This window comes from Drepanopeziza brunnea (assembly GCF_022702325.1).
Source record: "Drepanopeziza brunnea f. sp. 'multigermtubi' strain 214-2 chromosome Unknown ctg11, whole genome shotgun sequence".
NCBI classification, from domain to species: domain Eukaryota; kingdom Fungi; phylum Ascomycota; class Leotiomycetes; order Helotiales; family Drepanopezizaceae; genus Drepanopeziza; species Drepanopeziza brunnea.
Genome location: NW_027094074.1, coordinates 1,896,761 through 2,019,326, shown reverse-complemented (window position 1 = coordinate 2,019,326; position 122,566 = coordinate 1,896,761). Strand labels below are relative to the sequence as shown.

The following is a 122,566-nucleotide window of genomic DNA, read 5'->3' as shown; positions in this document are numbered from 1 at the left end:
GGATATATTTTCAAAGGACTTTTTTTGATTATTATTATTTTAAGTTAGTATGATATGATAGAGGAATAACCGGTTGTGATTGAGGTTCGATTCACTGGTTGCTGGTAAACTTCGTGCGGAGTTTTTTTTATATGGAGATGATTAGGTAGGATGTAGGTAATGGTTAGTTGGTTTTTTATTCTATCTATTAACGAAGGAGCAAGTTTTACGGTCGCGCTTTGCGGGGGTGTCCCGCTCTACCTAGGGGTGCCGACGTGCTAAGGTAGGTAGGTAGGTACGTGCAGCAAGTCGGGCAATTCCTTTCGGATGAAAACGTGAGGCAACCGACGACGAGGTAGGTATCGCTGCTCCAGCCTAGAGACCAACGCGTTACATTTTTGATATATATATATATATATATATATATTCGGAATCGATCGATCGAGCACGAGTTTTCCGCGCGCCGATGCAGACGTGGAGTCGAGTCTTCTGTGTCAAAAGGGGACGAGAGGAACAGGTGGTGTGAGGCAGCCGAGGATCGATGAGCAAGCACGGAAGTCATAGAACGGCAGATCTGCGTCTTCATTCGTGGGTGGTCCTCGAGACCGGTTTTCAGCTCGAGGACGGCGATCGAACGGTCGTACAAGGCCCGCCAACGGTCCCCAGACGGGCTTTTAGACGAAGAGACGAGGATTTCTAAGAAAAAAAACACGGTTTCGTTTGGTAACATCGTGTTATTCTATCTAGCGACGATTTTGAATAGTTTTAAATCGTCCGTGTTCATGTTTTATGGAATTTGAAAGGATCGGCCGGGGGTGATCCCACCAGCCATGCCATGCCCACCTGTTAAAATCGTCTCGACAAGAGATGGGTGTGAGACGGTCAGCTGACCCGTCTCACAGCCCCATGCAATTCGAAAGCTGAAAGATATTCCTGTGCAACTTACGCCGCGGCAGCAACGCATTCCCCTTGAAGGTCCTTGCCCGGATTAGTGCAGTGGTTTTTGTGATCTGGATTCTGGATGACCTTGTAGGATAATTTACCTCCCTCGCCGCAAGTCTTATCCATTTGTAATACCGGTACGACGTCCTCGGCGCAAGTATTACCCTTCGAGGGTAGGGTAGGGTAGGGTAGGGTTGGGGAACCAGGGGGGGGGGGGGGGGGGGGGGGGGGGGTTATACAGTACGGTAGTGGAAATTGAACTTTTGAGGCACCCTCGAGGGGGGGTACCGGTAATACTACTACTACTTGGGCCTGGGCCGTAGTGATTTACTCGTCCGGATTGTAGAAGTAGAACCCAGTTACGTAGTAAATTACTTACTACTACTTATCCGGATTGTAAAAGTAGTTTTTATTCTCTGGACGACCTTGTTGGATCCTTTCCCTATCCGCAAGTCGCAAGTCTTATCCATTTGGACCGGTGATACTACCGGTACTTGCGCCTGGGAGGTAGTATACCGGTAATATAGTAGTAGTAGTACGTAGTAGTAGGGAGGGGATAATACTACGTAGCGTACTTTTTAGGTTCAGATCAAACGCTGATCATATTCGACGGAAGAATATACGGTACTACGTCCGGTACTAGTACGTCCCAGGCGTCCGAATTACCCCTCGAGGATAGGGTAACCAGGGGGATTGAAATGAAAACTCAACTTTTGAGGCCACCCTCGAGGGGTAAGGTACCGGTCATACTCTAGGCCTGTACCGCGGTATATCTATCTATCCGTAGGCTTATAGAAAGAAAAAAAAGTATTTATATCTCTTCCGAGTCCCCTCCCAAGAATAGCTCCTCCCACCACCCCTTTCATTCACTCTTTCTTTCAAACCAAACAGTCTTTACAAACATCACTATCAACTTTCATCAACTGCTATTAATCTTTGTTGAACAAACTCTTCTTCGATCAATCGATCAATATGCTATTCACAAACGCCATCGTCGCCGCCGCTGTCCTCGCAGCTTCTGTAGTAACAGCAGCACCTGCTGAAGTTGCTACTAGAAATGAGAGGACAATCAAGCTGTGCCGCAACAAGAACTGGGATTCGTGCACCGAAGCTCCTGCCCCCCCTGGAAAGTGCCGTAAGATTCATCTCTCCATTCTAACCCCTCACCTTTCTCAAATATATATATATATATTTTTTTTCAAAAAGAAAATCAGAGCTGATCAAATTCGCAGAAAACACTGCAGATACGGGGAGCATGAACGACCAGATCAGCTCTCTCGATACCTACGGTTACACCTGCTTCTTGTTCCAGTAAGCCATATTGTTTTGCCATTCTCTTTTGAGAACATCCCCCCCCCCAAAAAAATTGTAGGCAGACAAGCGGCTGACCCAAGATCCCTCAGCGATGTCAATTGCGTGAATAGCAGCGGGTATTTCAGTTCGCCTGGGACGGTGAAAAACCTCAAGACGGATAAGACTTATTCCGACTTTCAAGATTCGATCAGCTCTTATTATTGCAATTAGAGAGAGAGGGGGGTTTCTTTCAATGGCGGGGGCTAAGGATATCTGGAAGGGCTGGGCCACTAGGTATACCTAGATACTAGAAACAAAAGAATGGAGCAGAAGTTTCTCAAAACTCACGCAATGTTTTTTTTTTCTGATTCGCTATTCGATCAGATTCGATTAGCTAAAGTATGTATCACCAATGTTTCGTCTAGTCTAGTACGGATAGGTCAGAGATGTACCACGGTACAGGCCTAAGTACTACTACGTGTTTGCTCGGTTTTTCGAAGTAGATTACGGCGCTTGGACAGGAGTTGCTCGGATGTCCGAGCCAAGGACAACGTAGCGAGCGAACTCGAGTCTACTCGAGCTCCCGGGATGACACCTTGGCTAGAGCCTTCTCGTCCCCCTTACCATCGACGTCCTGTAACTCTACCGATTCCACCGCACCACTACTGGGCTGGCGGCCTACTCGACGCCGCCAAGGCTTATACAGCAGAACGGAGGCCGCACCAAAGACTGCAAAGGCGCCGCATATGGCACCGCCAATGATGTCGTAGTAGTCTCCTACCGCTTCAACACCGTCCCAGAACGATCCGCTCGAGAAGTTCGCAATCAGGGACAGGAGCTGGATCGTGCCAATGGTAATGGCCACCAGGACGGTGATGGCCGAGAGAACGATGGAGTAGTAGAGGATGGCAACCGTGTCCCGGGCGAGAGAAGTAGAGGTGTAGAGCGTCATCATGAGAGCTCCATCGGTCGTGTCCACGAGACACATACCGGCTGTATCATTTCAGTCTGGACCCCACCGACGAGAGAGGGATGAGAGAAGGCATACCCGTGAACAGGACGGGAAAGATCAGAATCAGCCAGATGCTGGTCCCTTGCGCCCCGTGCAGACTCGCAATGCCCAGGACCGCAATCTCGGAACTCGTGTCAAAGCCCAAGCCGAACAGGACCCCCAGCGGATACATCTTCCACGGCCGATCCACGAACCTCAAGACCCTCTTGAACAGCCTGATCAGCACACCCCCTCCGTCCAGATCCGGTCCACCCACCGCCGCCGCCGCAGCAGCAGCGCCCTCCTCCTCCGCAGCCGCCGCCCGATCGCCATCCACCTCCTCCTTCAACACCGCCCGCAAGCGCTGTACCAGCCTCACCAAGATCCACCCGTTGCCCACCCCCAGCAAGATCAGCACCGCAGCACTGACCCCCGTCCCAATCACGCCACCCACGCTGCGGAAGCGCTCGAAGCGCCCCTCCAGCGCGCCGCTGGTCGCCGCAACCGCCACGCACGTGCCGACCACGACGGTCGCGTGCCCCAGGCTGAACCACGTCCCGACCGTCACGGGCCGCGCCCCGGCCGCCACCAGCCGGCGCGTCATCAGGTCGATGGCCGCGATGTGGTCGGCGTCCAGCGCGTGCCGCAGCCCCAGGGTGTAGGAGAGCAGCGCTGGGGAGATGAGCCCGGCGCGGGACCGGCGCGGCGGCAGCAGCCGCACGAGGGCGAGGACGGCGGCCCAGATCACGAGGTTGGCGAGGCCGAGGAGGCTGATGAGCAGGACGGCCGGGAGCGGGAGGATGCGGAGTCGAGGGGGGACGCGGCCGATGAGCTTGTCGAGCCATGGCGGTCGGTGGAGGAGGAGGGGGGGGGCGTGGCAGCGGCGCCGGCGCATCGTGTTGGTGAGTCTCGGGTTTGTCCTGTTCTTCTTGTTCTTCTTCTTCTTTTATATATATATATATATTGTCCTTCTTCTTCTTGGCCCAGCTGTCTGTCTTATTGTCCTTATCACCGTCGTACGTGGGTGAGGGGGAAGACGAAGACGAAGACGAAGACGAAGACGAAGAAAGATGAGTAATGAAAAAAACTTTTTCTCTTGGTATACATATATATATATGCATATGTATATGTACGCCCTCTTTCCATCCATCCACCTATTTAAACCCCTCGTTTTGTTTGCGCCTAGCGCCGCTTCTAAGTATCAAGGGATCTACTGCTGCTAGGTACTGTCCTCATCCCACTCTTGCTCCACATTTCTCTTCTCATCCCACTCTCCCCTCTCCTTCCCTCTTTCTCTTTTTATTTTTCTTTCTTCTTTCTGAAAAAAAAAAAAAAAAAAAAAAAAAAAAAAGAGCGGTCTAGAGATGCGTAGATACCGTAGGTAGATATGTGGGTTTGACGAACGGAACGGATTCTGGGAGATTGCATACCTTTGTTGTCTGCTTGGGGATGGGGTGTGGTATGTGGAATAGATGAATTATATATACTTTTTGTATATGTAAGTATGCGGACTGGGGATCGGATATCGGATCGGATCGGATTGGGAGAGCTGGGTTGGGGAAAAGCTGGGTTGTAGTGTATGTATGTATGTGTATGTGATCTGGTCTATAGGGCGGAGACGGGACGGAAAGGGGCGGCTTGTGGCGTGGCCTAAGTAGCTGAGGGTTTGAGGGGAGGGTTTTTTTTTTTTTTTTTTTTTTTTTTTTTTTTTTTTTTTTTTTTGTTTTTTGATCTTGGCGGGGTGTAAGAGAGTTGGGTATGTAGGTAGGTAGGTATGGATAGATGTATGTATGTATACCTACGGTAGAGTGGGATGGAATGGAATAGTTGTTACCTTTGTTCGCTCTGCTTTGCAAGTGGGTGATTAAGGGTGTTTGCTTTTTTTTTTTTTTGCTCTTTTTCTCTAGCGGATCGTAAAGAATCAGCTGATTACAAGGAGAGAGGCTGCCGGAGACGGTATGGGGAGCAAGACTTTGTCTCACCGTTTCGAGAATTTTCTTTTTGCTTAGATGTTTTAAGGATAGGAATGTCACGGAGCGCAAGATGGGGCTACCGCTACCTATTTGTTGCACGTATCCTCGCTTGGGAGGCAACTCGGGGTGTGATTGATTAGTCATGTGACCTGGGCCTCGCTAATCCCGAGGCTGAAGCAAGCAAGTACATCCATCCATCCACCCACCACCAGCAAGCACGTCCGCTCATCTCAAATTGCAGCAAACAAACCTCGTTCTAAACCTCCACCTTTTATCAACTGCAAATCCCTACTCCGAATTGTACCGGAACCTCCGCACGATATCCCTCCCCACGGCGCTGCAGTTCAACTACTCAACGACGAAGATGCCTCTCCAAGTCACCTCAGAAACACCTTCAGAGGTCGAAGCGTTCCTCACATCCAGCGCGACCCCCTCCAAACCCTCCTTCCTCGTCGTCTACGCCTCGCTTGACCCGAGCGGCAAGAGCTGGTGCGGCGATTGTCGGGTTGCAGAGTCGTTCGTCAACAGGAAGTTTGCGGACCGCGAGCTAGACGTGGTGCGGGTAGTCTATGCCGGACAGCGCGACGAGTGAGTTGTTGCACTATCCTCAGAGACACGAAAAGAAAAGAGAAGAGAAGAGAAGAGAAGAGAAGCAGCCCAGTGTGGGGTGTGAAATCTGTCGCTAAGTCGGACCCGAAAGGTGGAGAGATCAGAACAACCCGTGGCGCAGAGCTCCGTTCTCCATCACGAACCTGCCGACGCTGGTGAAGGTCACCGACGGCGTCAGTTCCCCTGTCGGTGGGCATCAGGGCCGCGAGTGCTGACGGAATGCAGAAGTGGGAGAAACTGGTGGAGGCTGATGTTTACGATCAGAAGAAGCTGGATGCTTTCGTTGGCGACTTGTGAGAGGATGGGTGATGGTCACGTGGAACGCCTCATTCGCATAGTTGCTGCTGCTTGGTGATAGGCAAAATCTCATCAGGAGAGCCTGCAGTTTGCTCATGCGTGGGACTCGTTGGTCTGAAGTGTGCGGCTGGGAATTCTCCTCGCGCTGCGTTTACGGTTAAGGAACCTCGAGAATCCATCGGTTCCGCTGCAGAGTTATCAAGTTACCCAGTCTTCTTCTTCTTCTTCTTCTTCTTTCTCTACTACTACTACCTACCGATCATGCTCTAAACTATCCGCGCTTAGCCTTACCCTACTCATCCATCCAGACCCATCTACATTCTCACACTGCCACGACTACTACTGAGGCAACCCCCCCCCCCCCCAATCCCTTCAACGTACACTTTTCTTTCTTTTCCCCGCCAACCACAATCTTCCTAACCACCCAGCGCAGCAGCTCCCGTGATTTCCACAGCTGCAAGACCTCCGCAAGCTCTCGTCCGAGCCCCTCACGGCGAGGGTCTCGCTGTCTCTCGGACTTTTTCTTGAAAGCGATTGTCGCTATCACGCGGACTACTACTACGCAGACACCTTCCCGAAGGCGTACGCTCGAGCGAGACACGCCCCCGGTCTCGCTCTGTGCCTCTACGCGTCTCCGCGATCCGCGATCCGCGAACGATAGCTCGAGGTGGGAGATGATGGGTGTTGTGAGCTACGAGGCAATCAGGGCAGCTGTAGGAATGAGGAAGGTGCTTTTGAGGGGTTGGAGCAGCTTGTGCAGGACTGGATGGAGTTTGCTTTGAGAGTCCGCGTTGGAGTGGGTGGATGTGGAGAGTGTGGGAGGTGGGCTTGATTGTGTGTGTGAGTATGAGTATGTGTGTGTATGTGTATGAGTGTGTCGGATAAGATAAATGAACTAGCTCGCTTAAGGGGGGGCTCGAGCATTGCTCAAGAGAAAAAGTCGATCGAATCCGAGTTCGCAAGACAGTTTCACGGTTGTGTAAATCCGACCTGTCTGCTTTCGAAAGCGAGCAACTGCTGCAGACATGGAGCTCTTAGCTTCTGGGTTTTTTTTTTTAAAGAACTAGCATATTAAGTATTACTGTCCGTGCGCTTTCGAAAAATCAACTTCAAAATTGAGAAGAATAAAAGGAGTCTAAGGAATTTTTTTTTTTTTTTTTTTTTTTTTTTTTATATAGATTTGTAATTGTTGAGTAATTAAGAAGTAATGGGTGAATGTCTAATGTTGATTTTGATGTTCTCGCTTAAGTGGCCAACACAGAGGAATCCACGTTCAGAACGCAGATTCATAGCTTGAGGATAAAATTCGACTGATGGTGGCATTTTCCCCAACACAGAGCTCGTTCGCCACTAGACTCTCTAAACAACCGAACTGGATTCTCTCAATCTCTAAGCTGCGCATCGCCGACGAAGTGGCTGCCCCCGCCACAGCGATACCCCCCTGAGCTTTTATACCATCGATATCCAGCTGGACATATGCCCATCTGGTTCAACTTGGCCTGCGCCCGCTGCTCCGTCTGCTTCCTTGTCTGCTCCATTCTCCGTCTACCCTCCTGCTCCTTTTCAATCCTCTCCCTTCTCGCCATCGCCTCTGCCTGACGAGTCCTGGCTTCTTCCCGCTTTCTCAACGCCTCGTCTACCCGAGCCTGTGCGGCTTCGATCTCAGCCTGAGCGGCCTCAGCCTTGGCCTCAACCCCATTAATTCTTGCCTCCTCCCTCCTTCTCATTAACTCGTCGACCTCGCTTTTGTGCCTCGCTTGCACTTCGTCAAAGAGAACTACGTCTTCGCCAGCCCGATTCTCGGCTTCTGCTGCAAGGCGAATTGCTTCTTCTTGACTGCGAGCTATCCTCTCGCAGTTTTGCGCAGTGAGTATGCTGATTTGCTTGTCAATCTCGAGTTGGGCCCACGTAGCATCAGAAACTCCTGGATCTCGGTGATCAGCACCTGCTGCTACTTGATCGTGGCTAGTATGCTGTTCCGTTGGCTGTGCATCTTCCTTGGCCGCCGTCTTATTCGCGGTACCGTACTGAGGCGGATGAGCCCGCGGGTCGTTGTCGAGCTGCTGAACCAGAATTTGAGAAGAAGGCTGAGCAACAATCGTGTTCTTATCCCTGGCGCGGCGATCCGACAACATGGTGCTTAGACAATGCATAGCTACTTCATGTGGCAATATCAACTGATCACCAAATTTAGCAGGATCTTTCAGGAGGAATGCAGCTCTGACAATGCTCTTCGCCAAGGTCTGTACGTCTCGTGCATTACCCCAAGCTGGGAGCTGGGAGAGTTCCGCCATAGGACCTAGAAGCTCTTTATAGGCAGCAGGCTCTTGAAAAGATAGAAGCTGAATTTTGCTTTGCTGAAGCTGGGCTTCGAGGATGTGCAATGAATTCTCTGCATTCAGGGGTCGGAAGATTATTTCGTCGGCAAAGCGTGACGAGAGTCCCTCGTTGACTCGCAGCAGCTTGTCCATGTCATCATTGTAACCAGCGAGGATGATGACCAGTTTGCCCTTGAACTTTGGCTTCGTCATGTTATCAACCAGCTCGTTCACTGCTTCCTGAGCGAACAAGCCTTCGCCGAGACGATACGCCTCGTCGACGAAAAGAACCTTTCCAAGCCCGCGTTCCATTTGGGCAATAACTTTAGGTCCAGTCTGGCCTACGTACTGCCCAATGAGGTTGCTCGCGGAGCATTCGACAACCTCGACTTGGGTGAGGAATCCCAGATCGTAATAGACTTGCCCAATCTTCCTCGCAGTTGTCGTTTTGCCGGTGCCTATAATGGCGGTTAGACAGTACCCACAAACTTTCGTGCACGATGTCAGATCTTACCCGGTGGTCCCTTAAACAAAAAATTCATGGGAATCTGACCTCGAGGGTCGAGATTTTGAGCTCGCATCCCTTTGGCCACCTGTAGAAAGCCATCGAGTTTCGCGATGATCTCGTCACAACCAATGACATCCTTGAATAATTCCTGCAGGTTATTCTCTGCTCCGGCAGCTCGATTGTAATCCGGGTCAAAATCTTGAGGTTCGAAGTGGAATCTGGTAGACCTGTCGGCGGAAGGCAGTTTTGATTGTCGTGCTTGGTAATTGCTTTTGGCCTTCGAAATGAGATTTTCAACATCACCACCGTTACCGAAGTGAAGCCCGTTTCTAGCTCTGGCAAGAACGCCGACCGCAACGGAAACAGCCTCTTCGGTTGCCCCGAGATCTCGATCTTTCAACTTGAAACGGAGGATTTCCTCCAGCTCCGTATCAGTGAAGTCTTCAAAGCGGAAGGAGTCTGCGATTGGAAATCTCCGAGTAAGGCCCGGATTAACGTTCTGAAACATTTCGACCATCTGAGGCTCGTATCCCAGGAGTAATACACATCGATCCTCTCCTGGCACGCTCTGACATTCTGCAACTATGGTGTCGATGACCTAGACCAGGTTAGAATCACATCAAGAAACATTCAGAAGGAGCTGCGAGGAAATCTGCAGGGGAGTGCTTACAGCGGTTCTGTATATATCGGCGGCTCCAGCGCCGCCACCGCCGGCCCCAGAGCTTGTGTAAAGCATGTATGCCTCGTCGATGATCAAGACCTTCCCAACCGTACTTGCAAGTATCGCCTACGCAACAAGTTAATGCTTTATCTTACATAATAGGACTGAAGAAATACTTTTGTATTCTTTTCGCTTTCACCTATGGCACTACCGATAAAGTCGGATGGGTTTTTAGTGACGACTGTACATCAAGTTAGAGAATTATGGATTAGGATACGTGCAGTCGGTATTTACCTTCTCCGTTACTCAGGAGCCCAATGTCAGCGAGGATGCGGCCATACAGCTTTGCAACAGTCGTTTTTCCCGTACCTGGTGAGCCGAGGAAGCAACGATTGAGAGCGGCATCGACCAGTTTGACCTCCTCGATTTCTCTTTGGTAATTTGTCTTGATAAGATCAATCAAATAGTCGACAGAGTCCTTGACTGACTTCAATCCCGTAAGTTGCCGAAGCCGGACCAAGGCATCGCATGTGAGAATAGCTTTGGATGGATCGGGCCCGATGAGGTCTTCCTTGGTGATGAAATTGTCGTCCGGGGCAAGACCTTCTTTGCGTTCCTTCGATAGTCGGTCCGATTGGCGTTCCCGAATTCGAGCAAATAAATTCTCCAATGCTCTGGCATTTCCAAATCCATCTCTGCCCCGGCCTCTCCCGAGTCGGCGAGTCGCAATGCGCATATAGAGCCCATCAGGCCCGTCCTCGACAACCATTGAGCCATGATAGAACTTATTCATTTGGAATTGCAGCATCTGCAGAAGCTCTGTATCCGTATAGTCCTCGAACTGGAGCGTATAAGGAATTCTTGAAGACAGTCCGGGGTTGTGCTCAAAGAACTTCTCCATCTCCTTTCGGTACCCAGCAAACACAAAGACGACTTTCCCTACAAAATTTTCAATCTCGGCCAGCAAGAAGTCGAGCACAGTTTTTCCGCCAAAGTTGTGGCCTTCAGCTAGTTGATAAGCCTCGTCGATGAAATAGACGCCGCCTTCAGCCTTTTCGAGTTGGGCGAGGTGGTTTTTGACTTCAGTGATACCACCGTGTGCGAGACGAGACCCAGTCGTTTCGACAAATTCATCCCCACCTAGAACTTGAAGGGATGTGAGAACTTTCGCATAATGTCTTGCGACTGTGGTTTTGCCTGTGGAAGATTAGTGAAAGATAGATAACGGGACAATCGTTGTTTACCTGTACCGGGGTTTCCTAGGAGAACAAGCCCGAGGCGTTCCTTTTTCAAGTCGGTGTTTTGCCGAATTGATGTTTCGACTTTTGACTTGATCCTCAAGACTTGTGATTTGACCTCTTCAAGCCCAATCATTTCCATGATATCGTCGATTGCTGGATTGACTGTATTCTCTTGATCCTTCTGTCGTTGCCACTCAGTTTTGGACGGGGACTTGTTGTGATCAATAGCAGCCTCAATATAATTTCGAAGTTGGTTTCGAGAAGACTGGAAAGCGGATTGTGAGGCTACAGCAGGCTGACCAGAAGCCTTTGTGTTTGTGGGTGGTGTAGATCGGGGGCCGCAAGATGTTGTCTTCGGTCGACGATATACGGGCATTTCTGCGTCTAACTCACTCGGTCGACGATCTTCGGGCATTGCTGCAGAAGTTTTTGCTCGCTGTTTGGCAGCTTCAAGATCCTTTCGTTTCTGAGCGAGGAGCTTCGCCTGCTCAGATTCGATACGCATATCCTTCATGCTCTGGACAACCTTTTCAATTTCCTCGTCCAGCTTTTCGATTTCCTTTTGATGCCTTTGCATCTTTTCGTCTCGGCTCAATTTATCATCGAGGGCTTTCTTTGCCTTCTTTTCGGCCAATTTTCTCTCGCGCTCACAGATTGAACATGCCGTTATAGGACCTTGAAAACATCTCCAGGATTGAGGATGACCATTAGCACATTTCTTGTTCATGACGGCTTCACATTTCATTTTGGAGTGATCGAATATTTGGTGGCAGCTGCTGGGACACTTGTGGAGGCCACATTTGAGGGAGGCACCGCTGGTAAGCACATGTCAGTGGTTATCGGGGTACTTGTGAACGCACAACGTACCAGGGTTCTTTACAGCCTCCATCTGGACATTCAGTATCGAACGAGCTCGGGGAACACAGAAGTGCAGCCCGATCTGGATGTTTCTCGCATTTTACCGGAAACCCCTCGTAAACATGCCCATTTTCTTTCAGATGGTCAAGTAGCTTCCGCCATATCTCTCTGCCCTTTCGAGCGTTGATGAAAGTATCAGAATTGCCGATCATGATGAGAGCATCCCGAGCACGCGATAACAAAACGTTCAATCGTTCCGGAGCTGCCATGAAGCCAATATCGTGTGATTTGTTGCTCCGTGTCATAGAAACCAAGACTATGTCGCTTTCTTCGCCCTGGTAGTTATCTGATAGTGCAAAGTCAGCAAAAGAACCGTTCTAGTTCTAAGTTCGCAAGATGAAATGAATAAGAAAGAATTCTACAATATAATATTTGGGACAATGCTCACCGATAGTTGAGATTCGAAGTGCAGGTTTCGTACTCTTCGAACCGAGATCTGAAAGCAGCCCGGCACGTATCAAGTCGAATTTGTCGAGGTCGTTAAGAATCGGATCGTTGTATTTGGCCAGAAGATCACGGAGATGTTTCAGCTGTCCCAAGTATGGTGTAATCACGACCATTTTGTCAGTCCCGTATCCTTGCTGTGCCAGGTAGCGAACACATTTCAAGATCATCTGAGCTTCAAAATCATTTTGTTTAGAAGATGTTTTGCCGTCTTTTAACTCTTTGGCGTTAATCAGCTCTATCTCTGGCTCATTGTGATCGATGAATATGATGTTATCTCTGAATCCACGAAGGTCGGGTCGTTGAAGTGTTGTGTCCGCATCGGTTAGATCAGGGTAGGTTAGAAGACGAACCATCGACGATATTTCCGGCCTCATTCGATGCTGTTTTGTCAGTGTCACATGTGGGAAACCCTTCAAGATTAATCTTTCAAACAGAGATCGGTTAAGGTCGAATCCCTCGTTCTTTTCGACACTGAGTTCGTACGAACATTTGGGGCGAAGTTGCTGGTGGTCTCCTATGAGAATGAGCTGCTGTGTATTCGCACCCAAAGACGTCAGGATGTGAGCCTCTAGAATCTCTCCGGCTTCCTCAACGAGGACTATGAGACGATCAGAAAATATATGTGTTAGAATACAAGGCAAGACGTACCGATTCCTGGCGAGGCTGACTGGATAGCAGATGTGAATTTGGCTGCACCGTTGGTCGTACAGGCGATGATGCGCTTGCTCTTGATAATAGTGGTATCTCGCTCCCCAAATACACGGTCTAATTCGGTCCGGTCTGCATTGAATGCCCTTCCTGCATCTCTCACTTCTGCGACGAGATCGCTCAATATTGCATTTTTCCAGCGATTCATGCATTCATTCCGCGCATCAACTGGCATTTCCCATACAGCAGTAGCACCCTTAGGCTGTGCATGCCGAAAAGACCCCGAGTCTGGCTGCCCTCTTATCCATCGATCGAGCAAGTAGTAGGGGTCCACTGCTTTGTTGTTCCTCCCGACCCGCGTCATTCCATCATTTTCAGCCGGTACTGTGAATGTTTCGAAATAAGGCATGTCTTCTTCAAGGAACTCGAGATATTCCATTAAATGGCGCTTCTGAACGTTCGTCGACTGGTATCGGCCGAAAGCATCCTGGAGTCTATTCTCGTGCGCGCGGAGACTCTGCTTCAATTTGTCTATTTCGGTCCAGTGAGAGGCATTCAGCTTCACGGAATTTTGCTCCCGCAGCATGAGAGGCTTCGTCGCATTTGTAGACTTGCCTCCTAGGCGAATCATGTTGGCAGACGGTATACCGATCTTCATTAAATCCTCGAGAAACTGATCAAGAGCGTGATTGGTAAAGCACACGACGAGAATAACTTCACTAGTCGAGTCGTGCAGTACCTTCGCAACCAATGCTCCCAGAAAGGATTTTCCAGTGCCCCTTCATGATAATTAGCACTGTAATTACGAATCTATCAGAGGGCGAGTACAGGTTGAGAACGACTGAGGAAATAAGGCGGGTACATATACATACGGTGGGCCCTGAACTAGGCTGACGGATTGCGAGAAACATGCACAGAGAGATCGCATCTGTGAATCGTCAAGTATGATGCTAGTTGTTGTCCCCAACACATTTTTAAGGTCCTGTCCTGCCATACTCTGTAGCCGCCGCAAAACACCGGTGGGAATAAACTTTGGGTTGGCTACTGACTTGCCGTCCTCCCAGTGAAGTAGCTCCTCGGCTAATGGCAGATCGGTAATGCTTTGGAGGCGTCGTAGAAATGGCTCATACGCAAAGATAGCCGTGTCCAATTGAGCTAATCTGATGCTTGCTGCGGACTTCATCTTCAATAGCGCATATGTGAGAGTATCGTCATCTTGAAACTGAACGGTTACTACCGCAGATTCGCTGGCAAGCTCATCCTCGATGCGGAGAATTGATGGGAAAGCCGCAGGTTCATTGTCAATGAAAATGCAGGCCATTGTTCCCTGGCGAAGTATGTCGCGATTGTCTCTTAGGTACGCCTTTCGCTTGTCGTGATGGATTTTCTTGAGATGAGGCAGAGGCTCCCGACACTGAAGCTTTACGCCCCAGGCTTGGCGCCTCTTCTCGGTACCCATTTCAATCGAATATAGCCGGAGCTTTTCAACCACTGAGCCCTTATGCCGTCCGGATTTCATACCCATGAGAACTTGTATCTCTTCCCTGATGTCTCCGAGCATATCTTCTCGGAGCAATCGGAATTGATTGTCCACATGCAAAGCACGGCGGGATGATAGCCGGTTGGGATCGTCAATGAAATTGGCTGGCCGATAGAAAGGCAGGTCCTTGGATAAGAGCTCATCTGCTGTAGGCATTATCGACACACGTCGATAGTCAGCATGATCGTTGTCATGCCGTCCTCCAGGCTTCACCTCAGCATCAATGTGTAAATCATCGTCAGACAAGGGCAATGAGTGCCTAATCTTTTGCCCTAGATTTCTGGTCTCTCCGTTTTGCGACTTCAAGATAAGGTCCAAGACATGAGAGCTTGCAAGCTGAACGTACGGGGTTGAGACGTTTCCAGGGATGCGAACTAGATGCAGAAGTAGCCATGCATAGGAAGTTATTGCTGCTGGGACGAGAAGACAGCCTATGAACGCTTTGGTGTATGCATCCCAGAAGAATGGCGGTTCGACGATACTGAGAAGGAGCTTTGATAGAACAGATCCTGAGTCGATGGCTTTCAAAGATGGGTCCTGTAGATAGAGAAGCAGAGGAAGAGCGTGGTCGTTTAGAAACGCGGGCGATGTGTCGAATCTCATCGACGCCTGGAGAGACTTGACACCTGAAGGGCTTGACAAGAGTTTGTGAGCGCATACTGCCGGATCTGCTTGCACACATAAAGCTTCTAGGAACAACTTCCCGTCCCGAGAGGAATTGAGGGCTCTTCGGCCATACAGCACATCGTTAAAGAATTTGGAGAGCCTGATGATACGCGGGTCGCTCTGATCGCTCTGATCGAGACTTGACATTGTTGGATGGGTGTTGCCACTTCGGCAACTGGCCAAAACATCCGTTTTCGATACTGTGGCAGCTTCAAATTTGTGTTGATGGGTAAGAGAGGAAGATGATGGCGAGTCTTAATTACCTATATATATGTATTGGGCAGGCTCTTTGCAGCGGCCTGGTCATTTCTCTGCTTTTCGGGTGATTTCCAAACGGTGAAAGGGCAGAAAGTCGGTGAGACCAAACAGATTCACATTATGATAGAAAGGCCAACAAACAGAGGTCTCGCCGTGATGAAAGCGCCTTGCAGGTCTCGATGGGCTCATTCATATGCAGGAGCCTCATTTTGTCTGTCTGCCTTTTGAAGCCGGATTTCAGATTTCTGTGCAGGCACCTCAATGAATAAAGCCTCAGCTTTCACCATCTTCCTGCCTTGCTGCAGCTTTTGAAGCGGTCAATTCGTTGACAACCAGGGCGCCTTGCAGCTGCTGTTGGTTGACTGAGACGATACGACAGGTAATAATAAATACATGATCAAAGAAGGCGGTTACTATAAAGTGTCAGGATCTGCCCTCCTACAACAGAAAGACTTACGCAAGAGAGGTTATTACGTGATGTCTACACAGGATGATGATCGTGGGAGTTGGGGAGATGGCCGAGGACGAGGACGAGGACGAGGATGGGGATGGGGACGGGGACGGGGACGGGGACGGGGACGGGGATTCGCATCACGGAATTCAACCTTCAATCAGCCTCACCCTCACCCTCCAACACAACAAACACAGCATGAACCACCCCCACAGCCATTGGGCCAAGCGATCGATACAATCAATGCACAAACAATTCTTGTAGAGCTCAACAATCCAACCATCCAGGATGTCAGCTACGTTGCTTCCTACAACTGGCTGAACACCGAGTCTCCGAGCATTCTAGTTCCAGGTCAGTTATTTCAGCCTTTCATCCTGTAGCGCCAATCTTCCGCCTCTCCCACCTCTTCAATAGAGGGAAAGGCTACCTCACGTACATCAACCAATTTACTAACATACACGATCGCCAGGCTCTCCTCCAGTGTGGTCACCACCTGTAGAAGACGTGAAACTGGAGCGCGATAGCCAGGATGTATTTCGAGATGTCAACGCCGCCCGGTACCCCTCGTACCCGATGGAGCCTGCTGCAAGGGCATTGCTTGCCATGAAGCCCGAATTCAAGTTGCACTCTTTGGACGTGGTTGGGTGCGGCAGCACACTAGGAAATCTCTTGCGGTGTGCCATGGCCGAAGACAAGCCTTTTCGCTTCGATGCGATGCTGGTGGGAGAAACAGCTTTCTTCGTCCGGCGAGAGAGCTCTCCGACGCTGCTCATACCAGACCTCAACGGGTTTGGACAAACATTTCCGGAGATATACACAGCCTGGGATTCTGACGTTCGCAACTCCTGCTCTCACCAGCGAATCATCCAGTATGACTTGGGTGGCTTGCAAATCTTGATTCGCACTGAAACCGATGCATACGTCAAAAAATCTACCAAGAAAGCAGTATCCAGTCCCGCACATCCTGTTAGAAGTCCTTCTCTTGATTCCACTCTCGCTGGCATAGCTGTTGATAGACCAGACCCATCTCCCACCCAGGAATTGGAAATCAAGATGCAGGGAACGGTGGTGCCACAGGAGCAGATCTTCGACATCAAGACCCGAAATAAAAGGAGAGAATACAACATGGATGAAATACTTCCTCGTCTGTGGATGAACCAGACTTCAAAGTTTCTCATTGCATACCACGAGTTTGGACTCTTCGATAAGCCAGAGGTTGTCTCAGTCAAGGAAGACGTCCTGAAGTGGGAGAAAGCCAATTCATCTCTCTTGGCTCGCTTCCACGCGCTGGTCAAGCGTATAATTGATGCTGTCAGAGATTCTGATCACCGCCACTTCGAAGTCAGCTGGGATGGCAAGGGTCCGCTGCTTGTCACGAAGCAGATTGGCGAAGAGAGAGATGCTCTTCCTCCCGATCTAGTGAGTCTTTGGGAGAACTTAAATTAATTGCAGCACTCCCACTGGAAGTTCAGTAGACATACCCATACAGTATCTGAGGAATTGTTGCTCTACAGCTCTGTGCCAATTGTGACTTAATCGATCGACTGCTTGACAGTACCTCGCACCGGGTCTTCGTTGTATCCTGTCTCCTTCTTCTAATCCGATAGTCTTTCAACTCTGAAATTCCATTAGTACTGTTCCCCCGGTTTCAGTTCGGGTTTTGTTTCACTTCTCCCATGCTAAATGGTGCTTCTTGGCCTTTCCACTTATTGCAGATGTTTTCAATATTATAAACAGGATAACATTGATGATTCTCTTTCTGCCATTGCCGATTAGTAAATAGTACCTGTGAATAATCATTGATTTGTTCTGCGGAAGCCTTGGCAATTTAGAATCCATGCATACCCATTTTGGTGCCCGCTTCAACTGGCCTATATTAATGATAACCTGTATTTTCTCGAAGCGATGATATCGTGGATATCTGAAGTTGTGGTTCAGCAACAGCTTAGCTTAAGCGAGGAAGAAAAGAGTTGACACTATCAGTTTTTACGATTCAAGAAAGAGCAAGCCGATAATCAGGAAAAATCTTTCCGCCACAGTGAACAGACCTCGACGGGCGACTCACTCTATGCATTACACTGGTCGCCTTTCATACGAGAAAGAGGCTCAGTCTCGAGGAAACGGCCCGGATAAGTAGGGCATGGTAAAGATGAAGATGAAGATTGATGAATGATATAAGGTAACTTGAATAGAGGGTTAATAAGAGACAGCCTTGGCGTCAGAACAATTACCAGTCCAAGAATAGCCATAATACAGGGTAAACCATATCGATTTTCAGAGAAGGAACTGCAAAAGAAACAAGCAGCAAAGTATCACGACAACTCAAAGCAATGAACTAAACCATACTTGATAGGAATTCCCCACGGTCGAAAAGACTGTATTGAATTTTCAGCGGTCCTTAGTCCTTCAAGAAAATCCAAGTGTCGTAAGGCGAAGGCGTAACAGCTGAAAAGAGTAGGCGCGTCGTATCTGCAGCTTTCAACTAAGATACTAAATACCTTATAATAATGACGACGAGCCTCTGAACAGGTCCGGTCAGGCTCCAGTCACCCGGCCACGGATAAAACTCATCAGAATCTTGATGCCCGGTGTTTTCTTTGATGGAATCGATCCAGTTCCATCTCTCTCTCTAGGCGGTCAAGGCGAGGTTGATGGACGAGAAGCCTGAGAACAGAGGCGATACACTCACTGGCTTGCAACCCTGCAGCCACTAACTTGCGAAAGATGCATGCATGCATCGGTTATTCCTGTGCAACTAGGGGGGTGATCGTGAGATGGAGAGGTTGGGTATGCATACAGCTACTGGAAATGAACTTGCTCTTCCAAATCGGTACGCAAAAACTTGCATAAAAACCAGCGGGTTGCAGATGAAGCAAATGAACCACGGTAGCTTGTATTTCTAAACATTAAAGCATGTTGAAAGTAAATGGTGGCTTGATTGACCGATTCTCAAGTGACAATGACAGCCCACAGACTTCTACCCGAAATCTATTCATTAATCGTAGCCTCTATTCCCGACATCTATGAGGTATAAATGCTTGATATAAAGCCTTCCCATACTCCGGCCATGCAGTAATGTGGTGTTTTTTTCACTGTGCTAGCGCCGAGCACCGATGAAGACTTGGCGCACTGGTCTACAAGCTCTTCTTCCCAAAATACAGGGTAAAGACCGATTGGTATGCCTAGGATATGGTTGCCTCTACTCCACTTGCTTTTATAACCCCGTCTCCAGAGTTTCGCGAAGGCATCGCAATCGGGCGGCCTTGCGCTTTTGATGTCAGTGCAACGATTTCTCGAAGCATCATCTCCCGGGTGTCCCGAGTCAAGTCCTCGACATCTCCAGGCTGTAGCCCTCTTGTTTCGATTGGTTTCAAGACTGCCGTTATTAGCAGAGTGCCAGCTACCAGTATTTCAACTCCTACCTTTGATCGCAATGTTCCCCGCCTTGAATTTCCACCCGGGCACGTATAGCACATCTGAATAATTCGCAACCACCACCGGCACAATTGGAACGCCTGCCTGGACGGCCAAGTGGAATGCTCCCTTCTTAAACGGTAGTAGCGTAGGGTCCTTTGCATAACTTCTTGTACCCTCTGGGAACATAAACACGCTCTGCTTCTGCTTCGTCATTTCCTCCGAAGCGCTTGCCATCGCATGCCGCGCATTCGTCGAGTTCGCCCTGTCGATGAAAACTGTGTTGGATAAAGCCATGAACCACCCCAGGAACGGCACGTTCTTCAGTGACTTCTTCGCAGTGACCGAGCATCTTTTGGGGAAAATGCATCCCAGCATCAACACATCCAACTCCGACTGGTGAGGGCCAATAAAGACCGCGGGTCGGGTCTTATTCAGGTAGTCGTTCGGATCATCGATGGAGAAAGTTATGCCTGTCGTGAACCGCATCACATACTTGAAGAATCGTGCAGTCGCCCATTGTGAACTCCGACCCCGGCCTACCAGCCGCAGCAATATCGACACGATCACGCCGTACGACGCAGATAGTATGACAGACGGGTAGGATGCGAGGAGGAGGCCGAAGAAGCCCAGCACGGGGAACCTGGAGGACATCATGAAGAGGAAAATGGTGAGGGCGAGATACCCAATGCCGATGGCACCGAGGTAGAGCAGGAAGCTGGACATTTTGTTGTCGCAGAAGCTCTGGAGACTTTTTTGTGTGTTTGACGGTGATTATGCCCTCTCGCGGAGGGATGAGAGATCACATAGACGGGGCCGACACCAGCGAATTTGTGTTGAGGAATGAGTGGGTTCCAAATTCTGGACCGGTGGTGAGACCTGCCCAGGCGCTAATTGATTTAGAGCTCGTACTAGCGAGTAAGTCGATCATCACCAGGCAAAAAAAATCGATATCTCGATCAATATAAGGACATGTGCCATCACCATCACCATCACCATCACCAAAATCAGGTCTTTTTACGATACACAATGGTCACGATGGGCTCTACTGATCATGAAATGAGCATCACCGTCGGTGTGTTGGCCCTCCAAGGCGCCTTCAACGAACACGTGCAGCTATTGAGACAGGCAGCTCAGATATTGGCCACCAAAGACAAAGATATTGTCCAAAGAAACTGGACTTTCAAGGAGGTCCGCACCGAGGAGGAATTGAGTTCATGTGATGCCCTGATCCTCCCTGGAGGGGAAAGTACAGCAATATCGTTGGTTGCACAGAGATCAAATATGCTGGAACCTCTTCGAGACTTTGTCAAGTGAGTCACTCTTACTGTTTTGAGCATATTATACTCACATCCACACAGGGTCAAAAGAAAGCCAGCATGGGGGACATGTGCAGGTCTCATACTGCTTGCCGAGTCTGCAAACAGGACAAAGAAAGGAGGCCAAGAGCTCATTGGTGGTCTTGACGTCCGAGTCAACCGCAACCATTTCGGACGTCAGATCGAGAGCTTTGAAGCCAACCTAGATCTGCCATTCCTCAAGCAGGCCGATGGGGAGAGTCTGGATGCAAATCAGACACCTTTCAGAGCTATCTTCATCCGAGCCCCAATAGTGGAGAGGTTATTACCAACAGTAACTGGCATCCAGGAGGGAGAAGCGAAGATTGATGACACGGTCGTTGCACCGTCAAGGGAAATCAACCAGGAGGCAGCCAGGAGTATTAATATTGGAAATGTTGAGGTTATGGGCACGTTACCAGGTCGCACTACCGTGATCAAAGATGATGCAACGAAAGAGAAGTTGGATGCCGAGGCTGGAGATATCATCGCTGTCCGCCAAGCGAATGTGTTTGGGACGAGCTTCCATCCCGAGTTGACAGGAGATCCCCGGATACATGTCTGGTGGTTGAAGCAAGTTATAGAGGCAGTACACAGGAGGAGGATTTCTTGATTTGTTCTCCATTTTTTCTTCTGCTGATTGAATGCCAAGCGTAGAACAGCCGACCTGATACTCAAACTATTTCAGTCAGTAAAATGATACCCATTAGAAACAAAACATCTAGCCGCGTCTTGGGCATAAGTCGTCTATCCAAGTTTGCAAGTACGCATTCGTCGAGTATGTGAACCGAAAAATCTTTCAAGAATTCTTCGTCAAGTTCTGCTTCTAGCTGACCGTGGTCTGAATTCTCTAAAACCCCCGCCGCCGCCCCCCTCCCCCCCAAAAAACCCCTACGGTCCTAATTTTCTCCTCAAAGGCATCAGTCAAACTGTGCATTGAGTCCAGCAAATGCTTTGGCAGCCCGCTAGGTGTGTGCTCCTTTAATTTAGAGGCCTTTTTGGACGATGCACTTCTGCATTGTCTAAGCCCTGACTTCCTTAACGAGGGGGTGGCTCGTCAATCGTACACTGGAGCTCATCTATTGCCCGCTATAGCCTTCGATAATATACACACTTGCACACTTCAATTCACAATTACTCAATCATACATATAGCTTGCGCTGTAAGAATTCCAGCTAGTCAAGCGGTCAAGTTTTGTGCGTGGCCTCTAGGGCAAGGTACTCGAATCGTTTGAGGTTCCCGCCCCTTACTTAGCTGCAGAGGGGCAACGACTTCTGGTTTCGTGTGCAATGCTTTTCAGATTGGGCATTTTTGATATAGCCCGGCATCTATGGAACCCGAGCTTATCCCCGATGGCGCTCACTTCATTCGCATCACTTGTATGAGCTTAATAAAACTGATATCTGATTGAGAATACTCGATTAAATAGCATGGTTCCGAGCATCGAAAACGATAAAGAGGCATTGGCCGCACCCATGGATACGGACCAAGAGCTCCTCAGTGGTCTGCGACGAGTCTGCTGAACAGGTTAGATTCGAATACCTCCATGTACTTCAAGAACAGCTTCGTCGTGCGATCGTAAAGATAATTGAAGTGCTGGGCGGCAATATGTAGCAACATGTAGCAACGTGTCCTTAACAGAAGAGAGATCCGGCCGGAAATCCAGTAGAAGCTATTGCAGAAAATTATTGAGGGATTCCCATCCGTTACCCGCTCCGAGAAAGCTGTAGCTGAAAGCAGTGGACCACCTACTCCTTGAAAGTTTGCGTTTGTTTTCTTTCGCTTACTACCTTACGTAGCAAGTGAAAATGAACGTCGTGTAATGTTCTGAACCTGAAATACCACTTGCAAATGTATTTTTACGAAGACTGAGCACCTGGTAACGAACATAGCTCTTTAAAAAGCAAAAAAGATAAGAAGGGCGTTACACAACATGGGATAAATCACGTGTTGGAGGTTATGCTAAAACGCTACCTCGCTTATATACCCACATGCTCTGTTTCGTCGTGACGACCGCCTATTTTCAAACCTCAATTCTTCACACCTCTACAAAGATGGCCGCAGCTACAGCAACCCCGGCGAATGACCTAAAATCTGCGCTTGCTTACAAACCGCAGCCTCTTAAGTTCGGTACTAGCGGTCGTCGCGGGGAAGTCATTCACCTGACCCAGGTTTGTGTTTCCATTATGGATTCTTGTCTGAGATGAATATACCAAAACTCCTGAAATTTCAAAAACGTGTACTAAAGATCCAAATAGCTCGAGGTATACACAAATGTTGTCGCCGAGATCCGATATCTGAAATCACTTCCTCTGGCTGAAGGTGGCATTGAAACTGGTGATGAATTCTTCTACGCCTACGACCGTCGTCCAAGTTCTATCCAGCTCGACGAAAATGGCCGAGGTGGCCTCAGTCAAGCGGTAGAACAGGCCCTGAGAGACACAGGCATGGTTCCTGTCAGTCTAGGGCCGATCCCTACTCCTGCTCTCACGTGCTGGGCTCTGCACAAGGGTAAGGGCAGCATCATGGTGACTGGAAGCCACATCCCGTTCGATCGCAACGGATATAAACTCAACACCTCCAAAGGCGAGCTCATGAAGAAGGATGAGCAACCCATCAATGACCAGGTCGCACGGTTCCGTGAAGAGATCCTGTCAAAGCCTTTCGCTGAAAGTATCTTTGATGAACAGGGAGTTCTTCGCAAGAAGGAACCACTTTTATCAATCATAGGGGATGGGAGAGGAGCGTACATCCAGCGATATCTAGATTTCTTCAAGGGCGAGACTCTTGAGGGAATGAATCTGCTCGCATATCAACACTCAGCTGTCGGACGGGTTCTTTTGGTCGAGATCTTTGAAGCACTGGGCGCCAAAGTCACTCCTGTTGGCCGAAGTGACACTTTCGTCCCAATAGATACCGAAGCCATAGACCAAGCCCAGCTTGACACACTTCAAGATCTTTGGAGCAAATCTGGTCAACAGAAGATAGATGCTATCATCTCTACCGATGGCGACAGCGATCGTCCACTTATTCTTGCTCCAGAGGGTGATAAGCTTCGATTTTTTGGTGGTGATATTTTGGGCATGATCGTTGCAGAGTTTCTCAACATCGACTCGGCTGTCGTCCCGATCAGCAGCAACGATGCGATAGATCGCGGACCATTAGCTGCTGTCACCGAGCCGAAGACCAAGATCGGAAGTCCCTACGTGATTTCTGGCATGCAACGCGCCATCTCCAAGGGTCGCAGCCGTGTCTGTGGATGGGAAGCCAACGGTGGCTTCCTGACAGGTTGCGACCTCGAACGCAATGGAAACGTGCTGACCGCCCTCCCAACCCGCGATGCTTTTCTACCTCTCCTGTGCGCCCTGTTCGCAGCGAAGAATCGCAAGATAACACTACCAGAGCTTTTCGATACGCTCCCTCGTCGGTTCAGCCGGGCCTCCCTCCTACGAAAATTCCCTCGAGCCACAGCGTTGAAGATCATCCAGAAGTTCTCACCGTCCGATCCCAACATCCAGGACATTACCTACGCGTCAGACGGCGTTTCGGCTCGAGACTTTGAGCAAGCAACGCTTGAGGTCAAAGATCCCGAGAAGTTTCAACAGATTCGCAGTGGGCTACAGACCGTCCTCTCCACAGAGTTTGGATTCACCGAGATCACTCGGATTATCTACACCGACGGGGTGCGCATCCTTTTCAGCAATGGCGATGTTGCCCACGTCCGTCCATCTGGGAACGCGGATGAGCTGCGTATCTACTCCGTTGCTGATACGCAGGAGCGTGCCGATTTCATTGCCAGCCAGGGAGTTGCTGAGCCAGATGGTTTTCTCAGACGCCTAGAGCGCATGGTGTGATGCAATGGAATCTCTTTGACTTGGACCTCTCTACATTATCATGTAGATTCGCTCCTCTCCATAGGCAGGCCTATATGAGAGCAGGTCGTACAGTTAGTTCACAGCTGCATTCGTAGGCTTAGCGGAGAGCAACCTTCGAGCTTGTCTTCCCGATAATGCAGAACAAACCCAAGCTCCCCAAATATAAATTAAACTCCCAATGTATGTTGCTTCTGCATACCTCGCAGGTTCTCAAGTGCGACGATCCGGTAGGTAGTAGCAGACCGTCTTTTCCATTTCCCGACACTCAAGTCCCACCAGCAAGCCCGCCTCTTCCCCAACACCAAACCCAGCACCCTTCCCTTATTTAGCGTTCCGAAATTTCCGAAAATCCATCCCGAATATCCTCTCCCCCTCACCCAGCCGCACCGACTTTCCCAACTTCAGCAAGCTAGACTTCGCCATCAGTCTCATCATCTCTCTCCCATACCTCCCGGTGCGATCTCGCAAGTCCCGCATCACCTACTGGATACAGAATTTAGAAGCGGGGAAGGCAGAAACATGGGAAGTGGAAGTTGACGAAGGATCTATTGTTGGTCTATGTAATTTTTTTCCCCCCTCAAAACGATAACAATCCGGTGGTGTGCTGGGGAGATTTACGAGTTATGTGAGAGGGATAGTCTGGTCAGAGGAGGGGGGGGGAGGTGGGGGGGCTGGGTGCAAGTGTACCCGACTAGACGGATTTGGGAGTATATGGAGAGGGAGGGGGGGATGTCTTCGATGTGATTCGGGTGGGGGGTCACGATGCGGAAAGGTGGCTGGGGAGTTGATGGGAGATTGGTTCTGCGCAGTCAGCTGTTGAACACTGCTTGCGGATATCTGGATGAGGTCCGTAGCGTATGGGGAGTATCAACGAGGCCAGCCTGCTTGAAGCGGCTGATGAGAATTTTTTTGAGAAGCTCGCTATTGTTGAAGCCCAGTAAATTTTGTTCGCCTGCCGCGTCGAACCAGGATTTGTACAACAGTGGCTTTTTAGAGCCACTTCACATCAGGTATCGCCTAACGAGCTGCCATCTTTCTTCTCCTTAGTTTTCGCGTCGCCCTCCTCTATCCACGTCTCGACTCGACCCTGTTTTGGGTCTTCGTCAGGGTACCCCAAGCTCCTTCTGACCTTTAAGACCTCCATACGTACTTTCATGGTAACTTCTTTCCGCAGCGCAACAGCCTCGGTCCCATACTTCAGCCATTCAGTCAGCTCTCCCATCTCCCAATTGGTCTCGAGGCCTTTCTGAGCCAAGGCCTCTTTCTGCATTGCGACCAGCTTCTTCCAACGCTCCCTCAATTCCCCAAATACTTTCTCGCCATCTATGCTTTCCCCAAATGCAATTCTAATGTTTTTTCCAGCTCTTGGAATGAATTCAGGGAATCCTCGAGATTCGTGCATGACTTCCTGGTTTCCGTCGATGAAGATAGGAACGATCTCAGGCAGTGGTTCAGACTCGAGTATAAGGCGTGATATACCCCATTTGAAATATCGCATGGATTTTTTAGGGTGCTGATGTACCCGTCCTTCGGGAAAGATGTGGATCCAGGAGTGCTTGCGCGATAGGTATACGGAGGGAGCTGTAAACGAGTCCTCCCCATTCGTGGTATATGTGAGTGACCCTGTTGTGAAGGGGTCAGGCATACCCGGGTTCGAAGTATGGGATAACGGAGGCTTTGCGAATGGTTGGGAGGAGAGTAGTCGTATTGCCTGTGTCATGACAGGTTGGAAGAGACCACCGTGGGGGGAGTGCGCTCCTCGATGAGTTGGTAGAACTTGACCAAAGTTGAAGAAGCCAGTAAGTAACCTGTATATACTGATCAACGCCTAGGCTAGACAGATATCACTGAAAGAATGTCCTTACCTTCCCTGAAAACAAATATCGTAGCTTCCCAAACTCCAGCGGTGGTTCGAGGGATTGAAGCCGTAGCGAAAGGGCAGCACACCCCATATCAATGGATCGTCCATTCTACAGGTAACCCATAAGTATAAATCCAAAATATATACATATATAGATTCGGGTCTCAATCGAATCGACGTACACGCTGACATGATTTGAGACTAATAGCAGGTTTTTGTCAGCACTTCTTCAGCTAATGGCCCCGAGAGATGCTAACCAGTTATCAATCCTCTATCCCTTCCCTGCACATCCCTCCTCCGATCCAGTGTCTCTAAGAACCTATCCAATCCAGTGACTTCCATGTAATTCAGCCCATAGTAGAAACCGCGCGACAGGGAAGCTGTCAGGCCCATGATGAGGGAGCTATTCAAGCGCCATGGCAGGCTGGGGCTCGAGGGCGACAAGGGATTGGGACTCGACATGTCGCCGGCGCGCGGTTGTCAATTGGCAATCATAGAATCCGGAATGTACGTACGGTCGGCCTTGAAATTAAGGAGAGTGCGGGCAACGTAAACATAGGTCCAAGCTGTTGTTACGAGGCCTCAGAGTGACGACGTACTGGAAATGAAAATTTGTCGGAAATAGGTCCCTCCGGAGCCCGACTTGGCGAATGCTAGCCTTCGACTTTTTTTAACGACATCCCGTACTGGAATCTTGACTAGAATTACTCCCTCGTTCACCAAAAACACATGTTCAATCGTTTCGTTCACGTAGAATCGCTCTGAATAAGATGCGGTGGTAAATTTGCAGTTAGATTAAAGTTGCAAACTGAACAGGACTACCAAATCGCCCCAAGACTGACTTCCAGAGCAGTATCACTGGCTCTGCTTTCGAAAGACCAGCAAACTAAACAACATCCTCGAAAAACGAATTTCATCAAGGTGATTGTGCTTGACGAGAAGGGAAACGAGCAACCAGCAAACCATTCACCCATCTAGTGACTGTCGTCAATCAATCTGCATCTCGTCAAGCCAAATTCTGCCCTTAAAAGGAACCATCTCTGCTCTCAGCAATATTTTCCTCCGCATAAAAAACTCTTCTCCCAACAGACTTGTAGTCTTTGGACCTCCTGCCTTCGAGGTTAGTGCTCGTCATCCCTCTCGATACTAGCTGCAAAGCCTTCTACCTCTTCTTACCACGGAGTATATACATACTCTCAGAGCTTCGCTTTGCTTGGAACTTTGTCTTATATCCCGCTATGCCTTGCCTTCTTTTGCTGGGAAACATTCTCTGCAATATCCCATCCAGACTATACTGACTCTCCTCAGAAGCCCAGTGCTACTTTACACTCTCAAGTCAGGAGGACGCGATACATTGTCGGCTCCAGACTTCATCATGGCTCACAGTGAGAAATTATCCTACCTGTTTCTCAGAACTGGATCATTCTGACTTAATATAGGCAAGCGCAACACATCCAGGGCGGTGTTCACTTCTCATGAACGTGAGATGGCCAAGAGTGCCTGGAACTCAACCTCCGCACGCCTGTCAAGAGACTCGTTCCTGCCATTTGCTTCATGCAAGTTGTGTCTTCAGCCAGCCGTATCTCCAGTATCTTGCCTCCATGGAGACATGTTCTGCAGAGAATGTGCCTTGAACAACATTCTGTCCCAGAAGAAAGAGATCAAGCGCCTTGAAAAAGCAAAAGGCAGGCAAGAAGAGGATGCAGAGGGAGACAGGGAAAGAGAGGATGCCGAGGCAAAGGCCAGAGCCGTGCAAGACTTTGAGAGAATCCAGATGGGACTGGAAGCCAAAACGAGAAGCAACATCTCCGATCAGAAGATTACTGGCAGAGAAATTAGCAAGATCTTTGTGGATGAGGACGTTGTAGGTGGAAAGAAAGGCGGGAAGCGGAAGTTTGAGTTGGATGAGGATGAGCTCCTCCGAATTGCTAGGGAAGAGAGATCAAAGGCAAGAAAGGCCATCGATGATGAGAAGGTATGTTGTGATCCCATAGTGACCTCTACCTGCTGACAAGGAGACGAAAGGCTTCAAAGACAACTCTGCCCTCCTTCTGGGTCCCTTCCATCACCCCTTCGTCCAATACCGGCACGACCTTGCACGCTGTTGTGAAGAAGGCCAAATTATCTCCTGTGTGTCCGGCTTCCCCAGCTGATAAGCCGCATAACTACTCACTGCACACTCTTGTGGAAGTTAATTTCACTGAGGAGAAAGAAGCCGCTACGAAAACGAGTCGGCCGATTTGCCCATCATGCAAGAAGGCTTTGAGTAATACTTCCAAGGCAATGCTAGCCAAGCCCTGTGGACATGTCTTGTGCAAGAACTGCGTGTCTAAGTTCATGACACCAGCCGGCGTCCATGATCCTCATGCGCCAGGCGTTGACCAGAACGCAGTAGCTTGCTATGTCTGCGAGGCTGACCTGACGGAGAAGAAGTGCAAGGCTGAAAAGGGGGCTCTCGAGCCTAAGCTCAAAGCAGAGAAGGAGAAGATCAGGCCGGGACTTGTAGAGATCAAGTGCGAAGGCACAGGGTTTGCTGGAGGAGGAAAGGCCATCGTCCAATCAGAAGGCGTCTCCTTCCAGTGCTAGCCCAATCAGTCGGAGTGATCCCGTTTTGGACGCACGGCCGGGAAAGTACAAATGAAGGACCTCGATATTGAAAACGCGTCCTTCCTAAACACCATCCTTTCATCTCAATTCACATTCAAAGCATCGAAATTGCAGCCATGTATCCAGATCCAGATCGAGATCCATGGTCTGCCGAATTGTGGTCTGTTGATGGCAGAGACACTACTCTCGATGGTACGCACCCTAGTTTTTCTTCCGAGGTTGAGGTCATGCTAAAAATTCCAGATCAAACTCCCAGCTTCGGATTACTCCATAAGCTTAAGCCCAATTGCATACTCAAGATCTTTGAATACGTCTACGAGAAGGTCAATGACCTTGATCTGGAAAAGGTCATCAAGAAAGCCGGTATCACCAGTCCGGTCACGGCAATTGTTGACATCGGATGCAACGATTCACCTTTGTTTGTTTCCAAGCAGTTCCATTGCGCGTCGCTCCGGGTAAGATAGTTCACTTCCTTCTTCTTGGCCTAGGAACTCAACCTCCTCACAGGCTATGAAGACCATGACAGCTCCTATCCGTGGTACTATAGATGACAATATTTTCCACCTGATGTTGAAGGCCGAGGGTGCTTCTTACCCGTTCTTCACTATCCACATCAGTGGTACCTGGTATGTTTTGATCCGACGCGCTCCCTACGCGTTTTGGTGACTCTTGCTAACAAAATCCAGTCTCAACCGCATCAGCTGGGATGCCGCCGCTCATGTCCATCTTCTCTACAACAGAGGGTGCACAATCAGCTTTGCCGCAATCTCCGAAACCTCCGTGAAGCATACCCCGAAAGCCCGTCGCCCCATGGAGATAACCGGATACCATAAGGCTCTTCTTGTTCTGCCCTCCTACCGCCTATTCAACGCCTATTATGTCATCAACCACGGCCACACGATTTCCATCGGCGTCTGGGATGATGCTCCAGCCTTCTGTCACTTGCTCGACGCCGCTAACAGGGAGCCAAAACCTCAGGGCTGCCTCTGTCCTGACCATTGCGACTGCCACTACGGTGTACTTTCAACCCAGAAGATTGTCCTGCGAGCTGACTGGAAGACTTCTCCTTATCTGTGGACCCCTGATGTTGACGAAATGGTACATAAGCCGGTATGGCACGATAATGGTTTCTGCTCCGAAAGTTGGTTGTTTGGGAGTCTATGACGGATCTGGGTTCTCAGCATTGGAGTTTATCTCGGTTTGGTGTTAGAATAGGGAGAATAGGAATGATACCCAATGAAATTCACGTCTTCCGCGCTCTGCCTTTAAATTCTTAATCCGTCCCCTCAACCTTCTTGTAAATTTACATTCTGCAAGTCCGCACAAGGGTCCTGGCCGTGTTTGTTTCTCTCTTGCGGGCTCATCAGCATGATCGATTCACATTACCCAAATCTTATTCACCACCTCAACGAGCTCTTATCGTGATATTGACTGTATCCTTGATCAAGATCAAGGTCGACGACTACTACTCCATCGCCAAGTAGTTCCTCGAGCTATTTTCTATAGGTTTATGCCAAGCAACAGGAAAGTTTCTTTCCGAGATGGTTGGCGGTTGTAATGCTAGCTGGGAGCGAAGCTGCGAGTTGGATTTTTGGAGAGAGCGGGGATGGTTGGATGGGTTGGATGGATGGATGGACAGGCCAGTCCAGTCAAAACGGTTATATCTGGACGATCGGGTATTTGGTCAATGATATTGCTGTTTACAAACAATCGATGGGAGGCCGGTGGGAAGCAGACTCGCAGCTCAAATACCATAGAGAACTCACGTTCCTCAATTATGGTGTTGAGGCGTCAGGACAAAATGGCAATCGCGCTTTCTTCTGTGTAGTATATACCATTCGTGTAGGCAGTCTATCTAAAGCTTTTTAATATAGTATTCTAGATCTAAGAATGTTCGAAATTCTGATATGGGATGATGCAGGCAAGCACTCACACGGTAGCAATGCTACCTTCCAACCAGCGGGTTCAGGACCTTCGCCACCGCTTCTGCAGTCGTAAACAAAATGCCTACACATAACGTCAGCTTTCAAATTGCTGTTTTCTTCAAGCGCCACGATACCGGTGACGGGCCTCCCGTTAGAAGTCTCAAGCTGAATTCGAGAGCAATAAGAAAAGTTAAAGCAATGGAAATCGGACTCACCACCACTAAGTACAGTCCGACTCAGCCTCATCACCGTCCCTTTCCAGAAGCCCCTCACTCCCGCCTCCTTCCACACGCCCGTGATAGCCTGCACCGTCGTCGTGACTTTCGCACTCTGACTCCTATCCACCCAACCATCAGCACCTGTTCCCTTACCCTCCCTCCTCTCCCGTCCCAAACACCCTCGCTAAGCACAGAGACAACATCTCAAGACTCACCTCGTCTTGATCGTATCAAACGGCTGACTCAGGAGCGTCGTGACCACACCCGCCACGGCACCATTCGCGAAATTCACCGCCGTGTTCTGCGCCACACCCCTCCTGACCTCGAGATCCTTGATGATGTTGTAGCTCCCCATCCGGAGACTCGTCGCGCTCGCCTGCTTCATCGTCGTGCCGGCGAAGCCCCGATACAGGCCCATGAGCCCGTCCTCGCGCAGGATAGTCCGCACGGCGTGGCCCGTGGACGCGTACCTCCTCGCCGCCCGCGCGTCGTCGATCAGCGCCGTCTTGACGCGCTCCGTCGGCGTGACCGCGAAGATGCTCGCCAGCACGCCGGCCGACATGCCCGCCAGCATGGTCCGCAGCGGCGTCAGGGTCCCGTCCTCCTGCTTGAACGCGTTCTTCACCGTGTCGAAGCTCAGGAACCGGACCGCGTCCTTGCCGACGCTGCCGAGCACCAGGATCCCGCACCCCTTGTACAGCGCACGCAGGCCCTCGGCCTTGTAGATCTGGCTGATGAGCAGGTACGGGTTCCGGGACGGCTTCTTGGTGATGGGCGAGATTGGGAGCTGCTGCGAGAGCTGGGAGCGGGTCTTGGCGAACTCGAATCTGCGGATAGTGGTTAATGATAATAATACAAAAGTTGGAAATTCCTGTCTTCGGGGATCTTCATGAGTATCTAGTAGGACATTGCACAACTGACGGGTAAGTGAGGAAACCTTCCACGCCGCCGGCCACGCCACCCGAGACGATGGACACAATCGGCGGTATGTCTTTCGCGACCATACCCAAGAACTGAATTTACGAAAAGAATTATATATCACGTCTCGAATTGGTCGTGGGATAGTGAGGCTCTTCTCTGGGCTAAGGTAAACAGGTGTGGATGACGTAAGGTTTTTCGGCTACGTTCAGGTACTAATCAATTAACTTTCATTTGTATTTCTTGAGGACCATATTAATCTTTTTAGAACTCGAGATTGACGAAAAGGCATTACTGATTAACAATGTTTGTTCCTATTCATAACGGTGCTTATCGTGAACGCCAGTTAAAATGATATTCTCCAAATTTCTCCAAACCCAGATCAAGGCCCCCCAAAAAAACCTGGCCTTAGCTTCACAGCCGTTCCTCATAAGCCTCATAAGCAGCCTCAATTCCAAATCCATGGCTCCCATAAAAACAGTTACAACGAAGTCAGCCAGTCAGCCAAATCTCATGTACTTTTGGTATCCCCAAGCCAGCTAATAGTCCAAAGGAACCGTCATCCCGAATTTCAACTTCTGCATTATCACAAACCAGCCCGTTATTTCTGTTATCAGCTCCCTTGCTCAGTTCAACACCATCACTCCTCATGCTTGATCTTCTTCACCTCCGCCGGCTTCAAGGTATGCCCTACCTCTTCGATCTTCCCACCTAGCATCTCCTGCGCATTACCCAGTAGGTTCCCAGCCTCTTTACTCATGAAATCATTCGCTGTCTTCGCCGCCTCTGTAGCATTATTCCCTGCAACTGCAGCTCGCTCGTTCGCGAAACCTACCGTCTGAGAAACATTCTCGTACCCCTGCTTCAGCATGGCACTCCCCTTCTCCTGAACACCAGTAGCATACTGACCAGCCTTCTCTCCCGCATCCTGGACAGCATCTCCGGCTTGATGCACCAAGTTCGAAGGGCTTGGGAATCTATTCAGCGACTTGAGAATCAGGAAGTAGGTTTGGATGATTAGCTTGTGAATCGCTTCCTTGATCGTCATCGTAATCCCGTTGCTCAAGAATCCCTTGAAGATCTCGCCCCATACACCTTCGTACAGAGCAGCCGCTCCTTCGTTGCGGTAGATGTTGAGCACGATGTGGAAAATCGTGCTGTTTTTAGCCAGGTTCTTGGCGTTCTTGCCAGCTTTTTCGGCATCAGTTCTGCTACGCGACTTCTTGACTTCCTCCATGACAATTTCGGCGTTTTCCTTGTCGACAGGTGGTTTTGAGGAGGCTTGAGCGCGGGATTTAGCGAGGGCGAAGGGGTAGGTTATTCCTGAAGCAATGGCTTTGCTAAATGCTGCCATGAGGAAGGTAATTGTCGTTCCGGGGTCATCGCGCTTGGAGCGTGGGAGGAGAGTGCGCTTGAAGGTTTCGTAGAGGAAGAATGTAATACTTGGGTTGAGCGTCAGAACGAGTTGGGCGGAGTAGCCGGACCAGAAGCCTTGCAGTCCTTTCTCAGAGCGAATTTTGGAGACGATTTCGGCAACGCTAGGTGCAGGGCTGGTTGAGGATGACCGAGCTGCTAACATGGAAGCGGTTTGCTTTCGTGTCACTATGTTTGACATTGGGGCGGTGAAGAGCTTAGAGAGTGCACCTGCAAGAACGCCGACTCCCAGCTCATCGAGAGCTGGCAGGGTGGTATGGTGTCCTGTACTTTGAAGTCGATTCGTGCGGAGATAGTTGTAGAAGAGGAAGAAGAGGAATGAATCGGCAATTGATTTCCCCGTGTCTTGCAGCACCCCGGAATAGAATGCAGTCAAGCCACCCTCCTTATTGTAGATCTGCTCAAAGGCGTCGAAGACTCCCTTATATTCTCCTTCATGGGCAATAGTTGAAGATTCCCGGAGAGAACGCTGGACCTGTAGACGAGTTATGATGAGGTCCAAAGGGTAGAGTGCGAGATTGGAGATCGCAGTGCCGGTTGAACCAGCCAGGGCATGGCCCAGGGCTGGAAGAGCTGGGCCATCCAGCGGAGAAGAAGAGGGTTCGTGGACTTTGTGGTAGAGGGAGAAGGCGTCCTACCGAGGTCAGTATCTACGAAAAGTAACACGGGTTGCTTCTCATCTCCAAAACAGAGTATTGAGTCTTGGAGAGCTGAGGAGAGCAAAGCTCGGAGGGAGAGACGGTTACAAGTTGATTGTTGTAGTTGAAGTTTGACATCCTGTCGTATCTGGGGATTTGTAAGATCGAGCGGAGAATGAGGTCTGTGGAGGAGGGGGAGGAGGAGGAGGAGAGCGGACCTCAATGAGGTGGTAGGTAGATAGATAGGTCCCTTGGTTGATGATAGTTAATAGAAAATAGACAACAGACACGAGGTGAGAGGGGCGGGCAGTTCAATGCTTCTTCTACCCAGCTTGATGCATGTACGTCATTGCAAATCCGGAGTAAGTACGCCCCGCATCAATACAGTCAGCCAATAAACGTCGGCCGAGCATCTGAAAATACCGGCTCACCTCGGCAGCCGAGGACAACGTAAACATCCACGTTGGAGGCGGATGTCAATTGCTCGAGTCAACTCTCCCGAGCAGGAGTATTCCAAGGAAAAGCTCATTTCGAAAGTGGTATCTATCTCGTCTGCGCTGGCAGATACTGGTGATTACACCAACCATTCGTAAACTCCTGTCGCGCTCAGCAACACAACCCGAATCACTATTACCACCCTACCAACTCCACTCACTCATGAGAATTTACCCATGATCGTCCCATGTTGGAATCCTCAGCTCTCATCTATCTTGTTGATCTCTGCCTTAGCTTCTTCCCATGTCTCCTTGTTCTTCTTCGCCCACTCGATCTGACTATTGGCGTACGCAAGCTGCAAATATTAGCTTGGCATAGAACAGATACTGACAAGTCTTACCATGTACCGCCTCAAGTCATCCTCCTTCTCCGCCTGGAATCGCTTCAGGTCTTTCAAGATACCCGCACTGGCATTACGGACATCCTGCTCCGAAGCTTTCTGTGCTTGTATCAAATGCTCAATCGACTCCCTCGTCTTCCCAATCTGATCTCTTCTCGTGCGTTCGGGATCGACATCGACGACTCCATGCACGGCATGGCTGATGCGGCCAAATATCTTGTTGGTGATAAAATTGCCACTGGAGCTCTTTCGATGTGTAGGAGCAGTGTGCTCTTCGGGCGCGCCTTGGGTTGCTGACGGCGGACTGTGGCCATCACCATGGGTGGGAGGAAAGTCGGAATCTATAGATGCGGTATCTTCTTGATTGTTTTCTCGCCTTGTACTTAGCGGATCCCTGTTTCTCGCAGACGAATTCGACCTACGTGGTATATTTGCCGTACCGCTGCTGCTCAAATACTGCTCGATTCTCTTGGCTTCCGTCTCACTTCGCTCCAATGATTCCAGTAGTGCTCTCTTCTTCGCCAGTTCATCGTTCGTCATTTCTTGCTGCACACGTTTCAGTACCCGGTAGCGCAGAACTGTCCGAACAACACCGGCGAACTGTGCACTTTCCCTCATCGGCTCGGCAAAGCTAGCCCCCAAAGAACCGGAAAGCTCCTCTGTTGCCAAATAAGATGAATCAACTGCCTGGCCCACTCTTTCAATAGCGGCTGCCAGAGACGGCGATGATTCTGAGAGCGAGAATCCATTAAATCTGGCACCAAGCTCTGCCAAGTCTGAGGCCAGGGATGAGAGATGTTGTAGAGTTCGTCTGTTCACTCGCTCGATGGGCCCTGTAAGAATTGTTTCGAGCTCCTTTATAGAAGCCTCAAAATGAATAAAGTATGGGTCGAGTTGTTGCTCGCTGAGGTGTTGGCAGTCGGGCGGGAAACGGGAGAATATTTGGGTGCCAGGGACAGTATGGGCCGCAGCTGACGGGCTCGCAGCGTACTCTGTCGGCTGGTTCAGCATACCTTGGGCATTGGTCGAAGAAGAAGAGGCTGCTCTCAGTTTTGCAGACGCTGCTGGGATGGGAAGGAATTGATGAGCGGGGGAGGGGTTGGCGGGGTCGAGTGGTGGAGCTTTCATGTTGGACTTGGGGATGGATGCAATGGGATGGGAATGTAGCACCTCGTTCTGATAGCAGTCAGTAGACAACCTGGAGCGGAGCGTCAATACCAAGTGTCCGTACCCAGCTTGAATTTGGATCCAGGAACCTCCACCAAACCCCGTCGTTCCGGACCTCATCCATGCACCTACATCTGTTCAAGAACACCGCCAGCATACGCTTCCGTAAGTCAATTATTTGCTGATCTTGCTTCGCCTTGGTCGGGTTTGCGGCGTAGTCTGCCATAGTATGCTTCTCGGGAATCGGAGGCATGATCAGGGTAGGGTGTAGTCGGGTGAGGGCGTCTCGGAGGGATGCAAACTCGGAATATCTTCTTCTCACTTCGAGGTCCTGCCCAACATTAGCAAAAGCTTCCGGCTCTATATTTTCAACATACCCCGGTCCGGATAGTGTACACAATGTACTTCCCACCGCTTTCCGCACTCTTGCCAGCATCCACAATGAGAATTGGAAGGTCGGGATTCTCGTAGAGGATCTGCTCTATCCGGCTGTCATAACCACCCTTTTTGCGCTTTGGAGCTTCATGCGCAGACCCTCCATAGTCATCATCACTTCCGGCATCGCTGGTATCGTACTGATGTCTGCGAGGTACATCTGAATCGTGGATGGGGCTGTTGCTATCAGGAGTGCGCGGCCCACCGAAGCCATGTTCTGTATAGTCCCAGCCCCCGTCAGCTTGAAGTTCGCCGTCAATGAAAATGGATTCCATCATATTTGCAAACTGGTGAGATCAGACGGGAAGAAGTACTCACGGGAGCCTGGAGAGCTGGGGTTGGCCGCAGAGGAGCTTGAATCGCGGCGCTCGAAACTCGTGCCGTACGGGTTATTGTCCTCGTCATTCCACATCCTGCTCGATGCTGCTTCAGCTGCAGCTCACCGAAGCAATCAGACGGTTCGCTGAGTGTTATCTGTTGATGGTGCAGCGAGTGAAAAATTCATGGGTACCGATCGTCTTTTAGGGTAGAAGTGAGGGCATTCCCAGCCGCCTGATCGATGCACACCTGATGACGATGTCGGTGCCAAGACATGGTCCGGGTGGTGACTTCCTCAGCTCACTTCGTCTGACTATCATTATTGTTTTTCTGTATATCTTTTCAAAGGTTCAATGATAATACAAACACCTCTTTTCAATAATCCAGAAAATTAAAATCGGCTTGTCTATCGTCCAAACTGTTTTGTTCCTTTTATCCATATCTATGATCTTGTTCAGTCTAGCTACTAATAAAAGGTGGAATGATCTACCGGTAGCTCTATATGTATGCTTGTCCAGCCTCACCTCGTCCAACCTCATCCTCGCAGATAACACTGCCAACGCTTAGCTGTGATGCTCATCTCTAATCAGGACCCAAGGCTGGCTACCCTAACACCTTGGTCGTCTTTATTGATATTTCCTATGATTTCTCATTTATTACAAGGAGATTCGGAGAGCATGATTGGAATTTTGACTTGGGGCTTTTATTCATCGAGAAAGGCGGAAACTCACACCCACTTGTTCCTGACTATAATTATCTTTGATTCTTTGTGGAATTTTTGTTCTGATTTTGTTCTGACTGTGTTTGAGAGCAAGCACCTTTCTCCCTGCCCTAGCATCTCTACCTAGAATCATAGAAGCAAAGCAGCATCTAATACAAGGTGCTCCTATAAAAGAGCGGAGACTGTCTTATCGAGAATGTCTATTCTTTATAGTCCAGCTCAGAAACGGATGCTTGCGCAGTAGAGAAGTAGATAGGGTATGAGTAGCTTAAAGCGCATTTAGTGCCAGTGACCGACAACGATGTCTTTTTATACTGCTGTCTAACTGTTAGCTTGTCTTTAATACATGCCCTCGGAGAACTTGCTTAGATGCCCTCTATTTTTCAAAATACCACCAGAACTTGAAGACGGGAATTTTGCTTGATGGGCATTCTATTCCGTGCTTCTTGTCGATATCCTCCCAGAACCCCCGCGTACTGCTTCCACAATATCAATGCATCTTCGTGGGCCTGGCGAATAGCAGTTTTGGCAACAGATAGTCTTGCGTTGGAGGAAAGCCCTCCACCGAGCGTCGTCCTTGTGTTCACCGTTATGGTCTCAAGCTTGCGGAATCGAGCAAGCATTTTAATATCCGTTGGCCTCAAGGTATTACAAAGGAACAAGTGGCGCAAGTTATTCTCAATATCGCTCCTCTCCAAGGGGTAGTAGTCGCCCTTCACGGGCATGCCATTCCCCGTGTTCGTGCGTCTTGGCCACAGCGGCTGAACAGTGACCAGTAGCATAAGAGTAGCTGTGTTTTTAAAGTGGACTGTGTCCCGATTAAGATTGACGTACACTGGCTTGTCGGCGAGCTGAAAGCCAAGGTTGAGGGTTAAATGCTTCAAGGCAACTCTCCGAGCTTCGTGGCTGGTCAGTAACAGTGCTGGTATGTTCTTCGAAGTCTCAGGGTGCTTGACAGACTCGCCAGTCTCATCTCTATCCAAAGAACCAGCATCGGAGACGTGGCTATCGGGATTTGGAGCAACAACCTCAGACTTTTCAATAGGCTTGTACTTCTTATCGGAAAGATAGATGGGGCGTTCCTCGGGCAGTGCGAAGCCCCATATCATATATCTCAGCTCGATGGGAAGTCTTGGGAAGGGATCGAACTGGCTGAGATACGTGGGCTCGAGGCTGGCAAACGTTGGGAAATCTTTGGAATAGCTGAGGTAGTGGAGCTCGGGGCTGATAGAAGTAGAAGTGACCAAGTTGTCGTTCCTATACACCATAATGGCCTTGGCGTAGTCCAAAGTATCTCTTGGTATGAGATGCGGATATTCAGCGATCTCAAATATCCTTGAACACCATTATCCATAATCACCCGGCCATCCCGATCTGAGATGTAGATACGCTGCGAAACTGTTAGCAAACAAAATTCCTTGTTATCGGTCTCAGCTCACGGATCTCCGTGCTACATACCAAAGCCATATCGGCGACGTAACAGTAGTAATAGTAAAGATTACTACAATCTGAGGCTTGTTGACCTTCAAAGATAGGGTTTATCGAGGTTTCTTTAAAGTTGATCGCGGTCGGGGCGAGGAATATTCACATTAAATGATTTGGGTGCTTCGACTAGCGCGTAAATTCAACGTCCACGTGATGCATCTGCGCTGAATCACTACGATTGCTTCATTGAATATGTTATTCTAACACTGTTCAGACCGCTGTAAGTAGTAAGCAGCACTTTCTTCTGTCCCCAGAGCAAGGCATAGACATTAATCTTAGTTTAAAGTACCAAATCATCTTAGAGCCAGCCCACAATCGTGACATCTATCTGCACAGAGAGAAGATCAGAAACAGAAAGAAGGAACAATCTAGGTGAAACTGAACTGTTCAATTTTTGAAAGAGGAGCAGATATACTTAACCATGCCGCCGTCACTGAATTAGCGAGAGGATGTAGCTACAATTTCTTTCGGGTGTTCCCAGAGCGGAGCACCCAAATATGAGATCAATAATCTATTGCAATGCAGTAAAGAAGTAGTGGAAGACTTAGATCGCTGACTTATTTTGATCAGAAAACCTCAAGCCGCAACAAGGCTTAAGACAAGACATCAATCCGAATACTTTTGAAACTTCGCCTCACTCCCCCCAAATGACTCATATTTACGCGGGCTACGACTGATCACAGCGCTCTTGGAACAAGAATGTTGATACCAGCGGCTTTGTTTCGTATACGTTGCAGCCCGATTAACCCGCATTCCATGAAAACATAATTAAGTATACATCTCGCGCCAGCTTTCATATATTCTACTTACTGGCCGGCGCTGCTTGCATACTCGCTCCAAGTCTCTTCAGAGTGCCGAAACTCAAGGATACTAACTTAACTGGACCATAAGGAACACCACGCCTCTGATCGATCCCGGTCCACAGTCTCTTCATGCTACTCAAAAGGCTCTGGATCTTGATATTCCTGAAGAGCTTAGACACAGTACCGCCCAATTCAGATTTTCTTCTTTTCAGAGGTAATCTCTCGAAAGCTTACGCCATAATCTTGCGCTCTCGCTTGCTCCAGCCAATGCTTGGATTGGGTAGATGAAGAATAGTTAACTGAAGGAGGAGTTATAGAGGTGGCGACCGGAAGGATTCCGAATATATTCTTACAACGAGAGCGTTCTGGCATCTGGGAAGCATCTCGTGTGGTGGGAGATCCGAGACCAATTGAAAAGCAAAGAAATCATCCTACGGGAGGACCCGCGGCAGTCGAGCTCTTGTAACAAACACACATTGAAAGAGGATAGTTCAAGCAGATTACATCTCAGATTTGCTGGCCATCTTGTGCGTTTTGATACTCAAATATATAAATATATATTACGACAGCTCCATCGCTCAGAAGATCGGCAGCAACGAACTCCAACAATTGAAGGTTTTGATCGGTAGAGCGCTGGGTAGTCCGTGAGACTGCAGCTGCAGAAAACAGATGCAGATCTGAAAAACAATAGAGAGTTTTAATCTCGAAAGTCTCTATACGTGGTACAGGATTAAAGTGATTGCAGTATGTCGAAAATGATCGGCCTTGGCGACGCGACTTGGCGCACCTTCCGAAAAACGATACTTCATATGCCACAAAGCCAAGCGCGGACATCTCGCAGTAGTTTATCTCGCATATATCAAGTGGGACGCGAGAGAGGTTTGTACGCTCGGAATGTTGTAATTCCAGATGTGGTAGCCACCTCATCAAATGCACCCTTCCGCAGGCAGGTCAGTACCTAATAATCACGAGGAGAAGAATTCGTGTACGCATTGAAAGTTTATGACATAGGTATTCGAAAGCCAAGCATTAAATTCGCACGTTTTCTAGCTACAAAACACTCTCTCTACTTTGCTATTGACGGATCTCCATGCTCTCTCGTGACGCCCGGTGACCCCAGCCTAGCCATACCTATGCATTCATCTCGAATTCACAGGATGCTGATGGCGTGGTCCGAATCCGGGGGGGTAGGAGGCTTCAAGAGCGTAGGAATGTGTCTCAGCTTATGCTCTAGGCCCGGCCCCAATGGACTAGGCGTCTTCACCGGCTGGTGATGATGGAAGGCCATATTCTTCGGCACTGGCTCCTTATACCCAACGGACACCCGAGACCCCCTCGACAACGATGACGTGTCTCCATCACGCGCATAATCGACATATCCATCATCATCAGCGCCATCGAATCCATGCCTCCCGCTTCTTCGTCTCTCGTGATCTCTGGTCGACTGTCTGCGTCTTGGCGGTGGAGAGGGCGATGGCGATAGGGTGCTTCCGGGCTCGGGAGCTGTGCTACTGAATGGTTCTCGGGCTGGGCTGTATGTTGGTGGACGGATGGACCGGGTTCGTTTCCCATCCCTCTCTTCGCGGTTAGAGTCTCGTCTGCGTGTCGAGTCGTATGCTCGGTCGGAGGATTTGGAGCGCGTAGCGTTGTCGTGTCTGCGGAAGCTCATGGGGATTTTCTTATGATGCTTGTCGAACTGCTCTTCGGCCAGCCTATCCCAGAGTCATCAATATACATACATCTCTTGTCATGCATGGGAGGCACGGAAATCAACCTACTGCTTCAATTTCCCTTTCCCTTTGCGCTTCTCCTCTGGAATAAACTGCTCCCACCCTCCATCGGGCTCGGCGTACGTGTGAACAAGGCCAAACACCAAGGGAAGCAGAGGGAGGTATTTGTGCCAGCCTCCACTTTCTGACTTTCGCGGCTCCTTCTTCTTGTCCTTCGAGCGTTCTTGGGGTCGTGGTGAGACGCTTCTTGGACGACGCCGTTCGCGGTCTCGACGTGAGGACTCTATTTCTAGGCTTCCATCTCTGCTAAGACTTCGCACTCGTCGCGGGCTGTGATCTCTTCTGACTTCGAATTCGTCCTCATCTCGAGCGTCATAGCTGCGCCGCCTTCTTCTATCCTCAATATCATCTTCATCTTCCCGTCCTCTTCTGACTCTGACGCCCCCTCTTCCCATTCCTCGATCCTCTCTATCTCTGCGACTCTGACTTCTTCGTTGGCCCTCGATATCATCCTCGTCTTTGACTCGTCTACTTTGTTTCCTCCTCGGCCTACGGATCTCTTTGCTGGAATCCTCTTCATTCTCTGGTCCCCGACCACTTCTCATAGCAGCCGGTCTGGAAGTTTTCGCTTCTTGACTCCCTCTAGTAGCTCTAACACTGTCTCGCCTACTCCACGCAGCAGCAGCTCCCACCCGTCCAATCCCAGCAGCAGCTACCCCAGCGCCAGAATAGCGCCCCGAAGTACGCGGTAGATCCGTGTCTGGCGGCCGAACGATGTCCGGAAGTGTGCTCATATCACTACTACAGATCGACTCGTAGCTATCCGGAAGAACAGCGGCCGATGGCAGCCCAGAAGTCGCTCCACTCCGCGGCATTTCACTTTGGGGCCTCTCGCTCTGCGGCCTCACAACCCTGTAAGAAGCCACGTTCGGAATCTGTACTGCTGGATTTGAAGCCACGACTCGAACCCCCTCCGACCTTCCCCCGGAAGCAAGCGGCGGGCCCGCACTCACGCTTCGCGATCTTCGCCGCTTAGGCGTTCTAATCCTGGAGTGAATTTTGATATTTGTCTGCCGACGTCCAGATTCGAGATCAGGTGGCGGTGGTCTGCCGACTGTGATGCGGATTTTCTTGATGCGCGGACGCCAGAAAAAGAACCACCAAAGAAGAATAGCAACCAAGAGAGCGCCAACGCCGATGGCAGTTCCGACGAGTGCTTTTTTGCTGATGCTCCAGCAGCTCCAGCCCGGACAGCCAGCTGCTGCTGCTGTTGTGGCACTTGTGTTTGTAGCTTGAGGCGGGGGTGTTTGCGAAAGTGTTCGGGTAGCTATAGGTACGCTGTTGGGACCAACCGCTATGCCTACAACGTCTGTAAGGACGAGGACGGGCAAAACAGTAGGCTTGTGTGTTGCGACCAAGTTTGGCTGCGAAGAAACCGTTGTAAATTGCAACGGCAGAGTATTCGGCGGCGGGTAGAGGATTGTGAAAGACGCTTGACCGTAAGATAGTGAGATTGTGGTACTCGTAAAGGTTGTAGTCGTTGCTCCGTAAGTGGGCAGCGCCACCTTCATATTTGTAGCCATTCCATAGACAAGATGCAACTGACACTGGCAATGTCATGCACGGAGTTATGCGTCTCTCAACGCATGTTGTGCTGCAGGATGCCGCGATCGAATGTGAGAGCTCGAATCTAGTGGTACGGGAAGTGGTCGAGATCGATCTTAAAGTCGGGGATCAAGGCTTCTTTTCCGTCGTGTAGGGATTCGAACCTGGGCTCTAGGATGTTGGACGGAGGGCGGAGGGTGGCATATGACGATCACCTTATTACACGATAAACTGACACAATACGTGGCTGCCGTTTGTGATGGGGGAGGCGGTGAGTTAGGTGTCTTTGTTGTCTTTTCAAGGGAGCTTGCATTGTAATGTGATACGGGGGAGCGGTCACGGTTTTAGGGAGGGGGACGCGAAGAGCAAACGTCGTCGGCTTCATTTTCTCACGGTGCGCGGCAACCCGGAGGAATCAGGCGGGATCAAGTCAATAATTTTTTTTGGTAATTCTATGGCGTGACAACGTCTGGTATAGGACGATCAGTATACAGAGGCTTTATGGTAGGAAGAGCCTTGCCTGTCCACTCCCCATTGATAATCTTCTTCCGCAGCTGCTCATTCCGAAACTTGAGGCAGTCTATCCTCCATACCATTTCCAAGCCCTTCTAACACAGCCTTCCTGGCCCCTAGTTTGAATGTTGGCTACCAAGACAGCGAGAGAAGACCGCAGACATTGTATTCGAAGAATCCGCTCGAGAAGATATCTAAGAGACATTGGAAACAGTGCTGCCCAAATCCCGAACATGAATTTGAGGTCTTAGTTTCGTAGCTTTGACATTTGCAGGCTGGGTAGTTTCGACATTTGTAGGCTGGGTAGCTTCGATATTGGCAGGCTGGGCAGCTTCGGTATTTGCAGGCCGGGCAGCCTCCTCGTCCGTATTTGCGCGGCGGGCGGATCTATTGGCGGCTCTGTTGGAGGCTCTCTCGGCGCGTCGCGCTTCGGCGAATACGTACGCTTCTTGGTTGTTGGCCCTGGGGTGCGTTAGCTCGCCTGCAGATTCTTTCGAGTGGAACCTGTGACTATTGGGATTGCCGTACATGTACGAAGCCTGGAGAAGACGTCAGTAGTGTCTACAACAAGAGACTCTGAATATACTTACAAAATGCAAGACCATGAATTTGTTAAGGAAGACAAAGACCAGTGTGAGAAGGAGGAGAATGAGGAAAATGATCACAATGGTGACATAGTTATCCATAATCGCAGTTGTATGCCTGATATTTGTTAGATCATCTGGGAATTATATATTCTGTGCGCGGATACATACGCTGATCGAGACAAGCAAAGTGGTGAGTGGGTGTATTTGTTCTGTCTGAACGTTGAACGTAGAAGAGGGAGCCGTCGAACAACTTGAATTGCCGTGAAAGTACCTAGAGACTTTGCTTATTGACTTGCGACCGCGTATGAGGTTGCTACTTCGAAGTAGACGGAGACTTGGGACTTTTGACCGGAATTAATTCGTTGACGAGGGTGATATTAGTGGCTCGGATAATCTTCGGGTCTAGCGATTTCCTTTCTAGTAGCGTCTGTAAGAGGACTGGATGCAGCTTGGAATCGACAGCGATCTTGGTGAATTTTTCAAGATTTTCAATGGTCTCAGCTAGTGCCTCTGGAGGTATGGTTCCCGATTTTTCAGCATTTGAATGAATATCATCCTCTTTGGCTAAGACATTATCATCCAGATAGTCCAGGATCGTATTGGTGCATTTGATAGTCCGAAACAGGACAGCAAAGACCTCGGGCTTCGATGTCCAGCCTATGGCTCCGTCCATCTGCGCAGATTTTTTAAGCAAGTTGACTGAATCTGCAACCCATGTGAGAAGGTTCTGTACTAAGGCGTTGCTGAAAGCATTTGCCTCATTGTTTCCAAACGTTTCTAACGGAAATCGTCGGAAGATATCACACCAGATGGTAGCATCTTGCACCTCATCGGCCCAAAGGTTCTGCTTCTCCTCAGTGAACAGTTTGTTATCCCCTTGAGACGCTGCCTCGAGTTGTGTAGCTGCCGCTTCAAGCTTGACCCCACCCAGGCCATTTCCCAGTTGATCGATAGAGGTACCAGTCATTCGGCATACGACGTAAGATGCAAAGCCCTTCCCGTGTTGAGTGAGCATGTGTTCGGTCAAAGCATTGGTAGCTGCCTGAGGAACCATCGATTTGCCCAGCATAACGGACACAGCTTTCGCTCCCAAACATCTGACGTCCGAATCATCGTCTTCCAAAACATTGTAAAGAGCGAACATAGATGGGAAGAGGCTGTCGGCCGATGGGATGCCGGACCCCTGATATTTGCAAAAATGGTACAAATGGGTGTAAAAGGTTGAAACTGCGTAGGCAGCTGCAAATCGGGTGTCGAAGTCCTTTGCTGTTAGCAATGATACTCGGGTTATTGAAATTTCTACCTACTTGATTGTCCTTTCCTAAGAATATCCAGACCTGGGACCAAGACATCAGTTCCGGTGTGGTATTGATAATTTCGTCGATGCCCTCTGCTCTTGCAGATCGTCGCCTCATTATCTCAAAAGCAGTCATCCAACCGCTTAAAATAGTCCACATAGACGATATGGCAGGACTAGATATGATCATTTCTACGCTGGGCTTGAGACTGAGTGCCGCCGTGATAGCCCCCATTACACCAGTGTACGGAGCCTTGACCCTATCTTCTAAGAGACCGCACAATGATTCAAGTGCAGCCTTTTGGACCTCCACAGAGGATGATTGTCGAATGACTTTACGGTAAATGTCAACTAGGCATTCGAGTAGGCCGTCTTGGTTGCCTAACTTGAACGCCTCTGGAATACAGCGTAGAGCCCCGATCACCGCGTCGGAACTACTTCCCAGAGATAGATCATTGATCCAGTGCAAAGATTCCGGAGTGTCGTTTAGGGCGGAAATGCAGACATTGTTCCTAGAGATTGCGGTACTCAAGCTTGCATACTCACCCACATCTAGTGTCGAATTACCTTCGTTCTGGCGCCATCCGAGACCTTGTAAAACACGAGCTGCTTGCTTCAACTGGGCCAAATTCGCATCTTGAGCCGGAATTCTGAGACAGAATAGGTGAATAGAATTGCTGACTTCGAAGTAGACTGTGCCAATAATAGGAGAACGATAGAGCTTATTGTCTACCGTCCACTGTTCATACAAGATTGGTGCGATCTGAGAAAGGAAGTCTGTTCGTGTCAGTAGCGCACACCAGTTCCGTTACACCGTCCAACAATTAGAGAGGCACTCACAGGGTGAGTGTGATCCAGCCATGGGTAATCTACGCTCCAAGATGACCTTAACAGCAAGCAATGTTCCATGACGACCATTCGTGGTCTGCCTAGCATCTGAGAACAAGCCCTTGATAGTTTCTACCAAAGAATTGCTCATAGTAAGAGCACACAGTGTATGTGCAGCTGTTTCTCGGATCTGCCAAGCCTTGTGACCCAGGAAACCAGAGACGAGCTCCTGGATCTCGGACTTCATCGTACTTGGTGGGCCAGCACGACGTAAGAAATCCAGGGCAGGCAGGACAGTATCCCCAGTACCTATTTTGAGCAGTTTGACAATCATCTCTGGCAATGATGGATATCTGTCGTAGGAGATCTTGACTGACTTTCCGTCCCAGCCGTCCTCGATATCTTGCTTGCTTGGTGAAGTGCCGAAAATGGAGTCTGCAAGACTTCTGAAGAGAATCAAGCCACAGTTTTGTATCGGATAACTAGTTTTTACAATCAGCCGTGTATTAGGACGGTTTTTTATGCTTGGAACTTACTTCTTGCTCTGTAGACTGTTCAATGCCAACCAAAACAGTCGAGCCACATATGATTCGACTTGTAGGCGAATGTTTGGGTATCGGACCATATCCTTGAGACAATTCAAGGCATGTACCTGTGGTAGTTGCGTGTCATCAAGCTCTAGATTCTCTACGGGCGCACTGGCCAAAGTTATGAGCTCTTCCATGACCTCGACGAGGGATGGTGATTTAGCCTGTGCAGATAATATACCTGTAACGAGAGCTGGAATTCCTGCAGATCGTCTGGTAGTTGATACCTGAGTTGAAATACAATCAAGAGCACCCTATATATGTTAGTACTAATCTGAGTTCGGAGGGTAAAGGTTACTTACCTGATACCATTCCAGTAACAGCATCGAAGTTGAAGGCGGAAGGCTACGATGCACCGCGAGCTGACAGCATGTTGCGAAAGTTAGAGTGACAGTCGAAAAAGCTCCTCGGTGGCGCAGATTTGAAAGTTGATCAAATGAGAGTTGCCCAATCTGGTGAAAAAGTTCGGCAGGCAATAAAGGCGAAGCATCTGGGGAAGGCAGTCTCAGTTTCGTTTTATTCGCCAGTGTCCTCATGAGATTGCTGCAAGATTACTAGTGAGTGGTGTGTTATTGAGTAGACTGGGAGGGTCAAGTTACCTGGACTCATGAACTGCTCTGAAGCTGTAGCTCAGTACGTCTTTTGTGTCTATATCATTGCCTTCCTCGAGATCCTGGGGAAGATGACCTTCCGGAGAGTCATTGCAAAGAATACCCTTCACAGCGATCCATATTCGCGAGCAGCAATCGACCATACGTTGCTGCAAAAATCCTAACTGCTTGTCGCTGTCATAATTCGCCAATTCGGGAAAGTGCTTCAGGTGGTCAACAGATTCCCATACAAAGCTGGTGATAACATTAGTGTTGTAAAGCTGGAGTTAGAACAGCGACCTACGTGAGAGCTGCAAATGTTCCATGGATCGGAGCATTAAATACTGCCTGGCCTAGGCTTCCCTCAGCAATCCCCACCTTTGTTTCTAGATCCTGCACTAGCTTGCAGAGAACATCCATTCGGCTCTTAGACGATGTCTGTAAGCCGTACAGAAGCTCGTATGAGCGTGCGACACCATCTGCATGATCCGCACGACCGGTTTGTTTGGAAAGCTCCTCGGCTCGTCCAATGAAATTTTCCAATAGATGAAAAGATCGATATTTTTCTTCGGCATTTACGACGAGAGTTGGGAATGTATGATTTGTTCGTTGAATATGTGCCCCATCAGACTGGATAGTAGCTTCCGATGTCTCATGGGAGGGTGCTTGCTCAAAACTGTCTGAAGATGCAAGCTTGAGGGTGCTGGTAGCTGCACTTCTCACATCTTCGAAAGGGTCCAAGAGAAGATCCATGAGCAGTCTTAATGAGCCCCGCGCGAAGAAATTTAGAGTATACGGCCAGAGCGTGTTATCTCCTGAATCTTTCCTAGGTAGAATCGGAGAGTCTTGCTTGAGAATTCCACTGCGAAGGAGCAAAGAAATCGCTTTCAGTGCTGTGATGTGGCGCTGGTAGGATGCCGTTGGGATCAGCTCCAGCAAGAGAAACTGGGTGTACCAGGTAATGAAACTCTCGTGGCTTTGTAGGAGCCCCTTAACAGCAGCCAGTCTTTGTCGGCCTTCCTGCAGAATATCGGGCAGATTTTTTTTTCGATTGAGCAGAAAGGATATGCTTTCGACCTCCTTCACTAAGAATGAAGTGGCGCCCCTGAGCCTCTCAATCATATGCTTTGTGCTGCTCATGATTTCATTTCTAAATTTGGCATCTGTATCTGAGTAGAGAATATGCATGTGAGTTTGCAGAATCTTCAGCGCAGTGCTGCTGAATGGTTTGACCGTAGACAACGCGGACACCAGTACTGAAAATGCCAAGGAACGAACAGTGTCAGATTCGTGAGTCAACAGCGAGCCGATCGATTCCTCCTTGAGTACGACAGGACTGGATAGTTTCTTGCTGGGTTTCTGGAATTCAATTGTATCTATGTAAGTGTTAGTTTGTAGCCAGCAAGTCGATAATTATTTTTCGTACCTGGCTCTTCTACCAGCCCAGCTTTCTTTCCAGTCTCCATAGCAGAGAGTTGGAGTAAAGAATGAGCATTCGTGTCCTGACTATCAATGTCTCGATGAGTGCTCTGCTTGTTCAAATCCTCCAAAAAAGCTACTGAGCCAACCTTGTCAAGTTTGAAAAGGGGGGTGAAGAGGTAGTTCTTGACATTCTCTAAAGCCTCTGGGTTCTTGCCAAGACCTTCTCGAATCCAGCGTTGCCATGAAGCAGTATTGCTCGTAGCTATATCCGCATATATTGATACAGTACGCAGATCACGAAATACTGTGACAAGAAACTTGCCCGCTGCGGGAGAGATGTCTTGGGATGTCATCCAGTCAAACATAACAGAAAAGAAAGTGTCCCACATGGGTTCTTCTACTGAGGACGCAGCGAAGCCATTCGTCTTTGATTCCATGGTCACATCTTGGCTTTCGTTCTTGGTGTTCCCAATAACCAGTTGCGAATACGAGTCCAAGAGGTCCTTTGCTTTGATGGTGCCCTTGCTCATAAGGCACTCCAGAGATTTGAATGCAGGCTTAACCAAAGGCAGAGCAGCCTGGTGGGTGATTATAGAGATGTTTCTCTCAATGATTTGGCTTTTGATAGAGCGAGTGACCTTTTCTGAAGAGTTCTTCGCAATCATTGTCGAGATAAGCTCGATCACTTGTCTCATGGAGCGATTTTGATTCTTCTCATTCCATTCGATGTAGAAATGAAACAAGTCAAGACAAGGTTTTTCCGAGAGTATGGCTTCTCTAATAGGAGACGATTTGGATTTGACGCATTGCTCGATGAAATAGCAGAGCTTGATGCAAGCATTGCCTGAGATCTGTCGAGGTTGCGCCGCACTGGCCAGATAGGCCTCAAGCCTTTCTTTGGCTAGGCTAAGTAATCATGTCAAATCTGTTCACCTCTCGTAGAAAGTGCTCACTTACCTTGACTGAGTTTCGGCGGGTTGGCTCTCGAGCCATTTAACGACTTGCCGATCATCGCTCGGTGGTCCCAGATTGGAGGATGGCAACCCACGATCTACATCAGGCATTGGAGTCATTTCAAACTGGCTATTAGTGCGACCGATATGTGGGAGTCTTTGAGGGGGAACTCTGTTCTCCGTCCATGAATTTTGCCCTCGAATTATTTGGCGATTGATATTGTTGAAAAGTGTTTCAGAGCTGAGCCCTTGCAAAGACAGGAAGCGCAGCTTGAGGGGGGTTGCACAGATCAATCTCCGTACTTCGATTTTGACAATTGGGAAAACAGTTGGGATCGCTTTACACTCGGGTACGGGAAAGTCGAGTGGGAGAAGTCTTGATGTCTTGTCAGCCCCATGGCAGGTGGATGGAGGAAGGAAAAAGTATTCGCTTACCGGGACTACAACACTTATCTTGGCTAACTGTTCCTCGCCACCATCAACCTGAATGTTGGCAGACTGTGGATGTAAGATATAGCGGGAGAAGACTTCTCAAGGATCATTCTATGATCATCGATCATCGATCAGCACGCACTGGGTAAGAGACTGAGTGAGCTATTTTAATTGTCATTCCAAAAAATAAAAAAAAAGTTGAGATCCAAACTGGTGCCCGGTTAAAAGTAGCTCCGGCTCCGGCTCCATCCCTACAATTTTTATGCTCTCGGCGACAAAGCTGCTCGACACCACACTCATCGCCGCCATCACCAGCGACATCGACCCACCCTCCAAGCTCTACGCTTTCTCCCCCTCTCTCCCTCTCTCCCTCTCTCTCTACTACGCGATTCGATATGTCCATCTGGGACAAGCTCACCGGGCGTAAGCCATCCTCTTCGACGGCATCTTCAGACTCTTCTCCCTCCAGCGCCCCCTCGGATACTTTCACTCCTACCCCCTTCAATCCGCAAGATGCCCAGGATGTCACATCTTTTCTGAGCGGCACTTCCCTCGCGGACCCCTCACAATTACATCCTCTGGCTGGCCTCAACCAACAAACCTTGGACTACTTATCTCTCGAAGATTCTGCGTTGTCTGATCTTCCCGGCTCACAATCGGCACTTCCATCACGAGGCTGGTCCGATGATTTATGTTACGGCACTGGAGTTACATATCTATCGGCCTTGACTGTTGGAGGAGCTTGGGGGCTACAGGAGGGGCTGAGAAGGTCAAATGGACAACCGCCGAAGTTGCGACTGAACTCGGTGCTGAACGCTGTCACAAGGCGAGGACCGTTCTTGGGAAACTCCGCTGCCGTAATCGCCATGGTATACAATGGTTTCAACTCTTACATCGGCTACGTGCGAGGGAAGCACGATTCTGCGAACAGTATTTTTGCCGGTGCATTGAGCGGGATGATCTTTAAGAGCACAAAAGGTGTCCGACCCATGATGATCTCTGGAGGAATCGTTGCTTCTGTTGCAGGTGCATGGGCTGTAAGTAGCGCCATTCGCAATCCTGAACGCATCCACTTACTTTTTTTCGCCAGGTTACGAGAAAAGCCTTGTTCTAGATGCCCAATCTCCTACCTGACGTCCCCGAAAAACCTAAAACTGCCGATGACGTGAGCTATCGAGCACCTTTCCTGTACAGCAAATTTTTCACCCATGGGATTACCATGGAATCATAATTGGGCGCAGAATGTATTAGCGATGGATGATCTATCCTTTGGTCTGAGCTACCTGTACAATAGATGGATGCGAATGGGACGCGCAACAGCATGACTAAAAGGCGCGTTGCCGTCTTCAGAATCTCTACCTTATAAAGAAATTCCAAGAAAAATGAGCAGCCCCAGCTTCCTCGATTTGCGACATCATGAAGATTTAAATTCAATTTATCAACTTAATGTGTATCGCCATGGCTAACAGAAGCTCAGACGCCTTTACGAATTCTCGAGTTCCATGCATGTGCCTTTTTTCAATGTCACGAAAACTTGTTGTCGGCTAAGCCTCATAAGCGATATAAAAGTTGCGAGCGATGGCGCTGCTAAGCACAAGCACATTCACCTTCGAGTTCACTCATCTTTTCCTGTTCCACCAATGACTCAGCAGATGGTGGTGTATTTCCTTTCCTTTTATCTGGTTCCTTGCCTGCACAACATCGCCGCATCAAGTTCTACTACGACAGACCAAGATGTCTAGCTCTAGTCCAGCCGGCATGACCAATCCGGCTGTATGGAAGCTGAAGGAGATGCTTATTGAATGGAGACTGACGGAATTAACCCCTGAGGATGTTATGGCGCTGAATTCGGCAGATCTCGACTTCAGCGAGCTTGCCGTATTTGATCCCAACGAACTGGAAGGGGTCGAGTCTGGAGCGCCTCTGTACACTGGTCATGACCTCTACGCTGCTCCCCGGGTGGGAGGATCGGAACTCTTGAAGGATGGTGTGTTTGCGATTCTCAAAGCAAACAAAGCTTTGGTACCCAAGGTTCGAGAATTGCTTGACAAGGAACTTCTTCAATCAGGTTACGGGAAGGATTATTTGGGAAAACGTACCAATACAATGCAAAAGGTAATATTCCCAAACCTTCACAAATTCGGCGACTAATAAGTTGAAGGCTACTGCGCTTGCCATCCATCGATGTACAGGCACCTTGAGACCTTTCTCCGATGGCGAGTTCAAAAACCTCGATAGAGGCAAACATGGATTTGAAGTCTTGGTAACAACGTTGCGAAACGGCCATCCTCAAAACCGCGAGACCACAAGCCTTTACTTCAGGTATACCACAAAATACCACGAGTTCATAGAAGAGCTGCGAATTACCACCCACAAAAGTGCCATACCACCTATCAATGTCGCCCAGCTGCACAGCTACGATAAGAATGAAGTGGCAGATACCCAATCTAAGGCTTCAGGGATTGCTTTCCCAACACTTCCGCACTCTTTCACAGCTCCATCCGGCCCATCATCACCTCGATTCCAGAGCCAACGAGATGTGCAGGGTTATACTCTTGCGGACGGGCCTTGGCTGTACAGGGTTGCCCTCAATCTCAATGTTATTTCAAACTGTAAAGCTGGAGCTCCACCGGATCGAGAGATCAAGGACGCGGATACGTACCGGGAAATGATCGACTTCCTAAAGGATCAGGGGAAGAAGAAGACTGCAGAAGCCGTTATTACCGTCCTGGTCAAACATGTAAGAATATCTTTAGGCTTCCTTCGCTACAACTAACAATTCTAGTCTCTAGACGAGGAGGCCTGCAGACGCTGGAGACACCATTTGGAGGAGGAGGCTGCCGAAGAACAGCGATACGCACAACGAATGAAGAGCCTGGGCAGGCAGCACGGCGAAGAATCCGATATCGGAGAGCCATACATGGCCGCCCAGACGAGACGGCTCGCCGCTCAGCGAAAGGCCGGCCTCAGCAAATATTGGGACGCTACCCACGGTAGGGAAATTACGAGCGAACTGAGCAGAGCACGCATAGAAGCGCGGAAGGCGATGGCTGAAGCTGGACTCCTTTCTCGGAGCGAGATAGATGACGCCATGAAGGGCAGAGAGAAAGTTGAACGAGCTGCTTTCTACGCGGAGCTTGAGAAGAGGACCAAGGGATCCCGGGACCAAGATGACTTCCAGAGACGTCTAGAAAACTTGTGGCCTTGAGTTGGGGCTTCAGAAATATAGAAAGGTCGTCACATGATGGTAGATTGGGATAAAAGGATTTTTTCACATGAGAAACACCCTTTGAACCAAGTATCTCTACTCAGATGTGTCTTGTGCTCGCTATGAATAATGATAGCCATGATTCTCGTAGGAATTCCTGTAGACAATTACCTAGTCGAGGTTGCCCTATTTTCAAATGGTAAATCGGAGTTTTCTGGTCTGCAGCTTACTTGAAAGGATACCGGTATGCTGTGCACAGGAGCACGACCTTGGATTGTGTTGTGGCCTTAGGCCACCTGGCTACCACAAGGTGGCACAGACCACTTAGGAGAGGTATATAGCCTCACGCTTGCTCTGAGCTTCCTAGAGCAATACAACCAACTACCTTGCTCTCATTCCATTTCTTACCTTATTGTCTGATTGTTGGTGTGTCCCGATCGAGCCTAGCGCTCGGCGCCTCGTCTGTATAGATACAGGCTCAGAGCTCTTTCTGTTTCTTTTCTTGCTTGCATCCTAAGAAATATAAGCTCCGCTATAAAATAATTATGAGCTTAGTATAACAGACAGTTACACGTGCTGTAGTTAAAGTGCGGTAGTAATAGCAGTAATAATAATGATAACACAGTCAAATGTTGAATGAAAAACAGTAAATAAGAATACCTATGAATTCACCTAACTGGTTATAGAATTCAAGTTGCAGCTATATAAAATTCAATTACTTTTTAAAGAATTTACTTTGGTTTTTGAACCGCACCGAATCGGGAAGTGACACTGCAGCGGACTGGACTCTGCCTGCTTGTGTAATGTAACACTAACGTCCTTGTGCTGCCTTCTTTACCTTTAGAATTGGCCAAAGGCTCAGTCACTTGGCCATCTTCACCGACCCTCACGTTTTCGCCGCCCCTTACATCTTCCTCTCTTCTTCTCCCTACATCGCTCATAACCTTATCGTCAAAAACATTCCAACCAAAGAGATGTGCCTACCATGCTTCACCGAGGTGTTCGTCGAGGAGGAAGTTGTCACCAAAAAGAAAGAGAAGGTCACGACTGTATGGGACGCGAGCACAAAGACGTTTATCCGGGTCCCAAAAACAATGGTAAGCCGGCTTTCAATTCATTATCTGCGATGGGCTTTGCTTTGGTCTGCTTTGCTTTGCTTTGCTTTGCTTTTCCGCTCGTGCGTACTGGTTTTTGAGTTCTGGAGCATTCCTTCCCGATTCGGGCCCAATTCACGGTTTTGGTGTTCACTTCGGACGCTCAGACGTGCACCCGGGGAGACGTCAGATTGAGTCACCAGGTCCAGGTGAAAAGTATCGACAACATTCATCGTCCGGCGGACGTGTAACGCGCAAATAACGTCGACGTCAAATCAAAAAAATCGCCGCAAACTCCAACTCTCCTTCTCTCCACCTCCACCTCCTTCGACCCCATCAACCCCTTCAACCATCCCAACACCCTCCACATACAGCAACACACAACACCATACACAACACCGTACACAACACCATACACAACACCGTACACAACACCGTACACAACACCATACACAACACCATACACAGCACCATACACAGCACCATACACAACAAGCAGTGCACACACTGGATCGCCGGCCTTCAAGATGGCTGATCATCCACAAAACTTCCAGCCACAAGTCGGCACCGACACGACCCACGGCCCTCACCTTCACCAGTATATCCCGCGCTCAGATGGGAGTATCCTCGTCGGCGGCGTCGCGTACATCCCGCAGCACGTGGCCGTTCCTGCGACGGTGGCTCCAGTCTCTGTCCCAGTCGTCAGCGCGCCGATCGTGGTTCAACCTGCGTCTCCATTTGTACAGGCTCCATACCCCAGCAACCCCTTCTACAGCTTCCTGTATCCCTCCTACGCAAGTCTTTCAATCTGTATCAATAGCTTTCAATCGGCATTAAGATAACATTTCATTTACTGAATCACTGAATCACGGCTAACATCTCTTCGCGCCCAGATCCCTCCAGCTATGGTGCAGCCTATCATGGTCCCGCAACAAGCCTACATCCCACCTCCTCAGCCTATGTACGTTCCTCAGAGCGTATACGGCTATCCATCTGCCAGCTCGCCTTACCAGACATATCCGATCCCGACCAATCCTGCCTTCAGCTTCCAGCAACCTGCCTATAACACGGTTGGCTACACTGCTGGTGAGATGCTGACGCAGAACATGGGCCTGGCCATGAACTCCGATGCCAATAAGAAACAGGAGATGAAACCAGCCGATGACGATCCGTACCGCATGTACTGGTGCCGTGAGCAAGACAACACCTGGACTCAGCGCAACCGCTTGACGATCGATAGTGGTGACATTGGTGATACTCGGTGGTACTCGGTTGATGGCCAGTTCTACTGCATTAGGCTGTAGGATAGTAAGTTAACTGGATTGCGTCCGATTGGAGCTGGATCGCTGATGTTTTGCAGGTTGGATTTTCTCTGCGGCTTCGATTTTATTGGGCGTGGTCAACGAATGGCAGAGGCACCAGTTTTCTCTGGGCGTGGAATTGCGGCACTGGTCATCTAATTGGCTGGGCGAATGGGACATTGTTCTTTCTAATGCGTGGAGAGCAGCTGATGACGAAGCAAGAATTCCTTTTCGATTGTTTGCACCCTTTTGATATGCAGCTCAAGGACCTTGACTTCATATCTCCGAGTTTCCACATGGCACCCGAACAGCTCGACCAAATTTGCGGACGGGATTTGCGAGTCGAACGGATGATATTTTTGGCGGTTTGGATCATCCAAAAACGGTCGTCTCAATTTTCGTTCCTCTGATACCCAAGATGATTGATCTCGTGCGGAGGACTGCATACATCGGATTTGTCTGATTTGGGATCGGATGGCAGGGTGGAATGTGGCCATGGCACCGAGACACTTGGACGTTTTGCTTTTTCTAGCTAGCGATAGATTTGCTCTTTGAGCACGGCCGCGAAATTTAATCATGATTGCGAATGATTTCTCCCATTTGTGACTTGCTAAGATCGGACGGAGGTGGAATGGTAAAGGGGTAGGTAGGATGAAGAGGCAGAGGAAAGAAGAAGACCAGCGCAAAATCTACTTAAGTTCACGGCTGATGTTTACTTTGTTGCCGACGACGAAGAAGATACATAAAAGTGACGAGGAATTTAAACTATTTGAAGATTTCCAATAGTCGGCGTGAGACTCATCTGCCTACTACAGCGACGACGCTGGTGGTACCACATGCATTTGTTATTGTTATTATTGTTTTTATTACCTCTTGTTGTTATTCGCTTACGAAACTCGACCGAGGTCTTGGCCGCCCACGCACAGCTTATGCAACTTCCCTCCTTCCCCGCTTTCCTTTCCCAGCGAGCCAAAAATGGGAGATGTCCCATCTATGTTCACATTGAAATATCGCATCGTAATTTCAGAAGGCGATGGACAGATAGGCGAGACATCTGCCTTGGTTGTGAGACGTAGGTACTGCACCTGCTCTGCGTAGGCGGGGTAGGAAGTAGTGAAACGCATTTGAATGTATATCGACAACGTCACCGGTCTCTCTCACGTTGATGTTCAAAGCCATGTGTTTTTTTTTTCAATTTCCCAAGGGGGAAAGAATAAAATGAATTCATATACAGGAATTTCTATCTATCTAATCGTTGCCTCGTCTTCTTCTGAAAAAAGGATTTTTTTTTTTTTTTTGGTTCTTTGTTTCTTTCTTCCTTTCTGTGTCTGAGTGACCTCTTTCGCTCGGCAAAAGATTTCCCCATTCTGTGTGTGTATTTTCAGAGATAAAAATAAAATAAAAAGGTAGAGACAGACAGACAAGACTCAGAGCCAGAGCCAGATGTAAAAATGAATGTATTAGCTCTCTCACTCACGCGCTCATTCGCCCACCCACTCCTTTACACGGCAGCAGCAGCCCGATTCCGCACCCGCTTCAGTAGCGTCGTCGGCACGCTCTTCATGGCCGTGATTCTAGGGCTGCTCTTCTTCTTGGGCGTAGGAATCAGCGGCAGCATCGAGCCGCTGGGGAACGGGATCGTGGGCGCATCCTTGGGGATGTAGGCCGCCAGCGATGCTGCTGCTGCGTGTTTCGTCTGGATTGCGTTGATCGCTTTGGGGGCTTTGGTTTGGAGGGGGGCTTTGGTTGGGGAAGGAGTTTGGTTGGGATTGTCGTCCTTGTCGTCGGCGTCGTTGTCGTCGTCCTCGTCGTCCTCGTCAATTTCGTTGACGTCGTTGACGTCGTTGATGTCGTTGACGTCGTCGTGCTCTTCCTCTTTGGCCTCACCTCTCTTGCCTGCAGGCTTTTTGGCTATAGGCGCGGGGGTGGCGGGTGCTAGTGCTGGTGCTGGCGCGGCTCCGTTGTTTGGGTTGGGTGCGTTTGTTGCTTTAGGGACTGCGGGTTGGAGGATGGAATTTGGCTTGGAGAGTTGATCGTCGTCGTCGTCATCGTTATCGTTGTCGTCGTCTACGTCGTTGACGTCGTCATCGTCATTGTGATCGTCGATATCGTTAACATCGTCGACATCGTCAACGTGGTCATCAACATCTTTAACATCTTCAACATCGTTGATATCGTCAATATCGTTAACATCGTCGACATCGTTAACATCGTCGACATCGTTAACATCATCAACATCGTTAACATCATCAATATCGTTATCAACATCGTCATCAACATCGTCATCAACATCGTCATCAACATCGTCATCAACATCGTCATCCACATCGTCATCCACGTCTTTCTTATCTATCACCCCTCCAACCGCAGGCGCAGTAGTAGCGCGCGCTGCCGCCGCTACATCTCCCGTCTTGCGCGCCTTGGACCCACTCCCCATCGGAGCCTTAGTCTTACCAGCCTTCGGCTTCTGGCCAGACTTCTCCCCACCGCATGTACCCGCCTCGCCGCTCTCTGCTGTCCCACTCGTTGCAGAGCCGCTGCTGGATAGACCTCCTTCGGTAGCTTCATCCGCCGTCTCCGCCGATTCGCCCCCTGTCTTGGGAGAAGAATTTTTGCTTCCTGTCTTGCATTCGGATGAGCCGCTGGATTCCGTTCCGTTTCTGGCCCCCTGGCTAGGTCCCGAAGAGATGGGAACTAGTCTTGGGGATGGGGTTTCCGAGGGTTTATTTGATGTCGGCTCTCCCCCTGATGGCTCATCTTGTGCTGGCTCTTCTTCTGATGGCTTTTCCTCTGACGGCTCTTCCTCTGATGGCTTCTTCTTTGATGGCTTTTCATCCGACGACTCATCTTCTGAAGGCTTCTCCTTTGATGGCTTTTCATCCGAAGTCTCATCCTCTGACGGCTTCTTCTTTGATGGCTTTTCATCTTTCTCCTCCTTCTCCTCCTTCTCCTTCCCCTCCTCATCGCTCTTCCCTTGGCTATCTACGACGCCTGCGGGAACAGCTGCGCGAGATTTATTCCCGGTCAACATCCTAGGAGCGACATAACCATCGTTAGCTCTCGGCTCGGGATTCTTATCGAGGAGGATCGTTGCCAGCTCTAGTGCCCGTGGTAAGAGGTTCTTGGCTGAAGCGGGTGCCGGGACTTTGATGCTGGGCTCCGCGCCAGCAGGGAGAGGGCTGAGCAGCGAGGACGGCGTGTCGACAGGCTCGTTATGGCCTTTCAATGCCGAAGCGAGACTGAGGAGAGGGAGAATGGCGAGGGGAATCTGCATTGTGGGCGGTGGGCGGCGTTTGCTCCAATCTCTTGTGCTCGTGATGTTTTGATATCCTGGAGTGAATGTTCGGTGAAGAAAGTGGAATGAAGAAAGTAAACTCAAGAGAGTAGAGTGAAGAGAATGAAGTTGTACCTGTGAGTGATCGGTAGTGATGGTGAAGAGAGCGTGGTAAATGGTGGACCGATGGAGATACTTAACCTCCTGCATTGCTTTGCTCTTCGCTCATGCGCTTTGCATGGGCCCGTCAAGTTTCGAAGTGATCCGAATTCATTGCGCACAGCACGCTGGAAACCATAGTCCAGATGGTTTTTTTTCTCTCTCCTTCGCTCGATCGCCTGCAATAGCCGTGCCCAGGCTAGGGTTTCGGCCAAGATTCAGACGGCAGAGAGGGTCTGTTACCTGTAGATCAACAAGTGAAGGATAGATGAGATTTCTGAGAGAAACTTTGGGTCAATCGACCAGACTCTCTCTCTTGCCTCCCAGGGCCCAGATTTGTTTTGTTGCTGTTTTATCGATATCACCTTTCCAGGTATCCTTCTATCCCAATTCCAAACTACCATCATCATCTATCTCGTCAAGAATATTTTTCCCCTCCATGAAAAACTCCATCCGAATGCGAGGTCCGATGAAACGGCAACGTAGGTATGCATAGACAGCCCATTGCCAAGACCAGATCTCCAAATACATTAGCCAAACTCGAATACAGCTGCTGTGGCCTTGCAACCAGTAGATAGAAAAGACCTATTTCCAAAACTAGTACCTCACACCATCTCCCTCTCCTTCCAAATATCCCACCAAAAACCTCCCGTCTATCCAATCACATACACACAGACACGCGCACCACAGAAGAGGAAACGACCTCGCTTATCCTGAAGAACTCTAGCCGAGGCGCTCGGCTTCGGGGCCATCCAGACCTTCTTTCGTTCTTTCTTCTTTCCTTCCTGCGAACACCCCTGCAGTTAAGAAGATCATAAAACGTGCCACCAGCCGATACTAAAAACCTCAGACGGCGGTCGATATATACGTAGCGTAGCGTACGTCACGCGTGGCCCAAGCCAATTGACCAGGACACGGACGGGGAAAAGGAGAGAAAGGGAAAAATGGGCGGATGGTATACGCGGGAAGAGAAAAACACGGACGCCTGGCCTCGAACTCGATCAATCCGCCAGTCCTACATATATACATATATAATTTTCTCACTTTCATTCATTCGCTCGTGACCTGGGAGTTAGATTGTAAACAAACGGAGAAGAGTTGCGAAGTCTCGTTCCTTCTTCTTCAAGCTTCAAGATTCGCCAGCTATTCATTCACTCCATTGACGTACGTTTTCTTGCGGATGGGGAATGATCCAAACAGGGAGGCGGCGTCAAATTCGCTGAAGCTGAGAGCGCTACGCTACTACGGTCTGGGATCGGAAAGGGTGCTTGCTTGCTTGCTGCTTGAGCGCTCCGTGCGGAACGATCGAGGTCGATGTCCATATACCGTGCGCTGAGCAGGAGTATGAGCATGAGATGGAGAGGCATAACTAACTAGCTGGGGAGTCGGACGTAATCTTTTCTTTTTTTTTTTGAGGCTCGAGGATTGAGGCTTGGCTGAGGCTTGGGATATGTGACTAGTACATCGTGGGTAAGTGTGTTTTCGCTATTGAGGTGGCGGAGTGTAAAGGCTAGTAGGTGCGGCCCAGTACAGCTTGTTAGCGCATTGACGGGATATGATATTTGTGGGAAAAAAAAATGTAATTCTATCAGCTCCATATTCCTTCGCTACTAATCGTCGGTTACCTTGAATTTAATTTGTAAAAAATCCCGACCTGGCTGCGCCAGGTCGGCACCACCAAGGCGGGACAGTAACGGTATACCACCTATTAAACAAGAATTATTAATATGAATACAAATAAAAAAATGCTTATATGCTTAGAAAACCTCGCCTTACAAATGTAAATTGAAAATATAAAGATGCATTCATTTTTGGTGATATAATACATTAAAATGTAGTGAAAATATAGGTAAAAACTGTCACAAATAATTCAAATTTACTTGTTTGCTGCGAATATCTTAACAACCACAACCTTAATTAAAAAAAACGTCCCATAGATCGAAAAATGTTTGTGTTTATACTCTCAAAGGAGGACGCGGGCTACAACCTTCAATGCCTTGAAAGGCTGTCGGTGAGATACAGGATAAAAGCCTTTGGTCAGATTGGGCTATATTACAGTGGTATTTTCCCAGAGTCAGAGGTCCTCAGCAACGATCGATTGCTTGGAAGTCATTTTCCCCACCCGCCATCCCTGGCCACACTTCATGTATTCAGAATGGGCCTAATTAGAAGCGTTAGACTTCTTTGAGCTTAGCTCATTTTTCTGATAACTGGCTTCTTCTTAAGCTACTCTCAGCTACTGCAGAAGCTTGCTAGCCAGCTGTCATTACACCAGTCAAAGCTCAAGGGCGCCTGTCAGCCAAAACTCATAGAACTTCACCTTCTCTCTTTCCGAGCAATCGAGTTTGAAGATAAACAAATGATTTAATCTATTATATTACTAAAATTATTAATTATCAATTAAAAGTTGATAATGATGCACGTAGTCTTTTGATAGGTTTAAATAAAAGTCCGATTTTCGTGTTCCTCACTTATTCTGATATATACGCAGTAGTTAAATCGAAAAGTACATATCAAAAGTACTATTTTTACTACTTTAAGCGAACACAATAAAGGAATAATAATTTGTAATTAAATTTTGATTGATTGATTTATGTTAAAATTAATACGGTGCATCTTTTTATACAAAACTAATTACCATATAATGGTTGCTTGATTTTCTATTTATTATAAAGGACCAAATTTTACTGTCCCGCCTTGGTGGTGCCGACTTGCTACAGCAAGTCGGTCAATTCTTTCGAATTAAATATAAGGACACCGACGAATATCGCGCTCGGATATTATTTTTTGACCTAGGCCAAGGGAGACAATTTTGATCCTCCTTCTGATCCCAATACGGTGAAAGCATCAGCATCATCTCTCCTATGACTTTGAAACATTTGTACTTTCGCTTGTTAAAACGATCCGTTTGGTTATCACGATCAAGAGTCAGGAAGGAAGCAAGGCAGAAAGGTTCCAAAGATATGTGAGGAAAAAGTCAATCGGTCTATCCTCTCTATCCAAAGCAACAGAGTCGCCGGTACATATTTCTGGGCTGTGTATCGTCCTGACGCTACTCCAACACAAGAAAGACATAGTACTACGAAAAGAAGGATACAAAACAATATATATAGACATGAATGTTCCCATCTACATCTCTCAAATCCGAGCTACTCCACCTTATGGCCAAAACATATTCCATCTTCTAAGCGGATGGAGTTGGGCGGGCGAGAGTCTTGAAGGTGGTTGGGAATCCTATCTTAGGACCTCCTCCAAGTCCAAATCCTCCGTTGCCAGTTGGAATCGGGGGAAAGCCTTTGCCGGAAGGGATCGTGATCTTTGGGAGACTCGTACTGAAGGCTTCTTTAAATGCGTCGCCGATGTTGCCGGTAGGCACCGAAGGAAGAGATAGAGAAGGCTTTGAAACGGTAGGAAGTGCTCCGCCGATTATGCCGGTAGGGATCGAAGGAAGAGAGAAAGAGGGCTTTGAAACCGTTGGAAGTGCTCCGCCGATTATGCCGGTAGGGATCGAAGGAAGAGAGAAAGAGGGCTTTGAAACCGTTGGAAGTGCTCCGCCGATTATGCCGGTAGGGATCGAAGGAAGAGAGAAAGAGGGCTTTGAAACGGTGGGAAGTGCTCCGCCGATTATGCCGGTAGGGATCGAAGGAAGAGAGAAAGAGGGCTTTGAAACCGTGGGAAGTGCTCCGCCGATTATGCCGCTAGGGATCGAAGGAAGAGAGAAAGAGGGCTTTGAAACGGTGGGAAGTGCTCCGCCGATTATGCCGGTAGGAATCGAAGGAAGAGAGAAAGAGGGCTTTGAAACGGTGGGAAGTGCTCCGCCGATTATGCCGCTAGGGAACGAAAGGGGGAAAGGGGGCTTTAAACCGGTGGGAAATGCATCGCCGATTTTGCCGGTGGGCAGCGAAGGAAGAGGAGGGAAAGTGGGCTTTGAACCGGTGGGAAATGTATCGCCGATTTTGCCGGTAGGGATCGAAGGAAGAGGAGGGAAAGTGGGCTTTGAACCGGTGGGAAATGCTTCACCGATTATGCCGCTAGGGAACGAAAGGGGGAAAGGGGGCTTTAAACCGGTGGGAAGTGCTCCGCCGATTATGCCGGTAGGGATCGAAGGAAGAAGAGGGAAAGTGGGCTTTGAACCGGTGGGAAATGTATCGCCGATTTTGCCGGTTGGTGGCGAAGGAAGAGAAGGGAAAGGGGGCTTTAACCCGGTGGGAAATGACCCGCCGGGGAATCCTCCAAAAGCGCTGCGAGTTGGCTTTTCCTGGATGAACGCACCCTTTCCCTTGGTGAAGAACTCTGCGGGGGCTTCCTGCGCTAAAATATCAGTAGGGGTACCTGCAGGAGCGCCAGGGAAAGCTACGCCAAAGGGTCTAGGTAGACCGAAGCCAGCGGGTGGTGCAGCAGAAGCACTGCTGGCCAGCACAGCGATGAGGAGAGGTGTGAATTGCATGATGCAAGCTAAAAGTTTGCGGCCCTGCCGAGTGGAGTAAATCTCTCGAGGGAATAAAGCTGAAAGATGGTAAGACGATGATTATAGAGAGATAGAGATGATGGAGATGATGGAGATGATGGAGATGATGGAGATGATGTAGATGATGAACTGATACGAAGAGAGCTTACGGTATATTTATACTTATCCTCGAGATATCTTGGGAAGTCCCAATCCGTCTGAAATTTGTCAATCGCCATCTCATCGGAGCTCTACCTCATCTCATAGGTTGGATGTTTAGACATCTACCGAGACCTCTACCGAGAAGTATGCAAGGCGGAATGCAGATGAACAGCATCGGGCTGGTGCAATGGAATGGAATGCCACGCGTCGTTGAAACTTGAAACACTTAATCCCGATTTCTGGATTTTAAAACTCTGGATGGTATGTACGGAGTAGTTAGGTAGGGGTGATATTGAGTCGGATGAAGATATCGATATCCGTGGCCCTGTGTTGTTGTTATCGTTATTGTTGATGTTGATATTGTTGTTGTTGTTATTCAGGCTCGTTGTTATTGTCGTCGAGCACGGTAAATAAGACTATGTTCCCACATTATAAGCCCCATTGGAAATGCTCTTGAGGCTTGTTGTGTATTGCTTGTGTTGAGCACTGTCCATTTCTGCTCTTGAATTGTAAAGTGAGAAGATTCATGTTCATCTGCAGGTTCGGATCGAGACGCGTCATTCACAGCGATGATATGATGGATGATCCAAATAATGATCCAAATAATGATCCAAATGATGACCCATATTGTGATCCATGATCCAAATAATCCAAGGGTCGTTCGTTGATCATCCAAAGGTCGTTGGTAGTGAACTTGGGAACTTTTTTGCGTGAAGTAGTGATCATGATCAGCCGAGTTAGTTGAGTTGATATCACTAGCGCGGTGCTATAAATAGCCACGTGATACCACGTGATACCAATCAATATCAATACCCGTCCGCGTCCGCGTCCGAGCCTGAGCTCGTTTCAGATATACTTTTATTAACGATGTACCTAGGTATCTCATTGCATTACGCCGAGATGATGCGATCGGCGGGCAACTTGAGCAATTTTCTCATTCCAGTCCTGAGATCTTGATCATCATGTACGAACGGGTATACATACCGGTACGCATAAATATGTCTAGACTGATTATGCTGATCTCGGATATAGTACGCGGTAAGCCCCCTTCGAACTAGGTTCATCTGCAGATGGTTCGTTGCTGAGTCTGTCCCCATAAGTTCTATATTCTCAAGGAAAGTCTGTTCAAAATCTAAGCCAAGAGCAATCACCAAGCATCTCCTACTACACCCAATAGATGACTCCACGCTAGTCATCTCGAACTCTACCGAGTGCTGCTACGAAGGGCAGTTGCTCAACTGATATCGAAATGCTGTCGACTTGGAAGATCTCAGTAAGCGAGGTACAATGTCCTCCTGTACATGCGTGTGCTGAGGGAATCCAAGAGATCCTTTTCCTCGGGCCTTCTGCCACGAGACTTACACTACTAGGAGAAGATCAGAACAAGCTATTCTGAGCGGTTTTTTTTTTAGTCTTGGGCTCTTCAGGACGTGCAGGACGGAAAATCGAGAACACGCGAGTGAGTCTGCTGAGCTATTAAGGCTATTAGGTTGAAGAAGGTGTTTCTGAAGCCAGCGCGCTGCTCGCATATTCTTCGAAAGACGCCCTTGATAGTGTAGAAGCACCAAAAAGGAGGTGTCGTATAGAAGCCCGACATCAAGGCTAGACCTCATGGTCCTCACGAGGAAGTGCAAAAAAAAAAGATGGGTGGAAAGCTCGTTGATTGTTCTAGCTAGGAGATGTGTGCCCTCTTATAGAAGATGGGTCCGCATAGTGTGGCCCTAGTGGCCCTGGCAGGAGGCATGTCAGGCGGGGTGTTTACAATAGTCCGCAAAGCTGTTTTCAAGATGCTGCTCGCAGCATTGTTGACCGATTTGGCCGCCACTTTCATGTTAATACTTACGATTCTTCAAAGGGCTCCCGCTGCGCTACAGAAAAGATTGAAATCTTGATCAAGGATACATGCCCCTTGAAAGCTGGCTGGCTGACAACTTGCCTGAACTCGTGAGTAAAGGATACCATACAATTTGGACTTTTGGATCTCTAACTATATACACCCTATTCTACAGAGAACGCGAACATGCCCATGGTCGCCGTTGCCTCTAACGATCCTGATCTGACCGAACTACAAACACACGAGAGCAAACTGTTGCTTAGCAACGTTAATCCGAATGTCTAATTCAAGGTTGTATAAAAAGCCGCGGGTTTCCCAAATCTTCCGATCACGTCATCAAATACGATCAACGATTCCTCCATACCCCTTCCTCTAAAATGGCAGCTGCCCTTTGACCTCTCGGAAATGCAGCCCATGCTATCTCATAAACTTCCTTTCAGTTTACTTGACAGTATCCTCCGAGGGGGTGGATGCAAAATACTATTACAGCATCCTCAGCCAAAGCCTTTCCACTGTATGATCTATCAAGTCAAAACCTCGCTTATCTCGTCTCACAGATGTAGAGTGCCCATCCTACCAACTCCGTTCGGGGCTGGGCATAGCTAATCGTCTATCTCTATGGCACTCAAATTCCTCCGAACTATATCTGGATTTCCGATCGAGCCACATATGCCCACTCATAACCATCACAAAACCGTACAGTTCTGGTTATTTTTCTTGCGAAAGCAGGGATGCGCGCAGAATGGGTGTTTGCGGTGCCAGAGCTAACTGCCCGGAGCCTACCTAACTAGCTAGAAGAGAAGATTCGCGACGAGCTATATACGATTCCCTACCTGTACAGCCAAAATGCTCTGCATTTCACGCTATCAGATCTAGTGCTAGCTCTAATCTTCCCCCCTCCCCCCTCCACAGAGCCTGCGTGGAGGAATACCTCTGGGGCATAAGTAGTGGATGTGACGTCTGAATGGCAAGCAATTATACTAACAAGGGTCTCCGACGCCGCTGATGTACAGTTTGCCTGCTGATACATGGAAGCCTTCAAGCAAAGACACTTACGAACAGGACAATGAATTTGTCTCTACCTCGAATTGCCCGTGGCTTTTCCAGTTTGCTTCTAGTAGTTGAAGCTGAGGTAGCAAGACTTTTGGAATGAATAAGATCAGGCCAAACATACGCGTCAAAGCATTTCTTCTTCTTCTTTTTTTTTCCTTCAACGTATTTCTCTTCTACTTTACACGCACCCTCCTTAGGACCTTTCTCAACATTCTCTACGGGCTTCTTCTAGATTCCTTCTCCGCAGAAAGAGAGAGAGAAAAAAACGTTTACTTTACCAAACACCTGAGAGGAGGAGAGATCGAGGTGATCGAGGCTGAGTCTTCGGTCCCAAGACAGATGACGACTTGAAGAATACTAGATAAAGAACAGGAACAAGAACAGATTTTCTCGATTTATCAAAAATGGGACTTCTTCTATCCAGCGACGCGACGCGACGCGACGGGAAGGCCGCGATACATATTTCGGATTTCCACGCACGAGCAGCTGCTCGGCCAGGGAATATATGTTGGCAGCGGAGCGAGCGACCGAGTGACCGAGCCAGCTTCAGCGGTGAGGAGATCAGAGGCAGCTTACGAAGACCGACGATAGCAGAGTGAAACTAAGTAGCGTCGTCTCGCTGATACAATCTTTACCTACTGCGTTTAATCCTCGAAGGCTCAAACCTGGAAGGAAGTCGGTGCTGCCAGATTCCGCCGCTAGGCAGGCGGGTATACTTCTCTAGGCCCAAGAGCCGGAAAGGGAGGGGGAGGAGGAAGAGGAGGAGGAAGAAAGGCATGCAGGTGGCGAGAAGAAAAGAGGAAAAGGCCTTTTTTCTTTTCATTAGAAGATGTTGACTCTTGCTTTCCCGTCATGCTGACGACGATAGATAGACTGACTCACTAACTGATTTAATAGCGAATTTTGCACGCACACAAATGCAAAAGAAGGAACGGATTGGACTAGCTAATGGAATCATGGTCTGGAATCACACAGAGGAAAAAAAAAAGGAAGGAAAGGAGAATGGTGATACATGTGCAGAAATATGTAAGGCGATAGTTAGTAGCTGTTCCTGGGATTTTCCCATCTCCCAATCCGGAAGTTGGAAAAGGAGGATGGATGGAAGGATGGAAGTAGCATCACGATAATCGAATTCATAACTTCGAAAAGGGAATTCAATTCTCGTCACCTAGCTAATCAAGATTGTAAGTCATCGAAGAGGCATCCATCGCCCCGATCATGCCGGCACTATCCGCGACGGCAGGAATAATGAGAAAAGAGATGCACTTTTTTGCATTTCTATAGCGATAAAGTGGAATGGGACGCGGAGCTGAAGGGTACTGAGAGATAAGTATCTTGACTTCTAAAATATTAAAGAAGGGTGGATTTTTTTAAATTGCCATGTTCTTAAGCCGACTAGATGACCGAGTAATCGACTTTCAAGAAACAAGCGTTGAAGCCAGACACTAACTATACAAGGCTTCAACTTCAAGGCACCTACCTCGCTAAACCCAGATATATTATGCATGCGGGTAGCTCTCTCGCGGTAAGGGAACTAATATCTACAGAAACAGGAAAGGGTGATCAGCCTTGTCAACTGTATACTAGCAGCATCGTCCTAGAATAGCCAGAAAGACAACTCAGCTGGCTTATTGCTTTTGGATAGGATAGATACCTATCTATCTGGATGAGCAATAAGTCCGTGGGTGACCGGTGATGGTAATGATTTGCATTCGCTGGGCAACACGCAAGGTAGTCCGCCGGCCTTTTGAATTCGGCAGCTTAAGGTAGGTACTAGGAAAGCTGTAGCAACTTACTATATTTAAGACTCCATGTGATATAATTACGGGTAGTAGATAGAACAGTGTTGATGTGGCGATTCTCGAGATTTTGGTGAGCACAAGGCGGGTGTGGATATGAGGGGTCGATGGTAATTACTATCAAAGAGAAAGATTAAGAAGAAGAGAGAAAGGGGTGGGATGCGCGAAAGGAGAGTTGCAGTTCCAGTCTAGATTAATTTTCTCTCTTTTTCTTCCCCTGTCTTCTCTCCTCGCAAAGGTGGATGATTAAGTGATGCGAATAGTTTTGCAATGCAAAATCAAACCATCCCAAGTGCAAGTCCAAGGTCCAAGCCCAAGCCCAAGCCCAAGCCCAAGATGCTCTGCTTTGCCTAGCCTTACATGGTAGACCATGGGAAACAAAGGCATTACAGTAAAAATACCCAGTATCGGTCCGGTGTTGACGTTCCGTTCGATGTACGGATGTATGTCGTCACGCTGCCAAATTCAAAAATTCTGGCGAGTTAGAATAGGGGCTGCGGCAATGCAAGGCAAGGCCAGGGACAGGCCGTTCAAATCCAGCGAGTGACACGTTCAGGCCGAAACGGAAACGTCGCTTTCCTCAGCTCTTCAAGGTCAGACAGATGTGACAGCTGTCGCCTGCCGGTACGGCCGGTGGAGTGACTTGACTTCAGAACCCATACATCCCCCGGCCTAGGATGTGGTACTGGTACTTGCAGGTAGTGGGATACGGACTGGTTTTCTGGTTATTGGTTACTGGTTACTGGTTACTGGATGCTGGATGCTGGATGCTGGATGCTGGGTGCTGCAGCTGGAGCTGTCGGATCCCCCCGTTGCACGATTATCGGCTCATCGCATACGAGTGGCATCTCCCCATTGTTCACCGCGTCGGTACCAATGATTTTTGCGGGTTGCGGATTGTGTACGTGTCCCAGAGGTGCTGCAGCGTGCCGTCACCGTACCGTATCTGCTTGTAACCTGTAATCTGGGATACCTGTATCCTGTATCCTGCATCCTGTACGTACAACATACATATACAACTACATGTGTGTTGTTTCTATGGGTGGCCCTGCACGTTGCGCCATTCCAGGGATTGCCAATGCCCAATATGCTGGAATGAGAGGCTCATATCGCGGGGTGATCTGCCTATCATTCCGGGTGATACTGCACAGACTACGCTTGGCAGGTCGCCACGGCGTTTCCAACGAAGTGCTTGATGGGCATCGGCATTGGCTATGGGGGGAGGTCGGGTTTGCTCCGCCATGGCCATAATCACGCATCTATTCAATTTATCTTATGCACCTTTCCACGATCCAGACCCAGACCCTGGTCCTGGGCCCGCATGGCCGAGAGTTTTCGAGGTCTGCGGAAGGGTCGATGTTTGCTTTCTCCGGCTCCAAACAAAAAGTCTCCTTCCTTGGAGATCTCGCTAAGCGCTCCCAAGACCGCGCCTGAAGTAAACATCTAAGCCCAAACCTCAGTCCAGGCCTAGGCGGGCAGTTATGCTCTGATCTGTTTTCTCCGGGGCCTGTCCCTTCTTTTTCCCGTGGTTGGGAGGGCAGGGCATGGATAGCATGGCATCGGACTTCGGGCTGATAATTTTCTCCGTTTGGGCCTGTCACTCGATGCGTCTCTCGCAAAAAAGAAACAATCAGGCCAGTGGTCGGGATCGGGTCAGGATAGGGAAAGGCGACCGTAGCGCAAGGCCGTCGTGACATTTGCAGATATGAAACTTGACACTTCGTGACCAGAACCCGATCTGGCGGATGGAGCCCGAGGGGACCTGGAAGACGGCGGGATGCATGCATGCATGATGCGGCTGGCCTCGAGGTGTCACCGACGCAAGAATGGAATGCCCTTCCCCCCCAAGACAGACAATGTGATATAATTTCTATCCCTTCTATATTCTATATTACATTGAGCTAATTGTAGATTATGGCTAAGATCGTAAAAGTCAAATCGCTTGAATACTGTCACCTGACTTCAGGGATCTACATTGATTAGGTGCATCCGTAAAGCTTAAACCACGCAGGAACACCAAGAAACATGATTAAAAGCCGAGTAAAATTATTGGAAAAGAGAGATGATTTTTCTTTATGGGTGTCAGTACTGACCAGCTCTATCTGTTTGCAAAATTTTCGGTCACTTTTCGATCTGTATACAACGCGGTCATGGATTCTTCCTTTCTCGAATGGTATAATCGTCGGTTACCTTCAAGTATGATTCGAAAGAAAAAAAATCGACTTGCTGTAGCAAGTCGGCACCACCGACCCGGAGCACCTACTTTTGCCCTCCTAAAATTGATAGAGAATTAATCACCTATCATATTCTAATTACATGCATTTGATCTATCATTGTGCTGTGGTAAAGCAAAAAGAACGGTACTTTTGGTATACTTTTTGAAGATATAGGTCCGTGCTTTGACTAAGCGAGAGTGAACAACGCCCTATTCGAGCTTGAAAGCCAAGCGCCAAGGCTCTCCAATCAGCTATTGTAACCGATTCCGAAGACGATGACGAAGGTAACGATGATAACTCAGTTTCTTATGACAGTGAATCTGAGCTTGACGATGGCGTTGAGAGTCAAATGGCGAGGGAAGGTACGATGGGTTATGATAGTTACTGATTTTGATTATGCGTACATGTCAGAATAGAATTGCCGTGTAAATACTAGAATAAGCGAGGAATACGAAAATCGGACTTCTAGCAAAACTCATCAAAAATACCTTTTATACACCACTGGTTTTCATTTAATAATTATTCTCTTTTGTATTGTGATAGATTCAATGGTCTCCTATCGATGTATGGGAAGTTTTTTTTCCTTATCGGAGTTGTGATTTTTGAGATGATTAAGCCAGACAAGTAAAGTTTAATTATTGAAGATAGTTTTTAGCTATATTTTCGCTACATTTAAATGTTCTGACTTGCCACAATTACATGCATCTATGTATTCATAGTCCACATTTGTATAGCAATGTTTTATAAGCGTGTAGCATTTTTGTTAATGTGTATAGTAGCAGTTGTAATTTAATAAGTATTTTAATGAAAGTGTCCCGGGGTCGGTGGTTCTGACTTGCAGGGCAAATCGGATCAATTTTTCTCGAATGAAATTTATGGTGACCGACAATTACTAAAAAAAAAGATAAACAGCTGATTAATAGTAGGGAGGTAAATGCTGAAGGAACAGCTGGCTGCATTGCACTTCAGAGGGCTACAATGAAAGAGTAATACACCGCGAAGTCCGGAAAACTTACTCCGTAGCCGCCGGCCGGGCTGAAGCTTAGAATTACTATCGCCCGGAAGATACGTTTTTGATTCCTTTTTGCATAATTTTCAAGTATATTTCCTATATGGCGTTTGAATCCATTCTACATAGTTTGAAAAGTATGTTTCTTATATAAAAATTGAGGAAGGCAGCCTTATACACGTGACCTTTGCGAAGCGAGGTCCCCTTGGCCCCCGGAGCAATCATACAGCATTACCTATCCATCATGCTCCACTATTCGATTCTATATTTAAGATAGTCTTCGATATACCGGTAGTTATAAACAAATATATTAGCCCGCACGATTATTTAGAGTCGAGCGTAAAAAGTTCAGATACAGTTACTAATATTAGTCAAATGAAAATGGAGCTTATCCCCTTTTGTCAGCTCACATCAACACTATTTCAGTATTCCTAAAATGATGCCATTTTCGCAATATATCTGCTCGATCTTGCTAGCCTTAAGCTTTCTTCTTAGTAGAGCTCCAGGAGAAGGAAGGGATCAAGGGGAAGGAAGAGAAGTCATCGGCTGTCGAACCGTTTCCGATGTAAGTTTCACTTGAATTCATCAGTGTAATACAAGCATTTATATTTATGAATTCCGCGAATTATAGGAGGAAGCCGCGTCTATCAATGAGAATGAAAGGCTTTATGAAATAAGAAATACGATGAATTAGCATTCCTTCCTCAATTGGGGAAAGGCTTTTATACGAGTAAGCCGATTTTATTTCTATTTTTATTTTTAATAATATGGATCGACACCTTTGAGTACTACGCGGAAGGCTAATCATCTAAATAGTAAACACACCTACTGGCTTGGAGGCGGCAGAAGACGAATGCTATTGTGTTATCACAGCGGATAGTGAAAAGCTTACAAATACGGCCAAAGTATGGATCCCAGAGCGAGCCGCTAGGGTAAGGAATGGTAAGAGAAAGTTTAGGACATTATGGCACCGAGATGACAGAATTGTTCTGAATTATATCGCGTCAATGGTGCCAGGAGACCCGGAGAAGGCATTACGCTTTTCGGAAATTTCATATGAACCTGTTCGAATGCTGAAGATGGATATTGCAACTGATATGATCAACAACGATGACTTGGGTTTGTGGGCTAGATGCTGGAAAAGGAAAGGGAGCTAAGACAAACTTCGACCCAAACCGTTGATTGGATGAGATGGGATCTTGCTGGAGGTCTTAAAAGAGCTGGTATCGGTGGGCGTTGGATTGGTGGCGTTCGTGGGGTACGTGGCGTTCGCCCGCAACACCAGCAGCTTAAAGGAAGGGAAGGACAGAAGGTAAGATGGAAGTAAGGAATACAGATGTGTATAAATATGTTCTATATTCTATCAAGCGTTTTGTGGATATATGCTAAGACTGTAAACCCGGAAACCCGTAAGCTGTTAAAGGTTAAATCGCGTGAAACAACGTCACCTGACTTACAGTTACGTTGATTTGATGCGGTGCAATCTGTAGAGCTTAGGTCACAGAGGAACACCAAAAACTTGACTAATTGAATGAAAAAGAAAGGGAAGTTTTTTCTTTACGGATGTTAACCGTCGGTTGCCTTGAGTATTATTACGGAGGTACGGAATATGCCACTTCCCGGCTATGTGACAAGCAGAATCCATCTTTTCTCCTCTTCTCTTCAAGACGGATGTTGTTGGGACGGCCGGGCGCTTGCTGCTTCTTGCGGGTATATTACTGGGTATACTGGGTCGAGTTACACTTGATTGCACGGGATCTCTCCCAGCTCCCATCGAGTGGTACTTTTCAATCTCACTGACACTCGGGCACGACTGTACTTCCCAGACCCGTCATGATCGGGGTTACGCAGCATCCGGACCCCCCCCCCTCCCCTTTTTTTTTGTTTTGATTCGCAGTAGTGCGACCCAGGACCGTTCGTCCGGATCCGGCTCGCAGCACACGGGCAAGCGGACAGACCCGTGCATGGAAAGCTGTTCGCGGGCTTCTTTCTTACGCTCTTCTGGGTCCACTCTACGATAGGACTGTGGACTGTTGGGAATTGGTGTTGCACAGACAGCCAGCCTATCAAATTCAAAGCATGGAGTGCCCTATACAGAGCTGCTTGCGAGGGATATCTAGCAAGGGCTTGGATACTCCAGCTGTCGCTGTAGCTGTAGCAGGCAATCTCAGACCCTGGCCTATTCTTGTCTGGATAGACTGATTGACTAAGGGGTCATTTGGTCCGGGCCAGGTATCGTGAATACCTGGTAGTGGCCCCAGGTATTATATTTCGGTAAAAACCGTGTTTGGTCTGGACCCATATAAGTATTTTAAATACCTTCAAATACCTTCAAATACCTTTAAATACCTGAGGTTTTCAAACCCTTTTCGCCACCTCATACAAAACTGGAGGTGTTGTGAAAACCACTTCAGATCTAGATTCACGCCCTACTTCAGGTATCCACGCTAATCGACAAGGTTAACCTTGACCCCCAACCCCCTTACAAACCTTATTTGCACTATAATCGGACCGTAACCCTAAGCTATTGTTTATCTACGTACATGTATCCATATTCTTTTTGCAAAAGATACTGACGTATTACGACTTTTTACATAGTCTACTAAGGTTCGGTCCGCAGCAAGTCACCATTTTCCCTACTTCGATAATCTTAAATAGAAGAGGTTTTCACTTAAAAACCTACGGCTAAACAAGTCTCCATTTCTTAGTGGCATTTCAAATGCCTTTTTTGGTAGCACGGCTATAGCTGGTTTTCTCACTACCTTTTGGGGAATCGTGAATGCCTGGCATGCCTGGCATACCTGGCATACCTGGCATACCTGGCATACCTGGCATACCTGGCATACCTGGCCTGGACCAAAACACCCTTGACTGCCTGCCTGCCGCCGCGACTGGCAGGCGACGTTGTCACAATGCAGGATCACTCATCCACGGACCGCTGGCTCGGCGAGGGATCTCCAGATTTCTCCCAGGGTCTATGTCTCGCCAATCTCGGTACCGGATTCTCGACTCCTCTCGTGCCGGCCGTGGATCAGCAACACCATCACAACCACGACATACGGAAACCACAACATGACCACAATCGAACCAGAAACCAGAATGAGAATCAGGATCACAACTAGAATCAGAACCCCAGCAGCCCGCCCGCCCGCCCGCCTATCAGTGCATTGACAACGACATGCAGCTACATCGTGGGCCGTACAAGCCCGCAGCATTCCGTACCGTACCGTCCCAAGGAGCGGCCATCAATCCATGGCCATCAATCCATGGCCAGAGCTGGAGCAGCTGGGAATGGGATCCGTGTTACATAGGGGATAGAGATACAGTAGTAGCATCATAAGTAGCAAATCCCGGCTGTTGCCTTCGTACAACATAATTCTACATGCAAGATCAGCCGCTGAAACTCCTGTCATCATGCAACCTTGCGCCAATTAGATTGCCGCCGGCCAAGAAGCATACCTGGTTCCGATCTACTTAGCAACTGGTAGATGTCTATAGCTTCGATTGTTCAAAAGGTCGATATGTTATGTATATCAAATGCGGGTAGCTAGCTATATCCGGAGCGAGATCAGGTAAGGCTCTAAGGTCAGTAACAATAGATAGACCCAAAGATCAGGACGAGGGACCAAGACGAGAGATCACGCGTGCATTTCCAGATGCATGCATGTCATTTATTTCTCTTAGTAGAGCATTGCGAGACCGAGGGAGATCCGAGTACAGCTAGCTAGCTAATGCTAATAGCACCGACCATACCGGTGTCTCGGAGTCCACCTCTTTCCATCTGAAAATGTTCACTTGCTTGTATTCTCCGAACAGCACGGGTGGGTTCCTTTCCCACCCACCCACTCTGATATTGCTGCCTCCTGCGAGATACTGCAATCGCCTTTTCGTAACATGTTTTTATGCAACCATCGAGAAATGCCTCGAGGAGACGCTGCATAGAGCACACAGTAAACACAGCATCTAGTCCGTAAACGACGAGTTGGAGACGGCTGGCTGCAGCATTGCTGCTCACTTGCGCGCGCCCATGCCGCTGCATGTCTTGGAAGACATTATCTTTCTCCGGATCGGGGGCTTCGAAGAAAGACCTTACGGAATCTCATGTTTTTATGTCCCAGGTTGTCAGGACAGGTACACACCACGTCAGCAGGAAAGAGGATCCTCCCTGTGATATTCATATTTATATCTGTTTACTTGTGCCACGGCGAAATTAGAGTAGCTCGTGTCATAATATATCATCTGATATATATGTGTCTATATATGCATATATAGATGTTCAAGAGTGATCACGAGGTGATGTATAGAGCGTACTTGACCTGCTCCTCGCCGGCCTAGATACATACCTACTCACATACAACTTTCAATCTCAACAAGGCAGAAAATAGAAATGAAAATAAAACCTAACGAATACTCACAGTCTGTCTGCACCGCCCTCACCTTTCCAAATCCGAAAAAAAATAACAGCTGCCCAATTTGTGACCCTTCCCTACCTATCTATGCTACATACCTATGACACCTACCCACCTACCCACCTCCATCCCATACCAGCCAGCGCAGTGTGTCTTGTACGATGCCACACCAATGGAGATCCGAACCCGGGGCCCCCGGCCCGGCTCGCCCACTCCATCCGTATATTAGATTCCCCAGAAAAAAAAACCGCATCGCATGCAAGTATGGCACGATGAGATTTGCTTTTTATCCCGCTTCCTCTCCTTTCTTTCCTTTTACCGATCATGCAAATTAGGCAAATTATGCGGTCACGTCGTCGACCCTCGGCCGTGAGAGGGTTTGCACTTTCCTTACGTATGTCTAGCCGATCAACCGAGAGAGAGAGAGAGAGAGAGAGAGAGATGTCTGGGAAGAGAGAAAATGGGAAGGGGAGTAGGGATAGGTAAAAGGGCGCTGGTATAAGGGGATCTGGTTGCTTAATGGGTGGGCGAGTGGATGGGTGTGCTACTCAGGCTCAGCTGACCTTCGTACGTGATTCGAGATGGCGAGTGCGGTGCAGCTGGTTCTTGCCCGGCCAGGGCAGATAGGTTGATTTATTGATGTATATGTATATATATGTGTGTGTGTGTATGTATGTGTATGTCGACTCGATATCGCATCGCTGTCATGGTTATATCGTCATCTGCTTTGCATATATGGTATATACCTTATGCTACATTCGATTCGATTCAAGTTCAGAAAGTAAAGGAGCGTCGGCGAAATTCTCTACGGTGTATACATATATATATGCTTGGCTCTTTGAGCTCCACGTACCTCTCTCTCCATCCAGCTGATCGCAGTTAGCTAGCTAAATATCGTGGAATTGAGATTTCTAGATCAGCATGCAATGATGAATAGTAATGTGACTTGATGATTCGTATACGGCAGCAGCTATCTTACGCCTGCAGCCTGCAGCCTGCAACCTGCCGCGGAGTTCTTTGCAGTGGTAAATTGGTAAGGTAGCTAGCAAGCTCTTTCTGCTCTGCTCTGCTCTCATCGTGGAGTAAGGCTGAAAATGAAAACAGAAAGAAACATACAATTTGAGAGTTAAAATAAGAGATTATATAAATTTATCTTCCGATGTTAGCCAATATCCTCACCCTTTTTTTTGTATAGTATATTTGAGGATTTAAAATCTGTTCGGGACCATGAATGAATGAAGGCTCCTTTATAAGTGAGCGAGTAAGCAGCTAGGTAAATCGATAGACCGACTGACTAGTGGTGACTTGGGAATATGGATGGAGTTTGATTAGAGAGGATAGTTTTTGAACTGGTGATTTAGATATGATGTGTGTAATAGACTTGTTGCTGTCGTTGCGAAAGTCTATAACCTTCCTCCTGTTTTCTTCCTATGTATGAAGATGAGAATTCTGCCAGCTTCTTTCTACCTTTGACCTGCTTTACCTTTTTTTTCCATTTGTTTTTGATCATAGTTGTAGTATCATCATATCGTACAGAGCCCTGAATTTCCAAGGGAGTGAGTGGGTACATACCCACCACCGTCCCTACCTACCTACCTTGCTACCCAGCTCTGTTTCAAAGTTCTGCACCGAGAAAACAAAGAAAGAAAGAAACAAAGAAAGAAAGAAAGGAAGAAGAAAATACAAAGAAAGAAACAGGAAAACATTGTGGCGTGCAGGGTATTGGTGCCAAGTTGGATACAGCCAGGATATACGCCCCCCCCCCCTGATCATAGATCTTCAATGCATGACATCTCCAACGGGCCCCTAGAAGAAACAGGCGATTGACATAAAAATAGGGGCGTCAGAAGCCAGAATCACATAGTTCCACCTAGCTGGCCCCATCATACAATGTAATCTGAGAAGTAGAAAGATATATATTTCTGTATGTTAACAGATATACTGCGCCTCACTGAATTCTGAATATATCCTATCCAGAGAGCCTTTGTTTAGATATTTGGAATTCCACGACTAGTAAATATCGACATCAGTGTCAAGTGTCAAACACGTGAAAAGAAAAGCTATACGATAGGATACGAAGACAAGTGTACGTACGCACCGGTACGCAGCGCAATGGAACGCACTGCACTATCCACCGCACGTCCGCGCCCCGTCTCATTCGTATTCTTCTCCGTCCGTCCGTCCGTCAAAGGATCCCCATGACAGCGAACGGCGAAGTATTACACAGTATATCCGGTCCCAGTCCTAGTCTCCAGGTCCCAGCGTCAATCAGAATTCACCCGAGCGAGCGCTGTCATCCATGGACCTCGCATCCTAGCCTGTTCCAGGTGTCAGAAGCAAGAGAGAAGGGGTAAGAAAGAAAGCCTCCTTGCGAAGGGGGGGCCACGGCCACAATGCCTCCTCCTCGTATTATGATACACGTCTTTCAAAATTAGGAGGCGAAGCGAAGCGAAACGGAGGACGAGCGATCCAGTAGTCGGAAAAGGGGACCTGCGGGGGATGGCTCCGGTGGAAGGAAAGATTTCAGACAGCGGATGCCTTGCGTAGGGAAGGTAAAGCTCGCATCTTTGGGCGAGACGTGGAGACTTACGTCAAACGCCGTTGACAGAAGCGACATTTCGGAAAAGGTTTGTTTGATCTTTGTTTGTGACGGTTGTGGCTTCTTTGTTTCTGAAGGGATTTTGGCTCGCTTTCTCGCTCGCTTAAAGGTGGAAACTATAGGGATGGAATATTGCCAGCGGAGTCTTGACCGGAAACACAACCATTTGGTCGTTCGTTTTCATTTCTTGGGTATTTAGAAATCTGCCTCGATTTACTCTGTCACGATATCGGCGAGCTCAGAGGGCTGAGGGATTGTTTGGTTAGTTGGTTGGTTGGTTAATTAGCTAGTCAGTTATATTGAGGAGTCCGCTATTCCCTTACTCTCTTTGCGATCCACACTAGCAATTGATTAGAGGGAGGGGGATGGTGCCGTTGAGTAAATGGATGATGAGCTGTGTTGTGTTGGGTATATCATTCAGAGTCTCAGTCTGTCTCAGGCCTAGCTAGACCTGTCAGACATCTTGACAGGTAGATAGGTGTGATGCATCCATTTCTCCTTTCCCATGAGCGGGCGCTCGTTCAATCTGCCCGTCCGCTCATCCGCTCATCCGCTCGTCCGCTCGGTCGCTCGTTCGTTCGGTCGTTCCATCTGTCAAAGATCTGTAGCGTCGCTTGTCTGCATGCCAGCCAAGAGTTTTGAAGACAAGACAAACAAAACACATACACCCGTTGAGTCGAGTCGAACCGAGTCGCGGTTTATAGAAAATTGGTCTTGTGATACTTTCTGGCTGCGGGTCATCGAATCGCAAGGCTTCCTTTGAATCCAGTCCCAGTCCCAGTCCCAGTCCCGTGTCCCGTGTTCCTTTGGTCTGTTGGGCGGCAGGCTGCATTATCAAACTGGCCTCCCCCCCCCTGTCCTGTCCGGGGAATTTAGCTGCATCTCTGGATCTGCATCTGCATCTGGATCTGGATCTGCCCTGGCAGTCTACCCTACCGCTCTGCCTGTCCTGCCAACCAAGATCCGATACTTGGAGATCCTGGCGTGTCGGCGAGTATAGTGGTCAGTTGCTGGCTAGTAACTACTCCTATCTGGGTATCACATCACCAAGAGTAGATCTGTCTATACCAGGAGAGAGTTACTTAGTATGTAGTAGCTCGTGTTTCTACGACTGCCTATCAATACCTGGGTAGCTATTTAATCTCTGATCCCGGTAGTTCGGTAGATCGTTCGGTTCAAGCACTTCTCTAGCTGCTGTTCTATTCTCTCCTAGTCTAGTCCTAGTTAGCTTCTCGTCAAAGCAGCTGCCACCGATCTCTCTCCGTCTGCCGTTTTCCCAGCTGAAGTCATTTTTATATTTATAATATACTATACTAGACTAAGTATACTACTTATGCGATTCTGCATACATTACGCTAACGCTCGACACTACGGAGGAGCTCCTTTTGAGCTTAAGCCGTTCGCAAAGACGTCTCCACTTTCAGTCTTCTGGCGCCGCCTCATCTTCATCTGTTTCCCGACCCCAAATCCGACCCCGACCCTGACCCCAGTCATCCTTGGGTCAAGTCAGAGTCAAGAGTCAAAAGCCCAGCCCGGCATGTATACAGCGGGCCGTCGACGTCGATCAACAAGGCCATGGTCCATGGTCCAAGCACCGGACAATACATGTGCTTATAAGATCTCCTACCCCATGTTCACGTCATGTCAAATCCGAGTCTCGGCCCAGACAGAGAGAGAGAGAATACCTACTTGCACAGCAGCCTCAAAATCAACATCAACATCGGCAGCGGTATCAACATTGACACACTATTTACTTCCACCCTCGCCTACAACTCAACGCCATTTCTATCTATCACGAACCCACCCAGTATTCTCCCCTTATTCACCAAGAGAAATCCTCCGATAAATCGCAACGCTGGCAACTTCCGTCCTCACCCAGGTGTCGGTAGGGCACGGTGACGTATGGAACAGGAGCTCGAAGCACACTTTTTCGGGCTTGGGCGGTAATCGGTTCGAGGCTCGTATGTCAAGTTATTGTTATATCTTCCTTCTCCAGGTCTTCTTCAACCACCCTCGCTTGCTAGGGAGCGGCCAAGTGCCCCATGTCGTCACATCAAAAGTAGTGGAGTCTAGCACTGCGCTTGACACTGCGCTTAACTTGACCTTCTCCAATCTGACAGTTTCTCTATATATACTTGTTCCCTTTCTCTTTCCCTTTCTCTTTTCTTTTTTCTCTTTCTCTCCTTCCCGGAACAATTACCTAGCTGAATGGCCCGCCTCGGTCACTTTGCGACTCATGCTTCTCATAGCTCTTACTTGTCCACTCTTACTCCTACGCTTTCTTACAACAGAAAGATGTCGCCTCGCTCTCGCTACCAGCTTTTCATTAACGATGCATCCACTAACAGCTGTCGTAGATCCCTCGCTTCCAGGGAACTCGCGGAGAAGTTCTGCACGGCCACAAGCTGAGGCGGTTGGAGCAATGGAATCACCGCAGTCTCGATACCCTCCCGAGCGGCGGTGGGATTCTGCCCTTCGTCGAGAAACAAGATCCCCTCCGAGGCACCTTGCTGGACCGGGAGCATTACTCGACCGCAGGCATCCAGAGGCTACTTCGGTTCCAAGATCAGAATATAGGGCCCATGCAGAGCCAGCACAACCACACCCATCACCAATGCAATTGCCATCTATCCGAGAGCTGGTAAGGTCTCTCTGAACCCCCCTTCAAATGCCAGGTTGCTAATCGTAATTTCTTCAACAGAACTTGCCAAAATCCTTGTCCAATATACCAGAGGAGTACAGGGCAGAATTTGGCTCGCCCACTTCGGATAGCAAGCGCAGAAGACTGGATGGCGAGGAGGAAGGCGAGGAAGGCGGGAGAGCAAGATATTCGCCCCGTCGTAGCCCGAGTATAATGAGCCGCCCTAGAAGCACATCAGCACCCGATTATCGACGTCCCAGCGGCTCATACCCGAGCCCAGATATCTGGTCTAATCAAGCTACGAGATCTTCACAAGTACCGACTCTTCCGTCTATTTCGGCTCTCTCTAATACTCCGACGCCCTACAACACCAACTACTCGGAATACTCTTTTGGAGGTCCCCAAGTAAGCACTTACAGCCACTACCCACCTGTACCCAGAGTCGCCCACGATATGCAGGCTCAACATCCTGTACCCAGAGTCGCCCACGACATGCAGGCTCAGCATCCTTCCTTCGGCTATGGGTACCAGCAAATCGGCGGGCAATCATATTCTGGTCCTCCTTCCTACTCCCATGGCCAAGACCGAACGCCGTTCTCCTCCGGGCCGTTCTCCTCCGGCCACAACATCCACATGGGAAACATGATTCCGTACAGCTCGGATGGACAGGACAGAGCTGGAGACAACCGACCGCGAAAGAGACGGGGGAACCTCCCCAAAGAGACGACGGACATCCTCAGGGCTTGGTTCATGTCGCATCTGCAACATCCGTACCCGTCGGAAGACGAGAAGCAGAGCCTGATGCGCCAGACCGGCTTGGCAATGAGTAAGTCTTTCCCTTCCCTTCCCTCCTTTTTCCCGTCTGGCAATCCCACCGACTATCGTCGTCCATGAAAGCAACGAATTTTCTGCATTTTAGAAACAAAAGAACTTACTCGGGGACCGCAGACCAAATCTCCAACTGGTTCATCAACGCTCGACGGCGACAGCTTCCCGCCATGATCAGTAACGCGCGCGCTGAAGCCGACGCCAGGAGTGCCCGCAGCGGCGAAGGGCGCGCGACAGCTGCAGCTCCGTTCTTCGACTGCGAGGCAGAGGGTGAGCGGGAGAGTGAGCGCGATACGAGTCCGTACGACGACGGCTTTGTGGAGATTAGGGGGTTTGCCAGCCAGGGAAACGGGGGCCGCGGGACAGGAGATTTATAGCAGCGTGTATATATAATACATATAGATCAGCATTAATACATGCAGAACAAAAGCGATAGTGAATTATTGCCCTCTCGAAATAAAATTGCCAGAATTGAATTTTACGTTGGCTTTTTACGTTTGCGGGGCAGTGGATTAGATTCAATGAGGATTTAGTTAGGTATATGATATAAGTGGTTTTGGATAATAGTCGAGCAATATGAATACATCGAAACTTATCTAAAGGGGATTTAATGTACAGCGAAATGGAGAAGCCGGCCTGGCGATTACCAGGTTAGCTTTGCAAAAGGGTAGAAGTTCGTGGATCGCGAAGTAAGTGAGTAAGTATATGGCCCGAACGCTTGAAAGAGACAAAAAAAAAAAAAAAAAAAAAAACCCAACAACCGAAACCACCTTCTTGCCCCACCAAGCGCAAAGCCCACTCAACTCGTCCCTGCACGGAGGCAGCCTCCGCTCTTCATTCCTCAATTCAATAGAGTCTGTCTCATATTCCAAATTTGCTCCTGCCGGCATTTTTGTCCGAGACTTTTCTCCTTCTTGACAGATGAAAGGCCGGGTAAAGAAGGTGGGGGAAGGCGCGACTAGGCTAGAGCTGTTAAGAATTACCGATTACCGAGGGTCGATCGCTGGCGCTATTATTAAAATCAGCGCTGGCGCTGGCGTTTTCTTGCTCAGGACACGAAGTAGTTCAGATGGATTACGGAGTATGATTTTTGAGTTGAAAGAGGATGGATGAATCATGGTCATGGTCATGGTCATGGTCATAGTCGGCTGGGGGAAAAAAAAAGGGGGGGGTCAGGGGCTCGCTCGGTTAATCGGTCTGGAATCTGCATGATGTGTAGGTAGGTATGGACCTCCGCGGACCAACGGTCAGGCTCGGCCTGCCTCTGTTACGTAACGACAAATCAATCAGCCTTACGAGGATGGCAACCGTGCTGACATTATTCCGAGCGTTGGGGCTCCGTTCTTGTTGTGGCTTTTTTTTTTGTGTGTTTTGCTTTTGCTTTTGCGGATATAGCACAAGTGCGCGCCTCCTTACGGAGTAAACAATCACTAGACGAATCTCTCGGTTAGAAGACCCCCCCTCCACCCCTGTTGTGAGCCCCTTTTCCCATACCTGCAGCACGGACAGACAGAACAGCTAGCGACATACTAGTAAGTACTAGTAGTACTACTAGTAGTACTACTGTACTGTACACGAAGTACATTCAAATAAGCTTCGAGCGAATCATCACCCTTCAAGCCCTGGTGCAAATCATAAAGTCTATCGACGGAATCCTGGTCCTGCCTAGGCTTTGCTTCTGCTTCCAAGAGATGCGTAAAGTTCAAAACACCTCTCTCTCGTCACGTCCGGTCAGTGATCTTGCACCGCTCTACACGGAGTCAAACCGGCCTTTGTGATTTTCCTTTGCAGAGCCCAGCTGTGATTAACTCAGCCCAGCCCAGCCCAGCCCAGCCCAGCCCGAGGCTATCAAAGCTGCCGCAACCGTGCCGATCTTCCGAATTAGCAAAGCCGATCCCGATTAGTCCGATCAGCAAATCGTGGGGAAAAGACCACACTAAGTAGACAGACTACCTACTTGCCTACTGTCCGTCGAGCACTGGGCCGAGTGTGCCGCCCTGCTAACAACAAGTTGAAGAACTCGGACTAGAGCAGTTGACTTGGCTTGGCAAGCGGGTGGAGCGTGAATCATGAACAATCGTACGAGAATCCTCGCCGAGGCCTCATCTCATGACTTGCGGCCGGGCGGGCTGGATGATTTGAGGGATGCAGCAGCTGTCAAAGCAAGGTCCGCATTTTTCTATGCAGTGCGGCTACGGAGTATTATCGTTCGATCAAACTTGCATCGGGTTCTTGCGATGGGGAGAGTTGGCATGGTTTTAAATTGATGGTCGGGCTGAGGTTTTCCTTTTTTTTTCTTCTTTTTTTTTTGGTTTCAATTTGCGGGCCGATGTAGCCGGGCGCTGGCTATATTTCGAGCCCTCGTAAGGATGGTGGCTAGGCTAGTTTTTTATTATGCTGATGTAATTTCTGTTGTCCCTTTTGTCCTTGGTCTCTCTTGCACTTTGATCAGCCCTGGTAGCTTGCTTGGTTCCTTATCAATCGACTGTTTAACTTGTACAGTTGTTAATTTACTTACAGTGAAGTGGGCATTCGATTTTTCTAGTAATCCCGAAAGAGAACGCTCTATCCTTTCAGTTTTTCGAAAACCGATGGATTGTTATTAATGTAATGTTTCTATATCTAATCGATCAAATTCATATTTGAATCAGATGCAGGGGGGCACTAAAGATTATTGTTGTATTCTTGCTTTATAGAACGAATTTTTATCGAAACATCCCGCGGAGTTTTTCCCGCCGTTGATATCCCATTTCCGTTGATGCCGATGTCTAACTTTCCTCTGGTTTATATATCGCATTCCATATCGCTCTCCTTCCATTTCCATTGAGCACACCTCTCAATCCGTCTTGCGGTGCACCTGCCAATTACCAGACCTTTCTCCTGCAAGCGAAGTTCATGCTAATACTTCCAGCTCGCAATCCGCTTATTTGGATCTGGATGGACCCCCTTGCCAGATTTTATCCGCAGATCACTGCACGCCCACCCGCCCAAGCATCACCAGATGGAATATTTGGAGCCGGGCGCAGTGGGATATTGCCCGGCTGAGAAAAGGGAGCAAAATCCATCTGAAAGATCACCACAAAAGGGACGTTGCGAGGTTCTCATTTACAAACCTAACCGAATGGGCTTTTCGGTGAAGGGAGAGGGGGGAGAATGGCGTGCAACTGGCGGACGAAGGGATGGGTCAGTGGGAGGCTCGTGGAAGCTAGGCCCTTGAGCCATCGCGTCGTTCGTCGGTTGATGTATGTAATTAACATATTTATTCGCTTATACATACATAACAGGTAAAAGAAAATATGAGCGTTCGGTTCGGATCTCTTATATCCTTCAAGCTTTTACTTTGGTGAAAAAAATAGTCGCTTTGGTTGTCAATTTGCTCTATGTAATAGAAGTCTCAAGATATGCTGCCTTAAAGTGCCCATCATCCTGCGGTTACTCGTCGTGCTCCTCTGTTTATAGTCAAGCGAGGCGGAGATGAAGGAACACGAGAAGCCGTGATGCAATACAAGCCACCTTATACTTTCCGTTATACTCCCCAGTGATATTTTCACGGTTTCAACTGTAATTTCAATCTCAAACTATCGACTCTCAAAGCTAACAAGCCCTCAACGCCTCAACTCTCATCTCAAAAAGGCGTTCCCTGTCCTTGCAGCCCTACACTCTCCCGACCCCACGGTTGCGGTGCATTTCCTACAGCCTGTGGCGTCCCCCTCTTCTTCTTCCATCCCGCTCCACCTTCATAGCGACTCACAGGACTCCCCAGTTGGATATCGATGTCTTGGAAATTAGTCCCTGTCGTATCCCGGCGTCGAGCCTCTTCTTCCTTCTTCTTCTTGCTGGCTCGGCGACGTCGATACAGAAAATACGCTGCGACGGAGGCGAGAGCTGACATTGCGAGAACGCCAATGGCGATACCGGCTTTCGCGCCTGGAGTAAGTCCTTCGCCGTCTTGTGTCGTGGACGATGCTGGTGGAGAGGCGGATGTCGTCGTCGATGCCAGAGGACTTGAGGATGTTGTTGCTCTTGATGTTCGAGACGTTGTCGGGCTGCTGCTCAGGCGACCCGAGCTCGATGGACGCACGATGGAGGAGCTTGCTTTGGATAGCGTTGCTGAGCTCGGCTTAGTAGAAGATGGTTTTGAGGACGTGGACTTCGCAGTTGACGGTACTGATACGATCGGGTTGATCATCGTGAATACCGGCGAGTTTGAGGTTCCTGCTGAGGATAGATCCGAGGATGTGTATTGAAGCACTAGGTGGTATTTGTTCCCCAGGACGAGATTGGCGGCGTAGGGCCCGCCAAATGATGCAGTACCGTTATTTGCAAATTGGACGCAGTCCTGCACTCCGCCGACGATGGTGGCCTTTTTACATGCTGAGGAGTCCACTATATCATATAGTTAGCCTCGATGTGCGGAAAATAGCGGGAGCTGGTGGTCGGACATACGAGGAAGTGAGTATGACACTGCGGGATTGGTATCTCCTACTACGAGCAATCCTGTAAGATCCGTCCCTTGACCATCTCCCCAGAAGAATTTCGTTGTCGTGTTGAAAGAGAAGGAAGTTGGGAAGTTCACATTGAACTCGTTAACCGCTGCCGCTCTTCCTGCAGCAAGGAGAGAAACGGCGAGGAAACCAATGCGCATTTTTTTTTCGAAGAAAATTATACTTGCAACCTGGCCTCGGGGATAAGTTCAAAAAGGTTATGGATCTGATGTGGGTCAGGAAAATGAATGATGTGCTGGAGTTGATGACCTACCTGTCTTTGTCTAGATACGGCCGAGGAATGTCGAGGCTCGCTTAGTTTGCAAAGGTCTTTGTTTATACAACCAGCTAGAAACATCAATCGAAAAGAAACTCGAGATCATTCAATAGCATAGCAATGAGATACAATATCGAGAATCGAAAACTTCGCGGTTCTTCTAGCCATCTGGTTCAAGCACCAGCAGTATCACTTTGATGCTTAGAGGTAGAGAATAGGACTGTTCTGCATGCGATGGCTCTTAGAATTGGAAATTCCTACGACTATTTCATCAAAGCCGCTTCTCAAAAAAAAAGAAAAAAAAGACAAAGAATATGGAACATCAAAGAACATGGAAGGCTTATGCGAAGGGTCTCGATGCAAAGGTAATAGCCGAAGACTATTCAAGCTTAGCGCTGCGACACGACTCACATCTGGTATTCATTTTTCAACAACTTTTCTCATCATAAAGAAACTCTCACAACCTTATTATCTGTTTTCAAGTCTTGTAAAACGGTCTGCAATTTTTAATCTGAACGACCATGCGAGGATTGACACCAGGCTCGGTTACAAGTCTGCATTTAGTGTATCGTTATACTATTAGGCATGCTTAAAGTAGATCATGGCTAATTTGATTTATAAGAAATCTTAGTTTGAGTACTGTCCAGTAGAAAAATGCGCTCCTTTTCATTGAATAACATCATGCCCAGAAGTTATTGATTACGGGTCGTTCACGCACGTCTGAGGTGCATCTTAAATATTCCAATCTTTTTCAAAGTGGCCAGGCAGATATGAGAAGGTATAATGATGACCTGAGAATGATAGATCACGTATAAAGAGAGAATGATATTCCTAGCACTTTTCATCGCCCGTCTAACAAGTAAGCAAAAGGTCTGATTATGTAAGGGGGGCCTAGCCGAAAAGGTAAATAGTACTTCAACCCCGCCTACCCCTGCTGGTCTCCAGGGAGATCGAGCTGAAGCGTGAACTCCATTGCGACTTTTCAGACCTTGCTAATTTTCGGCAGCGCGACTGTGAACGGATGGCGAGGGAGCTCTGGGACGTGGATACCAGCACCGTCGAGGTGATCCTTGTCGATTGCCTGGATGAGATTCTGGCCCAAACGAGAAGGGATGAACGAACAGCTAAGAAGGAGAGGAACGGGAGCTCAAATGACAATCAACATTTTCTTTACCATTATCGAATCAATCACCTATATGTGATAAGATAGAGATATAATTAACTCTATAAACAAGCTTTCAATTCAACTCAATTCAACTGAATTCCCTCCCATTCAATCCCCGAAATCTCCTCTCTGCTCTTCTTCCTCCTCCTCCTCCTCCTCCCCCTCCCATCATTTTTCATCGTGCCGCACCAATTCACAGCATCCCCTCCCCTCCCCCCCCCCCCGTATAACAACTCAACATCACCTCCACTATACCCACCTCATCACATCCATCCACTAATTCATTCATCTATCCATCTATTTATTATCAATCCAATCCACCCTTTCCCAATCCCAAAAATCACTCAAACAAGACTATAACAACAATCCCCTTCCATCTTCCATCTTCCAAGCTTCTTCTTTTTTTCTCTCTCTCTCTCTCTCTCTCTCTCTCTCTCTCAAATCTCACTCACTATAGCGACTTGTAATACGCTGCGCTACTCTGCGCTCTTTGTATCCATCCATCCATCCATCCATCCACGCCAAGAACAGTTGATCAGTCAGTCAATCAGTCCATTAATCAATCATTAGGCGGGCCGAGCTCGGGCCTTTGTCTCCTCCTCCTTTCCTCTCCATCTTATGCACTCGAGGGTTGGGGATTGGCGTCGAAACGTTTCAGGAGTTAAGACAAGTCGCATTGAGAGTACTTTACCCTATGCTGCTCTGAATGGCTCGGCAGCTTCGTAGATAGATATATTGATATATCGATTGCTGGATTGGTCGGTATCGTGGAAGAGGGAATGGAAACACTCTCTCACTTACCCGACATTGGCTACAGAAGATTTGAGCAATCATCTCTACTTCATCGTTATCGTAGCACCTCTCTTCCATTTTCTCAATCAGCATCAGCCAATCACTGATCCAACACTCACTAACCCGACCTATGTATACAACATAGGCAAGTATCCTTTATTGTCTCGAGAGGACAGAATCCAACAAAACTCCGAAACAACTCCAAGAACCCACAAGTAGTGATATGTGAGCAGGATTGACCCCTTTCCCAATGCTCGGACGCCAAATCTAAGAAGAAAAGAAAAGACAAGGCCAAATCGCTTCCTATCAATCGCTGCTGCGTTCTCGGACCTTCGTCGACTTTTTCGCTGTACCGATATGGGTATTATGTACCTGAAGAGAATTAGCATGAGCTTCGCGGAAAGGGAGTGAGCTACGGCATACCTTGGTAGCAAACTTCAGACTCGTAAGTGTCTCGCTCAGATGAGCTTCCAGCGGACTAGCCATCACAAACATGAGTGTCTTTGAATTACCTCCCAAGGAATATTGAAGCAGGTATGTCAACTAGGATAGTTAGTATGTGAATGGTTCACCGCTTTTGGGATCACATACCTTGGAGTTCCTATACGGAATATGAGCACCCTCCTTGCCTTGACCCAAAGCTCCAATGACATCCCCAAGACAGCTCAAACTTTTGTTGATGTTCTGCGTCTCCTTCATCCTGTCGCCCTCTGCCCCTGATTGCTTGAGTCTCTCCGAGCCGGCCAGATCGACAAGATTGAGTGTACCTTCGGACGTCTCATTGGTCGTACTGTTCCGCCCGACGAGCTTGAGGATGAAGACAGAATGAGAACGTGATGATCTCTCGTTAGATTTAGTGGCAGCAACACTTCTGTTGTTGTCGGCCTGCTTGAGCAGTGCTTCGACAGCGTTCGGAGAATCCAGAGGTACAATCTTCAGACCCGTGATGGTGGTCTGCTTTTTCTGGTCGTCGTGCCGAATCTCGTGCTTTTTCTTGTCGAAGTCCTTCGAGCTCCCCAAAAGATCATGAATTTCCTCGTTGTAGACTTCTACGAAACTGCCCTCCATGGTGTACGTCCATCCCTTCCCCTTGAGATTTGTCGCCGTTTCGTATATTTGATGGGTAGCTCGAGGAATCATACCATCAGCCGACGACATTGTGTGGGTCTTCCCAGATCCCGTTTGGCCATAGCAGAATATGCAGACGTTATACCCATCCAAAGCACTTTGGACAAGCTGTGAAATCTCTTCGAAGACCTCCTGGTTCTGACTTTCTGGTCCAAACACTCGGTCGAATGTAAACGAATGGTTTTTCCTCGTAATGGTTCCTAGACTGCTCCTCTCCTCTTTCCCAATTATCTCAAGCTCCTTTGATTCCTTTTCAACATCGGGGTAAGTAATCTTGGCTGCTGATCCTTCGTCGGCCCCGTTGCTGGATACTGGTCGGACTCGGCACATGACTCGGATGTTTCCCTTCAGCTCCTGCACTTGATTGAAAAGAATGCGACGTAGAGTCTCTTCCTTGATTAGCTTCTTCTTCGATTCCTCGGCCGAGTCCAAGGCCTCCTGGAGTCTTCTCTCCATCTCAACGAAGCTGTCGGACTGTGCCTTGGACCCAGATTCGAGGAAGTGTATCCGGGCCCGGAGACTTGCCACGGTACTCTCTAGAGTATGGATTGCCGACGCCGATTCGATGCCGGTCTTCAGGAGCGTCTCCTTCATTATCGCGACCTCACCGTGAGCGCTGTCCTTCAGGGCTTGCTCCCGGTCCAACTCTGCTTTAACATCCTCAAGCTCGCCTCTCATATTTTGAATCTCCCGATCCTTCTTTTTCAGCTCCAGTTCCAGATTGAGACTTTCGGATGTGATTCTTGATTCCAAGTCCTGCACTTCACGGAGCCTCCGACTCCTCTCCTCTTCGAGAGTGGAATTGTTTCGCCGCTCCATCTCCCGGATTTTATCATCGACTTCCACAGTAGCTCGGTGCTCCATTTCGCGCATTTGGTCTCTGTGCGCCCGCAGTAAGCTATCGATCTCGTCCGTCTTTTCCCGTTTCATCTGGTCCAGCGTGATTCGACTCTCCCGGTTCGCGTCATCCAGCTCAATGCGATGGGCTCTCAGCTGCTCGCTAAGACTGGCGTTGGCAGCAAGTAGATCCTGGTGGAGCGAGTCCACCTTCGATCTCATTTCATTGAGGTCGCCTTGGAGAGAGGCGTTGGAGGACGACAGTTCTGTTCGGACGAGTTCAAGTTCAGCAACTGGAATGCAAATGCGATTAGCACTTGGTCGAGGCAATCCACGCAATACCTAGACGACTTACTTCTTGCCTTGAAAAGTGTTACAGCCTCTTCGAAAGCGTTCTTTTCCAATGTCGTTTTTGAGACCCTTTGCTCAATCTCGGAGAATATTCCGGAGACCATTCCCTCCATGCGGGCAACGCGATCATCTACATCCCACGCTGTAAAGCCAGGCACATTAGAATCTTTTGTCAAAAATGGAGTCTTTTGGGGAGAAGGTTTGGGGGTTCTGCGAGGAGTAACAGGGTCCATGAATGGGTCTGATCTTGAGAGTTTAGGGATATGAGAAGGCGACACCGGAGCCTCTGAGCTCTCTTCCAGAGGCTGGAAAAGCATCAGGGCATTCTCGGTACTGTCGATTCTCAACCCCCGTATCGAAGACTTGTGGCCAAGACCTAGCCGCTTTGGAGGCCTCATTCTGGTAGAGTTCGCTTGATACTCAGACATATCCTTGGACTTGACTTCACCGTCGATACATAGCCTACTCAAGGCCGTGCTGACAGAGACGTCCCGGATATTTGCAGAAGACTCGGCATGTCTCAATGCTTGCGTGGGTTGTGGCTGTCTTAGCTTCCTCATCAGGAGGCTTGCATGTACTTGGGGAGACTGAACGAAAGAAGGTATAGTGGTTAAAATCTTCGTACCCTGGCGGCTTTCGTGAGAAGAGGTATCGTCCTCGGAAGAGTGGACATCCATGGATGTTGTAGACCGAGGGAGGACGGTTGCAGCTCGTGTAGACTGACTGAAATTTGATCGGCCACCGGCGTAGGATGATTTCGGCCGACCATTAGGGCCAACACTACTCGAGAAGCTGCCATTTGATGTGTTTCGGGAGGAGGCGGCGGAGGGTGTTCGTGATGTGAATGAAGAGGACGAGTTCGAAGGGTTGCGATTGTGTATCGACCTCTGCGACTGACGTTAGTGCGATACCTTGGAAATTCTTGCATGACAGTCACAGTGTTCAATTCGTGCTCGATGTCGTGGGATAATCTAAGTCGCCTGGGAAGCCGCCAATGAAGCCGCTCGATGAATTGAACATAAGCTCTGCGTCCACGGCGCCGTGCTGTAATCAAGGGCAAGTGTATCTTCGTTGACCATTTCTCTGCAGATGCCGTAGATATGGACTGCCCAATGCGAGGCACCACGCGTGGAGGCCTGCAGAGAAAGCCCGGTGGTCGTATTCCAGCAAGGCAACCCTGGCGCCAGGAATCGGGACTTGCGTGTTTGAAGACGGCATTCTGGTCCATTGGGAGGAGTGGGGGATATGTGATATCAAAAGAAATAACTTACTCCCGCGCCAGCTAAGCTTGTTGTCTTTACCAGAGGTCTCACAGTTGGAGCTGCGACCGACGGCTTGGGGAACTCTCCTGCCTTCTCTGCCAGAGTTTTTCGCTTCGGCTCAGGCTCGTAGACTCCCCCCAGTCTGTGCTTCAGTGTGGGCTGAGCCAACTTGGACGATACTGCTCGCGCATTGCCTTGCGACTCGGAGATCTCAGCGAGACCGATGTGTGGGATTCGACTGGGCTGCTTCAATTGAGATCTCCGCTGCTGCTTGGGACATTCGTCAGTCAATCAGTGTGCATGCAAAGTGTGTGGATGGAACGTGTGTTGTGGTGTTGCATCATACCGCGTTCTCTTCGGTGTATTCCATGATGCAGAGCGGCGTCGCAGTCGCGATTGATGGAATTCACGGCATGTATGATGGCCGCGGTGATGGTTGTGATGGAGCAATGGCGATGCAGGCTAGGTAAGTAGGTAGGTAGGTAACCAGCTATAGATAGCTATGGATAGCGGAGGGCGATGTGGAGGTGGAGGAGGAGGAGGAAGAGGAGGATGGGATTGAGGTGGGCAAATCTTCGTCAAGTGGGCGGGAGGGCTTGTTTACTTTTCGCAGTGTTGATATTCACACTGGGGACAGGGTAACGCTGTGGCTGTGGTTTTGGCTGTGGCCGTGGCGGTGGGTGTGGCTCGTAGTGGCTGATGCTGATCAGATCAGCTGACCTCCCTAGACACTGTCACTGCTAGCCCCCGCGATAAAGTAATTCCGTTCCATTCCATCCACCAACCACCAACCCACCACCAGCCCATCCATCACTCCTGAGTCCCTTCACGTTCACATGCTAAGCTCCAAACAACAAATTCCCTTACAGCTACCCGGGCAATAATGCAATGCAAGCAGCAACTGCTCACCGTTATTTGATTTGGACTATTTGACTCCAACTTTCCGATTTCTTTTTCCCAACACAAACCAGATGTCCCGGCCATGCGACGACCATAGATAGATAAACAGCCAGCCAGCCAAACCTCTCTCTAGTCTTCCGCCGCATACCCTTTGTCCAGCGCAAACATCACAAATCATACCAAACCGAATCAAAACAAAAGCTTCAATATCAACACCAACACCAACACCAATACCAACGCCAACATCCCTCCAGTATGGAGAAATACTCCCAGTTCCGTGATCGAGGCAAGTCCCCGTGCCCATCCCATCCCAGCCCCAGTCCCAGTTCCGCATGCGCAGGGTATAAGTATCCTACCTACATACATACATATATACTCATGCACGAACGCACGTGTAGGATCTGGAATCGCTCCCTTCTTCCCCGTCGCCTCCACGCCCGCCGGCATCTACTTTCCCGCCCACGTCTTCCTGTTCCTCTTCAAGCTGCCCTTCTTTGTCACCGTCGCCGCAACCTACTTTCTGTTCCTGCAGTGGTTCCCCCTCGGCTCACTATTCAAGAAGGCCTTCCTCTGGATGATCCTGGGCATACCGGGTATATGGTGGATTGACCTGCAGATCGACGGCGTCAAGAAGGGCTCGCTGGCGAAGAAGCACGAGGGTCGTGTGCCCCAGCCGGCGGATATCATCGCATCTTCGTTCACCTCTCCCATCGACTCGCTGTATTTAGCCGCCATCTTTGATCCCATCTTCACTATCTCCTATCCGCACACCCGACAAGTGCAGTATGTCTCGCTGCTTGGCGCAATCCTGAGAGCCCTCTCACGACCACATGAGTTCCCACCGGAGGGCGCCAAGATGACGGATTTGAAGACCTTGGTTGCGGAGCATCCGAAGAGAGTGATCGTGGTCTTCCCAGAATGTACGACAACAAACGGAAAGGGAATACTCCCGTTCAGTCCAAGTCTGCTGACTACGCCCTCAAGAACCAAGATCTTCCCCATCAGTCTTCGATACTCGCCTCCGGACATCACGACGCCCGTACCGAGACAGTACTGGGCGTTTATATGGAACCTCCTTTCGCAGCCGACACACTGTATCCGAGTCCGCATCGCGGAAGTTGTTTACAATACATCCAAACCCACCGACGAAGCGACCGATAATCGTGATCGCTACCTGACTAATTTCTTGGACACGCTAGGAGAAGATTCCACCATAATGAGTAGTACAGATACGTTGGTGAGTGTCGGTGAACAGCAAGAAGAAATGAACGCAGACGAGAAGAAGGTGCTGGATAAATTGGGAGAAGCCTTAGCGCGACTCGGTAGAGTCAAGAGAGTAGGACTGACTCTGAAGGACAAAGTGGCGTTCGTGGACGCATGGTCAAGGAGGAGAAAGTAAACGGAATGACGATGTATGATGACCTTTTTGTTTAGAGATACCACCGCCTCGTGGTTACGGAGTACGAGCAGCGATAGCATTCCTTGCAGATCCCCAATGCAAATGTTTAAGAACGTTACCTTTCACTCTACAGTCCTCGGTAACTCTACTCCTGAGCCTAACGCATGTCCTCTGTCAAAACGACGCCAGCAACTTTATCACTAGGCAGTATCCCTTCTAAAACAGGCTGGGTTAGATAGATGAGCGTGAGGGACAAACCAGACAAGTTCCGAACGTCTCTCACTTTACATCTACGTATACATCTACATCTAAAACAGAAACCAGAATGCAACTATGAGAAGATTGGAAGATGAAATATAAACGGGATAGCTATAGACTTGAAAGCTCGATGTATATTGGAGCGGCTGGGTACTTTTGGAAAGGACAGGATGTGTGGATGGATGAGTAAGTATAGTGGGCTGTCACGAAATAAAATCTGTATTGATATACTCCATGTTGTAGAGTATGTGTGCTCTTGTTAGGCACCCATTCCGATGGTGCAACCGCAACTGGAAGGGTTGGATCAATACGTCGCGTCTCGATATCAAGAGAAGGTCAATATGCACCAAGGGGCACTTCACCAATTTGTAGGAAAACGGAAACACATGGTATCAGTCGGGCCTAGGGCCAATTATTCATATGCACAACGCAAGGCGCTCATCGCAAACCTCCTGGAGCGCCGTCCAGACCTTGAGAATCGACCCAAACTCCTCAAACCAACAGCAAATGTAGAAGGCGCTGGAAAAAGAAACCTCCTATCAATACCTGCCAGTCCAACCTGCGAGCCAAGTCCCAACCAGAACACCAGAGCCACCCCGCTCGTAAACAAGCTGCTAGACCGTCCGAAGACTATCAAAAGGTATGCAGAGGTAGGAAGGAATCAGATTGAATCCTTTCGAAGTCGGATGAGGAACGCCGATATGGAGTGATGAGCGAAACCCTGCCGTAAACAGCATGCTAGACCGTCTCGAAAGACTATCAGAAGTATCATATGCCCAAATGTGCCAGTCGACAGACGTATCCGAGGGTGATGATCGAAGGGGAGGAGGTGAAGATGTAGAAGAAATGTTAAGGTGCTTAACCACCGAAACCGTAGAGGGTACGGCCTTGACGCTTGAGGGCGTAGACGACATCCAGGGATGTGACCGTCTTTCTCTTTGCGTGCTCACTATTCGATGATCAGCACAAAAATCATACACAGTGAAGGGAAGGTATCCTACGTGTAGGTGACAGCATCGCGAATGACACCCTCGAGGAAAGTCTTCAGAACACCACGGGTCTCCTCGTAGATCACTGGAAGCTGTTAGCGACTGTAGGGCAGACCGTATCGAAAGGATAAACTCACTGGCAGAAATACGCTTGACACCACCACGACGCGCAAGACGTCTGATAGCAGGCTTTGTGATACCTTGGATGTTGTCACGAAGAATCTTGCGGTGACGCTTGGCTCCGCCCTTGCCGAGACCCTTTCCGCCCTTTCCGCCTGTGACATGTCAGTATGTTTGAGGTTCAGGCGCGATGATGATAATAGAATGGTGATGTGCGGCAGCAATCATCTGCAGTAAAGGAGCGACAGCGCGAAGCATGGAGAATCAATCACCGAAACCGCGACGGGAATCAACGATGAGGCGACGATGATGATAAACTCAGCACACGCGACGAGGGAGAGAATACTCACGTCCAGTCATGATGAAGGTGTTTGTGGGTGAGTGACGATGTAGAAGGTGTTGATGGTGATGAAATAACGCGTCGTCGAAGTTGTTTTGGGATGGAGATGATGATGGAGTGTAACGGGTGTTGAAGAGAAGGGCGGGGCGAAGGGCTGGTTAAGTACTTGCGCGGGCCGGCGGGCTGTGATCTGGGATTTGGGTGTTCAAGACCAAATACGGTTTAGCGTCATCTTTGTTCAGGCTACCGGGGTTTTCTCTGCATGATTGGTCAGTTCATATTCATTTCAAACATCAAACTCCAACTAAAGGGCCGAGCCAAAACAAATCTAATCTCGATCAACGCGACGCGACGCGCCGGAGCACTCCTGCCACGACACCGATCAACGCGAACCTCCTGGAATATATATTCATGACAAAGATGTGGGCCCCGGCAACACGCCAAGTTATCCCTGAGCCGCTCCACTTGATCCATTGTCCGTGTTGGCATCGTCAGGCCTTTTGGGAGTACGACGCGACCGCGCCCTCTCGACTGCGAATACTTATCACATCGTACACATATCTACCTATATATACCTACGCCCTCTTCCATCCTTCCCCTCGATAGTCACCAAATGTACCCTCTCAAACCAATCAGCTCTCGAAGGATTCCATGCAGATCACTTTGCCCTGACTCGACGCCGATGCAGTGGCACATCTTGTTATCAACGAGACTGCAAGTCTTCTGAAGCCTGCTCTCCTGTGCGTTCAGACCACTTCCACTGCTCTCGTCTGCTTATACATATCTCTCGACCTGACTATTGTGGCGCTGCAAATGTCCACGATGGTTGAAGATCGGACATGGTCGCGATGGAGAGCTGCTAGGCTTCCAGGAAAAGGTGGTGCAATACGAGAACGAGTGCTCGCTTCAGGTACGTCTGATCAGAAATCGCGACAGCAAATTCAGAGCAGCACTACACCCGAAGGATTATGAGCACATGTCCTGTCATCCATCGCAGCCTAAATGCCACGCCTATACTGGGTCTGCTGCAGGCCTGCTCTTCGACCATTCTTGGCATACGGAGTGGCAGGTCCCTTCAAATCTCAGATCCTTGAACATCAGAGCCTCGAGCCAAATTATGCATTATACCTAGGCTTCTACCCGCCATATATTTCTACTATTACTTTTACCGTCTGTATTCGGGGTTTAAACATGGCACTCACATACAACGAAAGGATACCTGGGAACTTCGTCGCAAACCTTCGAGGTCGAACGCTATCTAAACAGACACACGGTACATATCTGTCTACCTTTGGTAAACACATCAGATATCTTTCGAAGCGAATGACGAGGAAATACATTATCGTTTCTATTAACAACCTTCTTACATGCCTATCCAGGACTTCGTTTGCCCTTGTCCCTTTTGTCATACCAAGCGCTCCAGAACTCATGGCCTCTCCCCCGACCTTCTCTCCTAGTGTAATATCCTAGTGTAATATATCCATCTATTACTTTCCCTGCCAATCATAAACCAATCTAATCTTCAAGACCTTATCCCCCTTAGTAACCACAACCCGTCTCGTATGATATCTCTTGCCCTCCACGATGGCAAAACCCCAGATCTGTTGTGCTTTCCACCCATTCTTCTCATTCCGCACGAAGCTCTCGACGTGCCGCTCTCCGTCCGGGCCGGCCTTCTCCTCATCACCCTCCAGCCAACCCTCCTTCAGGTACGCGTCGTCGATCTCTTGGAACGAGGACCAGCGGTTGCGGCCCATCAACATGCCGAAGACGTGATCCTCGTGCGTGCGCTCCGTCCAGTCGAGGGTTCGGAGCTCTGTAGTGCCTTTGATGCCGCCGGTGGTGGTTTGATCGATGTCGATATGGACGATGGAGGCCTGGACAGGGAGAGGAAAATGGTTAGCTGGGTTATTGCTCTTTGAGTGGGCATAGAGGGAGGTGTGAGGACTGAGATTGGTTATGTACGTCGTCGGTGTACTGCTTGGCGTGCAGCGTGAGGGTTGCGATGGCAATTGCTTTGCGGGTCAACCAGCCCATGCCTTGCAAGGCGAGGACCTCGTCGGGGTCGTCCGAGAGGGTTTTGTTCTGGAGAAATGTTAGTCGGGTTAATCGATATGCCCAAAGAAGGGGGCGAGTGAGAGAGCTAGCGACTGACCATAACCCACTGACCCGAGAGGTCCTTGAGCGTGACTTCGGCGGGAGCGGCCATGGTGTTTGGGGATCTTGTGATGGAGCTGGATTGGTTCGGCGAAGCTGGTTTGTTTGGTTGACTTGCGAAGCGATGCTTGAATAGACAGACAGATGGATGGATGGATGGATGGGCGGACTTTGGTTTTATGAAATCCCAAGAATAGGGAATGCAATGGGTTTATGTAGTCTGTCACTGAAGTCTCGGACAACTCTGGCCCTTCAGAGAAGATAGTCAGTCAGCCAGCCAGCCAGCCAGCCAGCCAGCCAGCCGAGGAGGAAGAGTGAGTTGCACATGCACATCTCGACTTTCCTCCCCACTTCCTCGCTTCACCCCGCTTGGGTCTACCGGTAGCAGGTCAAGCAGCGCCTGGCTCCCGATCCCGCTCAGATCAGTTCTTGGTCCTGATATTGGCATCTTACATAAGGCAGCCTCGGTAGCGGCGCTAATAATTACTAAGTCTCAGATGCTGAGTGGTCAATGGGTCATGGAATTATGGGTCCATCTGTTGACGCTGATGCGAGCTCGAAGACCAAAAGTCAAAGACAAAAATTTTGATTCCCCTAAAACCTCTCCTCTTATACCCTCGACCCAACGTCCTACGTCTGAGCTAAAGACGTTACATTGCCGGTCGGAAGCGAAAGCTGGGACTGCATCGCATCATTTGAAAGCATACCTCGGCATACGGGCACAAGGGAAAAGGAGAGCGACGTCATTGAACCGCATGGCCAAGATGTTGCTCCCACAGCTACGGACAAGGGCGAATGTCTCATTCATCACAACATCCAGAATAACTTCACGATATATGTAGGAATACCTTTCCCACCTGAATTCCCTCCTAATATTCGCACAGCCGCTCAATCTCAACATCCTCCTCTCGAAGATCCTCCCACGATGACGAGCCAAAACTCAATAAGGTCTCCGCTACCATTACCCAGCCGAAATCCCAAGGAGCTTCCCAGGCCATGCTCTACGCGACCGGCCTCACAGACGAGAGGAGGAACAAAGCCCAGGTTGGAATCTCTTCGGTATGGTACACCGGGAACCCGTGCAACATGCACCTCCTGGATCTCAACCACCGCGTGAAGGAGGGCGTAGAAAGGGCGGGCTTGGTCGGATACCAATTCAACACCATCGGAGTCTCGGACGGCATGTCTATGGGGACAAAGGGTATGCGGTATTCCTTGCAATCGAGAGACTTGATTGCAGACAGTATCGAGACTGTGATGGGTGGGCAATGGTACGACGCCAATATCTCTATTCCCGGATGCGACAAGAATATGCCAGGTGTCATGATGGCTATGGGCAGAGTCAACCGCCCTGCTTTGATGGTCTACGGAGGCTCTATCAAGCCTGGATGCTCAAAAACACAGAACAATGCACCGATTGACATTGTCTCTGCTTTCCAAGCCTACGGTCAGTTCATCACTGGCGAGATTACGGAGGAGGTCAGAGACGACATCATCCACAACGCATGTCCCGGTGAAGGAGCCTGCGGAGGCATGTACACCGCCAATACTATGGCTACGGCCATTGAAGTGATGGGCATGTCACTCCCTGGCTCCTCTTCCAACCCTGCTCAATCCCAGGCCAAATACCTCGAATGCCTCGCAGCCGGTGGTGCCATCAAGAAGCTGCTCCAAGAAGATATTCGACCACGCGATATCATGACCCGCAAAGCCTTCGAGAATGCCATGATCGTCGTAAACATCACTGGAGGCTCTACAAACGCCGTGCTGCACTTGATCGCCATTGCCGACTCCGTTGGTGTGAAACTCACTATCGAGGACTTCCAAGCCGTATCGGATCGCACGCCCTTCCTCGCAGACCTCAAGCCGTCCGGAAAGTATATCATGCACGATCTATTCCAAATCGGCGGTACAGCTTCCATGCTCAAATTCCTTCTCAAAGAGGGCGTCATCGACGGCTCCGGCATGACCGTCACAGGCGAGACACTGGCCCAGAACCTGGAGAAGGTCCCCGACTTCCCCTCGGACCAGGATATCATCCGTCCCTTCTCCAACCCTATCAAGCCCACCGGGCACATCCAGATTCTGCGCGGCTCTCTCGCACCAGGCGGCTCCGTAGGCAAGATTACCGGCAAGGAAGGCACGCGCTTCGTCGGGAAAGCCAAGTGCTACGATGCCGAAGACCTCTTCATTGAAGCACTGGAGCGCGGTGAGATCAAGAAGGGCGAGAAGACCGTCGTCGTGATCCGCTATGAGGGTCCCAAGGGTGGGCCCGGCATGCCTGAGATGCTGAAGCCCTCATCGGCCATCATGGGAGCCGGCCTCGGCAACGACGTTGCGCTCATCACAGACGGGCGTTTTAGCGGCGGAAGCCACGGCTTTCTGATCGGCCACATCGTTCCCGAGGCTCAGGAAGGCGGACCGCTGGGACTGGTACGCGACGGCGACGAGATAGTGATTGATGCCGAGAAGCGGGTGCTGGATTTGATGGTCGAGGAGAGCGAGCTGGCTGTTCGGCGGAAGGAGTTTGTGCCGAAGCCGTTGAAGTACACGAAGGGCACGCTGGCGAAGTACCAGCGGGTTGTGGGTGACGCGAGTCACGGGTGTATAACTGATGGGGATTTTGTGGCTGCATAAATCAGGAACCGGAGGGCTGGAGGGGTCACAGGCCCAAAGGTCTTCACAGCATTCTCTACTTTCTTTGAACATTAAATCGAGGGTAGGTCTGGGAATAGGAGAAAGCACTTCACGATGTGTGCGCTGGTATTGCGATTGTTGACTATCGATTATTGATTGATATTCGACATTAAGCGAGGCCGCCACATGGATGTTTTAAATGAAGCTAGCTCACTCTCACTCACGCTCGTTTCACATATCTGATTGGTCATTAAGATAGCCGAGCTTCTTAGATGGCAGGTCCATTTCCTTATTTCTTCGCATCACCGGTACCATCAATTAGCCTCGATAGCTACGTCAGACTCAGACTCAGAGCCCAGGACCAGATCAAATCCATAGATGTCAAAAAGATCAAGCCAGGAAATCCTCAGGTTTCACTCGCTTTATAATTAGCTGGGTGTCTCAATCTCTTTCCAGGGACGTTTGTTTATCCAAGTTAAGAATATAACCATTTATCAATGTCATCCAACTCTTCCCTTGTCTCAACGCTACTCTGCCGACCGACGGCGGTTAGTAGTTATATGTATTCAATCCTCGCCTCGCCCGTCCACCACTCCACCCTTCTCTCTATTTCGGTAGGTACCTAACCCCCCACTCGGGACAGCCTCCCCTCCCCGCTTTCCCGACCGGCGCACTCGGCACGAACTCGCCCTCCTGCAAACTACCCTTCACATTAAAGCTATACCACGCCTGATTCAGCACCCGACCGCGACAACCAATCACCACCTCCTGGCCCGTTACCGTCCTCAGCGCGTCGAGGATGTCCGCGCGCCGGTATCGCGCCGTCCAGCTCGGCACGATGCCGTGGGCCGCGAGCGCAGTGTAAGTGTCCAGCGTGCGGAAAAGGGCGACGGCGCGCGAGAAATAGGCGTGCACTTCGTCGCCGGGGGTATACGTCTCGGTTCCGGTCTCCTCGACGCTGGAGGACGAGGACGAGGAGGAAGAGGAGGGGGAGAAGCACGACGGCGAGAGCGTATTCACGCAGGTCCCGTGTTTGTTCCACTCATGCTCCCAGAAGTGGTCCGCGCTGCCCCGGTTCGGGAGCCAGTACTCCTTCATGTAATCCAGCAGGCCGCCTTCGGCTTCTTCCCCCACGCGGCGGCGCTCCGTTGGCCGCCGCTGCTGCCGCTCGTCCGCGGCAGCGAGGATCGCGGAGATGTTGTGGTACATTGGCGCCTCGGTGCAGAATGTAGGGTATGATCCATCGCACAGATCCGGCCACAGTCCATGCAGAGTCCAGCTATCGGCTGGCCCGATGCTGGGCCCCGTATCCCAGAACTGGGTTAGCAGGATCTGGCCGCCGGGGTAGACGAAGCAGCAGGTGTCCGGATAGGCGGTGCTGTTGTGGCAGGAGGTTGGGGAGTCGATGGGGCAGTGGTGTATGAAGCTCGAAGAGGGCGGGGGGAAGAAGGATGGCGGTGGTGAGTAGGAGGTTAAGGGTCGAGGGCTGTCGATGGAAGAAGCTGGTGGTTGGGGGGGTTTGGTAGAGAGGAGGGGGAGTTGGGCGAGGAGCGAGCTGGCGTAATAGGTGAGGGTTTGGAGAGACGGCATCGTGTCGTTGCTCTCTTAAAGTGTTTGTTATGATCCTATTGCAGGATGAAGTGAAAAGATATGGGAATGAAGCGAAAAGATATAGGAATGAAGTGATAAGGGTGATGAGTACTTTATTCTGTAGATAGATAGTCGAAAGCCGTTGTTGACATTCCAAGAGTCAGGTGACGGACATCATGGGGCCCAAGCTCGCGTGGGGCACACAGACCCCTGATTCCTCACCAAACCTGGGGGGTGCTTTAGCGAGATATCGGCTCTTGTTCATTAACGTTTGCAATTTCACCTCCCCCTTCCTCATTATCCCCTCCTCCAGAGAACAAGCAAAGGCTTCCCGTGGTGTCGACTCCGACGCTGATATCTACTTCGGGAAAGATTTTGAAGAGCTTGAAAGCAAGTTCGGTGACAGATTCAAAGCTGTGTATACCGTTAGCTAACCAAGGGAGAACAGTCCGCTTAGGAAGGGGTTTGTAATAAAGGATCTGATGAAGCAGGTTTCTGGGAATGTGGTAGAAATAGAGAGGACGAAGGCATTCATTGTTGAATCACCAGCGATGGAGAAAGCCCTGTTTGAGGCCGCGTCTTTTGAAAGCGGGCAGAAAGGTACTCTGGACCAGCTTGGGTATGGGGAGGAGCAGTGCACCAGTCTTAAGAAAAGTGGGATTGAAAAATTGGTCCAGCTGGTATGGATTGCATTTGGGGCTGGGTACGGTCGGAGTCGGGCGATTGTTGATGTTTAGCGAGGCTTTTGAGGATATACTACGTAAATTCCCGCTGGTGCGTTATCTTGCTAATTCGTTCTCGGAAAGCATGGATCGGATCTTTATCATATACCGCAGATTATTGTGTCCTTTGTCAAATTGTCTTCCCGGTTGCTCGGCGTGATAGAGCTCTGTTTACTTACTTTGTTGAGGGGACTTTCACATTACAACGCATGTGGGAGTTGATCATGAGAATTTCGATGAGAGACTCATTTGCAATACTACTGTATTTTCACCGCTGCCAGGCGCCTGCAGTGCCGATCCGGGCACCAGACTCGAAGAAGCAGGTCTCTTGGCACAGGCACCTAGATAAGCATGCCCAGGGGCGCTAAGCTCTTAGCTAAGCCCTGGAAAACAGCGTCATGTCGCCTCAACCGACCTTCTGCTTGGGGCAGGAAAATGATTGTTGGGGGAGCTCAAGAAGGTGGGTCACGACTCCGGGCAACGTGGGCAGCTATAATATGCTTCACCCAACGAAGCTGTTTTTAGAGGTGTTGGCGTAGAGGTCGGAATCCTTATCAGGTGAGTCTTTAAAGGTGAGTAGGATCCGCGGGACCCTGCAGGTGGTACCTGTGGGGACATGAACAATTGCCGCACTGACTTGCTATACAGAGTCACCGATCCTTTGAATAGCTTGCAGAAGATAAATTAAAGTTGCAAGATGGTCAAGAAACTCAACGCTGTCTGCGCGCTGCTGGCGCTTGCAACTGCCTCGTGGGCAGCGGCGCCCATGAGAGCTATTGAGGACAAGGCCTGGGTATGTCGACCTTCTACCCAGAATACAGACATGATGGCTAATTGAACCTCCCAGAGAACGACTATCCCCGCATGGTCGCTCAGCAAATCTGAAGATAGAGACTCTGCTCTCTATCCAGAGTACAATCTCTCCGTCCCCATCGACCACTTCCACAATGACTCCCTCTACGAGCCACATTCGGATGGCATGTTTGACCTACGATACTGGTTCGATGCTACTTATTACAAGGAGGGAGGGCCTGTGATTATCCTACAGTCTGGAGAGACAAGTGGAGTAGGACGATTGCCGTTCCTGCAGAAGGGATTGCTGCACCAACTAGCTGTGGCTACGAATGGTATCGGAGTTGTGATTGAGCATCGATACTACGGAACCAGTTTGCCAGTATCAAACTTGAGTACGGAGGCAATGCGTTTCTTGACTACAGACCAAGCAATGGCGGATCAGGCGTACTTCGCGAAGAATGTTGTGTTTGCTGGCTTGGAAGACAAGGACCTTACGGCACCAAATGTTGCATATATCACGTATGGTGGGAGCTATGCTGGTGCTTTTGTTGCATTCTTGAGGAAGCTCTATCCGGACGTATTTTGGGGTATGTCTACCGCTATGCTTGGAGTTCTCGAGCTAAGTCGAAACAGGTGCCATTTCCTCAAGTGGAGTGACGGAAGCTATCTGGGATTATTGGGCTTATTTCGAGCCTGTCCGTGTTTACGCTGACCAGGAGTGCATTGCATACCAGCAGAAAATCATTCACGTCGTAGACAACATCCTTATTGGCAAGAATAACTCAGACACAACTAGCATTCTCAAGGGTGCTTTTGGTCTGCCAAACGTCACCTACGATAACGACTTTGCCGCAGTCCTTTCTAATGGTATAAATAGGTGGCAAGGGAGGAACTGGGATCCCGAGCTCAACGACGGTACCTTTGACACGTATTGCGGAAACTTGACTTCCAAGGAGGTCATCTACTCACAGCCAGAGGGCCTCAAGGGTACCGTGGAAGATCTGATCAAAATCGGTGGATACGAATTCGAGGTCGCTAATCTGACCACCCCAATTTTGAACATGATCGGATGGCTTGCCGATTACACAGTCGACGCTTGCCAAGGAGACCAGGACTCCTACTTCAGTCAGCACAACGAGACCTTCTACGCTCAGGACGGTATTGACCAAAAGTGGCGATCTTGGCCTTTTCAGTATTGCACTCAGTGGGGTTACCTGCAAACTGGTTCTGGATCCCCCGAAGATACCCTGCCCCTTATCTCTCGCACCAGTGATCTCGAATACAACTCACTGATCTGCAAATACGCATTCAACATCACCACTCCTCCCGACGTAGAGGCCATCAACAAGTATGGCGGCTTCGACATCTCCTACCCACGCCTAGCCATCATCGACGGCGAGCAAGATCCCTGGAGACCGGCCACTCCCCACGCATCTCCTTTCAATACGACGGCGCTCAATCGGACGGATAGCATTAGTGAGCCGTTCAAGCTGATTGCGGGCGCGGTCCATCATTGGGATGAGAATGGGCTGTTTCCGAATGAGACGGTGAATCACCCGCCGCACTTGTTGCCGCCATTGCCGGTGCGGGATGCGCAGAAGGAGGAGCTGGCGTTTGTGCTGGAATGGATGCAGGAGTGGCGGGAAGAGGTTTTGAGCCGGCGCCATAAGCAGCAAGAGAAGGAGGTCATGGAACTCCGCAGAAGATAGTTTTGACAAGTAGTGTTTTATGTATAAAATCTTTAGCGAGGGGTGGAGCTGAAATGTTCTGCTGTGCAGCCCCTTGATTTTGGAGCCCTTTTTTGACTCGGCTATTCGTGATTATCGCTCGCTGCGTCTCTCTGTTGGTGCATGGTAAGTCAGTCCTAGCTTTTACCTTTTTTTCTTGGAGGGGGGCAGGCATATCTTATCTTGAGCGAACTTGATCATCTCGAGTACTACTGGCTACGTAGGTATAATCAGTTCGAGGCTGGAGTTAGGCACCATGACGATTGCGTTGGATTGAACCTGCCCGGCTCAAGCTGACAACTAATACAAGAAGCGAGAGGCAAAAGTATCGTGCATTGTTGGGAGCCAGCCCTATTAAAAAATGTATCTACCAAATTCCCGTGATAATGCAAATACACGGGTTCAAGAAGCACCTCACATGCAACGGCCTCAGCAAGCAACCCTCTCTCAAAAGACGGTGATGGTGGAAGATCCACTGCTAAAGTAGCCCTCGGTAGCCACGATCTGGTAGTCGAAATTCGAGCCCAGTTTCATCCCCGCATCCGCCCACGCATCGAAGTGAATCTGGGTGTTGACGTTCCCGCCGGTGCGCTTCGTGCGGCGGACCGACCAGTACTGCTGAAAGGTCGCCGTGCCCTGGATGGAAGGCTTGTCGGTCCGGAGGCTCACGTAGATGTCGTAAATGTCGCCGTCCGCCTCGACGGTGCCCTTCTTCGTCGCTCCCGAGGAGGGGTTGTACGTTCCGAAGTTCTCCACGATGTAGTACTCGATCAGGGGGTCCGTGGTCCAGCCATAGACGGCGAGGTAGCTGTTGCCCTCGTAATTGTATTCGCCGCAGTAGGTGATATTTCTGGGAGGAAAAGAAGGTGAGTCTGCGTCCGCCCGACGGTTTTTTTTTTTTTTTTTTTTTTTTTTTTTTTTCAAATATGAAAGTATATGTCTGTTTGGGTGGGCTTTTGAACGAATCGGGGCTATTATGTACCTGGGCGTTCCGGGCTTGTAGCCCTTTCCTCCGACGAGATTCCCACCGTCTTTCCAGCTCACCGTGTATGTTCCGCCGGGGAGGTTTTCGTAGACGGCAGAAGCGCCGCCGTCCGTCCACCACGAGTAGAAGAAACCGTCGTGCATTCCTTGGGAGCTGGGAGTGCCTGAACGCTCCATGAGGACACTGGGAGCCCTCTCTGCGACCTCAATACTCGGCGCGGCAAGGACACCGGCAACAGCTGCCGCGGCAGCAAAGAGAGAAGTGAATGTAACCATGTTGGTAAACGAGAGTAAATAAAAACGAGAGTGAAGACAATCGATGGAGAGGGCATGACCAATTGAAGGGCCCACCTCCCCTTTATACCTCCCCACGTCCTCTTGAATTTCTTGAAGCTCTAATACCCTTCAACACAATCAAAAGACCCCCTGTCACCATATCCTTACCGGCTTCTATTGGCTCGGGGCATCCCAAAGCGGTTGTTTCCCATGCCTCGAATATAGTAGAATTGCTTTTTCCTCGAACGTCGAATTTCGCTACCGCTCTATATGGATGAAATGACGACAAATGCCAAGCGCATCAACAGTTCAAGCAATCAACACTCTCACTATTACCGCCACCTACCAGTAGTAGTTGTACTTGCTCATTCATCGTAGTAGTATCATTCACAATGAAAGAAATACCTGCTGAGCACCAGCGCCGCTTGGGATGCGCTTTTTAGAGTATGGGGAAGCGTTTAAGGTAAATAAATAAAAGGATGACCTCTACACGGAGTAAGGAAGTAAAGGCCTAATTCTTTGCAAATAAGAGATCTTACTTAATCACGCAGCTAGTGTTGTAACCTTAACCTTAACCTCTTAACCCAAGGTCTTGACTCTCCAGTCCCATTGCTTCAGGGTCTGAAGCAATCCTTTCTTAAGACATGGTGGGGCATATAATAATTACGCAGCGGCACAGCTCGATTTTGTAAGGATACAAAATAGAGCTATGCACAGATCTTTTTAGATGAGGAAGTTATGACAAACAGCGAGGACTATTATTAGATTCGAAATACAAAAGTCTGTGTTGCAGAGAGGTAAAGAAGAAGGGCGACCCCAGGCGATTATTTGGAAAACCAGCGTTGGAACCAACGTTGCACACCCCCTTGAGTACCCAAGTAATTTCGCGAGTCCAAGCGCTACACTAAGATTCAGGGTACGATATGCCGAGCCCCCGTGCGATCGCGGCCTTCTGTACAGTACCGGTATAGTACAGGGGTAAAGAAACATGGGACTGAAGAGTTGGGCCCTAATCGCGAGCCCCCTCCGCACAGCTCGAGATCCGAACCCCAGCTTCCTATCCAGAGACTTTCTTCTTTTTCTTCTTCCTCTTCTCCAACGGATGTCCTGAGCATTTCATCAAGGAAACAGCGCGGTTTACAGCGGCGAAGAGGTTTCGAGTGTTTGACGCATGAAAAAAGAAATAAATGAAATGGGAACCAATCGCCCCCCCAGCCACCCGGGCCACCCCCTCCAAAAGGGTATACGTAGGTATCGGATATCTCATCTCCAAGTCAAGAACTACGTAGTACGTAAGTCCTTAAGGAACAGGGAATAATTAGTCAGTGCGCTGCCTGTTTACCTGCAGGCTCTCAGCTAGGTTCTCGAATCTCCTTTTTTCATCATACAAAGTAGACGAATCGGTTGGCGCTACTTACCTACCTCACTATATACGAATCTTTCTTTGCCTTTGGGAATCCGCGGATATACAACTACTTGTAGTTGTGGTGAAAAGGCTTTGAAAACGGGGTTCAAACGCGCGGGATAGGATTGACGTGTAGCTAAACGAAAGCCGTTTCCTGACAATCCTGAGGTTTGCAAACAAAAGAACGCCTTGAATCCGCCGCGGAAGCTAGCTACACAAATGGTCACTCGAAAGAATTGCCTAGCAAGTTTTTTTTCTCCCTCGAACGACGTTTGAGCCTTTCGAAGAGCATACTATTTACAGTCTTGCGTTACATGCTTATTCAGTGGTTCGAACTTCGGATCGATACGTATTACCTTGAAGACTTATCATACGAATATAGCAAACTTTTTTTATCTTGGATGTTCTACGAGATCATATCTCTCTATCCCATCGACTGTACTTGCACCGTAGACTATGTGAGCCCTCGCTCATAGACGGAGTAGTTTTGACACGTGTGCACAGTCCAAAGAATCTTCGGTAATGCTATTTTTTGGACTATTTCAAAACCCAAACTCTCTATTAAAATACCAGTATAAAAATACGAAAAATATCTTTGGCCATCTAAACCCCGTGCAATTTTATTAGCTTCGATGATGATCACTTTAAAAAAAACATCGCAAAGTAAAAGTGGCGAGAAGGGAGGAGGTAGGAAAGAAGGGGAGCCGAAAGAGCATATTCGACCTACTTGCTTACTGATCCAAGTCTTCGGGAACGGCTTCATGTTCGGGGACGGCCATAGGACGGTCATAGGACGGCTAGGCAAGGACGGTCCTAAAGTGGTCTCCGGACGGTCTTTTGACCAAAAGACGAGCTTTTATAAACGACTATCTTGAACGCGTACTCCGTATAGCAATGGCTCGATTTCAACGATTACTAAAGGTATTGGCAATACGATAATGCTAGTAGCTATCGATCGGAACTCACTTGAATGAAACTTGCGCGCCGTGGTTTCAAGACGATTAAAAAAAACCTCGATACTTGCCGATCTAATTTGATAGAGCACGTTTGGAATTGAATGAAAATTTGGATTTGGGGGCGATATTTTCGAGCTTATTACGACCGAGCTTTAATAATCCTCGATCGACTTCGAACAATCAGTTGGGACGCTTGGGAAGCTGTTCCTTTAGAACCCATCGTTTTAATGTATAATTCGAAGTGGTTGACGCACAAGGAAGGCCTACAAAATACTTGAAAATCAGTGTTTAAGTCATTCTGCTACATTCGGTAGACGTTCAACTCTACGATTGAAATACGCTTTTACCAAGTAGGTCCGTTACAAGCATTTATCTTCTCCGCAATCGAAAGGAGCATCTTGTTTCACGCCCATATTAAGGCGACTGCTCTGAACAAATACCACGGTACAGGCCTAACTACGTAGTAAGTATTACCCCCTGAGGGTAGGGTAACCAAGGGGTTTATAGTGGAAACTAAACTTTTGAAGCACCCTCAAGGGGTAACAGTTACGCCTGTACCGTGGTACCACCTAAACCCAGTAAAGTGGCGCGCAGGGCTGCCAATAACGTATAATCTTTGTTTCTCAACTGATCAGTGCGCCGAGGGCCAATTGATCGAGATTTTTTTGTGAGGTTTGAAGCGTACCAAGGGCGCATTCGGGGGACCGAGGACTGCTTACCAGCCTTGGTTCTCTTACCAAACTCCGATTTATCTACTCCGTACTCCGTAGGTCAATTTGCTTTTTTGCGCAGTCAACGCACTCACCAGTTAAGAAACAAAGATTATACGTTATAGGATTATACGTTGTTGGCAGCCTTAGGCGCCACTTTGGTGAGCCTATGCGGTACTGTGTAGTTGTAACAGATTTTCCTCTCGTCGTCTTTTCCCGGGCATCATTTGATATCAAGAAGTGCTTCATAGCGGCACGTTCGCGATTATATTAGTTCTTGGACTGAAGAAGAGAGAGCATGCAGGTATTTTTGGTGCGAGGACTTGGATACCGTTGATCGCTTGAGGATAGAAATGCTGTACACTTTTTTTTAATAAGAAGAAAAAAACAATCCGAATAGACGCATATCCGCAGTATTCGATGAAAAGCGAAATGTTTGACTTGGGCGAATTAAGAGGCGCAGCAGATAATAAGAATAGCTTCTACAGTAAAGTTGCGGCAACAAAGCCTTACTACTACTGCAAGTAGTTATGACTCGTCAGACCTAATCCATGGCGCTCAGCGCTCGGCATCCGAACAAAAGCCGTTGGATGCTTGGAAATCAGAAATTCTGTTTGCGGAATATATGTCCTAACACAACCTGGGCTTTCGTAAGAGGAGTAATCCTGCTCGTCCGGAATGGTGTAGTGGCTAGCATTTCTGCCTCTCATGACAATTGTCACCGTGATCGCAGGAGACCGGGGTTCAATTCCCCGTTCCGGAAGTATGAATAAAATATTTGTTTTTTTCTTCTGCGGCCTCTCGAACTGGATTATCTCAGGCGGAAAAATTAGTATAGACGGTGACAACAAGTCCTTCCATTATTTTTAGAGATACCCGTCGACTTTCTTTCGCCCCATCCTTTTTCTCTTTCTTTCTTCCGCCTTTCTCCTTTCTCTCCTCCTACTTTCTTTTATCTTTTTCATTTTTCCCTTTTTATAAGAGAAAAAAAAAATAGCCGTGTTATCTATGAATACAAGACGAGACGAACCAGAGGATTAAAATATATATCTTCTTAAACATGACAATTCCGTACTTGTTTGATTGAGCCTTGGCGCCTTCGTTGAACGCTTTAATTCTTCGGCTTGCTTTCTCCTGAAGGTGATGGGAAATGGACACGAGAACTAGGTACAGCCCTGCCAAAAGCCAGTATCTCCATCCATATAGACGAGTGCAAACCAAGACATTGCGCTAACGAGACCATAGTGAGGATGACCGACCGGGCCGGTCATACGACGGCCACCTGGGCAAAAAGATCTCGAGACTGGACGCCGGAAAAAGCACGGGAATGAGATCTGGGATTTCCAGCTTGGAAGGCGTCGACTGTCTCGATCTAATTTTTCTGGCTGGTCATTCTGCCAACTACTACTCCCCTCATTACTACTATTTGGTAGGCCTACTAGCTCTAGACCTGATTAGACCTCCGTGGCTCCCGATATCTCTAATCAGATCACGCTAGAACGCATGGCCCACCGCAAGGACGAGGCATTTCAAAGACCCTCTGTTTAGTGCAAAGTGCAAATCGAAGTGTGGAGGACTTACTCACTTACTATCCGGTGGGAAGAAGAAGGAGGAGAAGAAGAAGAGGAAGATCCGCCACTCTGGAGTATGTTTTGAAAAGTACATTGTTTTTTTACGTTTCCGGCTCCGCTGATATGCTAGAAATTTTACAGACTGGAATGACGTAGCATATTGATTGCCGACAATTAAGGATACAGATGGTATAGAAATGAATACGAAATTTCACATTTTCTAGAATCATACGAAATAGAAGATATTGTAGAGTTGCGATTTCATTTGGTGGATTCTGTACTGCTCTGTTTGCTACTCTGATGGAATGATCTGCCGGCTGACTCGTCTGTTGGCTGATCTGCACACTGACCTGTTCATCGTAGCTATTTCTGCTCAGTTCCAGCCCTTGAAAAATTCAATCTTCTTAATCGTATCAAGGATCTTGAACTCGCAGTTCGGAAGGACAGCGAGAATGGTTCTCTCATCAACCGGCTTGCCATGCTTAGCAAACCAGCCCATGATGAGCTTGACATATCGGGCTTCCTCAGCGTCCATTTCCTCCTCGGTCTCTCTTCCACAATCGAATTCCTCGTCGCTGTCTTGTTCCTCGAGGTTATGATCCATCATCCACGCATGTTCCCAGTTCGATAGGTCGAGTATGGCAGAAAGCGAATGCCGATACATGACGTTCTTGGTTCCGGGGAAGCGCATCACGTTGATGTAGCTCAGCACCAGCTTGGCAGCGTAGACGATGGAGGCGTGGCTCAAATATTGGGAGGTGAGGATTTTGTACAGATATTGGAAGCAGAGAAAACCCGTAGTCTGCCAGGTCCCACTGATTTCGCCCAAGGCATCAATGATCGTTAAGATGGCGGCTGTATTCAGCGGTGCATCGTGCCCCTCGACGAAGAAGGGAAGGCAGGTGCTGTCGCTTCGCTGTAATGTGTTAGATAATTGTGTGAGTGACCCACGTCCGTTAAGCCTGGGCTACTTACAAGTCGAAACTGAACTGTTTCAACGTATTTGCCAACACAACCGACGATCTTGAGGGCCGCTTTGAGCGCAGCTTCATGGTAGCGCTGTGGTATAGTGTTGCCATGCTGCACCTGGAAAAGAAATACATCAGCTCTATCCTCCAGCACGGAACCTCATAGTTGGATTTACCATCACATCAGAGATCATATAATTGACGCAGAAATCTGAAGTCATGCCAACAACGTCAAAGCCCATAATGAAGCAGTCCAAAAACTTGTGCGCCTTCTCCCGCGTCAGGCAGCCTTCGAAGAACTTTATACCTTGCTTTCTGGCTTCCTCAACGCTCTCATGGACCGCCACGACCTCTTCCGCTCGCATATCCTCCTCCTTCATGTTACCCATTCTTTTCTGCTTGGCGTCCGCTGTCGCATCCCACAGCTTCTTTAGTCCACTGAAGTGCCGAAAGATCTCTATCCTGGTTTCGCGGCCGAGGGCGAAGCCTTTCCGGTAAATATCGTGATCAGAATCAGTGGAGTTGATCGAAATACGGATGCATTCCCTGGAGGTTAATGTAAATTGGGATCGGACTCGTTGAGTGAGAAAAACGAGGTTCGTGAGATCGATTCCGTCTGTCTTTCTGGTAGACTTGGTCTGGACCTTGTCTGGTTTGGCCTCTTCTCTGACAGAAGTGACCTCCCCTCCGCCGGGGTTATCTCCATGAAGGTTGATCTCCTTGCCATCAGATGAGACGTCTGTGTGCTTCATCTCCACCTGGTCACGATACTTGGTTCCGGCGCCAGCCGATTTGATCTCCTTCGCGGTATGATCTTTTCCAACAGGCTCGACTTCCTCCTGAGTAGATTCGTTGATGGTAGAGTTCACTTTCTGCCCATCATCCTCTACCCAAACACAGCAATATATGTGGGCGAGATACATGATGATGTAGTGATCCATGGTGCCCTCCGTTCCACCATGCTCGGACAAGAAGCGGAGAAGACAAGCTCCAACAAAGTTTTCGCACCGCTGGATTTCATCCGGACCCATCTCGAAGAGATCATAGTGGTCGACGTACTCACGGAAGAAGATTTCGATGCTGTCAAACTCGGGGTCGCCGGGCGCTAGCTATTAGACTCGTTAGCTTGTATTCCTGAGTCTCTTAACGCCACTGGTCAAAAAGGGCCTATTGGCTTGCTCTTGTGAGATGCAAGATTTCAGAGTGACGAGTATGTAGTTGAAGCAATAGGGGCATGATATGGATGCCAAGACCGAGGCGAGCTTGAAAGGGGCTCGCTTCGAGCAATGGTACTCGCTTCGACTCGCTTCGAGCGATGAGCGGCATAAATCCGGGCTCGGATAACAGCCAATGACAGTACCAGGATGCCGTGTTGAGCAAGTAGACGCTTGATCTACCTAAACAACAAAGCCCCGTGTCCGCACAGCACACAGATATCTCCATGGCTATGCACTTGATAGTATAGGGGGTCGCGACGGCTGTGGATTGTAATGTCTTTGTCGCTGTGGAAGATGGATTCGCAGCAAGAAACTTACATGAACATAAGAAAGCACCTTGTCTTGGATCTCTTGGAAGATCTTGTTACCCAATTGCTCCAACCCCCAATATTCTTTTGGAATCTAAGCCTTATAGTTAGCAGCAAGCTCGTAGACTTGGACTCGCGCAGGGGTGGAGAACATACTCCCCTCCTCCACCTCTTCCAGCTCGCAACAGCGTGGTTCCAACTGGCTTCGGTGATCAGAAGCTTGTCAAACTTGGATCGATTGGGCGGGGGGCTTCTCTTTCTTGAATGGGGTCCGTCTTCAGATCTCTCGGCACCATTATCTCCAACGGGGGCCTCATGGTCGGGTAGGGTGGCGTCGAGTGTTGGTGAGACACGCTCCTTCTCATCGACTCCTACATCAGTAGTCTCAGGCTCTGGGGATGGAGTCAAGATTCTTGAGGGAATAGAAGGCAATGGGTTGATCGTGAGGCTGTTAATATCGGGTTCTAAGGAAGGGGATTCTATTTTGGCTGGCAAGTCATCCGCCTTGCTAGCCATCGGATCGACAGCCGCAGGAGTTGGCATCATCGTTCTGAGTGGTAATGGAGGATTTGAAATGACTTCAAGGTAAGAGTAAAGCGTTGTCGTGGTGTGTTTGTGTGTGCGAGAGGCTTTGTTGGGGCAGAATTTCGAGATGGCAGAATTTCCCTAGCGCCAAGATTGGGCTAGCTCCTTTGGCGATACCTCTGCTCAGCCAGTATAAGAGTAGCGGAAGGGAGCTTCTCAAAATTTACTTCGATCTCTACTCTCTGCTTTGAAAAAAATGGAAGGATTTTGATGGCCTCTTCTCCACTCAATGGCGTTTTACTGCAGCGCTGAAAGAGTACTCTATTCGCAACAAGAGGTACAACGCATTGCAGATGCCCTTTCGTCTCGATACTCTCCTTCGAGACTCCAGCTTAAGTCTCCTCGTCACCACGCCAGAAGAATCAAGCAAAAGTTTCAACGATCAACACAAACGAGTGGGCTGGTGCAAACATAGCTGCATCGACAAGTGTGCAGACGTGGCGGACGGATCTGGCAGCACTAGGCCCAGTGACAGCACCGATCTACAGATCAGGGCTGCTAGAAACGTCGATAGAGGATACAAACGAGAAGACTCCTTCCGCTCTCCCGCCTAAGCTACTCGCCAGAGCTTGCAATACCATCGAGCGGTTCAAACACAAGCTACGAACAGCCAAGCGGGAACTGCAGACTTAAGCTGCTCAGCTCACAAGACACAGCTTCGACCTGCCGCCATGTTCTTGCCAATGGCACGCGAAGCCTCTTCTGGCCCTCAGAAGTCACGAAGCCGATCATTCAATCCTCCCACCACGTCACCGATGCCTGCATTGGCTCTCTCGGCCCTCGAGCCTAATTCTCCATCCTTCCAGCCCGCTTACCACCTCGCACTTTACCTACCAATTGGACAGACCGAAGCCGAAGCCGAATCCCAACAAGACCTGCAAAACAGCATAGTCCTGACTAACGCATCAGAGGAGGACTACCTCGTCGTTTCCGCGACCCCCTCCGTCCAAGTTTTGCCCACTTCGTCAGTTCAGCCAACCCTACCACAGTTCACTAGCATGTCCGAATTCGCAGGAGAATACCCATCATTGAGAAGACCAATCTCAACCCCCCAAGACCCCTTCAACATCTCCTTCTTCGATCCCACCGATGAGGGAATAGCCTTCATCGATCTGATCATGTCTCATGTACGTCGTCGCTAGCTCCTCCTGACATCATGAAGAACCCCCCCCCCGCACCCAAATATATACCAAAATGCACTTGCTAATCACATTCGTCCGTTCGTATGAAAAGCCCGTACCAGATCTCACCGCGGACGAGACCGACATCCTGCGCGAGGCATGTGCTCTGTTCACCTGGGACGCCTTCCTTGCTCCAAACGTAAGTTTACTTAACCCCAACTCAAAGTGAAAAATGGAATGACATGGCGCAAAAACGAAAAGGGAAAAGGATACTAATGTCTTTTCAAAAGCAGGCTATCAACCTCTCGCCCGCCCCCCTTACCATCACCATCCGTCCATTCGAGCAGTTCCTCACCCAACACCTGGCCCAGACCCAGCAGCTGCTCGCGTCAACCCAGCCTCGCAGCCTCCAGCTACTCAGCGCTCTCGCTCGGCAACGACACACCCTCGGCATCAGAGTCGCTCAGCAGCTGATCGGCAGCCTGACCGCTCGCAACTTGGAGGAGAGCCAGGTGCAGGGACTGGTGAGCTTCTACTACGGGGCGCTGAAGCGGCGTTGGGACGAGCTGGTACTGCTGGCTGATGGAGTCACGGAGGAGAGAGGTCGGGACTTTAGGCAGGGGGGTTGGATTGGAGGCTTGGAGTAGAGATAGACGAGTGCAGTTTGTATGAGTGATCTTGAATACTCGGGGAAGGGGGAGGAACAGAGATCACTGTATGACTACACTGCTATTAACATCTGGTTGGCAGGCACGAAACTACTAAAACAAAGTAGTCACTCGAATAGATGCATGCACATGAATGGAAAAAGGCCTTTTTCTTCATCATGAAAATCAAGATTAGACTACACGGCCACAGCGTGGAGAGCACAATTGACAAACCCACCTCGCTAATTACAAATAAACAATAACCTGTATCCTCTATTATCTACAGATGTTACCAAGCGCATCGATCGAGCCAGCCACCCGGCCACCTTCTCACGGCCCACTTCCGCGCCTCGTCCAGGAACAGGATGCCCAGGCCGAAGGCAGCCGGGAGGAAGAAGTGCTCGACGGGGACGTCGGTCGTGCCTAGCACCTCCTGGAACCTGGGGACGTACAGCCAGAAGACAGCCATGATCAGTGCGAAGGCCATGGCTGGGAAGAGGTACCAGTTCTGCGTGCGCGGGTTGAAGAGGGGCGGGTGCTGAAAGATGGACAGGCGGCGCGTCCGGAGACACATCAGCGAGAAGCACTGCATGACGACCAGGCTCATGAAGTAGATGGACGAGCCGACGTTGTACTGGTGTGCCGCGAAGGCCGGGTCGATGGTCGCGGGGAGGTCCCCGTACTTGAACCAGAGGTGCGAGAAGGAGATGCCCTGGCGCTCGATGTACCAGAAGCCCATGGCGAAGGAGCACACCGTCTCGATGACGCCGATGATGCCGTAGGCTTGCAGGATCAGCTGCCAGTCGACCAGGCGGTCCGTCCTCGGCTTGCGCGGCTTGCGGAGGAGGACGTCGGCTTCGGGGGTTTCGTATGCCAGGACGGTGGCCGCTGCGCAGTCGGTGAAGCAGCAGATAATGATCATGAGGAAGGAGGACAAAATTTGCGGGATGCCAAACAGGGTGTTGGTCATGACAGGCCAGAACTCCGCGAACGATCCGGCGGGCAGGAGGTATGCGATGGTCTTCTTCAGGTTATCGAAGACGACTCGTCCATACTGGACAGCTTCAACGATTGCAGAGAAGGACTCGAGGAGGACCATATCTGCGGCTTCGATAGCAATGTCAGAGCCACTTCCCAGCGCAATTCCGATATCCGCGGCCTTCAGGGACGGAGCATCGTTGACTCCATCACCAGTCATAGCGACAATCTCGTCTTTACCCTGGAATTCCCGAACAATACGAAGCTTCTGCTCGGGTGTAGTCCGAGCGAACACAATCTCATCATACTTGCAGAGTTGCTCCCACTGGTATTGATTGAGAGTGATTAACTCGGGACCGCTGATAGTGATGGAAGTCTTGCCGCCGTCGTTGGATGGAACATGCCCGACAACCTTGTCATTCCGGATAGACTCTCCAGAAACAGAGTAGGCGTCTTCTCTAGCAAGAGCCGAGACATTTTTAACTAAGTGAGGTGGGTTGGTGATGATTCCGCATTCAGTTGCGATGGCTTGAGCAGTCAGAGCAAAATCTCCGGTAACCTGAAATTCATTAGTGAATCTTAACATATGTGGAAGTTCCGTGTCTTACCATAAAGATGCGGATTCCGGCTCTTCTCAGCGTCTTAACGACGGAAGGAATCTCGTCCCTGGGAGGGTCGACGATACCTACAATGCCAACTAGGGTGAGCTCAGTACGGGCGTGGTGCGAGATCTCGTCCTCGAAGTGAGTCGATGATGGTGCAGAATTGAGTTGTTCTTTAGGGATTATCTTGCGGGCCAAAAGAATGACTCGTTTTCCTTGAGCAGACCATTCGTTCTTGATTACCTCGATCTTGGCTCTGGTGGTGTTGTCCAGGTCTCTTGTGTCCCCCTCCATGTTTGTGTACTTTGAACAGCGACCAATAAGAACGTCCGGCGCTCCCTTGATCATGAGAAGGCTGATAGGTGTTAGCTATGGCCTGGGTAATTTGGAATGATAACTCACGTATCCTTGGGTCTGAAAGTAGCTGCTTCAGAGTTGGGGAGTGCAATATCAAGGCCCTCCTTTTCGACCAGTTCCAAAGTCCGGATCATATACTTGTTCTTGCTATTGAATGCCAACTCGAAGTTCTTCTTCCACATCTTACGGAGCTCAGATACCGGGCCGAGAGACTCGGAGAATCGTAGCACAGCTTGATCCGTGGCGTCGCCATTGATTTTGCGCTCATGGATAGGCAGGTTGAAGGTTCCAGCGTCAAATTCTCCCGAGTTGCACAAACCTGCCGCGGATCGGAGTTGCGCGACAGCGTTAGATGTGTGACCCTCCTTCATATCTCGCCCGTAAAGCATCATCTCATCCAGAGCTGACTCCGGTGTCATGTTATACATGCCTATGCTACATTCGGTAACAAACATTTGGTTCTGCGAAATTAGCGGAGAGTTGCGGCAGCATTGAGGATCTTACCTTGGTGAGGGTGCCGGTCTTGTCAGAGCAGATTACACTCACGGATCCAAGAGTCTCGACAGTCTTCAACGACTTGCAAAGGATCTTGTTCTTTCGCATGATATTCGCTGTGATAGTGAGTGAAGCCGTTAAAGCAATAGGCAGGCCCTCTGGAATAAACGCAATGGCAACGGAAACACAATTTACGATCAAAAGGGGAACGGTAATCCATCCTGGGTGCTCCTTGCGCAAGTAAGCAGCCCTGTCATAGTTAGACCTATGTATTCAGGTTTTCGCCGGCATTGACTTACCAAACGATTATAACCACAAGAATCATGACAAACATGATTGAGCAAATGATTATAACGAAGTCAAAGATTTCTCTCTCCAGAGGGGTCAAGCCCGTCTTTGGTGCGTTGGTCAACTTTGCAATCTTGCCGAACACGGTCGAGTCTCCTGTGGAAACGACAATACCCGTACCACTTCCAGAGACACAATGTGTACCCTGTAGGCCAATGCACCTAGTTTCGAGATAGTTGAGGTCGGTGGTCATGACTGTTCCGGATAGGGGAGCCGACTCGCCTGAAAAGAATTGTCAGATATGCGAGCCACCACCGAGCGAGGGCACTTACCGGTAAGGATCGATCGATCGAACTTCGCATCCGAGGAGATCTCTACAAATCGCAAATCAGCAGGCAGCTTATTACCAGCCTTGATGAATATGATATCGCCGGGAACAATGTCGAACGCCATGACGGTCACTCTTGCACCGTCACGTAGAACCAAGCAAGAGTCCGGAAGCATCGTGGTGATAGATGCCATGACGCGAGAGGACGACCAGTCCTGCCAAGCATTGAAGGCAGCTTGGATGAAGAACACAGCCAGCAGGACGATTGCGAGTGCCAGATTCGCTTGCGCTGGAGGGTCGCCAAGCGGCTTCCAGGCGACGAAGACGAGGATGGAACCGACGAGCAAGATTGATCCGAAGCCCTTGAAGAAATATCCGAAGATTGTCTGGAAGTAATGAGTTGGCGGAGCCGAGGGAGTATTCTTTCCATATTCTGTGAGGCGACGCTTTGCTTGTTCTGAGGAGAGGCCTTGTGTTGGAGAGCTGGAGAGCCGAGTGTAGATCTCATCTGGAGTTATGGTGTGCCAATCGAGATCGCTGAGCTCTGGATACTGTTAGCTCATGGAAGGCGACAACTATTGGAAGTCTGTAGGTACCTTTTGCAGCGGAATCTTTTGCCTTCTTGATGTCGGCTGTGCCTTTGTCCTTGGACTCAGCAATCTGGAAGGAAACAGTACGATACTGGATCGGCAGTGCTGAGGCAAGATCGATAGAACCTCTTCTGCTGTGCGAGCTGTGAATAGAGATGTTGGAATTTGTACGGTGGAAGGTTGGCCGCTCTCTTCCTTCGCCAGCTTCTACGTCCACGCTATCCCATTGAATATGCGAAGCTTTCTGCTTCTCATCACTGAATTCAACCATTGTTGCGGTTTACACTTCCCGTAAATTTGAGCAGAGCCAAAGCCTGAAAGCGATATCTAGGAGATTCTTATGAATCTCCGAGGAAGAGAGGTAAAGAGGCCGTGGATTACAGGACAAAGAGAATTGGGAAGCCGCAAAAGCTGGCGCTCAGCTTCTTTTGCGTGGCGACTGGAATAACTTGACGATAATTGTTGGAGCAGTTGACTCTCCTTATAGCACGCACTCCTTATGGGCTATGCCATGTGCGTGCCATGAGAGTCTTCCAGTAGAGTTCGATCACCACGACTAGCGGTATCGAATCTCGGCCTGCATCGTCCCCAATCGTGCTTGACAACCTGACCGGCTCAGCTGATGAAGCTTTGAAATCCGATAAAGAAATCCCTCTCGGGGGGCCAAGCTATCTCAGCATCGTGAGTTGACACTTGACACGGGCGCTGCAGAGCCAGACAAGGGACAGGCCACCAACGGTTTTGCGGCTGAGCCATTATGCCTATATCATCCTATTGGTGGGCAGGAAAGAGTCTCACTCTTCGTCCCATGCATTGGTCGGTGTCGGTGATTGCATGCGTTGCTGTGTATTCAAACAAGCTGCTCCTCGCTCTTATCCGGAGTCAACAAACACATACCGACATGACGGTCGAGGTCGCTTCCTGGCGGCTACCAATAATGCAGCATACATTCCTCGCTTAGCCGAGCATTACCAGCAATACTAACAGGCAAGCAGTAAATGCCTCAAATACCTCATACAAAGAACCGACCGACCACAGCCACTATGCGCCCCAAGACCCTGTGGTTCGTTCGAAAAGCCGGATTAATGGCGAGACGAAGCTTATCCGGCCTCAAAGCTTCCCCAGCATCAGCAAGCGCAAGGATGGCCAGGACCGCGCAGTTTGACAGATGAGATTTAATTTCAAATTGAGCAGTGGCCGCGTCGCCTCCATAGAGAGGGGACTTCGTTAATGAAGAAAAATAAGGAGATGAGACGAAGCGCATTAGACAGTAGAGTTCAGAGAGATAGCAGTTGATTTAATATTGACTTTCTGCGCCGTAGTTGGGGTCGCTGTCGGCTGCTATGATGCTGTTGCTGTTGTTGCTGCTCCCGAGATTGTGGATGATGAACGTTGGAACTTGAAGAACAAAGCTCGGGGCCAAGGGGGGGGCAAAGCTCTTGCTTTGCACCTTTCCGTTTTCGGCATGTCCACCCTGCGTAACTACTTTTACGTAGTACAAATTACCGAGTAACGGTCGGGTGTAAGAGCCCGGGGCATCTACTGATCACAGATGCTGCTATGGTGCATACATAGTAGGTACCTACCGGTACCTCTTGTCAATAACCCGCAGATGCTTGTCCGTACTTGTCATCAGTATCAATTCCTACTCTCTACTATGTGCAGCAGTTTTGAAGCAAATATCTAATGTTGAAAGGCAGAAGAGAAGAGAGACAGAGAGACAGAGAGACAGAGAGACAGAGAGACGGAGCGAGAGAGAGGAGGTGGGGGGCGGGTGGCGGGGAGGCTTGCGGCGACATCAAGAAATAAATATCGCGAGAAGATCTCCATGTAAAGGCGTTACGCTACCATTCATTGTACGAGCGGAGTAGAGTGACATTCAAATAGGCACTCGGCCGTACTGTCCAATTCCTTCAGCTGGAATCAACCGGTAGCCGTAGCC

General features: G+C 49.1%; 37 protein-coding genes across 38 annotated transcripts; 17 read left to right on the top strand and 20 right to left on the bottom strand.

Moving 5' to 3' along the window:
• Positions 1–1,893: 1,893 nt before the first annotated feature.
• L3040_006702 (uncharacterized protein) lies at positions 1,894–2,445 on the top strand (the record flags this gene model as incomplete). The annotated part of the gene is made up of 3 exons (XM_066154213.1): positions 1,894–2,056; positions 2,154–2,232; positions 2,325–2,445. The coding sequence occupies 3 exons, from the start codon at positions 1,894–1,896 to the stop codon at positions 2,443–2,445; spliced, it is 363 nt and encodes a 120-aa protein (XP_066011189.1).
• Positions 2,446–2,785: 340 nt separating this feature from the next.
• On the bottom strand, positions 2,786–4,100 carry L3040_006701 (uncharacterized protein; the record flags this gene model as incomplete). The annotated part of the gene is made up of 2 exons (XM_007292269.1): positions 2,786–3,207; positions 3,263–4,100. 2 exons carry the CDS (start codon positions 4,098–4,100, stop codon positions 2,786–2,788), a joined length of 1,260 nt encoding a protein of 419 aa, XP_007292331.1.
• Positions 4,101–5,248: 1,148 nt separating this feature from the next.
• On the top strand, positions 5,249–6,084 carry L3040_006700 (uncharacterized protein; the record flags this gene model as incomplete). The annotated part of the gene is made up of 5 exons (XM_066154212.1): positions 5,249–5,304; positions 5,356–5,362; positions 5,420–5,766; positions 5,909–5,960; positions 6,013–6,084. 5 exons carry the CDS (start codon positions 5,249–5,251, stop codon positions 6,082–6,084), a joined length of 534 nt encoding a protein of 177 aa, XP_066011188.1.
• Positions 6,085–7,466: 1,382 nt separating this feature from the next.
• L3040_006699 (uncharacterized protein) lies at positions 7,467–15,178 on the bottom strand (the record flags this gene model as incomplete). Its single annotated transcript, XM_066154211.1, has 10 exons — positions 7,467–8,860; positions 8,917–9,508; positions 9,581–9,697; positions 9,748–9,812; positions 9,866–10,768; positions 10,816–11,627; positions 11,680–12,016; positions 12,119–12,775; positions 12,826–13,604; positions 13,698–15,178. The coding sequence occupies 10 exons, from the start codon at positions 15,176–15,178 to the stop codon at positions 7,467–7,469; spliced, it is 7,137 nt and encodes a 2,378-aa protein (XP_066011187.1).
• Positions 15,179–16,313: 1,135 nt separating this feature from the next.
• L3040_006698 (uncharacterized protein) lies at positions 16,314–17,186 on the top strand (the record flags this gene model as incomplete). The annotated part of the gene is made up of 1 exon (XM_007292266.2): positions 16,314–17,186. One exon carries the CDS (start codon positions 16,314–16,316, stop codon positions 17,184–17,186), a length of 873 nt encoding a protein of 290 aa, XP_007292328.2.
• A 1,736-nt stretch (positions 17,187–18,922) lies between these two features.
• On the bottom strand, positions 18,923–19,880 carry L3040_006697 (uncharacterized protein; the record flags this gene model as incomplete). Its single annotated transcript, XM_007292265.1, has 2 exons — positions 18,923–19,116; positions 19,163–19,880. 2 exons carry the CDS (start codon positions 19,878–19,880, stop codon positions 18,923–18,925), a joined length of 912 nt encoding a protein of 303 aa, XP_007292327.1.
• Positions 19,881–20,192: 312 nt separating this feature from the next.
• L3040_006696 (uncharacterized protein) lies at positions 20,193–21,104 on the top strand (the record flags this gene model as incomplete). The annotated part of the gene is made up of 2 exons (XM_007292264.2): positions 20,193–20,467; positions 20,516–21,104. 2 exons carry the CDS (start codon positions 20,193–20,195, stop codon positions 21,102–21,104), a joined length of 864 nt encoding a protein of 287 aa, XP_007292326.2.
• A 1,441-nt stretch (positions 21,105–22,545) lies between these two features.
• Positions 22,546–24,345, top strand: L3040_006695 (uncharacterized protein; the record flags this gene model as incomplete). Its single annotated transcript, XM_007292263.1, has 2 exons — positions 22,546–22,662; positions 22,750–24,345. 2 exons carry the CDS (start codon positions 22,546–22,548, stop codon positions 24,343–24,345), a joined length of 1,713 nt encoding a protein of 570 aa, XP_007292325.1.
• A 1,027-nt stretch (positions 24,346–25,372) lies between these two features.
• L3040_006694 (uncharacterized protein) lies at positions 25,373–26,689 on the bottom strand (the record flags this gene model as incomplete). Its single annotated transcript, XM_066154210.1, has 4 exons — positions 25,373–26,174; positions 26,232–26,336; positions 26,410–26,428; positions 26,485–26,689. The coding sequence occupies 4 exons, from the start codon at positions 26,687–26,689 to the stop codon at positions 25,373–25,375; spliced, it is 1,131 nt and encodes a 376-aa protein (XP_066011186.1).
• Positions 26,690–27,602: 913 nt separating this feature from the next.
• Positions 27,603–28,813, top strand: L3040_006693 (uncharacterized protein; the record flags this gene model as incomplete). Its single annotated transcript, XM_007292261.1, has 3 exons — positions 27,603–27,612; positions 27,667–28,202; positions 28,253–28,813. 3 exons carry the CDS (start codon positions 27,603–27,605, stop codon positions 28,811–28,813), a joined length of 1,107 nt encoding a protein of 368 aa, XP_007292323.1.
• A 137-nt stretch (positions 28,814–28,950) lies between these two features.
• On the top strand, positions 28,951–29,998 carry L3040_006692 (uncharacterized protein; the record flags this gene model as incomplete). Its single annotated transcript, XM_066154209.1, has 4 exons — positions 28,951–29,026; positions 29,078–29,289; positions 29,342–29,460; positions 29,521–29,998. The coding sequence occupies 4 exons, from the start codon at positions 28,951–28,953 to the stop codon at positions 29,996–29,998; spliced, it is 885 nt and encodes a 294-aa protein (XP_066011185.1).
• Positions 29,999–30,779: 781 nt separating this feature from the next.
• Positions 30,780–31,981, bottom strand: L3040_006691 (uncharacterized protein; the record flags this gene model as incomplete). Its single annotated transcript, XM_007292260.1, has 4 exons — positions 30,780–30,841; positions 30,975–31,096; positions 31,193–31,804; positions 31,899–31,981. The coding sequence occupies 4 exons, from the start codon at positions 31,979–31,981 to the stop codon at positions 30,780–30,782; spliced, it is 879 nt and encodes a 292-aa protein (XP_007292322.1).
• A 554-nt stretch (positions 31,982–32,535) lies between these two features.
• Positions 32,536–34,105, bottom strand: L3040_006690 (uncharacterized protein; the record flags this gene model as incomplete). Its single annotated transcript, XM_007292259.1, has 2 exons — positions 32,536–33,963; positions 34,076–34,105. 2 exons carry the CDS (start codon positions 34,103–34,105, stop codon positions 32,536–32,538), a joined length of 1,458 nt encoding a protein of 485 aa, XP_007292321.1.
• Positions 34,106–34,661: 556 nt separating this feature from the next.
• Positions 34,662–36,816, bottom strand: L3040_006689 (uncharacterized protein; the record flags this gene model as incomplete). The annotated part of the gene is made up of 6 exons (XM_066154208.1): positions 34,662–34,757; positions 34,803–35,173; positions 35,225–35,978; positions 36,034–36,300; positions 36,347–36,621; positions 36,723–36,816. The coding sequence occupies 6 exons, from the start codon at positions 36,814–36,816 to the stop codon at positions 34,662–34,664; spliced, it is 1,857 nt and encodes a 618-aa protein (XP_066011184.1).
• A 1,010-nt stretch (positions 36,817–37,826) lies between these two features.
• L3040_006688 (uncharacterized protein) lies at positions 37,827–38,711 on the bottom strand (the record flags this gene model as incomplete). Its single annotated transcript, XM_007292257.1, has 1 exon — positions 37,827–38,711. The coding sequence occupies one exon, from the start codon at positions 38,709–38,711 to the stop codon at positions 37,827–37,829; it is 885 nt and encodes a 294-aa protein (XP_007292319.1).
• A 2,170-nt stretch (positions 38,712–40,881) lies between these two features.
• Positions 40,882–43,032, bottom strand: L3040_006687 (uncharacterized protein; the record flags this gene model as incomplete). Its single annotated transcript, XM_066154207.1, has 2 exons — positions 40,882–41,443; positions 41,510–43,032. The coding sequence occupies 2 exons, from the start codon at positions 43,030–43,032 to the stop codon at positions 40,882–40,884; spliced, it is 2,085 nt and encodes a 694-aa protein (XP_066011183.1).
• A 741-nt stretch (positions 43,033–43,773) lies between these two features.
• L3040_006686 (uncharacterized protein) lies at positions 43,774–49,963 on the bottom strand (the record flags this gene model as incomplete). Its single annotated transcript, XM_066154206.1, has 13 exons — positions 43,774–44,041; positions 44,108–44,118; positions 44,170–44,281; positions 44,335–44,379; positions 44,484–45,427; positions 45,474–46,240; positions 46,304–46,773; positions 46,828–47,132; positions 47,181–47,421; positions 47,478–47,723; positions 47,773–48,844; positions 48,895–49,796; positions 49,848–49,963. 13 exons carry the CDS (start codon positions 49,961–49,963, stop codon positions 43,774–43,776), a joined length of 5,499 nt encoding a protein of 1,832 aa, XP_066011182.1.
• A 707-nt stretch (positions 49,964–50,670) lies between these two features.
• Positions 50,671–51,389, top strand: L3040_006685 (uncharacterized protein; the record flags this gene model as incomplete). Its single annotated transcript, XM_007292254.1, has 2 exons — positions 50,671–51,312; positions 51,366–51,389. 2 exons carry the CDS (start codon positions 50,671–50,673, stop codon positions 51,387–51,389), a joined length of 666 nt encoding a protein of 221 aa, XP_007292316.1.
• Positions 51,390–52,009: 620 nt separating this feature from the next.
• L3040_006684 (uncharacterized protein) lies at positions 52,010–53,483 on the top strand (the record flags this gene model as incomplete). Its single annotated transcript, XM_007292253.1, has 3 exons — positions 52,010–52,390; positions 52,437–53,015; positions 53,061–53,483. 3 exons carry the CDS (start codon positions 52,010–52,012, stop codon positions 53,481–53,483), a joined length of 1,383 nt encoding a protein of 460 aa, XP_007292315.1.
• Positions 53,484–54,457: 974 nt separating this feature from the next.
• On the top strand, positions 54,458–56,288 carry L3040_006683 (uncharacterized protein; the record flags this gene model as incomplete). 2 transcript variants are annotated; one of them, XM_066154205.1, is made up of 5 exons in its annotated part: positions 54,458–54,580; positions 54,952–55,317; positions 55,471–55,768; positions 55,818–55,885; positions 55,938–56,288. In XM_066154205.1, 5 exons carry the CDS (start codon positions 54,458–54,460, stop codon positions 56,286–56,288), a joined length of 1,206 nt encoding a protein of 401 aa, XP_066011181.1. The 2 variants fall into 2 exon arrangements, with proteins under 2 accessions (XP_066011181.1, XP_066011180.1); XM_066154204.1 differs by having other exon boundaries at positions 54,952–55,371.
• A 1,091-nt stretch (positions 56,289–57,379) lies between these two features.
• L3040_006682 (uncharacterized protein) lies at positions 57,380–59,152 on the bottom strand (the record flags this gene model as incomplete). The annotated part of the gene is made up of 1 exon (XM_007292251.1): positions 57,380–59,152. One exon carries the CDS (start codon positions 59,150–59,152, stop codon positions 57,380–57,382), a length of 1,773 nt encoding a protein of 590 aa, XP_007292313.1.
• A 3,343-nt stretch (positions 59,153–62,495) lies between these two features.
• Positions 62,496–63,758, bottom strand: L3040_006681 (uncharacterized protein; the record flags this gene model as incomplete). Its single annotated transcript, XM_066154203.1, has 2 exons — positions 62,496–63,617; positions 63,669–63,758. 2 exons carry the CDS (start codon positions 63,756–63,758, stop codon positions 62,496–62,498), a joined length of 1,212 nt encoding a protein of 403 aa, XP_066011179.1.
• Positions 63,759–80,414: 16,656 nt separating this feature from the next.
• Positions 80,415–82,685, top strand: L3040_006680 (uncharacterized protein; the record flags this gene model as incomplete). Its single annotated transcript, XM_066154202.1, has 6 exons — positions 80,415–80,446; positions 80,751–80,800; positions 81,197–81,480; positions 81,541–81,885; positions 81,940–82,306; positions 82,429–82,685. 6 exons carry the CDS (start codon positions 80,415–80,417, stop codon positions 82,683–82,685), a joined length of 1,335 nt encoding a protein of 444 aa, XP_066011178.1.
• Positions 82,686–85,933: 3,248 nt separating this feature from the next.
• L3040_006679 (uncharacterized protein) lies at positions 85,934–86,953 on the bottom strand (the record flags this gene model as incomplete). Its single annotated transcript, XM_007292247.1, has 2 exons — positions 85,934–86,694; positions 86,755–86,953. 2 exons carry the CDS (start codon positions 86,951–86,953, stop codon positions 85,934–85,936), a joined length of 960 nt encoding a protein of 319 aa, XP_007292309.1.
• Positions 86,954–89,332: 2,379 nt separating this feature from the next.
• Positions 89,333–92,974, bottom strand: L3040_006678 (uncharacterized protein; the record flags this gene model as incomplete). The annotated part of the gene is made up of 6 exons (XM_066154201.1): positions 89,333–89,398; positions 89,450–89,569; positions 89,618–91,284; positions 91,347–92,229; positions 92,614–92,871; positions 92,951–92,974. 6 exons carry the CDS (start codon positions 92,972–92,974, stop codon positions 89,333–89,335), a joined length of 3,018 nt encoding a protein of 1,005 aa, XP_066011177.1.
• Positions 92,975–93,759: 785 nt separating this feature from the next.
• L3040_006677 (uncharacterized protein) lies at positions 93,760–94,903 on the top strand (the record flags this gene model as incomplete). Its single annotated transcript, XM_066154200.1, has 2 exons — positions 93,760–93,790; positions 93,903–94,903. 2 exons carry the CDS (start codon positions 93,760–93,762, stop codon positions 94,901–94,903), a joined length of 1,032 nt encoding a protein of 343 aa, XP_066011176.1.
• A 1,116-nt stretch (positions 94,904–96,019) lies between these two features.
• L3040_006676 (uncharacterized protein) lies at positions 96,020–96,630 on the bottom strand (the record flags this gene model as incomplete). Its single annotated transcript, XM_007292244.1, has 4 exons — positions 96,020–96,110; positions 96,163–96,235; positions 96,288–96,425; positions 96,621–96,630. 4 exons carry the CDS (start codon positions 96,628–96,630, stop codon positions 96,020–96,022), a joined length of 312 nt encoding a protein of 103 aa, XP_007292306.1.
• A 400-nt stretch (positions 96,631–97,030) lies between these two features.
• Positions 97,031–97,937, top strand: L3040_006675 (uncharacterized protein; the record flags this gene model as incomplete). Its single annotated transcript, XM_066154199.1, has 3 exons — positions 97,031–97,085; positions 97,299–97,520; positions 97,825–97,937. The coding sequence occupies 3 exons, from the start codon at positions 97,031–97,033 to the stop codon at positions 97,935–97,937; spliced, it is 390 nt and encodes a 129-aa protein (XP_066011175.1).
• Positions 97,938–98,097: 160 nt separating this feature from the next.
• On the bottom strand, positions 98,098–98,819 carry L3040_006674 (uncharacterized protein; the record flags this gene model as incomplete). The annotated part of the gene is made up of 3 exons (XM_007292243.1): positions 98,098–98,487; positions 98,576–98,695; positions 98,766–98,819. The coding sequence occupies 3 exons, from the start codon at positions 98,817–98,819 to the stop codon at positions 98,098–98,100; spliced, it is 564 nt and encodes a 187-aa protein (XP_007292305.1).
• A 712-nt stretch (positions 98,820–99,531) lies between these two features.
• L3040_006673 (uncharacterized protein) lies at positions 99,532–101,404 on the top strand (the record flags this gene model as incomplete). Its single annotated transcript, XM_007292242.1, has 2 exons — positions 99,532–99,605; positions 99,652–101,404. 2 exons carry the CDS (start codon positions 99,532–99,534, stop codon positions 101,402–101,404), a joined length of 1,827 nt encoding a protein of 608 aa, XP_007292304.1.
• A 606-nt stretch (positions 101,405–102,010) lies between these two features.
• On the bottom strand, positions 102,011–102,994 carry L3040_006672 (uncharacterized protein; the record flags this gene model as incomplete). The annotated part of the gene is made up of 1 exon (XM_007292241.1): positions 102,011–102,994. One exon carries the CDS (start codon positions 102,992–102,994, stop codon positions 102,011–102,013), a length of 984 nt encoding a protein of 327 aa, XP_007292303.1.
• A 1,419-nt stretch (positions 102,995–104,413) lies between these two features.
• On the top strand, positions 104,414–106,220 carry L3040_006671 (uncharacterized protein; the record flags this gene model as incomplete). Its single annotated transcript, XM_007292240.1, has 3 exons — positions 104,414–104,509; positions 104,564–105,098; positions 105,145–106,220. The coding sequence occupies 3 exons, from the start codon at positions 104,414–104,416 to the stop codon at positions 106,218–106,220; spliced, it is 1,707 nt and encodes a 568-aa protein (XP_007292302.1).
• A 465-nt stretch (positions 106,221–106,685) lies between these two features.
• On the bottom strand, positions 106,686–107,498 carry L3040_006670 (uncharacterized protein; the record flags this gene model as incomplete). The annotated part of the gene is made up of 2 exons (XM_007292239.1): positions 106,686–107,088; positions 107,221–107,498. The coding sequence occupies 2 exons, from the start codon at positions 107,496–107,498 to the stop codon at positions 106,686–106,688; spliced, it is 681 nt and encodes a 226-aa protein (XP_007292301.1).
• A 4,221-nt stretch (positions 107,499–111,719) lies between these two features.
• On the top strand, positions 111,720–112,296 carry L3040_006669 (uncharacterized protein; the record flags this gene model as incomplete). The annotated part of the gene is made up of 4 exons (XM_066154198.1): positions 111,720–111,736; positions 111,815–111,998; positions 112,068–112,214; positions 112,282–112,296. 4 exons carry the CDS (start codon positions 111,720–111,722, stop codon positions 112,294–112,296), a joined length of 363 nt encoding a protein of 120 aa, XP_066011174.1.
• Positions 112,297–112,513: 217 nt separating this feature from the next.
• L3040_006668 (uncharacterized protein) lies at positions 112,514–115,179 on the bottom strand (the record flags this gene model as incomplete). The annotated part of the gene is made up of 5 exons (XM_007292238.2): positions 112,514–113,056; positions 113,116–113,226; positions 113,285–114,217; positions 114,644–114,727; positions 114,790–115,179. 5 exons carry the CDS (start codon positions 115,177–115,179, stop codon positions 112,514–112,516), a joined length of 2,061 nt encoding a protein of 686 aa, XP_007292300.2.
• Positions 115,180–115,889: 710 nt separating this feature from the next.
• Positions 115,890–116,986, top strand: L3040_006667 (uncharacterized protein; the record flags this gene model as incomplete). The annotated part of the gene is made up of 3 exons (XM_007292237.1): positions 115,890–116,345; positions 116,452–116,538; positions 116,633–116,986. The coding sequence occupies 3 exons, from the start codon at positions 115,890–115,892 to the stop codon at positions 116,984–116,986; spliced, it is 897 nt and encodes a 298-aa protein (XP_007292299.1).
• Positions 116,987–117,275: 289 nt separating this feature from the next.
• L3040_006666 (uncharacterized protein) lies at positions 117,276–120,895 on the bottom strand (the record flags this gene model as incomplete). The annotated part of the gene is made up of 7 exons (XM_007292236.1): positions 117,276–118,523; positions 118,573–118,921; positions 118,969–119,384; positions 119,428–119,668; positions 119,718–119,988; positions 120,039–120,578; positions 120,631–120,895. The coding sequence occupies 7 exons, from the start codon at positions 120,893–120,895 to the stop codon at positions 117,276–117,278; spliced, it is 3,330 nt and encodes a 1,109-aa protein (XP_007292298.1).
• Positions 120,896–122,566: the final 1,671 nt, after the last annotated feature.